This window comes from Taurulus bubalis, assembly GCF_910589615.1.
Source record: "Taurulus bubalis genome assembly, chromosome: 5".
NCBI classification, from domain to species: Eukaryota; Metazoa; Chordata; class Actinopteri; order Perciformes; family Cottidae; genus Taurulus; species Taurulus bubalis.
The window spans coordinates 21,537,365-21,681,543 of record NC_136593.1 but is presented as its reverse complement, the minus strand read 5'-3'; the positions used below and the strand labels follow the sequence as shown (position 1 = coordinate 21,681,543).

The following is a 144,179-nucleotide window of genomic DNA, read 5'->3' as shown; positions in this document are numbered from 1 at the left end:
ACACACACACACAGACGGACAAGTAGAGTAATGTGAAAGAACAAGGTGAAGGGAACAGCTGAGCCGAGCTGCGTCAAAGAGCTGCAGTGGGATCCAACACCCACAGATTGAGGAGAAAATCAAAATAAAGTCTAAATTAAGACTCGGAGCAATGCGTGTGTGACAGTGGAGCTTTGGGCTGTTTAGCTTGGCTTCGCCAGCATGGCAACCGAGCAGGAACGGTCGAGGCCGACCTCACAAGCCACACAGGCTGAATGTGCAGCGGCGGACTCTGCATGGCTGCTGCTGAGCGGCCCTGAACCCCCGGAGCTGAAGCAGTGACCCCGACTCACCCTTCACTCAGGGAGGGGGGCCTTTTTTATTCTCTTGCATAATCGCCACCCTCTCGTCAGAAACATTTACACTGTGGTACTGGCTTTGACAATCTGCTGCTTCGCTCTTTTTTTTTATTATTATTTCACAACAATTTTTCCGTGCAGTGGGGATGAAAAGCTGCGTCGCTACCTGAGAAGCCTCAATGCTGTTGTCAGTGGCTTGCTTGGCACAAAGCCCGATTGTTGGTCAGATTGGCTTTTGAAATGCACGACTGCGCCATCTAGCCTCGTGCCCGTGAGCTGCAACTCGGAGTCAATGCATCGCCCCTGGTTACCGGGCACAGTACGTATATGTGTGTGTGTTTGAGCAAGGCCGCGGTGGCAACTGAAATCCTCAAAGCACCGTATTGCTCGTTTTTTTTCCTAATTTTTTTCTTCATCCCCTCATCAGTTTGATTTATAGAGCACGTAGAGATGGATCTGTTTGAAGAGAAATCTAAGGTATGCAGCTCGAGTCCTCTGTCATAAATTCTCCATGTGGCTTGGTGAGCCTCAGGACCTCACACTAAGGAGGGTGTAAAAGCAGTGAAAGAGAGAGAGAGAAAGAGAGAGACCTGGATATCCCTGAAATAGATGCCATGTATCTTGCCAAGCCATAATCTCGAGACAGATTATTTGAACAAAATGGAAACAGTTTGGGGTTTGCGTCGGGGAGTGAGAGAATGTCTATTGGTGCAGAGTAATTGTTGATATTAACCCAACACAGTCATGCTTTCCACGATTGGAACCCCATTGAGTGTTAGCGCCACAAATCAAAGTGAGTCTCAACCCATTTTTCAAGATATACATGTTTATACCAGATACTAGAAGTAATTTGTCTCTCTTTCGTTCCAAAGAAGAGCGAACAGGCGGAAAAAAATAATGCAGCTTCTTGTTACATTGATGCAGCCATGTGATCACGAGCTTATTCCACTGATTGGTTCTTATTTGTGGAAAAATATCTACCTCTGTCAGTGCCATTGGAGATAAGAAACTCACAACTCTTGCCAAGCTGGGAATCTCCATCCTACTGTACATGTTGAGGGCTCTTAAGAATTAACGAGACAACTAACTGAATTGAATGTTAAAGCACAGCTGCAGACTCAGCGGCTACTCTCATTTTCTAACCCGTGTGCCTCATCTGTTCTGTTTAAAAAAGGTGTTCCCTCAGCCCGATAAGTACCTGCACTGTCAATGAGGTTTTGTTTTCACCCCCGTCTGTTTGTTTGTGCTGTGTTCTGTCTGTTATCGGATATTATACCATGGTATTGGTTGTGCGATTCTATATTGGTTTCACAGTGTCCATTAATACCTGATAATGGAGACCTACGAAGCAAATTTGAGTATCTTATTTCCGATTGTAGCCCTTCAGAGCGTCATCCTCTTACTGTCCCTCGAAACATGCTGACACATATAAGCGTTCGTCTCTAACAACCCTTTCGCTATTAAATACGCTACTTCAAGCTGCGGCCGCAGTAAACATGGCCTCTCATTTGTTTGTGAAATCCTTACAATTGGTTTACGGACAATGACATGGCTTAGCAAACAGCTAATGTACGGCGGTTGCGTTGAGTGACATTATGGTGAGTTTGTGCTCACCCAGTAAAAGCGAGTATTGGGGACAGGTTAATTATAATGTTAGCATGACGTGTGCAAATGCAATCTTGTACAAATTTTGTTTTAGGCGAAAATGTGAATAAATACAGTCGTTTTCACCACAACAGATACTACTTTGACACAAGCACTAAGTAGATAATACTACTAATAATACGAACTACTAATGCCAAGGTTGTTTAAATTAATATTTTACTTTTTAATAATACAAATTCTGTTTTATTTTTATGCAAATAACCATATAGATGACTATAACAAAATAAAGGGATAACGTCTCAATTTTTTTACATTTTGTACTGACTTAAGTGCGGTTGAAACACATTTTCAGGACAGTGGTTTAAAAAAAATAATAGCCTGGCATACCAGCTGCTATAATAAAACCAAACAACAAAAAATATATTGATATGGCTCATCTACGTCTGGCAATCTGGCCAGTAAATATTACATGTTCGGGGCATCTCTAAAAGTTATACTTGCCCCTCACACCCCCTATTTTTTTTATAATGCTGATCCGATCCATTACTCCCTGATACGATCCGAACCGTGAGTTTTGAATACCCTTCTGCTAACCCTCTTCCTTTCCAGGCGTGTTGAAGAACCTACGGTGGCCTTCAGGTCTTTCAAAAACGCAAAGGGCTCTCTCCCGTGCCAGTGTTTGGTTTGTCCGTTCTGGGCTACTGTAGAAACATGAAACATGGCGGCGCAACAAGATGACAGTGCACAGTGACGCGCACCTTATGTAGATTTAAAGGGCTCATTCGAAGCTAACGAAAACACAGCAATTCTTAGTTTTGTTACTCATGAAAACATAATTGATGTTTTATTAATTTCTGCCTAAATTCCACACATTAGACAATTGAACAGATAAAAGTATCAGCTAAAGATGCCTAAAATACCGGGGTAGTTTGTTTGTGTGTGACACAAGCAGTGTGTATTATATATTGGTTGTTGGAGTGTTTTCCCAGCATTACATCCCAGATTCCCAGCATCAGCTCTGACCCTGACCCAGGGGAGCCTTTGACCACCTAAACAAACTGTTACAACCCACTTTGACTTAAACCCCATCTGACTTCTCCCTATCTCTCCTCTTCTCACCGGAACACCACGTTCTTCTCAGCTTTCACCTCCCGCTTCCATCGCCCCAAACTGTTTTTTTCTCCTCTTCACATCAGCTTCCACCTTCATTGCCTCGTTCTAAAATAAACCAACTAACCCCCCTTGTGAAACTGAATCCTCCACAGCACAACACCGAGAGAAGTACACCTCATAAAAGGAGTTGGTGGGGTGGGGGGGTTATCCACTTCAAACAGAGGCGGAGATTAAAAGGCCACGTCTGTTTACTTACAACCCTCTCTGCAGCTCTTTAGATTCCCACCACTTCCTAATTCAATTACCGAGGCAAGCTGTGGACAAGGCAGTATCTTTGAGAAACACTGATGTGGAATTTCCCCCGTCCTACTGACTCAAGTTACAGGGCCGTTGTACGGGAGTCATGACGGTCTGCGATGGGAAGGTTTGGCCTGGGTGTCTTTGAGAGCTCAACTTTGGATGTTTTAAGTTCATAAATTAACCGAATAAGTGATTCAATCTTTATCTGATTCGTGAAGGGTTGTTTGTTCGCTCCTCCGTGCACCTGGTGTATGGTTGGCCTCTCTAAGCAATAACCATCCGGTAGATAGGACTTGATTTGTTCTGCTTCACTTGTTTATGTTGGAAAGACCGGGAAAGAACTTGACAGTTCAAGAGAACTGACCGCCAGTTACTGAACAGGCAGGAAAAAGACTCCGCTTGCAGGAAAATTTGGAAACAGACAAATCTGTGGCAAAGACGTTGCTCTGAAAAGGCCGTAAAACGGACATGAACAATAAATGCACACGCAACCGTCCTCGTGAGAAGTCTTCATCCTTTATTAGAAGGCCAAGATCAATCATTCAGTCAGTTTTATTGCATATTGTCCTGCAGCATACTTGAGAATGCATGTGTACGTTTTACTAGTTGCAACAATGGCCTAAATACCCTTTGGGTGTAAGTGACGTTGCCCAACAGGCCGGCATCACCCGGCATTCGAATCCAAAACTCCTAAAAAAACAATGCGCCCTGATTTCTAGATATCCCACGTATGCTACCCACGAAATCATGAGTGAGGAAGTATAAAGACCAGTCAAGCACACACAGGGGCTATTCCTGGCTGCGTTTCCTGTGAAGACTGATGCTTATTTTGAAAAGACTGTATGCATCTAACGAGCGGAAATTGATACGTTAATGGTTTTCGTAAGAAAATGCACGACAAGATGAGTAACTTTTCGAAGGATATCCTACGACCCGTTGCATGATACATGGTCATACAATGATTATGCTGTAATGATTTCTGTTTCTGAGAGTGAAGCAATACACAACATTCAACAGCCCATATCATTGCAAAGCCGCTGCGAGTGTTTTTATGTTTCTATGTCTCAGTAGACCTTGTATTTGTTGAATTTAAGCCCCATGAATCTTTGCAGCCATCACAGCCTCTACCCCATGGATGCCCAATACATCGATCGCGATCGACCGGTCGATCGCAGAGGTAGTACGGGTGGATTGGATTGCCATTTTAAAAAATATATAAAACTTTATTGACAAAACCCAGCTCCCAATGTGCAAATTAATGTCAATCACCACGGACGGTGCGCTCGCAATGGTCGGCTGCTTGAATGGATTTATTGCCAAGTACAGGACGATGTTTTCCCCAACTTCCTTAATTACCACTGCATAATATACCAACAAGCATTATGCGCTACAATGCTAAACATGAAAGAGATCATGGATGTGGCAACGAAGATCACCTATTCGAGCGAGAGCTCTTCAAAGACGGCTGTTCTACACACTGATGTGAGATGGCTTAGTAGAGCTCTGTCCGGAGATTTCTCCATGTTTTTAAAGATGCAGAATATAATCAACTAAATGACGATCAGTGACTGCTAGGCTTGGTATTTTTAACCGATCTGTTGAATGAGCTTAATTTAGAGCTGCAAGGGAAATACACACCCGTGGTTGATATGATCATCTCAGTTAAGGCTTTTGAACAAAAATGTACAGAATTGTATTGTGTCATAAGGGTTCATGCAGTTATGCAAGGTATGCCAATATTGTAAATATGAAGTATACTCTGTATATTTATACATTAATAATGCAATATATATATATATGTATATATGATATGTATTTATTTATACAATATTAATGCTACATATATATGTATATAAATAGATATTTAGCATTATTAAGGTAGGTAGATCCTTTTGACTTGGTCATTTTAAAAGTAGCTTGCGAGCCAAAAAAGTGTGGGCACCCCTGCTCTACCCATTAGCGATGTCAATGTCTGCCCGTCCACCACTTTGGCAAGACACAAATATCTCAACCACTGTCAGACGACTCGTCATGAAATGTGGTCGGATACCAATGGTGTCCCTGATTTTTCCAAAAGAGCTACCATGAGGTTTACATGCGTGGTTTCGAGTGAAATTTGATGGACTGCCATGATGACACCCATTTGTGCACACCGGCCCACACAGTCACATCCCAGTCAGTGTGAATTCACATTGGCTTCCCTGACTTTTCATCACCAGTTCAGAATTACAATACTTTGTTTTAAAGAACAAATCTGAGCTGTACTTAGTAATGTAGTGTAGTGCTATCGCTCTTCATCAATTCTTGTTCTTTGTGTTTTCAAATACTCTATACAATTTTAATTGTGGCTGTGTTTGAAAGATGCCGTTAGACTAAATAAACCTGCAAGATGCCAACTGGAAGAAATGTTGTTGGTGTTTTTAATTGCCAACATAGCGAGCTTATATTTTCAGTCTATAGGGTGCAAATGAGAACCAATTTATTCTGCAACACAGAGTTGCACAATGCAGTTGTAGCCTAGTCCATTAATGCTGTACAAGAAACGCATAGCAAAGCAAAAGTCGTGTATTTTCAAAATTTGCATCAGGGGGAACATAAACAGCAGCAGCAAAACAATTCTCTGGCCAGATAACATGGCCGACAACATTGCCAATCAACTTTGAGAGAGCAGCAAGCATCATTGATGTAAACCAGAGGTGCCCACACTTTTTTGGCTCGCAAGCTAATTTTAAAATGACCAAGTCAAAAAGATCTACCTATTGACCCAGATCAGCAAACTCTCTGAGAAGACTGGGGGGCATTATTTAAATAAATGTATAATTAAAGACAGTGATTATTTTCATATAGAAACAGATGTGTGGTATGTCCTAATGTGCCTCGATGGTGGATTGTTTCAACCAGTTTGGATGTTCACTAAGGATGATTGAAAAAAAAAAGGATCCTCATTAGAAATAGCACAAATGTACAGTATGACATGAAGATATATCTCAAGAAAATCTAAATGAGGCTGAACTACTTTACTATAGTTGTTGTCTTAACTTAAACTAATACATTTTAATCAAAAGACTAAATCTAAATTGGGTCACAAAAAAAACAGCAAACCAGTGAGAGAGCAGCATTGTACGGCCTCTGAAAAGAATAGCATTTAAAAAGAAAAGACTCAGCTCACAGTGGTGGTTACAGTTGTATTGACACAGCCAATGAGATCAAGATTTTAGGACTTAAAGACTTTCTGCATTTGCAGCGGAAAAAAAGAAAGAAAACTGACTGTTAGAAAAAATTAAAGACAAAAGGGTATCTCAATGTTTTGATTCGTTTATCACTAGCTCCAGCTTTTAAACAAAATTGTAATGTGTTCCATTACTATAGTTTTATTTATTTGAGTGTAGAGAATAGCCTGCTTTGAGGCAGTATTTAGACCTGAGTTAGTGGAATAGTATCTGAACATTGATCTGAACAAATTTCAAATGATTAGACTCATGCCTGGGCAAAGCTTCAAGGGTGTGGGGGCAGCTGCAATGCGGGCACTTGGACTCATTACGTTTGTATATCCAGACACTTGCCAAGGGCTTGTTTTTTTGGGCTGCATGAGTAACTGTTTAGTGTCAAATTCAGACATTAGGTTCATAAAGTTATCAGAGACAGTCAAACTTTGTCACAAATGAGTGACAATAGGTATTAGGAGTGAATGTAAATACAATCTCACCAAATTGATGTCAACGCGCACAGAATAAATCACTTTAAGATGGAAAATAAACAAGATGTTAACATGCAATGTAGTGACCTACTGACATATGGAACTACTTGTTGGGCTAGCTGGTGAACTGTAAAACCAGTTTGTCTTAAAAAGCATTCAGGACTAACGATAGTGGATTGATAATGCAGAGTTGATCAAACACAAAATATTGTGAATATTTGTAGTCAAAGATTAATCAGAGTCGAGAACTAGGCCCTGACATTCGTTCAAGCTGCCCTGTGTTGTGCAGCAACAGGCCCACGCTCAGTGGCGGCGTTGCGGGAAGCGTCCAGAACCACGACAGCCCACAGCAGCTGAGAAAACACCGCTCATACGTTGCTCGGTAGGATGCTCGTATGGACGATATTAGCATAGCTGCTGTTTACTCTACACTGCTATGGAGCCAACCACACACACACACACACGCACGCACGCACGCACGCACGCACGCACGCACGCACGCACACACACATTACACGGCAACTCTGCTCTGCATATCCTCAGTTTAACAATATTAGAGCCAAACCCAGAAAGATTTGGCCCTGCATGCAAGTAAGACCACAGGCTGTTAACCTCTGGACACACACACACACACACACACACACACACACACACACACACACACACACACACACAGCTGTGTCGTTCAGCTCCTTGTTGGTTAGCTGAGGGTGATTTAGCCTCCAGTTAAAGGAAATATCCACACTAAAACAATTTAACGCTGGCATCTGTTGTAGGGAAGGACGATACCTAATTTAAAAAAAATTGACACGATACCGATACTGTAAGTTAGTTTCTGATAATATCTTAAATGTGTATGTGATGAAAAACATATAGTACCGGTCGCAGGACCTGCTCACAGCCACCAAAACGGTCTGTGCCCGGCTGAGCCCCATGGGCCGGGCACTGGCCACCAGACCTCCCCTCCTAGAGGTCTGGCTCTAGAAGGGCGGGGACCCAGTTTCCATGCATGGTGCCACAACTCTTTCCCCAGAACGATTGAGAAAGGGTCAGCCAATCGCTCTTGGTCTGGCCCCCTCCCCTGAGACCAATCTGCCTTGGGAGACCAGGACTACAACCCATTCCAGCAATACCGTTTACTTAAGCAAGGTGCAACTAGTCCCAGCAAGGTGTGGTCTTCATTCTGGGAAGTGTAGAAAATGAAGTCCTGGAATACATTCAATGTCAACTAAACAGTCCAGCACAAGCGTGTTCTTCTGGTGAGTGTCGGTTCTCTCCTGTGCAGCATGTTGAGCCTGAGAGTGACTTATGACAGCTTTAATTGATCAATCAATCAAACACATATTTTTCTCTCTCCATACAATGTGAGAGATGTGCGATTAAGTGGGGAAACCTGGGTCAGAAGGTTATGCTTCTCATAGAGTCCCATCCAAACCGCATATTTGTCGATCATCTGCAAAACAAATCAAATTGAGTATTTTTGTTGGCCTCGTGCAGTGTCCACCAAGCCAACGCTAACCTCTTTAGTTTTTACTGTCGACAGACAGTAAAAACGGGGGAGAATTGATAACTATGTAATGTAACAGGCATACGGGTTGGCTCCTGGAGGATCTTTACCAGATCTCCTGCGACGAGTTGAGACGGACCTCTGCTGACGTGACCTGTGACTAGAGGCAAGTAGAAGGTCCACCATGAGTCTGTCTTCTTCCCGGGCCCAAACCAAAAATGTGTGAATCATACGCAAGCTGTGCAGTGTCTGTGTGTGTAAGAGAGAGAAAGCTTAAAAAAACTGTGTAAAAAACATGGATTGCTTTTCAGCAGCTCAGCGTTAATTTAACTGATCTCTCTGACAACGTGGTACCTGTGGTCCATGTGTGTGTGTGTGTGAGTGAGTGTGTGTAAAGTGTGTTGATTGTGGTGGATATCCTTACTCCCAGATACAAAAAAACAACTCTTTGGAAATCTACTTACATGCACTTAAATCATCATTTTGGTTTGTGAGTGATGCTGAAAAAACAGACACCGTCACGTACATACGCACCGAGTTTCACACACACACACAAACACACACCAAACGTCGGTTTCGCCCAGTATCCTGTTAATGTGCTGTTGCTGTCAGAATCTGGCCCTCTAGTTTCAAAGTACCTACGAGCGTGTGTGTGTGTGTGTGTGTGTGTGTGTGAGTGTGCGCGCGTGTGCGTGTGTGTGTGTAACCATATGTGCTCTACCGCTGGTTAACTGTAATTTCATGTCGGTTTTAATCCTGGGGTGTCAATCTTCATTCCTGAATAATTTTGACTGGAAACACATAAAGTCAGCACATAGCTCAGTCAGTAATCACCATCTTGGTGTGTGTCCGTGTGTGCGTGTGTGTGTATGTGTGTGTGTTTGAGGTAATAAACAGCACCATTTCTCAAAGCAGTAAAAGATTTCAGTGAGATGGATTTCTGGTTGACCACCAACGTCCATCACGTGCAGTAAAACCTGGACCCAGTGCATTATAACTGCCCAGGGCATTTGGTAATTATTTAATAGCTCGTAATGTAATGACACATTTGAAATGGCAATAGTTTGTTTTGGTTCCAATTTTGGAAAGATAAAAAACTAAACAATGAAGCCAATGCAGAAGTGTCTTCTATTTGCATTATTTCTATTGACCATCAGATAGCGACTCCTCTGGTTGTATCGAAGTCTATGAGAAAATAACTATACTTCTCTCTTTGATTTATTACTACCTCAGTAAACATTGTAAACATGCGTTTATGGTCTCAGTCACTAGTTTCAAGTCTTCTTCAATACAGCATGATGTTCATTTAGTAAATGATGGTCCATTTAGAGCCAAATAGAGCATAAAGCAGAGTACGCTTTAGGGCGGACTAACTGTGATTGTGCTTCCACATCGTAAGCTCACTGATGCCTTTAGTCTACTGTATGCTTCTGCTCTTAAAATGCATTCAGAAACGTCTGATACCCTTTAAGCAATGCCTCACAATTATGGAAACTACCCGAACAGACCTTTAAAGGCTTCTGCAAACTGTCAAGAAGAAGATGGTAATTCATGCCATGTGTTTTTTGGCCTAATCAGCTAATTGAGTGTGGAACTTTGAAGGGAAACTAGAACCTCAAATTCTGTCCCAGCTTATTTATGTGACCTTTGAAAAAACATCCCCCTCACGATACATGCAACGCTACCTTCAAGATATTTGTTAATTGAAAGTGAATTTATGGATCCCTATCAGTAGGAGCAAGCTCAAATCGTGGCACCGGCACCTCATATAGGCACTTCCTGTGGCACCTCTCGTTGCCACTAGTTGTTGTGGCAAGCTGCCACAAAAACGTGGCAGCTTGCCACAATAAGTGGCAACGAGAGGTGCCACTAGTTTTTATTTGTCATTGTCTTTTATGACTGTATGTAGAGATAGTGACATTTGTTTACAACAACTTTTTTTTTTTATATTTACTGTAACGACAGTAAATATTTCTCTGATATTATTAAGTTATTTTTTTAATTGGCCTTGCTTTTTAATCTTCTAAAGCATTATTACCAATGGGCTTCTAATGGGGCTCAGTGCCTCCCTCCAACACTCTCAACAGTACAGCGGACAGTAGGTGTGGATGGAATCACAACCTTGAGTTGCCCTGGTGAAAGAAATTGCCCGTACATAATATAACATCGCCTTGTTATGAATCATTGATACAGTCTATGAAAGTGTATAGAGAGCTTGAATTATATGATATGTCCATGAGCTACGTTTTATGACAAACACTATTTACATAATTAATATTTAAATTACCAGATTTGTCGTTGAACATTGATGTGTATATCTTCCGTAGGTTTCCCTTCAAACCGGTAAAGGTAGGCGTTGGGCGCCCAGTCTCCACCCAGTCTTAAATATAAATGGTCAAATTATATTTGACCATTCATAGATTGCCTCTTTGGCACCAGCCTCTTTTCTCTGTCAGGGAGGGAAAGGGCTGTTGTGTGCTCTTAATTTTCCCTTTGTTACAAACTGTATTTATTTTCTTTTTATTTGTTCAAGAGGAACAATGTACAATGTACGTGTATTGGATGCCTTGTTAAAAATAATGATAAAGAACCTTGCAAATGAATGCAAAACGACTGACATCCTTAAACTGTGCATCTGTGCATCTGTGCATCTCAACAGAAGCCACAAATAGTGGCAGGCAGTTGCCAAAACATCTTCTGAATCTATTCTGCAGCGATGACAGCTGTGGCCACAAATACCTGCCACAGCGGCCTTCTAGACTTGAGCTAAACATTCAACCAGAAAACTATTGTTGTGCCTCAATGACTGTCTATGTACCACAATATAGCCTAATTAATAGACCTGTGTTTAAGATTTGACCAAGGTAGGTTGATTGACATTTTGATTACAATGGTATTCAACTAATTCTTAACTGAAACCTAACCTATATTGTTAATACTTGTATTTTTAAGAGCACTTAGTGATTTATGTTCAGCAAAAAATGACACAAGATTAGTTAGGGAAAAATATTTTTCATTATCAAACAAAAAAGTGCAACAAATAAAGTGCTTAAACAGTAGCCTTTTAAAGCAAAACAATAGATCAACACATAAATAAAATAACAAAAAATTAGGTATTAGAAGGAGATCAAAAGCTGGGTAGAACGCGCGCCTGGAACACGCGTCTGGAACGAACGCGTCTGGAACGAGCTTGTGCTGGAAGGAACGCGCCTCGGTCCAAAATCAGAATTTTTTTTGCCGTGAGAAATTGTTTGTGTGGCGTGAGTGCGTGTGAAAACATGCAAAAGCATGTGTCACACGGCGAAACCGTGAGAGTTGGTAGCTCTGATAATATATACCTTCCAGGACCTTAAGCAAGTTGCGGCACCGCTCTTTCTAACACAGGCAGATGCCTCAAAAACTAGTGGCAACTCGTAAGTGCCCCGCCACCTGAGACGTGCCATCGGAAATGCTGCCTCTAAAGTAGTGGCAGCTTCGGGAACAGCGACATCTCCTTCTGGCACCGCAGCACCTCCCTCCGGCACCGCGGCATGTGCCTCCAGCACTGTGGAAACTGAGCGGTGCCACCGGAAGTGCCTGTACAAGATGCCGGTGCCGCAATTTCATCCCTATAGGGTAAAAAAATTAATTTAGTTTCAAATTATAGCCAGTTTAAGGCCTTCAGTTGGGCAAGGTTGGGTGTAACAATGTAAATAGCCCTGGTTAGAGTTGAACAGAAGTTTCAGCGAAAACACACATTACATTAATTGCTACTTTAATTATGCCCCGCTAAGTTCAGTTAGTGGGGTGTAAGTGACTTTGACAAAGTCAAGACACTCTTGATCAGAGCTCTTGCTCTGAAGACGTCTGACGTCAGCCCTTCATGTTCGTTAAGAAAGCTAATTATTTAAGGCTTTGCGGCGAGTAGCGCATCCTGTCTGGTAGTTTCCCAAGGGCTCAGCAATGAATACAATCATCGCGACAACCCTCTTGTTGATGTCCATTGAAGCCCGTGAGACTGACGACTTCAAGATTTGCATTTCCGGTTTCTCCAAAATACTGTAGAACAGAATGAACAAACCAAACAGCTGCAAAACCATGGCACCGCCATGTGACTCATATAGTGTTATCATGGTAAAGACGGAGTCTGAGGTGAACGGCGTTACCAAGGTTTCACACTCCGTGTTACCGCAGCCTTAACACGGGAAGAGTGAGCGGAGAGGTATTCACTTGATGCCACCTATACACTGGCCCTCTAACACATTTAATTGTTGGCCATTAGATCAAAATGATTAATGATGATTGATTAATCTTCTATAATATGGTTGTAAATTAAATTAATACTATCATTCACAGTGCTTATTTCGTTTGCTTTAAGAAAAGAATAGACAGTTTGAATTGACCCATGAAAATTGGAATGAATTTATTCCAAAGATTCCAGACAGCCAACTGCTGCATCTATATTACACTTTGTTTTATTCTGTTAGCCGTTATTACCTTATGGATGTATTGTATTATGTTGGCTGCTCAGCGCACTTCCTGTCCCTGGCTCATGATGAATGGACGGTCCCTTGCTAGTACAAATGACAGTTAGGGGTGATTTATTTATCTCATTTCGGTATTGCTGTTGGCTCTGTGTCCATGTGTGCGTACGATTGTGCATCTTGAACCGGGCTTTCTTATTTCCCAACTCACTTGAGGTAAATGGCACTGACGTGAGCCCAGAGCTCTGAGGATTGTCTTCTAGTCTGGTTCTTGTTCATCTCCCACAAGGTGAAAATCGAGACTCCACTATCTGAGAAAATCTTCTTTCTCACAGTGTTATGTGTTACGTGTTATGTGTAATGTGGTTGAATATGGAAAATACGATATTCTTTCTCAAATAAAGTGATTTGACGGGATTGGGAAGGAGCCTGCTGCACCTTCGGTATTAAAAAAAAAAAAATTCTCACAATGCTCAATGTGTCTGGGCTGGTCTCGGATCTTATTGTGATGTCACTGATGGCCATCACAGCACATTTTGATCAATATGAGGTTTAGGACGCAAACCTCACCTGACCGCTACATGAATTTCTTCTTCCTGACTGGAGAGCAATTGAGTTTCTTGCACTCCGAAGCCACCAAAGGCCACACATTTTCTAGCAAGTGCTTCATTGTGTCTGTGGCAGCATTGTGCATTTAGTCTCGGCCCCTCTATGGTCATTCATCATTGCCGGCGTCGGGTGTTGTTGGTGATCCCTCTACTTTTAATTAGTGTCAACACGACGAAATGGTTGTCCAAAAATGTGATTTCAGGCCAAATGCTAAATGATGACGATTAGCCTTTGCTTGTGTTTCGTGTCAATTAGCAAATGTTAGCTTGTTTAGCCGAGCTTAGATCCAAAAATACAAAGCTAGCCTTGCTCCATCAAATTCAAAGCCTTGTATTTCAACATTGTATCTAGTGTGCTAGACCCATGTGCGGACAAAAAAGACATTGTGGTTTAGTAAGGCGTAAACTAAGCCTATAGATAGCGCCTACACATATAGAGTGCTGCATGGATGACGTATTTTTTAGGCCAAACCAGAAGCATGATTTGGTTCCATCGTTTTTGTGGATTATTACAGGAAGTAAACTCTGCGGCAAACAAACATTTATAATATTTACAAATTCTGTTCAGCAAGATACCAAACTGCTTTAAGGATTTTTTAAATGTGAATGCATTCACCAAATTAAAAAGCTAACATCAGGCTATTAACAAGTCTCTCACCACGGTCTCATTTAGCAAGGGGGTAATTTTTAACGGACGTATTTTATACTGTAGAAGAAAAAACATATTAATCTTTGGATGCTGTTAACAACAGACCTTATTTTAGGCATCTTGCCTAAACCAATAAAAAAAAAACATTGACTCTAAGACGAGGGAGCGGAAGTGCAAAAATGCTGACTCATTTGCTGCTTTTAGGACTCGTACCTGCAGCACTCCATAGCTACTGCCCGGTTACACGCACGCAACACAATCATTTTGCACAATGTTTTAACAACCCCCCTACCCCCCCTACTCCTCTACCTCCTTCTGCTTCATGGATCCTGGTTATCTGGATCGTGGACCATGCCTACCACTCATTATATGATTCATTTCTGTCATATTCATTGAATGTGCTGTAACTCCGTTACGTTATTCATTCTGGTCACATGACATCTATTGTTTCTGTCCATCCGGGGAGAGGGATCCTCCTCTGTTGCTCTGTTGCTTTTTTCCCCTGTGAAAGGGTTTTTACTATCTTTATTTGGGGCAGTTTTTCCTGATCCGATGTGAGGTCCCGGGACAGAGATGGTATGTGTACAGATTGTAAAGCCCTCCGAGGCAAATTTGTATTTGTGATGTTGGGCTATATGAAATAAACTGAATTGAATTGAACTATGACCGAACTGACTCTTAGAAGTACTGGTATCTATTTTTCTAGCTGACAAGAAACAGTGTCAGTTGTAGTGTTTTTAAAAAGGATTTTACTTAATGTGGAGGCTAATAAACAAATATATGTATATATGCTTGGCTATGTCAAGTGTAGTGCTTCTCTGAAAAATGTATGAAGAAAAAAAAAAGCTGGAAGTGTTTTGTTGTATAAGGACTGCTGGTCAACACATAGGCTACCATAAAACTGTTTTCTGTTCCTTTAAATTCAAATGAAATGCGCTATAGAAATAAAATTGCCTACGAGCAGTTCATACGCGGGAACCAGATCCATTTTACCAACGGAGAGCTGAAGGGACTCAGTCTGAGGGTCTCAGTGGAATGTGTTGCTGAACATGAGGACATACGATGGAATCTCATTCGCACCGTTTAGCGTAAATACCTCGGCATTCCACGGTTGACCAAGATTGTTTGTTTGGCAGGGCGACGAGTGTTTGTATATGTGTGCATAGGAGATCTACACTAAAAGCAAAGAAACAGGGAGACTCTTATTACAATGTGTCATATCAAGGATGTCAAATTAGTTATTTGCTGGAACATAATGAACATGAAATCTTCTGATTATATCCAGGAGCTGAGTGTGATATCACTCAACACACACATACAAAATCACACACACACACACACCGATCCAGGCTGAGGGGAAAGCTGAGTGGTTCATTCATGAGGCGGTCCTGGGGGAGATAGATTGTGCCCTGCTTCCTTATAAAGGAGGGTTTATAGAGTGACCTGCAGCCTGTCTCACTCTCACTCGACCGCACATGTCTTATATGTTGCTCTGTAAAATATTTTGTATATCTTATATAATTACTATATATTATCTTGATTTTAGCTATTTAATACTAGTTTAAAGGCTATATACGCAGGAGTCGGAAAATGTATATTGCACTAAACAACGGCTAAATGTGCATGTGTCTCTGTCCATTGTGCAAACTGGCAAATTAATGGCCGCCACTCTGAAAAGATCTTGTACGAAACGATAATGCCGTAGGTTGGGACAGCATTATTAGTCTCCAACCTTCGCTTCTCCCACAGGAAAACACTGCTCTATCAGCGCTGTTGCTGTTGCTTGCACCGTTAGCTTCTAGTCGCCGGCTCAGCCGTTGTCATGTTGAGAGCCGTGTGGAGACAATAGATTTTTTTTGATTTCCGTGAGAGAACATTTTAGGGATTAAGATATGTAATATTTTAAAAGTTTACCTTTCCTTTCCATTTTTCACTCTATATTTACCTACCATAAAATGCGGGTTATAAGTCGCATCTACTAAATTTGAAGTTTGTGTTTCCCACCTGAATCCCCCTTGGATCCTAAGTCCCTACATGTACTATTTGTTATGAACATCCATTGAACATACGTCGACATCAATGTACCAACATGTATTTATAAAAATACCACACTTAGCTGCTGCAGCTTGCTCTGACAACACTTTGTATTTTTGTGCTGAATTGTCAGTGTTGTTTACTTGAGCTCAAATACTGCAGTCATTACATAATGTGTGGCAGCATCTGGCACTAGCTCGCTGCTCGTGTGGCTTAAATATCAGTGCGGCTAATTTGTGGATTTTCAGTAGCAGCGCACTTGCAGTGCCCCAACAACGCACTAGCGGCGCCTAGCAGCGCTAGTAGCTGCAACTGCTGCTAAAAATCCACAAATTAGCCGCACTGATATTCAAGCCACACGGGTCAAAGTTGAGGAAAAAGGTAATGGCTTATAACTCACATTTTACGGTACTTTTCAGCCAAACACCATCAAAAAACACATTTTGCATCCTTCCCTCCAAACAGACTAAGCCTGATTTTCAGATAGAATGAGTGACGGAAAGTTTTTTCCAACAAGCAAAACTCTGACAAATCTCTGCAGCAAATAAGCAATATATGAAGTAGTAGTTAAAGTAGCTCAACAATTTTAGGCAAGTGCATCAAGCTGAGTACATTACACATAGATACAATGAGGTCTTGTCTAGCCGGTGAGCAATGCTGATCATGATTGAATGCTCTGCGTAGAGGCGGCCGACTTCTTGTTTGTGTTGCTACTGCCAGCTTCGTGTCTGCCAAATGTTCTGCAACAACTTTTATAATTGATCCAGAGAGAACTGCAACTCTTCAGCCATGACTTTCTACTATGAGTAATAACCCTTTTCACTGTAGCTGCCTGATATTGTGACTCATGACCCCAGTCAATTAGTCTACGTAATGCATGCACTGTTAATTTGTCGTACATTTCAATGTAATGAGTCCTATATTCTGAAAAGCAACAACACAAACAATATAGATCGTATGTTCTCAATGCTCTAAACTTTTTGATAATACATATTTAGAATTATGTGATTGGGGACCGACAGAAATGTATGTCTATTATGTCTATCATTTAATTATTTGAAATGTTTTTTTAACACAATACTCATACTCAAAAACAAGCAATTGAGACCATACACTCATGTTTACTGTGGTAATCAAGTGAGAATATGGACTTCTATACAATCAGCCTTTTTTTTTGCAACCAGAGGAGTCGCCCCCTGATGGCCAGTAGAGAGAATGCAAGTTTAATGCACTTCTGAATTGCCTTCACTTTTCAAAACCGGATGATTGCCACCTGGTTGGCCCTATAATATCTATCTATTTCTCGTACTGATCTTCATCAGTGTGTCAAAACTGACCATTTAGTTATATGCCGAAAAAATTTGAAAGACAAACAAAGAAAGCCTATAAAAATGGTGTCATATAATCCTTGGTGCTTGGTTCTCTACTGAGAAATGAGTTTAACACTAGTCCACCTCAGCCTGCACTCATTACAGCTTACTTATCAAAGTCAGTCGGACTCATTACAGCAAGCAGAGACACGATGACTGATCAGCGCGCGTTTGTGTCTACATCGGTGTGTGAGCGCTCAGGTGAAAGGGACTGCTGTGACCGGGACGCGCTCATTATGGAACCACCTGAAATTGTGTGTGTGAGATGCAGGGGGTCACGGGGTCACGGTCTGAGTCCTGTCCCAACAACACAGCGTCTGTGTCCTCCGCCTTCAATAAATAGAGATGGTCATTCATACATACCACCCATCCATCAGAGCTCTCAACATAACGCCACGGGGGGGAAAAGAGAGAGAGAGAGTTGGCTTGTTATTGAACCAGACTGAGACACTTAAATTAAGCAATGCAGGGGGACTACCTGTGATTAAGATTTAGTTTTATTCAAGTCAGATTTTTTTGGGTATCAGAATCTCACTTTATTTATTTTTTGGGTGGGTGGGTATCAGAATCTCACAACGCTGTGAAAAATTGCTGTAAAAAGTTAGCAGTTGGTCAGCTTGAATTCATGTCACGTCTACATCCACACTAATGTTCCACTATTATAGTGAAAATGACAGTATTCCGAATGTGGCAATGTCCAATTAAGACATGTCGGCTGTTGTTATTCGGGTTTCAGGATCATTTTTGGGACGTGAAGACAGTGCATTCCAAATATGTGTCTCAACTGGGCTTTTGACGTCAATCAGAGTTTACACGGCTGCATGCATACGATAATATCAGTGGAATCATTTTTAGCCATAGGCACGAGCATATTGTAGGAATATTGACTTTTTAGGAAAATGGACCAAAAACTGGAATATTTGATATATGTAAATAGTGTCAATATACTTGAACGAGTGTCCAAAATTGGTTTTAAGAGTGGCAGCTTACAATTAAATTCAACGCTATTGAGGTTTCGTTTCCTGAATAAAGATCTATGTCATGATGTACAATGTTGCATTATCTTTAGTGAGAAGAACATTGTCTGTTTAACAGCCATGTCTTTTATTGATGTTCAACTCTAGCATCTTCTTTCAAGAATATTAACTGTAAATACAAACATGGAAATTATTTTATTTTGTTCTCGCCAAAATAAATGATATCTGCCGTCTTTCTCTCAGGCTTCAAAGGTAGCCCTCATAAATGTCCTATTTTTCCACCGCGCATTAGCAGCAGCAAGAACTCCTCCAGCATCCTCCAGTCTCATCAAATCCTACATGCAGTTTTATTTTCCGCCTCCAGAAGCCACAACGCCACACCATCATATGACTGTTTATTACTGTGTATTAATCTGTATTTAGTTTGCCGTTTAGTTTTTTTTCCTTCCCCTTTCATGTTATTATTCCAGGCCCATTGTTCCAAAGCTTCTCGACTCCTCCTGTCACATTTCTTATTTCTTTCCATTATGTGGTCTTACATGTGTGCAAATAAAATTAAATAATAATAATAATACAAAAATCTGTTGCAGATCTTTCAATTAGAACATGACTAACACAGTGTCACAAGTCACGGAAATATTAGAGATGATGTAAATTTAAGAGAACAACTTCTAATTCGGTCACTGGATGAGCATATTCATATTTGTATCTGCTCAGGGATTCTCTCATCTTCATTAATTCTGTTGTTTGGTCCTCAGCATGCGATCGACTCGGCTCACAACACGTTCACATTTTTATTGGGCCGCGGAGGGTAATCTGCGCTCGGTTTACAGCTCCCCTTGAACTTTTTCAGCTCTTCTCCTTGGCTGTCAAACTCCAAGATCCTTTCAAATCTTTTCAAACTTACACCCTAGGAGGAAATCTTATTTTTATTTTGTACACGCAATGTCATTCTTAGGGTCATTATAACGTTGTAACCAAATGGTGAGGGCTGGAATGTCGGTCAATTGGTAACCCAAGACGTTCATCTTCTGTGGGGGTCACTTTTCTCCATACTCTGCCCGCATTACCAGCACCAATCCAACTGACGATTTGATGCAGCATCAGTGAGGATCAGCTTTACTTAAGGCAAGCCAATCCCTCCCAACCCAATGGGGCTGTTTCAATGTCTTGAGGCAGAGTACTGTCCAATGGCCTCAGACCTGGACTAGAAAAAGCTGTGTATATTATTTTACATTGCAACACTATTGCTTTGATTAAAATATGGGGAAACTTGGAATGAGGGCCTGTTTCCTGATGACATGTTCATTACCAGGCCCGGTCCATCCCTAGCTGAGTAGCCTTGATTTAAGGAGGTAATAAAATGAGTGCCAATCATTAAGACCTTTCCTTTATCTATTCCAGTACATTCTCTCTATGTGCCCCCCTCCACACACACTTACATTTTATACTCTGTGTCTCTGCCAGGCACAGCTTTGGATCACTCCAATCACATCACACAAACACAATGACTTACCGTCTGACTCACACAGACTTTAATTACTTCTACAGGAGTCACGAAGGTCGATGAGCTCGCTAACCAGACTCTGTGTATAGCTTCAACCATTAGAGATGATAACGGTGACTCTTTTATAACTCTGGATGAGGTCAGCGCTGTAATATGTCAGTTTATCAACATTTACAAGGTCGTAAGACACCAATCCTATCACACCGCTTCTAAATTACGGCGTGGGAGTCGAGGGAGGAGCTTGAGAGAAACGCACTGACTCATTCCCGAAAGACAATTCAAAATTGGAGGAATGAGAACGAAATTAAATAAATTAATCTAAATCTCTTCAAAATGTGTGTTTGTAGAGATTCTTCACCTCCCTTTAACATCTGGCCCAAGATAAGTGTCTCTGTGCATTAACTTTGGTTTTGTCAAAGCAGTGGTTTTCCATGTAACAATTCTAAAGCTCAGGAAAAGTCAGAAGGATACATCCTGTAGGAACCATGAATACCTGTACAACATGTTCGGGGTAATCCATTCAGTAGTTGAGACATTTCAGTCGTAGCGATGGACAGACAGACCAAATAGCCGATGATGATGACATGAAGCCTTTCTACCTGCATGGCTAAACATTATTTAAGATATTCAGCAAAGGTCTACTGCAAACATTGTCCAATGAGAAGTCTGATGCCTTAAACATGTCAAAAGACAGATGCATTCTTATGTTTAATCAAATAAAATAAAATACCTGATTTAATTTAGAATAAAGTAGTTTTTTTTCCATCAACCATTTTTTATCCTATGAGGTCATGCCATCATGTGGTTGAATTTATCCTACTGCGGCTCTCTGTAGTCGTGCATCAGTCAGAACCTCTCCCATGTCTTCAGCATGTCCAGATCAACATTTAACCATTGCCACATGCAGCAACCACATCAACCCAATTTTAGGAGTTTAATGCTGGTTTTATACAGATGCCAGTGCAGATTAAAAGTCAAGTCAGATGATGCTGTCTCACATCACATGGCAATGACGTTCTTTCCTGTTGGTTCGAACGGGAAACGAAAGGTATTCAACATGTTTGTTGGACCTCAAGGATACACAACGTCCACTTCTTATATACAGTCTGTCTGTACAAGAACGGCTAGCAGTCGATGTAGCATGATGTTTCTCTTAATCTGTTTAGACTGTATAAAAATATGGATGCCGTCTCTGTGGTGAAAAAGAGTTTGGTTGTAATGTTAGTATGTCCAGCAGGTGATCTGCAGTCGATGAAGAAGACCACTGTGGACAACATGCGTGAGCACGCCGAGTCCCGAAGCTCCGCCCAATCCACCTGCCCACCTCTGACCCATCCACTCATCCAGCTCCTGCACTATATATGCCCTGTACGCTCCATTCTTTGCCAGATTGTTCAGTCTGCCAACATATTACTTTGGTTTCTAGTTTCAGTCAGCTGTGTTTGTCCGAATTCTGTAAACTCTTCCTGGGCCTCAGCTCCCAGCTGACAGCTCAGAAAGAACGGTGGCAGCATAAGATCAACAGTTAGATACAGGTAGGCGAGCAGTTGAAAGTGTGATTTTGTTTTCTCTTCACTTTTTCCACCTAGATAGTTTCTAAAAGTTTCAAATTGTTACTTTGAAAGAATAGAGCCTTATTCCGATTTTGTGCAGTTCCCTGAATACCCAAACAAGTGTACCCCTGGTTGTGTGCTTTCATAACAGAGATGGACTCGTTGGTTCCCGCTAATTCCATTAATTTGAAAAAAACTAAACAAAAAACATGCACACAATGAAGGCCTGTCTCGTTTTTGTAAACGTGTGGAAGTGTTTTAGAAAAGTAAAGCTCTCTGCCGCCATTGCCATGAACAGCATTACTTTAAGATTCTTGATATGAAACTCAAGCCTTATATCTGGTGTCATTACACTGCACGAGGCACCATCTAATAAACCCCTGGATAGACTTTACCTGCAATAACATTTGAGCACAACCACACACAGACCCGCTCACATGCATACACACTGCAGATACACACCCGAGCAGGCAGCTCATAATTCAATAGCCTAATGTTTGTCATGGCTGCCTGCTTAGTTCAGACTTACGGAGACCTGAACCCCTCTGGGACGCAGCAGTTAAGCAACACACAGGCACACACACATGCTCGCACACAGTCGTATCTCAGCAGAGGTGGCACGGTTTGCCTCCGTGCTCGTCCCTGCACACACACACATACACACACACGCACACACACTCACACAAACACACACCCAGAGCGCGACAAGGTGAAACTTATTGAAAGTGAGGGAGAAATGCAGAGAGAGTTGGAGAGAAAGACAGCCGTGTGTGTGTGTGTGTGTGTGTGTAACTCCACCAGGAGTCCCACTTTAAATCAGGCCTTGCTAAAACCGCCTCATTTCAGCCTCATTCGACCACTGCTGGACTCCCAGGTTATCACAATAACAATAAATCCCATTCACTCTCAGGCTCTACAGACTGCCGTGTGTGTGGGTGTGTTTCTGTGTGCGTGTGCGTGTGTGTGTGTGTGTGTGTGTGTGTGTGTGTGTGTGTGTGTGTGTGTGTGTTATGTACGTGATATAGTGTCCCTGGCTTTGGAAACTCATTAGGAGTTTCCCAATGTTGTCCACTGGAGGGAGGAGACTGGAGTCATTTGAAGGCTGGAAACGGTTAACCCTCCCATCAAGAGACTGGGAGCCCCTCCCACTGTGCATGTATGTCTTAAGAATTGATCCCCTACGATCAGATGTCCATTGGGCCTCATCAATTTGACAAGCCGCTGTGATCAGAGCCCAGAAACCATCAGGGCTGAATGATTTGCAAAAGGTTCAACTGCTGGTCAGTTGAGACGCGTTTGTTACAAGCTGATCACAAATGCATCTTTTTACAAATACGATTTTTAAAAATTTGTATTTGTTTAAAGTAGGATTGGTAATCTTGAAATTCTCATCACGTCCTGACAACAATCAATGAATGTAATGCTCTGACAAATAAATGCAAGAAAGTATCTGTAGCTGTTGTAGGACTGTAATAATCTGGTCCAATCATTTAATTCCGCCCAAATGGAATGATTGGACGGGCTTCTTACCTGTCTACCGACCTGTCTGACTGCCTGTCTGTCTGACTGCCTGTCTACCTGCTATCATTGTTAACAATAACCATGTTCATAATGATCATTTTGGGGGAGTGGCTTTGGAGAGAGGCCTGGATGGACGGACTGTCAGTGTTGCAGATTTGCCGACTAGATTTAGCCATTTTTGGTGCTGCTTTCATTAGAAAATAAATGGCAACACTGTGCTTACCAACCCCACCTTGGAAGGTCCTCCCATTGCGGTGTTTTAGTTTTTAAGTGAAAAGCGTAATTTCTACGAAAGTAGCTTGTAAAGCTTGTTTTCTGTAAATAAATAAATAAATGCGTAGCTCTCATTTAGTTATACATTATCAACGTCAGCATGGTGACATGCTGGAGGAAAAGTCCCGATAGTTATTACAATTCATCCAATTGAGGACATGAAAGTGTGTACAAAATTGGCAATCCATCCAATAGTTGTCTGACTAGATACCATGAATATCTGTGGCACATTTTGTGCAAATCCAAGAGGAAATACACATTTAAAAATGCAAGGGAATCTTAAAACAATAAATTAATAAAAAATTTAAATTAAATTAAAAGGTAATGTACAAGTTGACCGCAGACTGTTTGGTCACTCTGCCCAAAGTGATACATCCAGTAGGCAAAGTCAACCTACATTTCCATAACTAGAGCCACGGTTAAAAATAATCCCGATATTCAAAAGTGGCATATTTATGGATAGCGTAACACTAGTATTATATAATAGATACATAGTTGATAACCTTTGGTAATACTAATATTAAATTGGGGGTTAAGTCACGTCTGAAAGTGTTGCTATCTGAGTGGATAACCTTCACGATACACTTGACAGCTCTACACTAGCTGACAGGGCAGTCGTTGAGCCACAGGTACATCGATATTTCCATAGGACTGGAAAAGCACTTTTTCCCTCCTTAAAACCCATTATTCAGTTACTATTAAAGTCTAAAGCCAACAGGAAGACGCACATAGTTCCAGTGAGCAGCATGAAGCTCCAGAAACACTTGAATCATGAATATTCAGGGCAGAAGCCGGTCTCGACTCTCCTCTCCTGTCAGTGCAGCATGGCTGTGAGTTAACGGCGTTTAAAAGAAATGAGAGGAGCTGATTTGATTGGACACGATTGATGACCCCGACAAATCCACCCGTAATGTAATCTGCCTGATTTACTCCCTTTCAAAACTGCACCTCTGCTGTGCCAACACATCTTGTCACTGCTGACCAAAGGTCTGTTGGACATTGTCCACTTTATTTTGTTCTGGCACCTGTTGCGTAACATCAATTCAGGTTGTCCCGAATGTTGTTATTTGTCTCCCGTACAGCTCTGAGGCTGCTGGACTCATGAAGGGTCATAGGTCACGGCTGGAGCGGAGGAGGACCTGGCAGCCTGAGCACCGGTAGGGGAACGAGGGCCGGAAGTAAACAAACTAGCTCTGTAGCTCCATGTCATGGGCAGACAGCGTGTTGTTAGTGGTATTGAAGAATAAGGAGCACACCAGCCGCAAACCACGACAACGTATACAGTTGCAGGTATGTTTACATGGCGTTTAATGGGCCGAAGCTGAGCAGCTAAATAGCTATCTAGCCTGTTAACTGAAGTGCACTGAACTAGCAGGGCACTTTTCCCTGGCGAATAGCTGTTTTGTGGCTCGTTCAGAAACAAAAATGTAATTTAATTTCAGTTTGACTTGAAAAAAAGATATGTTTTTGTCCACCTTGCACCCTTCCTTCTTCCTTAGCTTGTTAATTCATCACTTCCCCTCGCGGGACAAGCCACTGGTATATGTTGTGTGTGTTTATAACACCAGTAACTGATTTAAATGACTTTCTCTGAATGATAATGATGTTTACATCCATGTGTGCAAGTGATTGATGTGTGGATCCATGTGATCTTGCATATGTGATCGCATGTGTCCGTCTGTCCGCTGGGTGAAAGCCCCCCGGATCTATTTCCAGCATCAGTGTTCGCTGTTCCGCCTGGAGCCAATTAGATAACCTGAAAGCATCACAGACACGATGTTTCGATACAGAGAAGCTCTGTGCTTTTGGTATCAATGATGAGACTCCTGAAGAATGTGCGCGCACACACACACACACAAACACACAAAGGCACATGATTAGGAATTCCTCATAACTCTGTCGCTAAATCACACTATCATTCTGTCACGCATCAACCCTCTTTTGTCCTGTTCCACCCACCCACACCCACACCCACCCACACAGACACACACATATAAATGTGCTGTTGGCGTAGGTACTGAATGATGTTATTTGACAGAGTTCTGATCTGTGTCTGCCACACGCAAGCGACTGTGGTCCAAATTAAGTAATGTATCAAACATGTGTCCACAGCAGAGAAGACGGCACCTCTCTCTCTCTCTCACACTCTCACACGGACATACCGCAGTCCGAAGCAGAGATGATATCAATCACTTCATTGGCATTCTTACACTGTAGCATACTCTCCCACAATAAAACTGTATGTGCGGCTGACCGCAGATTCTGTTGGCCGGAGACTCGGAGGAATGTGACAATATCCCAGGGAAATACGTTCAGGCCTGAAACACGTAGCCAGCGACCAACACTGGTTAACCCTCCTGTTAGGTTGCGGGTCAGTTTGAAGCATTGTCTTTGAGTTAAGTAATAAATACTGGCTAATCTCTTTCTTTTATTATTTGAAATGCTTTGACTTTTCCCTCTTTTTCATCTTTCTACGGGGACACAAAGCATTGTAAAGATGTATTACATCTGTCTCTTCAACAACTAACATTCAAAACACTATAGAATATGCTATTGCACCCAGACTGTTGGCTTGTTGAAATTGTACTCAGTAAGGAAGGCAATGTAGAATGTAACTAACCAGAAACTACTATTGTCTTCATGTATATATATATATATATATATATATATATATATATATATATATATATATATATATATATATATATATATATATATATATATATACATATACTGCTTGTAGTATGTCTGTACACGCTTATGTTCTGATCCATGTCAACGGATTTGTGTTTTATTGGGTGGAGAAACAGCAGTAAGGGCCTGCGGCTCTGCGGGCACCAATCATGCCAGCATAAACACCTCTGACGTGAACAAGCAATTTTCTCGGGCTGAATGCTTGTATCTGTGTGTGCACGATTACGCATGCATGTGCAAAGATGTGTGTGTGTGTGTGTTCTGGAGGATAAATGTGTGCCGGTGTCTGATTGCGCAACAAGGTAATGTGTTTCTCTCTGCTGATGCGACGCGATTGGATTAGATTAGATAGCCCATAATCAACTTTTAAAAAACAAGTTATGAAATACTAAAGAAACAAAAAATCCCCAAACTGTAAACAAAACAAAAAAGAATATAAAAACAATGATATTGCTAAGTAGCACATCCATGTAAACAAAGTAAAATGTCCTTTTTACAATTCTGAGAAGATGACGTTATTGCACTCCATAATTATGTTGTTTAAGCGTTTAATGTGAACAATTCCTCTAATGGGACACTTGTTAAGTGTTTTTTAAAAGCCAGTTACACTACAAAGTGAATAATGGTTGAATGATTTGTGGTATATACTGAGCTGCAACAAGTCCTCCAAGTTGAACAACAAAACATGCTGTTGATTTGAAGCCACTATTGAAAGAACATATATATATACATACATATATATATATATATATATATATATGTATGTATATATATATACATATATATATATATATATATATATATATATATATATATATATATATATATATATATATGTATATATATATATATTGATATTGATCTGCCAACACTGGGTCAGCTGAGGCAAAAAATTATTTGGTTATGTTTAGGGAAAGAAATCTTGAAATATTTTCAAGTTACAATAATAACTTGGTTAAGGTTAAGAACAATTATGTTGGTGGTTTAAGCAATAATAGGTAGCATATAAATGCCTACTAAAGTTGATTTTTCTTTCTCTTCATCATTATTATAGTCTACTAATGGATCCTCGACACATTTCGAGTCTTTAGTGTTTGGTCAGTGTTTCCATGGAAAAAGCTTTGTGTCACAAAATAAAGGTTTTATGTCGTCCATGTTGGTTCGTTCAAACACAGGAGGCAGTTAGCTTGAGCAGTTAGCTTGAGCAGTTAGCTTGAGCAGTTAGCTTGAGCAGCGTTAGCCTACTTCCGACTGGATCTACAAATCCTCAAAATCCAAAGAAAGAGATGCCACAATGTTTGATTGACAGGCGAGCTGTGGGAGCAGTGTGGAAACACCACAGCACTGAGCAGCAGTTTATTTGTGTCTGATTGCAATTATCCATGTGGAAATTATCCAATTATCTATCTGGAAAGAGATACAGAAGTATCAGCTGCCGGACCACCAGACTTCAAAACAGTTCTCTGGCTGTGAGACTCCTTAATTCATCCACCACCCTCCATAAATAATTTCAATCAGGAGAGACCAGTCGAATGAAGAAAGGATAATTGTTTATTGTTAACAGATGATATGTGATGATAAAGTCTCAGTCTTTGGCGCTTGGACTCTACAGGATTTGTAATTGAGGGCTGTCTGCCCCGATCAGCATCAAGATAAATCCCCCCGTAGAATCCAGACCTGGTGGTGATGATGATGATGATGAGGCTGATGAGGCTGATAGAATGATGAAGCTGATGGATCTGCGAAGACTGGGTGGAGATGGGGAGGAGAAGGGGTGCGAAACAGCAACATGAATGAACTGAAGGTAGAGAGACAGTCATCTTTAAAAAGACACAGCAGCAAGATTATTGGATCGAGAGGCCAGCTGATCTACACAGCTGGCGTCATGATTGACGGCCCCGGACAATGACAGCAAGTGAATAATGAGTGAGCATGCGTGAGACGTGATGGCAGATGTATGAGAAATAAATGACGGGCTTGCAAGAGTATGGTCTTCCGACTGAACTTACGCTACAGCTTCATTTAGTTTTCTTTGTTTGCTCGATCTGGGCCGAGCTCGGGACTCCGGCTCATTTACCTTCTCTCCTTTCATACTGCCCGTATACACTTCTGCACCACAGCACATACATACGCGGGGGGGTGAAACAATGTGTGGCAACACACTGTGATTACTTTCATTACAAGTAGTGACGTGCCACACCAAGGATTGCACAGCAATCAATTATCATGCTGTGCATTGTTATTGGGTGAGTTATTATTTGGTTATGGTCCAGTAGCAGTCATTAGACCGGCCCCTGTTACCGTCTTTAATTGCAGTATGATGCACTGATAGTAAACACATGCATTTCAAGTTATTGTGATATGTATTGTGTTTCTTTGAATCTTTGAATTTCTTGATATGATGAATTAATTAACCTGTTATGATATAAATCATGGCATGAATAAATAAATAGTGTAAAATATATAAACGGAACAATGATTTGTGAAGTAATAAAATTAAAACGATAACAACTAACTTTTTTATGATGAATATAATGTTTATAGGAGCTCATTTTAATATCATCATCGGAATTTGTTTAAAAATGTGTTTTTTATTTCATCATAACATTTTCCCCCAATAACACTTTTTATTTGAAAATGTTCTCACGTCACTCTTCATACTTTAGTTACTGAATTTAACATCTCAAGTAAAATATACTGTCAGTTTGTCAATTGGAAAATATATACAATCCTTTGTTAAATTAACCATCACCTATGAACTTTGTATATTATCAATGCCATATTTGCCACACAATGGCAATCCATTTCAGAGGAAGTAGTCCCTCCATGGTTAGTGGTCCCCACGGAGAATACCCGCCTCCCTATCATCTTGTCTGAAGACTACGACGCACACACACACACACACACACACACACACACACACACACACACACACACACACACACACACACACACACACACCAACCCGCTCTTGCAGCTTTTGCCAGCCGGCCATCTGAGGAGGTTGTGATGGCCGCTGGCCTGTCCTGGTTTCCCAGGGTTTAGTGTTTTTACGAGCAACTGGAAGCCATTATGGAGATGAGGTTGCTGAGCAGAGCGGAGCGGTCCTCTCCCAGTGATGACAGGCCTCTCAGTCTGGGTCCCCTTCCCTCCCAAAGTAAATTAAACACAAATGGCCTCTGCGCTGTCACACACGCACATTCTCTGTACAAACAGTAATAATGCACATGTATTCACACGCGAAACATGCACAGGGCCACCTAACAATGCACGCACTCTTTCCGCAGATCTACAGCGTCCAAGAATGTTTCACACATGACTAATAAATGGATTTCCGTTATTATTTGTTTTGAATAAGGTTGTAAGTACCGCTTAAATGTATGCAATTAAATTGCATACTTGAAAATGTGTGGTCCTTGCAAGGCATTCTTTTTTATGCAAATATTAAAGTTGGTACAAGGAACTTTTTAGTAATTGTGAAAAAGGCAACGTTGTATTTTCAGCGAGAATATTGGTTATTTCAATATAGTTAATTTGAATTCCGAACGAAATGACTTTGGGCACGCAGGTTCAGCTCCAGCGCGGCCTCTGACTTTGGCGGGATGTTCCGCCGTGTGTTCGGTCAGCCGAGCGACTTAGAGAAGGCTGACCCAAAGGCGGAGGTCTCAGTCTGCGGCTGCAGGACCTGGAGCTCACCGCTGGCTTCCTGGGAGGCAAAGCCAACGCCAACATCAGGGAAGGGAGGCACAGGAGATCCAGGAACTGAGCGGGGCAGACTGTGAGAGCGCGCTGCAATAAAACGAGAGGTTTTCTAATGGGAGTCAGGCAGCTGCAGATCTTTGACCACAGAGGCCGCCAAAGTCAACACAAAAGGAAAGTTCCCTGCAGTAACTTCAATAATGTCAGTAATACATTTATCTTCACATTTATTGTTCATACAGATTTCCTGAACAATTCATGACTTGTATTTACAATAACCTACATACGTATGGAACACTCCACCATAACACACAGAAAACAGTTAGCAGTGACGCGTCCACAACAACCAGGGTTTGTTCAGCGGCAATCCTGAATGCACAAAACGGCTGCAAAGCAGCATGCAACCAAATAGGCGTACGATTGTAAAACTGTCTATTATGTATGCAGTGTCCAATAACTCATATTCAAACCCAAAAGTGTAGCTCAGTAAACTAGGAAAAGAATATGGGCATCATACGTTTCTGTAAATCACTGATACGTTGATTGTCGGCTGTTCATGTCCCGCGTGAAACCAAAAGCAAACGGGGACTATGTGCTTGTTACGTTATCCACGCTCGTTGTTACGTTACTGTTTCAACACAAACCATCATCTGAACAACTTTTGTGGCCTAACCAATCAATTCACAACATTAACCATGTGGCCTAACCATTAACTATGTGGCATTATGTGTTTCTGCAAGTCCAATATGAAACGTATTTATGAAACATATTTTAGATTCAGAAATGTTGACTGAGACGTGCAAGCGCCAACGTTGTTTCTGACGACTGTGTTGGAAAGTGCCACCGATAACAAGAGTCTAGTAGTATCTAGTTTAGTAGTTTTTTCAGGTTTGCAGGTATTTGGCCATGAACCCAAACATTTAGCCAAATCAATATGGTGACCTGAGGATGTTGCTTGATTTAACTAATCACAGAGTTGTTGTCTCAGTGTATAGTAGTGCTATCCACTTCATGTCCTCAGTATGTAAGAAATATCACGTGGTTGACCAGACAGCTGCTCTTGTGAGCTATAATGTTTGCATTTATTTGATTGGATTGTCTCAGAGCCTCTTCCTGTGGAACAGGAGGATTAACACCAGTTATATATCCGTTGCCATCCCACGATTATTTTCTTTGCATCTTTTTTCTACCCTCACGGCCAAGCAATCACGTAGGTCGTAGCCGCTGGGTGGGATTGTCTCAACATAAATCTACCAGTACTTCATGTCCTACTAAAAACATTCTGTCCAAAACGCACTCTTCTCGACTCTGATGGGTTACTGGACTCTGATGCCCAACAAAGAAGACAACTTACAGCCAAACTCTCCTGCCACCAATGAACATCACTATACATCTGAGAACTGAAGCTGAAGTAATGTTGGCCGCTGAAGACGGTCTCAGCATTTCATACGGCACTGGAAAGGAGTTTCAATGTTACATACATGCCAAACGTTGAACTGATATATGGACCACGGACAAAAGGCTGAGTATCTGCAGTGCTTGAATTATCCTTTACATTAATAGAGTATGTCTGCAAAGAAATATGAGCCCACTCAGCACTGTGGATATCCTGAAAAATGAAATGTCTCTTGGGGGTTTTGAAGCAAATGAGAGCGGCTCGGATGAAGCTGTGATGAAGCAACCGGAGAAGAGGGGAGACTGAGGGAGTTGGCTGATGACCGTCCATCACATTTATGAACAGGTCGAAACAACAACAACATGGCATTACAGAGAAGAGGAAGAGAGGGTAGTAAAGAAGGAGATGAGAATGGATAAGGAAGGAGGAAATGAGGAGAGGAGAGGGGAGGAAGCAACAGGACTAGGGGAGTGGAAAGGAGCGGGGAAGAGAGGAGAAGAGCGAAAAGAAAAGGAAACAGAACAGGAGAGGGACGTAGAGAAGATGACAGGAAAGGAGGGGGACGTTAAGGGGAGGGATGGGGAGGAAGAGGAGATAAAAGGTCAGAGACCAAATAATGGGGGATGAGAGAAGAGAGAAGAAGACAGGAAATTAGAGGAAAGAGAAAAGGAAATGAGAGGAACAGATGGGAAAAGGAGAGAAGGGAAAAACTAAGAGGAAAGACATGAACAGAAGTAAGACAGGGGTGGAGAAGAGGGAGAAAATAAGAGAAGAAATGAGAACAGGAAAAGAAGAAAAGTAGAGGAGATAAATGAAGATAGATGAAATAACAGAAAACAATGAGACAAGGAGAAAAGAGAGAAGAGGAATGTGGAGGAAAGCAAATTAAAAAGAAGAGAGATGGTAAGGAAGGAAATGGACTTTTCTAGTCTTCCGATCACTCAAAGCGCTTTAACACTAGATGACATCATTCACACACTGATGAGAGGAGCTACCATGCAAGGAGCCACATCAGATGATCAACCATTCACACACCGTAGGCGCAGCTACGGGAGACATTTAGGGTTAAGTGTCTTGCTCAAGGACACATCGACATGGGCTAGCGGAGCCGGGGATCGAAGCGCCGATCCTCTGATTGAAGGACGACCCTGCTCAACACTGAGCCACAGTCGCCCGTAGGTAGAGAGGGGGAAAGCTGGGAAAGGGGGAGGAAAAGAAAGTGAAACCAAGAGGAAGAGGAGAGGACAGTGAAGGAAATAATGTGAGGAAAAAAAGAGAAGATAAAAGAAGGAGCGTGAGAAGAAGGGAGGACAGAATGATAGGAGATGAAGGAATAGGACAAGAGATGAGGACAGGAAAAAGACAAGAGGAAACTAGAGAGGATGAAGCAGGAAAAAAGAAGAAAAAAGGAAAAGGGTGAGAGGAAAGAAAAGGAAAGAAAACAAAGATGGGAGGAGATAAAAGAAGATTGGTTAGAAGGGAGGAGAGGAAAGAAGAAAAGAGAGGAGACGAGATAAAAGAAGATTGGTGAGGAGAGAGGAAAGAAGAGTAGAGAAGATAGGAGGAAGGGAGATGAAAGAAGATGAGTGAGCAGGAGAAAAGAGGAGAGGAGAAAGGGGAGGAGATGAAAGAAGATGGTGAGGATGAGAGAGCAGGAGACACCGTAAAATAAGATTGGTGACGAGAGAGGAGCTCAATAAAATGGGTGAGGATGAGAAAAGACAGGAAGGGAGGGTAAAGGAGAGAGGAGAAGAGAGGATACAAGAAGATGAAGAGGAGGAAAGGACAGAGGAGAAGAGAGGATACAAGAAGATGAAGAGGAGGAAAGAAGAGAGGAGAAGAGAAGATCAAATAAGATGGGTGAGCAGGAGAGGAAAGGAGAGGAGAAGAAATAAAAGAAGATGATTGAGGAGAAGAAAAGACGGGAGAATAGGAGATCATAAGAGTAGCAAGAGGAGACAAAGAGAGAAAATAAGGGGAGGACGAGGAGAGACTCTCAGACCGTTTAAACAAACACCATCACTGCAGCCTCCAGTCGTCCTGCTCTGCTGATAAACGCTGAGGTGTTCCAGACCTCCTAATATCCTGCCCTAAAGAGGCAATGGGCACTACGCCACACACACACACACACACACACACACGCACACATACACAGACACACACACACATAGAGTACATTTTATTAGCCCTGTGTGAAGCAGATAAGACGTTCCAGGCCGGAGAGCAGGAGCGAGTAGGGGTTCAGGAGATCGGGCTGCACGCTAATAAAGATGTAGCTCGCGTCTGCTGATGGGATTATGCAAGAATGTTCTTCTATTCTGGTAGAAAAAGAAGAAAAAATAGCAAACAGAATCCGCTCAGCGATGAATAATCAGCGTGCCGACATCAGATTTTCCCTCCAAACCACCTCTGCAATGTTGCAGCTGTGGTGAGACTCTGCACGTGCCCCCGACTTCACAGCACATAACACATAATGAATAATACAATTATTATTACAATACAAATTGAAATGCACACACAGTTTCTGTCATGCATATACATACGTCTTTTCCCAAAAATGAGATAATATTTATTCAGGGTGTGCTTGACGGAGTAGCAGCAGGAGGCGGGTCTTAGCAGAGGGTCAACTGCACTGTGCGGAGATCTGTATACAGATATTCGGGTCATTTTGACTCAGGAACACTAGACAGTACTGTTCCAGCTGAACAAACAAAACCAAAGCAAACGTGTATTGCCATCATTCTGATTTTTTCTCAATATGACAAACAAAATAGTCCAGGACTTTCAGCGAACAGCTTCTGGATGAGAGTGAAAAAAGGGTGCAAGAGAAACCATATCGCTGCGTCAGTATGTGCTCCAGGCACCGAGAAGCAGATGCAAAGAAGGGAGAATCACAACCAAATGAGATGGAATAAAAGACGAAAATAAATGAAAAAGGGATGGACGTTGGACAGTATCATGAAAGGCGCTGCGTGTCGCGGTCCCAAAGCGTGGCGAATTCGCCCCAGCAGGGAGACCGAACGCTGGCTTTGGTTTGGACTGTGAAGCAACAGAGCCAGATGTTGAAAAACAAACTACTGTGCAGATCCAAAGCTAAAAATGAGGAGTTGTATAACCATTTTGTTTCCTGGAGGAGTGTGTGTGTGTGTGTGTGTGTGTGTGTGTGTGTGTGTGTGTGTGTGTGTGTGTGTGTGCGTGCGTGTGCGTGTGTGTTGGTGTGTACATGCATGAAAACCAATGTGCCACCTCATAAGGGCCACACACACTCAGACAGCGCTGCATGTGTGTGTTTCCCAGCGTTCCATTCATCCGTCTACGTCCGTGTGCCGCTGTCGCCAGGGATGGGGCCGCGTGATTGGACGAAGACCAGGAAGTCCTCGGGAAGGTCGTCAGCCTTGTTTCTTTTTTTTCTCGAAATGAGCACGTCAGTGTTCGCAAAATCTCACCGGAAGTAGTTTCCCCAAACACACAAGGATCCCAGTCCTCTGTGATTTGTTATTGAGCTTGGGTCTCTGCTGCGCTCAGTGTTGACAAGAAGGCCCAAGAACGGATGGACAATCCAATTCGACTGGAATCGCCCACACACACACAAATAACAACATACGACACACACCTTCAAATTCACTTACACACATCTTAGCAAAGGAGCCTCAGTTCATTCGTGTGGAAATCCATGTTGTGGAATTGTACGTTTCCAAACAAACACCAGTTTTTATGAAGTCGGGAAAAAAAAACAGCCACGGAGACACACAGAAAAAATATGTACATATTCATGGTAGAGTTGTACATTGTTGTCGGCCACAGCAGTCAGGTTTCCATCCAAATGTATCGCAAATTCAGACCCGATTTCGAGAAATTCTGCAAAAGAAACGAATGTTTGATTCCATCCACTATGCGATCACTGGGTTTGTGAGATAAGAGGTCGATGGCGGCAATTCTCCAGTCGTAGAAAATCATCAAACCGTTGCAGAAGAAGAAGAACTCGTAACAAGTTAACGTGATAAAAAAAGAGCGCCAACGGTGAAAAGCAACGTAGAAAAACCAGATGGAATTATTACGTTTCTGTTTTGTTTTGTGCATTAATGTGTAACATCTAGTAATCTTCAGGTGTTGAAGTCGCATGATCCATTCGCTCCGTCGCATTCCGCTGTCATTGATGCTCCAGCGTTTCCGCCTCTTAGAGAGTGTAAAAAAAATAAATATTTTGCTTGATTTGACGAGATAAACTTGTATTTAAGTTTCTGTAATCAAGGGGCGAATGGCTGCATTTGTATTTCCCAGTTAAAATGTTAACTACTATTTACCTTTAGTGCCCGACCGTCAGTGAGGTAAACCTGTGACGGTCGGGCACAGTGAGGTAGTGAGTGTATAACAACACACCGCAGGAGCAGATGAGCTGCTGAGGACTCTTCTTGATCCCGTCCCAGCTGTGTAGGAGAGGTGTGTTTGGAAAAATATATATAAACTGATAATCCTTTTATCTGGGTCATCTACTGTGCACACACACATACACAGCTCACCTGTGTATAACCGGGCACGCTCCAGCACCTCTGCTATCTGATGGCGATGCGCTTTCTCTCTGCCAGCAGCAGGACCGGCACTGACACACAGGTGGTGAGGAACCTGGTATGTGAGAGAAGGAGTGAGGGAGTGAGGGAGTGAGGGAGTTTGTCCATTAATCATCCCGTAGCCCCATACAGTTTTGAGGTACTTGTTCTTACCTTGTGTTTCTCCAATTTATGGTACTTTATACTTTTTACATTTATTGTACAGCTACTGTAGAAGTGTGAGTTACTTTGATTACACATACGATGATGAATGATCAGCGTAATAAAATATGTTTAATTATTGAATGTTTAATGCTCTGCACACCCACACAGGGTTTTCAGTTATGTGGCAGATTGTTTTCCACCACTGTCCGTCTGGCCTCTATGGAAGCCCATTAACGGCAATAAAAGAAAAAAAAAATTATCCCCAGATAACTGGATTGCTCTTTGTTGGATTCCTACTTACCTGTCAATGATTACGTGGATAACATATTTTCGGGAAATATCTACGAATTAAGCCGCATTATTTTCTACGGGTATTGCTGCGAACGCTCGACGAGATCAGCTCGGCGGTCAAATTGACCCTTTTTATAGATTCGATGAAGAAGAGTCGGCTTAGGATCCCATCTCCTGCCAACAGTCGGCCGTGTTGGTGTTTTGATTCATATTGTATAGCGTTGTATAAAGGCCGCTCTTCACCTGCTCAGTGAGGAAATGACTGCTGAAAGGAGAGGTGAAAAGCCCCCGCAGCTCTGCGCATTATCGCACTCATCAGACGCTCTGTGATTTGTAGTGGGGCAGCACACGGGGGTACGTGGCCCTCATGTTGAATATCAGCTTACTGTAAACTACATGATAAATGCACAGGAGAGCAGACGGGAAGGGGGAGGGGCACTTTATTCAGACCAGGTGGCCATGCGTGCTACGGCCAGAATGATGAGCAGCTGTGGTAGAGTGCTCCCGCCAACACACACACACACACACTTTCTCCCGAAAACCTGACATGACTGTCTATCAGCCTTTTTTCTGTCTCTTGAGATGCTTTCTGTCCATCCAGCAGATCACCACACCCTGCTGGACAGACAGCCATATCACTGCACTGTCACTCTCAATAATGGAAGAATGAGTTAGATTGGCCTAAAGATTGGCCGTCAGTCTCGATAAAAACTTTAGCGACCAGGTCCCGGCTCGTCAGCACGCGTCAGAGAGGAAGCCGCGAAAATGGCGGACAGAGCATCGAATGAATGAGGATATAATGTCTGACTGCATGTACAAATCGTGGGGACGTTGTTTATTTTATGTTTAGTGAGCTTAAAATGCGGTGTTTCAAAGTAAAACATTTGACTAAATCGGTTTTGCTTCATCAGTATGAAGATTGTGTCTCTACAGGAGTTCAAGAGGGCCAGAACGATCCAGAACGGAGTCCTGACAACTTTCGATTAATAAGTTAATTAATCTGATTGCCAGTTTTATACATAATAATGTCGTACGCTGCAGCCTGGCGTTCCTTCCATCTGATTCCACTGAGATAATTACTTAACAAATAATACACACATACAGCGGGATATTTCTGTGATTCAAACAACTGTCTATCTATGCAGATCGCGCTTCACAAAAATGAACGTCAAGAAATATTATGGCCTCCACCTTCAACCCCTGGCTGCAATCGATACATTATAACATTATCATCATAACAATGTATTGTGAAAACAATGCAAAGGGGGTCGCCTGTAGTGATGAACCTACAACAAATTGCAAAAAAAGAGAAGATTTAGTTTTTTCTCAGAGGTTGGTGGATATCACACTTGAGGTTAGAGAAAACGTTTCCAGGGAATGGAATGATGCGTCCTCCAAAACCTATTTTGTTGTGCTTTTGGACAGCCACTATCCTCCGATGAAACAAACCCAATATCTGACCATTGCTGTTTGAAGACCAGCTGTGGTGTCCACGTTTGGGAGGTTTGTGCAAATCTTTTTCTGCTGTACATTTGTGTGTTTTCTTTTTAGTAGTACTGTATGCTTGCCGAGCATGTGACTGGTATCCCCTACTGCGAGCCGAGCAGCCGCGCTCCCATGTTGCAGTCACCTGTGGGTTTTTTATTTTGGAGGGCTCTTATCTCTCGCAGCTATACGACACTACGGGCTAAGGGCAACAGATCCACGCCAAGTCGCTCTCTCTTTTCCCACCTCCATGTGTATGTGTGTGTTTATGAATTTCGGATTGACTGAGTGGCATGCCTGTCTCGCACGAAGGACCCCGGAGTGCCCGTTTTCACGCCAAAGCCTGTTCCAATGTCAATTCGCTTTGTCAGTCAATTTGCTTAATGGACCGCCTCGCCTTTCATGTTGAGTTGTTTATCTGGCCCTCGGCCAGCCAACTCTGTTCTTACATGGCCCCAGAGAAACAGACGGTGAGCAGAAAATCCTGCGTATCAATTGCGTAGAAAAGCTCTGTGTACACTGCAAGAGATGAGCTTCCATATCACATCTGTATTCGCAATCGTGTTCTCCACCAGGTACTGAAAATCAGCAGTCGCTCATGTCAATAAAACCTTTTGCGCCACATGAATTTATACCCATACCGTGCTATTCCTCTCTAGTTGGAACAATTGAATACGCAGATAGACAGACAAATAACCTGTCAGCTTTGTGAATGCATGTCTAAAGACTTGATATCCGGCAGGGTGTCCCAGATGTCCAATCAGGTCTGTGGACCGGTCTGAATCCGGGGCCAAGAGCAACTCTCACCGCGGCTGCTCCGTGGGAGCCGGGCCGTGACTAACTTGAACCACCGTCACTATCACTGAGCTGCCAGCCAGGAAATAAATACAGCTGGACGAGACCATGGACCAGCACGCCTTCCAGTTATGCTTGGTCCCAGGTGAACCTCCGCGCAGCGGGGAACTAGTAGACCAGCAGCACGGACTTCTGACAGGCTTTTAGATGCTGTTATGAAACTTTAGAACTGCAGACACGTGTAATCAGTCAAACAGTTTCTGACACAACAGAACAGAGTTCTGTAAAACGCACCAGTAATTTGACTCATCAAGTCCAATTTACACCATCATCAACCATTACAACAGAATGCCTCTGTTATAAACAAAGGGGGTGTGGAGGTCAAAGACATTGGCATTTAGAGAGTCCAAGGAAGCACTATTGAAAAGGAAATTGTAGAATCCACCAATTCAGGCACAAAAAACACATATGGCAATAAAAAAACATTTCTCTTGTGTACAAGAATACAAAATTGATGTCTGTCTGTATTTGTGTCCTTCACAGATCTCACGTCCATCTGATCTACTTCCAATTTGCGGGAGTATTGATGAAAACCTGAGGAGGAGGAGGAGGCAATGGGGCGATGCTTCAGGGTTCTGCAGCGGGGCTTCACAGGCTGCGGCTCATTGACTGCAGTTCACTTCTGCTGGATGCTGCATATACTTCACCTGACCCGCCAGATGGTTTGTTACACAGACAATCCTTATGTCTGACAAATGTCATTGGAGACTGTTGGAAAAAAGGAAGGCACCTTCAAAGAATACTTGACAGATGATTGGATGAACCATCTTTCAATTAAACTCTTGCTGAAGCCAAATGGGAGAAGAGCGAGAAACCTCGTTCTTTAGAGTCTAGTCAACAAGCGGTTCTCGAGAACGCTGCAAGCAGCATTACCGGGGGTCAAGTAATTTTTCCGATCTGAGCTGGTTCTGAACTGCCACGCCCCCAACGGGCACTGCACAAGTCATTGTTATTAAATAATTAAATATGTACTAACATTTCTGCATATTTGTCCATTCAAATGTTGTGCAAATTTTGAACAGAATGTAATGTTTTGGCGGCAGTATCAATTTGGGGCGACTGCTTACTAAATTTGGGTCCAATTTTTGGCCTTTGAGCTTTTTGATTGGCTTCGATGTGCCGGTCAGTCAGTCTTCCCATATGAATCCGCTATTCTTTGCTCTTAAATACAATACTGAAATGGTTTAACACTATAGTAATATTGCAGATATTAATAATACAGTTTATAAAAGGGCAGCTAAAACCCAGTTCATGACACCATTGCATGACTTCTTCTTCATCATGAAAAAAGTTGTGAAAATAATTATAGAAATACTGTATATTTATAAAACCAACAGAAATGCGTAAAAGTCAAAGACAGATGTATAACATTCTGCTGGACATTTACAATATGCAATCCGTGGCAGCATCTGTAGCCAAGTTGGGAAGCAGCCCCCACGGCCCATTTGAGCTGCCTGGTGGAACCGCGCTGCCCGGGCCTGTGTAACTGTATTGTTGGTGTGACCCATGTCCCGTTCTCCGTGGGCAGAGTAGAGGCATTCCAGCAGCTGTCACGCTCCCAGCCTTAAGTAAACCCTGCTGGCGTAATCGTCCGAGGTAAGCAGCCAGAGGAGTTGCTGAAACGGCAAAATCACGCACTCACTTAACAGTGCCCGCATTGAACGAGGCTTAGCGCGCGAGAAGGATCTGCGGCACCTGCAACACCTGCCCCGTCCAACGCGGCATTCACATCATGTGGGATTTGATATGACATTCCTGCTTGGAGAAGCCGTTCACGTCAGAGGAACTCTGATGGAGGTAACTATAACAAGTTGGGTTTGGCGGTGGGCCCAGGCCTCGATGATTCCACAAATTCTGACCTGAAGTGACGTTTGTTTCAACAAGATGGACAGCTAGTTGTTCAAAGTCACAATACGAATGTAAAATGTATTTATTCCGTTATACAACAACACAGGTACCTAATTTTTCGTTTGTGAGGAAACATCTGAAAAAGCTGTCTGGGAATAACTATCATGATGGCGTCTTGATTCAGAGTAAGCTCTCGTTCATACAGAGAAGTGCAAGGTCCACTAAAAACTCGCAGGCTTGAAGGTTTACTGGACCCACCAGACCCTGTCAACCACTAATTGGTTAACTTTTGCAGTTTGTTCGGTGATAAGATTTCTTTGACCTTTCATCCCACCAGAACACTCTGCTTTGCAGTCATCCATTAAAATACATGTAACTAGCTTTTCAAGACTTTCAATATGAAAAACACTTCAACAGACGTTACTTAGCTGTCAACAGTTTTAGGGACTATTTCTACAGCAGTAAGTATTCACCAGATTAGCAAAATATTGTGTTTTGAAATGTCATTTTCAATGCCTCGAGCCTGGACGTTTATTTCTTGACCTTGGGGAAAAAAATATTTTTAATCAAAAGTTCTACTTATTAGCTTTTTTGAGTTGAAGCCCAAGAGATGTAATTAAAAGCTCTGGAAAGGGTATTGTAAGTGGACCTTACTCTTTCGCTAGACCATGTTTATATTCCTCTGCGCCAGCAACGGCTGTGGCAGGAGACGTTGTGTTTTTGTGTCGTCTCTCTGTCCGTCCCTTTGTCCAGCGGTCCCATTCGCTCACACAATATCTCGTGAACAAAATATCTCGTGAACAAAATATCTCGGGAACGCCTGCAGGGAATTTCTTCAAATTTGTACAAATGGTCCCTTGGACTCAAGGATGAACTGATTAAAATTTGGCAGTCAAAGGTGAACTCCCCTGTGACATCACAGAGCGGATTCTTGGCCAGAACGCAGGGCATCTTATGCTAATTAGACAATTTCACACAAATATCTGACGGGATTAAATGATGGGCAGACATGGATGAAAACTGCAACTTGACTGGTGTGCAACAGTGGGCACACTCGCATACAGTAAATATACAATGGGTTAATCCCTGGCTTGCATTATGAGTTACAGAGCAACATGCATCGCATTGGATTAATGAAATACTTGAGGCATAGCGAACAGTGAATACACACACTTCATTTGGATCTAGACATCAGCAAATTGCCAGCAAAAAGTGCAGAAAAGGGCCACTGATGCATTTGCCCCTGTGTTATTTACCACAGCAAGACTGCTGTGTTTGTCTCGTTATATACCTCCTTGTCTAACTCACACTTTCTCCCTCTCTCCTCGACACACACACACACAGCCAGACACACACAGAGGAGGGCCTGTAAGCGTCCTCCTCAATTAGGAGTGTTTAGCTTTAACAGTGCGCCGGCGTCGGCTAAGCCACGGCTCCCTCGAGACCAAGCCGCCAATCTCCCTGAGTCAACACATGCGTACATACAGTACCAGGACCGCCCCACGAAATGACTCAGACACACACATACGCACACATATCTCACACACAATTTGCTACTAACTGTAATCGGTCCGCTAGTTTGCTATTTCAACACAGACAGCGCCCCCTCTGGAGGCCTTTCTCCACACACACACACACACACACACACACACACACACACAAACACACACCCAGAGCGCGACAAGGTGAAACTTATTGAAAGTGAGGGAGAAATGCAGAGAGAGTTGGAGAGAGAGACAGCTGTGTGTGTGTGTGTGTGTGTGTGTGTGTGTGTGTGTGTGTGTGTGTGTGTGTGTGTGTGTGTGTGTGTACAGGTGGTATACACTACACTCATTCATACAAAGACACCTGGTTGTCTTGGAGTGCATGTTCCTCTGTGTGTGTGTGTGTGTGTGTGTGTGTGTGTGTGTGTGTGTGTGTGTGTGTGTGTGTGTGTGTGTGTGTGTGTGTGTGTGTGTGTGTGTTTGTTTTGACAGCTGGGTCTAACCAGGCTGCACGGTGTCCTCAGACGTCCCGCAGAAGCCTTAACCCTTTGACCTGCCACCTCAATCGCCACCAACTACACACCTGAAGCTCAATTCAACTGCATCAGCGTTCACTCGTGTGCCAGAGTCCCGCTCAGGCAACTCAAGTCATTCAAAGATAACAAGAAAACAATAGCTGGATTCAAGGGGAGTGTGCCGAACTGTCCCATTATAACGTTGCACTGACACAATATAGTATGAGAAGCTACACATAAATACAATACTTACTGAGTAACATATATTATAAAGATATCATAAAATAGCAAAGTGGGAGAAGCTGCAGGTTCCAACTGTAACTTGGCTAGAAAGAAGCTATTAAATGAGTTCCTCTAAGTAGAAAAAGTATCTCAGGGATGTTTTAAAGTACACCAAATAGGTTTATTCAAAGGGTAAACGTAAAAAACACTGACTGCAAAATCGGTCACTAGAGAAACAAAGTTACCATTTTGGACATTGTCACACCTTTCTTTTATCTTGAAGGGTTTTAGTTATAATACCAAGTGCGGGTAGTGCACATTAATTCATCTTAATTATTTTAGAAAGCTATGTGAAGGAAACCTTGAAGGAGAGTTTGAATTGAGCAACACAAGCTAATGGAGCGGTAGCTAGCAAAGTGAGTACCAAGGACTTTGGACTTTACCTTATATCAGAAAGAATATGTTCATTACACTCCGACTCCATCTTCAGTCCGGCATTGCCTCCACTCTAAGGAGGGAAATTCCATTTCCCCTAACCAATCACTAAAGACCAACGTATCTGCCTGAGCGTAGCCATGCTAACATACTGGTGTTACGGAGCGAGGTAAAAGCAAACTACGATGTCGGGCGATATTGAGAAGTGTCAACGCCCTACAACAGCTTGACAATGGCGCTAGTGGCGCCGATTGCTGATTGGCTTATTAGTCAGCCCCCTTCACGGTGCTCACTGGTTTGATTCTCTTTCAGAGACTGTTTCATGTCTCGATGCCCAAGCAAGCACGTTGCAGTTAAGAATAAAACACGGCATAAAAATGTGTGCTTACTTGGAACAAAATGTTAAGCCCAGTGAATGTTTCTTTTTCAAATTCCCAAAGGGCCTCATGTTGACTTCTCTCTACCTTTTCATATGCGCAGGCTTGAAAGTTTGACTTTCTTTCAATGTCAACCTAGACTTTTTTAGACCTTTGACCACCACAAGGCCCGTGTTATTGAGTGTGTCCCAGTCACGTAATCTCAGGAACGCCTTGAGGGAATTTCTTACAATTTGGCAAAAATTGCCACTCAAGGATGAATGTAGGCGATAATTCTAGTTTCATATTTGTATGCATTGGTGCAATCTTAGGAAAGAAAATAGCATATATATATATATATATATATATATATATATATATATATATATATATATATATATATATATATATACACAATACAGAAAGGATAAACCCGTGAGGCCGTTTTGTCTCATGAAACCGATCACTTTTGCTCAAAGGGTCTCTGAGTAAACTGTGCAGAGAGGGAAGGTTCAATTATTCTTTTTCACACACCTGATATTGTTACATGATTCATATCAATGTCAAGTTGTAAATGTTCCCCTGTGCTCAACTTACAATAATGTCATTTTTTTGCCAACGGAGTATTTTTATTTTTTTCCCGGCTTTAACGTTGCATAAGGGATCCCCATTTTCCAAAGAAAAGAGTGACTGTTGGTTATAATCCAACATCATCCTCTAACATTTTCACAACAGGGCTGCAGTGTGCCTGAGCCCTGTTGGGAAAACACTCTGCTCTGGAGAATGTTCACTGAATCGAGTGTGTGTTCACAGTCCTGCTGTGTGTGTGTGTGTGTGTGTGTGTGTGTGTGTGTGTGTGTGTGTGTGTGTGTGTGTGTGTGTGTGTGTGAAAGCTACCGTGTGGGTTTTTTAACCTATGCACAATAGTTTGATTAACCGCTGGAGGGCACAGCCAGATCTGTCTCTGTGCGTGTGTGTGTGTGTGTGTGTGTGTGTGTGTGTGTGTGTCCACATGCACATGTACCTGTCTGTATGTGTGTGTGTGTGCCGCCAGATCCTAAGAATGCATGTATTGTTTATGACATTCCTGATGTGTGTAGGGAAACAGGCAGGGAAACCTAAACCGAACGGGGGCTGTTCACTCGCTGCTCTCCGCAGACCGTCCACGAGCTGTACCAGACAGAAAATTGGGAGGGTTGGGGTCCAAATTACACTTGGTGAGAGAAGAGAACGCTGCGTTTGTTTCCTGCTCTGCGTGTTCAGCGAGTGTGTGTGTGTGTGTGTGCAGTGACGAGAGTGTGTGTTGACCATGTGGCATGTGTTTTTCTCTGGCTCTGGCGATAGTGGCCTCACTGCGACAGGCTCTTTAAGGAACATTATCGATTCTATCTTTCCGGATGTCGGAACATAAACACAGGAGACACTGCCACTGTGTGTGTGTGTGTGTGTGTGTGTGTGTGTGTGTGTGTGTGTGTGTGTGTGTGTGTGTGTGTGTGTGTGTGTGTGTGTGTGTGTGTGTAATATCCATAGATGGTAAAAGCTGAGCGCCTCTCTGACTCAAAATTGAAATTTGTGATCTCAATGTCTGAGTAACTATAAAAACCTAATTTACTCTCTTGTGAGACAACCATGTAGGGATGAGCATCACAACAATTAAATCCACCCTCTTTTAGGCCGGAGTGAAAGATGTCTAATCACACTGGTTGCGGATTGAGCATCTGCACGAGACTGTTGGAACAGGAGGGCCTCGGTCCGCTAACAAGCAGACTTCACTTGGTTTGTGGAGCGACAGCAAACGGACCACTTACAATCACTTTGTGGCAGTCGCTGTGTGATTTAAAAAAAGCTAAATTACTACTAAATCCACCTGCCGATTGTGAGCTGTGGTCTGTTCAGCTAGCGATCTAAAGTGACCCGTGGCGATGAATGTGCATGCCAACCATTTGGTCCGTTAAGTCAGTATAAAAAAAGCGTGCAACTTATTAAACAACTTATTCATGAGTCGATAAAATAATAAAGTAATGAAAATGATCTTAGCTAGAGGCCTGATGATGGACAAATGGTGTGCAGAGAGTAAATAACGTGGTCTGAATAGTGAACGCATCAGTGTTCGCTAGCAGACATGCTGACAGTGTAATTGTGCTGCAATAAAAAACAGAAGGTGACAAACAATGTCTTGTTCACAGAAAGTCTGCTCGCTGCTTGAAAACCCCCACTACATATTTATGTAACAAAGGAGTTATTGGGAGAGTAAGGTTATACCTATGGAGGGGGGTGAAAATGTGTAGAATATTCATTCCTGGTATACACTTTCATAATCATCATCGCACATTCTGTCTGGCAAGACGTGAGTGTGATCGGGGGGGGCGGTCCACGCTCGGCAAAAGTAAACACGGTGGTGTGTTCGGCTGATCGCTGGCGTTTAGAGGCTTTACTAAGTGGCACCTGGTCACTGCCAAAACAAACACAAGTGTGTGTGTGTGTGTGTGTGTGTGTGTGTGTGTGTGTGTGTGTGAGACGCATGTGCGTCTGCGTGCACACGCGTGGGTGAGCGTGTTGCTGCTAAGTGCCGTCGTGTGTCGGCCAACACAAACAGGCTTAATGAGAAGCAGCTCTTGGGACAGAGAGAGAGAAAGTGAGGGTGAGAGAGAGAGAGAGAGAGAGAAAGAGAGAGAGGGGGAGAGTGAGAGAGAGAGAAAGAGAGAGAGAGACGGAGGAGACCCGGCCAGGCCAAGCACACTGACCCCGCTGTCTCTCTCCCGCGGACTTAAAGGACACACTGTTCCCCTCTGTCCCCCTCCTATAGCATGACCATCACCTTCATCAGCCTCGACCCGCCCTCTCACTCCTCCACACTCCTTCCTGTCCGCCTGACTCTCACCCCTCTCTCTACTCGCTGCCTGCTTGGGTGTGAGGGTGAGGGGAGGTGATGGGGGAGGGGCGGGGGGTGGGGGGTACCAGGTGAGTGATGGCAATTAGAAGTACATTCGTAACCGTGTGTGGGAAAACACAGGGGTTGTTCTGCTGAACCGGTTCAGCGATGTGGAGGGAATGCCGTAAAGAGATTTACATAAGTCTGATGCAGAACTTGAAATAGATAGTGACTTTGTCTCACACCCTTTTTTGGGACCCATATTCCATATGTAAGGGCTGGTGATACGAAGTTGATGTTCCATGCATACAATTTTGTTTGCCTTCTTTCGCCTGATGGCCCCTCAGATTTATCTTGAGATTCTCAACAGGGATCCGACCTCCAGGTTGGATAACTCTGAAGTAGTAGTACTACAGCTCCATCAAGGACGATTGCTTGTAATTGAGTATTTTTTATTTCCCATAAGTGAAGGCTCTTCATTATCACCCAGTGCCGTGCAGTTAGCCATAGAGGCTACTTTCTGAAATACTTCATGTTCAGCAACAGTGCAAAGTACTTTTTAAATGTAGCTTTATTATGTCAAAAACGCCTTTTCTAAACTGATCAAGTAGCTCACAGTCTCATTACATGTTCCCATGGCCCATTCACTGCCATGACCCACACAGCTTTCTTCCTCGTAGATAAATGTTTAGTTAGTTATAACCTTGTCTAGTTAATAAAGCGTTCAACAATGAGTTTGTTTTATGTTCAGTTTTGTCTATTTATGGTTATTCTATGAGTTGGCCAACTTCAAAATTAAACTATTGGCTGTTATTGATATGTGTGGCCTCAAAAAGAAACGGTTTCACTTTTGATTTTTGGAAATGTGAAGAACTAGTGGATGTTTAACTGATTATGCTGCTATTTACTTCTTGCTCCTGCTGAGCAGCAAGACGCTGGGACGGAGCAACGTCCTGAACTGATGACAAACAAGGGAGATATAGATTTGACTTTTGGGCTGGTTAGCAAAGAAGTTGTTGTCTTTTTGTAACCAGTTTCACCTCCATGGGTGGATTGTGAGACAATGTAGTTGTTTAGCCTCTTTTTGTTGTCGTTCTGGGTGTCTTTGTGGTTGTTTTATGTCTCTTTGTAGTCACTTTAAGTCTCTTTGCAGTTGTTTTGTGTATTTTTGTATTTGCTCTGTGTCTCTTTGTAGTTGTTTTGTGTCTCTTTTTATTTGCTTTGAGTCTCTTTGTAGTCACTTTTAGTCTCTTTGTAGTTTTGTGTCTCTTTGTAGTCACTTTAAGTCTCTTTGCAGTTGTTTTGTGCCTTTTTATATTTGCTTTGTGTCTCTTTGTAGTTGTTTGTGTCTCTTTGTAGTTGTTTTGTGTCTCTTTTTATTTGTGTTGTGTCTCTTCATAGTCACTTTAAGTCTCTTTGTAGTTGTTGTGTGTGTCTTTGTGTTTGCTTTGTGTCTCTTCATAGTCACTTTAATTCTCTTTGTAGTTGTTTAGCATCTTTTTGTTGTCACTCTGAGTGTCTTTGTGGTTGTTTTGCGTCTCTTTGTAGTCACTTTAAGTCTCTGTGCAGTTGTTTTGTGCCTTTTTGTATATGTTTTATGTTTCTTTGTAGTCATGTTGAGCCTCCACCTGGTTGCTACATGTCTCTTGGACATTTTGTAGGTAACCCCTGATAATGTGGGCCCCCAGGGCTGTGTTCGATAGGCCTGTGCACTAATCCATCACTGGTCACCTCACGGCAAGATGCCATGATGACACCTTTTTAATAGCATGCTGCGATTTCCCTGCTTCTCTTTGTCCGTCTTTCTTCTTCTGTCTTATATTTTGTATCTGGCTATATCTCTCCCTGGTATCAGAGCCTCACCATAAGGCTGTCATTTAAGACCGTCATGCCAAATCTGCCCACTCAAGTTTTTTCTCTGCAATATATAGCTTACAATTTTTTTTTTCTCTCCCTGAATGTTTTTCTTTACTTGTTCCACTACTTTGAAACTGACTGAACTTTTATAAATAGGTCTCGTCACATCAATTTTAAGAACAGAATGAGTAAGACAAGAGGTTTTTTTTATACAAAAACACTGTGTGTACATGTGCATGAGAGCAGTAACAACACGAAGGGGGTGAGTCAGTTTTGTTATGTGAGAGACTGGAAGAGGAGACAGGGGATTAAGGTCCAAAGTCCCTCAGACTCCAGGAGGATCCTGATGCTGAGAGGGGGGGGGGGGGCACATTCAGTTGTTGAATACAGATGTTTTGGAATTTAGGATAAGACATTAGTGAGTTGTTTGCAAAGAGTTGCTTATTGCACCCATTTTCTACAGACAAAACTAAAACCTCAAAAACCTCCTAGACTAGAGTAAGTATAATAAAAAGAATAGCCAAAATAAAGACACTCAGACCCTTAAGGGCGCTTTGAAACCACCATTTTCTTTAGCCCACTGCCATTACAGTATAAGATCATGCATTATATTATATATATATATATATATATATATATATATATATATATATATATATATATATATATATTTGTGGCGTTTTTTCTTCATAAAAACAACGTAAAAAAAATTACAGTATGAGAGTTTTTTGACGCATTTGACATTTCTGTTCTCTAAGGACATTTGGGGCATCTTTTTTAAAGGGATGCCCAAAGGCAAAAGTCAGGCAAAGCCACACAACTTGATTGTTATGCATTTAAAGGGCTTTTTTATTTGGGTCTGAAAGATTTGCAACTCAATTTGTATCTTTCTTAAAAAACTTGACTTGGACTTGACCTCAAGGACGTACGACTTGACATAAGGCTGAATCTCACAATCTTGAGGCTTGACTTGGACTTGATGATTTGAGATCTGCTCCAACAGACTTATAACTTAAAACTTATGCATATGACCAGCCATTAAATACCTTAGATGTTTGCTCTCAGGAATAACCACATCATTAACATCCTCTTTTCACACCTTAGCAGATCCTGCAGGTCCTCCGTTGTACCAGCAGCTGCCTGTAACTGTAAATGTGTGGCAGAGGGGTGTTAAGACGGCATAAAATCTGAAAACATTTCCCGGCATCAAAAAAGAAAACCTCAAATACAAGCTGACAGGAGTGTGTGTTTCGTCGTGTGTGTGTGTGTGTGTGTGTGTGTGTGTGTGTGTGTGTGTGTGTGTGTGTGTGTGTGTGTGTGTGTATCACACACACTGACCCCTGCTTGTCAGGTCATATCCTGTCCATATCTTTTTTTTGCTAGTTGCTGCTTGCTGTTTGTTTTGGCTGCAGCAGGTCTATCGGGGTTCAGGTGCGAAGAGAGCGGCAGAGTGTGTGTGCGAGCGCATTCGCGAAGGCTTTTGTGTGTGCATGTACAGTAAGAGCACGTGTGTGTGTGTGAGCATGTCCAGTTATTTTAGGCACAGCCACCGTGCTTGTTTATTTTTAGTTCTTAAAGACTGTGTGTGTATGTGTGTGTGTGTGTGTGTGTGTGTGTGTGTGTGTGTGTGTGTGTGTGTGTGTGTGTGTGTGTGTGTGTGTGTATGCATATATACACGCCTATGGGGATTTGTGCACACCAGGCTTGTGTGTGTGCGCGCGCTGGCGTATGCGTGTGTGTTTTTTGGCAGTGGACTGGCGAGCGAGGGTTCGGAGGTTGTGGTGAGTTTGTGTGTTCAGGGCCGCTGGTGTGAAAGAGCAGTCAGAGCTGCGCTTCCCCCCGGAGAGAGAGTTTAATTTAGAAGAACAAGGCCCCTAACACACACTTGTGCCGCTGCCGTCTCCTTGGCCCGTCTCTCCACACCTCATCCCTCCCCTCCCTCTCTGCCACTCTATAAAACTTTAACCATCTCTCCATTTACTCTTCCCTCACTTCTTAACCTTTGCATCTCTTTTCCTCCTCTGTCTGCCACTAATTCCCTCTGAAACGAATAACAGTTAAAGGGGACACGTCATGCTCGTTCTCAGGTTCATACTTGGATTCTGGGTTTCCACTAGAACATATTTACATGCTTTAATGTGAAAAAAACACATTATTTTGTGTAAATGTCTGTCTGAATATACCTGTATTCACCCTCTGTCTGAATCGCCTGTCTCTTTAAGAACCCCTCCAAAAAAAATCCAGTCTACTAATATTTGATAAGATAAGATAGAACTTTATTTATCCCGAAACATATTATTGTGCCCGAGTTTGATAAATGATTACAACAGAAGAATAAATCGTATAATAATAATAATATAATAAACAACATAAAAATATAAACATAGATGAACAAAAGAATAACAATGAATAATTAATAATGACTTAATAGAATAGCAATAAGATTAAAAGTAAATAATGAAAGTAAAAATGCATCTTTTATAGAACAAGTAAATGACAACAACAAAGATTAAATACAAGAGTATACTATAAGAGTCATACTAACACCAGTGCCTAAAATAAACTAAAATAATAAAGTAATATATATATCATGATTTGGTGCAATATGGTCTCAAGTGTCTGAAAACAATTATTAAAAAAATTATATAACTTGTTTATTTAGTCAGAAATGATTCATACGCATGTTTCACGCTTGTGTAACATCATCTGCCAATATTAACGGCATCTCAGCGGGTTCATTAAGGCCACGCGGTCGCTCGTTTCACCTGCACCACCTGTTTTCCTGTGAGTTAGAGCTAAGTTTGGTTCAGTCATTACTGGGCGGGTGTTTGTGCTTTGACTTTTCCAGAAACAGCTTGTCAATCAAACAGCGTGGTCAGCACTGTGACGTCTTTCCTCTTGGAGGACTTTCTCTGGGTGGTGTGCTGTGCATGGTGACATCCTAACTCTGTACATGGGAGGAATTACATCCTGAAGATTCTTTATGTGTGGGGTTGTGTCAGCAGATTTCATGAACTTTGTTAAGGTGACATAACTAGTGTGTTGTATTAAAGGGGACATATCGTGAAAAAAAGACTGTTTCACTCCGTGCTCGCATACATTTGGACATCTGGAGTGTTGACCAACCCACAAACAAAATAAGTCCACTCAGTCAGCTTAGTTGTGGGCTGCCTGGATCAGAAAACATGTGATTCAACAAGCCAATCAGATTCAAGTATTTCCACCCTTGGCTTGGGAACCACCTTTGCATAGGTGGACCATATTCTTCTTGCATGCCAATCAGAGCATATGTTTTTTTTTTCATAAGGGGGACGGGACTTATAGAGACAGGCGCTAAAACAAAGAGTTTCAGACAGAGTACACAAGTATATTCAGAAAGACAAAATGAGAAAAAGAATGTGTTTTTTTTAACATTTAAGCATGTAAACATGTTTTAGTCTAGTAGAAAACCAAAAGACAAGCATGAACCTGAAAACGAGCATGCCATGCCCCCTTTAAATGCTGACAGAGAGCAACGAAGCAGACACATTTACATACATTCCTCAAGTATATTTTAGCAAAAAGCAGTTGATGGACGACATTAAACTTCTGCTGCTTTATAAAAGTGTGTTTTACCTCTATGCTGCTGTGCATATGGTGCAGCAGGCCTGGCTTGTCTGCAGCGTTCAGCAGAAGTTGTTCTTGGCAGGATATTATTTTGAGGGAGAGCGCTCTGCTGTAGTTAGGAGGATAAATCCAGGTAAACCGTTGGTATGCCGCGCGATAAATCTCTATGGCGTAGCACTGCCAGAGGGCACACGTGCAGAAATTCAGACTCAAGTTCACAACTATCAGACTATCAGAGTTGTCAGGTGGTTTGGTCTGAGAGGTACGATTTACCTCATTTCAGATGTGAGAGTGTTTAGTGATTCTGTCCCTTTGTAATGACTGTTTTTGGTTCTGAGGTGATAAATGTGTTCTGGACCACCCCTTAGCCGGTGTACGGCTCACTCCTCACACAGCTGATTTATGCACTGAGGTGGTGCCCCGAGGGAGTCTGTACAGTGTGTGTGTGTGTGTGTGTGTGTGTGTGTGTGTGTGTGTGTGTGTGTGTGTGTGTGTGTGTATGTGTGTGTGTGTATGTGTGCGTGCGTGCGTGTGTTTATGATCTGAGTCTAAATCAAAAGTGGAAATAGGGGGAAAACACTGAGAAAACAGTTTAATTATCTAAGTATTCTCATATCAAACTCTTCTTTCCAAATGGGCTATCTCAGTCAGGTAAATGTTGAATGATGTCACGATACCCGAAATATCTGTGCTAAGGCAAATCCACGCGCACTCCAATGAGTATAGCTGGACTATTAGACAAGAGCGACACCTTGTGGTCAGACCCAGTTAGAACGTAGACGTAGATGAACAATACAATGTCACTCTTTCCTGATGCTGCTGCTGTTGGGAAAACATCTGGGAGCGTCCCTCCACCTTGGTGGGTTTACAGTCAGACAGTCAGACAGGAGATTATTTATCCTGAAAGATGAATCGGTTATTTTTATGGAATGTCAAACTGGCTACATTTGTTCCAAAGGTTCAGTTCACCCAACAGTCAAACACACTTGCAGTATTTAGCTGCAAATGGCACTGTAGTTTGAATTGATGAGGATTTGAGAAATCCACCTCAGAGATGTTTGCCACCTCCTTAATGAAGGAGAGTGTTTGGTCATTTCAGATAAGTGGAACATGAAAATTGTCTTGCAATTGCATGCAATATTTCAACTAATTTATCCAGTAGTGTTTGCTATTATACCTTTTTTTGGGAAGTTAAGAACATGCAGGCTCTTCTGGGATTTCTCTCCTGGCTACTTTAACAAAAAATGGATGACCGATTAAAAAGCGTTACTTTATTGTCTGCTCTGAGTGGTCCGTAAAGCACATTTGTATTGATAAATTGTAAATAAAAATAAACAAAGCAATCTAGAAATTGCATGTTGATTTGCATATTGTTGACATGATAGCAGAAAGTGACATATTATTTCTTTCTTTCTTTATTATCTTCTTTAAAAAATGATTACGTTTATTAATATATTATGTTGAAGACAACGGCGCTGTATGGGCAGAGCAGAAGAAGCTGGTGACTTTCATAGCAGAGGTGATAAACGCAACTGCTGAGGTTAAGTCTAAAACTGAGAGGATTCAAACATTTGTCAAAGCAGTAGTACATCATCTCGATGTGACAGGATTGAAATGGGAGGAATATTTATAATTGCCCTGTAGCTGTGCCTACGGTGTAAATGTGTGTGTGAATGTTAGCTACTCCTGATGGGCAGGTGTCACCTTAGCCCCTCCCACCAGTGTACGAATGGTGTGAATGATAAAGTGTGACAGTGCTTTGAGTGGTTGGAAGACTAGAAAAGTGCTATACAGGTCCATGCTAGATATATGTATGTGGATACCGCCGCATTCCAGCTCATATACTTAGGTTTCATATAATGAAAAAGTGGAAAAACTAGCCAAACAAGCGGTAAAGAAATCTGTATCAAGTTATCCAAATCATCATTAGGTTAAAATAGTATGGCAACAACAGTAGAAGAAGAAGAAGAACCGGAACCTTTGAAGTAAACTGCTGCGAAAGTCGGATTTGTTTATTGGTGACACCGTGGGAACAGCTGTCGGCTAGGGACTATCTACACTACAGCCTCCCTTCTGGCTAACTAAACGCGGATGAAATTATATTACTTATTCCTGCCGTTTTATATTTCAACGGTAGGTGCACCATTAACTTGAATAAACTCGGTTCTGTAGGTTCAGATTTGGGAAGTAACATCAGCGTTAGCTAGCTAGCTAAATGGCTAACGTTATGCGAGTTTCCTAATTTAGCTAAAGCGTACCATTGTTGTACGTCAGCCAAAATGTTCTGCAAGTAAGACAAATAAGTAAGACCTTTAATAATCTACACATTCTGACATGGTTTACCGTTTCTTTATACCAGCGATATGCAAGTTATGTCATTCAAGTAAAAAAATTTTTTTTTTAAAAAGGCTTGGAAGACGACTAGTGTGTCGAGTTCACTTCAATTAATGTCGCTTTGGGTTGTTTGTATATTTACAGATAACCAAGACTCTTCAAGTGTGACTTTTAATACGTTTAATCAGTGTATTGATTTGTGTAATCTTCCCAGGTTGATTGGAGGACTGTTGCCATGGAGCCAGCCTGCCGCAAAGACAAGCCAAAGCTGAACTCCACCCCGACCAGAGGAGACAGAGCCAGGCAGAAGTCTGCACAGCAAGAGCACAAACAGCGACAGAGAGCAGAGGTGAGCCGACGCCACCGCTTTATACAGCTGGCACAGGTTCACTCCTAGTAATACATTTAACGTATGCCACATTACTTCTCACTCCGATGTGATCAACTGTGTCCGCTGTCTTCCCTTCTTGATTTACAGATTTATGCCCTGAACAAGGTGATGACGGAGTTGGAGCAGCAGCAGTTTGAGTCATTTTGTAAACAGATGCAGTCACAAGGAGAATGATGAGACCTGGTTCCTTTTCCATCTGAACCTTGACCCTGCAGAAGGCCCATGTACGCACACTATCACCTCCATGCAGTCAGACACCTCTACTTGTGCTGACGTTCAGCAAGACAATCGTTGCTCTTGGTGGTTTAACGTCTCAAGTTCCTGACTCCAACCAGGGGGCCTGTTTCAGATAGCAGCTTCAACCAACTCTGAGCCTGATCCCCGAACTCTTATGTTGGTTAATCCTGACATGAAAAAGTCAAGATGAAAAGTATTGATTTAAAAAAAAGTGTATAGATTGAAGATGGAGAGACATGATTGTAAGCTCACAATCTGATCCAGTAGTAATGTGTATATTTTAAATTGGCAAAATCTATTAGGATCTTGGCTCATCAGCGTTCAGGGGATTTATTTCAGACACTTCAACTGATGTACCAAATTTAAACACAGTCACTGCAATGTTGCTAAAACATGTTCAGACTTTACAAAATACTATGAAACTACAACTCTACAACTTTCTACTACTATGAAACAAACTACAGAAATATTAACACATGATCTCCAGTACAGTCATATGTTCCATCAGTCCGACCAATCACATCAGGAGTGACTGAGGTTATTATTCACTGATCCTATGAACGGACAGCTGTCTAGTATTTATATTAGGATAATATTTGAATGTGTTGTAAAAAATAAAGCTTTTCAAAGAAATGAGAAGACAGGGCATATGAGGAGTTATTTAAGAAAGTCCTGAGTAACAAACTAATATCCAAACAGAATTTATAATCTGACGTACAATAAATCGTTCATACAGCGGAAATAAAACGACGTATCTGGCTCTGTCGGAGGCCTCGACGGAGAGAAACTCAGGGTTTCTTTCAGAAAACCTGCCAGTAACCTCTATTTCTGGAACTTAAACCAGAGTTTTCCTCATCTCCGGGTTAACTAACTTGGAGTTTTCACTAATCCCACTCTCTGAAACACGGCCCCAAATATACCAGAGAGTATTGTTTTAATAAACCGACACGATTTTTAAACGAGAACAACTGGGAGCAGAGTCTTGTGTTTCCTACAGACACATCAGGTCAGCGACACATCCTTTGCCTATATATCAGCCTTTGTACAATTATGTCAAGGTTTAACTGAGTGTGTATGCTATCCCCCCCAAAATTCCAATTGACATGTTGAAGTTGATCAGGTTAACATTCATAAGTGTCAGCGATGTTAGAAGGGGAGCAAACGTTATGAAATACCTACCAGTTTTTAAAAAGCACACTTGAAAACAAGCTCCGCTGTCATCCGTCCATCACTCGTAGGTTTTCTTAAGTCAGATGTACTGTAAGCGTCCTGGAGGAACACGCTGTTGTAGGTTGTTGTCATGAATATTGCTTAATGTAGCTTTAACGTAGACATTTCCCTTTAATATTCCAGTGCTCACCTTGAACCCTATCTTTACTGTAAGATATTTATATAAACTTAAGTATGTCATCCACTTACAATTAAGTTATCCAATTTTGATTTAATTAAATAAAAAAATGATTTTTTTTTAAAAAGAAATATGTGTTTTTGTTTGACAGTTTCTGCATCCTATCCACATACTGAAGTAAAACGACGTGTCCAATCTTAACTTCTTTCGTAACATCTGGGCCCTGTTCTTCAAATGTGGTTCACCTAATTCAGGCTAGCATCAAAAACGGGCATGTGATGAAGACGCATTGCTTGAGTGTAGTCTGCTGGTAAAAGTATGCTTAGTTGTTATTCATCAGTTATTTTAGTCAGTATATTTAAGCTACGTATATTTACTCAAGCACTGTACTAAACTTTATATAAGTGGAAGTATAAAGTGGCAAAAATGGGTAATACTCAAGTGAACTACAAGTACCTCGAACCTTGAGTACGTGTACTTGGACACTTTCCGCCACTGCTCGCAAGGAAGTAACCAAACAATAACGGTCACATCTTCAAACGAAAGCTCCAACTTGACAAAACTGGCAACAATGTCATTGAACATTTATTTCATCATTTTAATTCTAATTCGAGTGTTACAACACCTCCACCCGACCACCAACCATTAATGACTGCGTTGCAAGCAGTACTTTTAGTATTTTAAAGTTAGTAAAGCCGCTGTGCCGCCATTTTTTATGTATTCTTTTATCAGTACAGTCTTCATAGCAGCAGTAAGTTTCCACAGCATGAACAGCATTATGCACGATATACGCAGGTGTGCGCTATGCGCGCAAGGCGAAACTGGTCCTCTTGAAACCCGGAGACCTACGAACCACCCTCAGATCTGCCTTTCCGTATTCAGAACTACGTGGTGTCCCGTCTCCTTATGGCCCCCTTTTTCCTCCCGTTCAGACCTCCACAGTAACGGAGCTCCCAGTGACTCGGACACCGAACCATCCGTCCCAGTACTTGGTGTCTTGTCCTCCATGTTCAAAGGTGATGAAACGCATTCCGGGGCCGTAGTCGGTAAATGTATGACTGACCTGGAGTTCACACAGAGAGAGAGAGAGAGAGAGAGAGAGAAAAAACCACTGTGATCTGTACAGTCGGATGTTATTGTGTGTTTAGAAGAACCAGCGTCAACCATGACCTTCCTGAACCTTAACGTAGTCGTCCTTCTAACCCAGAACATGATGTTTCTCTGATTCTAAGGCTGCAATGTGGGACTTTTACGAATAAATAAACGCCCATTACGTTCAAGACCGGGACAAATGAGAGACCGTAACCAAGCAGCGTCCCGGCTCGTGTCTTTGCACAGTTCACACATAGCGATCGAGTACCCAGCCTACACCGATTGGCAAAACCATGATCTTTCCCTGAACCTAATCAAGTAGTCTTTGTGCCTAAACCTAGTGTTGTCACGTCATAAAGCGGATTCGTATTTTGTCACGGTTTTGGAACAGAGAAATTATGTCGAGCTGTTCAGCGGCATCAGATCAGCCTCTATGTGTTCTTGTTCTAGTGGGCCTGGACCAACAACATATTTTGTTGCTTAATTTTAAGGATTTGTTTACACGGGCCCGAGCATGTCCTTACGTCCAAAAGCCTGAAAGGATCTTTTATTCAGAGCATTAATATAGCAGCAAACCACTTTTTTACCCAAGTGGAGTCACTGAATTCAAATGCATAGAAAGGACATGATCGTTCACCGTGAGTTTGCTCATCAAGCAAAAAGGAAGCAATGGACCTCCGTGACGTTTTGATGTGACCCCCCCGCCCCCCTTCATACCTGCTTCCACGAGCAATCGTCGGAGTCAGGGTCAAGGGTCACCGGCTCAGGTTTGAACTCCTGCACGATCTCTTGGTTCTCATCCAGCAGACTCACGGTCATTTGGTAGGTGCAGCCAGCATCCGTTCTGCCGCAGTACCTGCGCAACAAGACGTGCGTTAACAGTGACGGGTGCCGCTTACAGAAGGTGCGCTCGTGCACGTGAGTCCCTCCGTCTCACCAGTCTTCCACTGTGACGGCCGGCTGAGCGTCCAGCTGCTCACTGGAGTAATCCTCCGCTAGCAGGTCGATCACCTGTCTCTTCAGACACAGCCTAGGAAAACACATTGTTTTTTTTTAAGAAAGCAGGAGGATTATGATTTCCATTGATAAAATATGCCAACTCACTTTGAAAAGAAAATATTCCTAAGTAGATGATAAATGATTATACATACTGAGATACTATATGTATATATATTTATATTATTGTCATATTGAAAAAAACAATAAGACAATATTTGTGATAATACTGTTTAAGCAAACTCATGGTTTGACTTATTTTCGGCATGATTTCTGTTACCATAATTTAGTTTTAACATTCAAAGTTGATTTAAAAATAAATAAATATATATATACATATGTATATATATATATACATATGTATATACATATACATATGTATATGTATATATATATGTATATATATATACATATATATATATACATATACATATATATATATATATATATATATATATATATATATATATATATATATATATATATATATATACACATATGTATATATAAAATAGTCTTAAACACAGTGTCTGTTGGCTAACTTTGGAGTATAAAGTGAGTCTTTACTTAATTCTCCCAAAATGTCTCTACTATTTTAATCTTTGATTATCTATTTTTCAATAGTTTATTCATATGAGTGAAATATATCACTGTCTTTATCAAGCTGTTTTCTTGTTATCATGTGGGGCACTGCTTATTGATCCATACCACCATCATTTGAATTTAAGATGCATAATAATATCTACGATCTTGTTCAATTATTTTTCATAAATATGAGAGATTAAAATTCTTTGGGATTATTGTTCCAATTTAATACATTTTTAAAAATGTCATTGCATACCTATCTTTTAAAGCAGTTTGTAGCCGGGAGAATTAGGAATGTGGCTTATAACCACGTACAGAAGGCCCGTAGGTACCGAGTACTGCTGTGATGAGCAGCGCATTGTATTTCTTGTATTCAAAAATAGTCCCTTGACGAGACACATGCGGTGAGAAACACTCACTCGAAGGAGGTTGCAAAGTAGGTGGTCACTCCGTCCATGCAGGAGTCATAGCCGCAGTCTCCCGGCATGTCCTCCACCTTCCACTGGCTCCCACCGTTCTCCGTCAGGTCCCAGAAGTCCAGCTGCTCTGGGAGGGAAATGCACCGTCTGAGACTGCCAATGACAGTATTGTGTGCTTTTTACCATGTACAGTATCATGGTTTTACTGAGTCAAGTTCAAATCCACTAAAGTTATGCTACAGCAAGCTTTACAGGTGCTGGTAGGCACATCATGCTACATTTGGACGCTGTTTCCCATTGTCTTCAAGTCTTTGTGCTAAGCTAAGCTAACTGTCTCCTGATGGTAGCTTTGTGTTTACCGTACAGACATGAAGGTGGTAGCCATCTTGTGATCTAAAAACGTGAATGAGTGTAGTTCCTAAAATATTTGAACTATAAAGTGGAAACAAATTAACAGTGAGTGGTTTCTATTTAGATCAAAGCTAAGCTATTTACAGTCTTGGATGCAGCCTGTTTGTGTGGACACTCAAGCGCTCCAAATAGCAGATGGATGTTTGGCCACCTGCTAAGCTCCCCATTGATAAGCTCTATATCGAGGGGTGTGGGGGTGGGGAGGGGGGTGGGGAGGGTATAGTCTGTTGCACCTTTTTTTAAACCAACCAGTGAGTCTTCATCATTTAAGTCTTTATCTGTGAAAAATAATGTTCAATTCAGATAAATAAATCATAAATCTCGCTTTGCGGGTTTGGAATGGGCTCATTGTTGCCACTTGTAAAAGAAACGCCCAGTACCGCCAAGTACCAGTGGGTGTTTCCCGGCCTCAGTACTAAGCACATAGCGGCTTGGGACAATGAGGCGAAGAAGACGCCACACCAAGAAACTTAGATTTAGTTGAACCATCTGATTTGTTTTTCCCCCGTTCCTTGCCTATTTCATACTTTGGAAGCTTAGGGACACACACATATATATAAACACACATATTTTCCTCCCATGTGGCAGGCCCTAGAAAGATCCACCTCTGATCCAGTTATATAGTCGCAGATCCTAGAAAACGGCCTCTTACCTTCCCCACTGGGATTCTTCAGCAGGTTTTTGCCCATGATCACTTGTTTAGGCCTAGCCTGCAGAAAGAAGAAACAGCAAGTCAGATCAATAAATTGCCTCTGCTGCAGTTTTTATTGTGCGTCTGGATCCCATCCACCCAGCTCTAGTCCGGCATCGGTTCGTCGCCAGCATTGTTTTCACCTTGCGAGTTGGTGTGTGTGTCAGAGGACTTTGCGAGGATCTTGTATTTCTGTCAATGAGTAGAGTTGCATCACAACCGTGCAAGATGCAGTGCCGAAATTTTTGCAGGTGTGTGTCATCGAGATCAAAATGAAGGCCGAGTTTGAAATATCTGAGGACTTCAATAGAATTAAAAATAAATCCCTGGAGCCACAAACCGTGGAGGGACTGACGGACGTGGTTCTGGGTCCAGCAGGATTGAAAAAAGGTCTAAAATAAAAGCAGCCAGTAGGAAGGCGGACCCTGAGTCCCACACCACAACACTAATACCCCGTCTGCTGACTCACAGCACAACAGAGGAACATACTGAATAGGAGGCATCACAGGGGGATCAACCTGTCATCAATCAGCAGGAAAACAACTCGGGATAGCACGTTGCCGTGGAAACCAGTGGGTCAAGGGCCCGTTTTGGGGTTGTCCTCAGTGGCACTGCAATGCAACTACCTTGAAAGTATTCAACATCGGAAATGAAAAAGATATGAATATAATACATTTTTCTTTATTTTCTTTACTTTTTCTTGTACATAGCAAAAACGAAAACCCCCAAATGTTCCTAATGCTTTCTTAATTTTCATAACATTTTTGTGGCTTTGTGCCCAACTTTTGTGTACTGAATTAGTTTATATTTAAATAAGTCAAACACAAACGACATGTCCATAAAGATGTTTATCTGAGTCCCAGGGAACAGATAGGATTCTGGACCGCTTCAAAAACGACTTAGTTGCATATTTGTCCTGCGTTTCAAGGCTCACCGAGGCTCCGCACATAAACAGCTGAGTCATCAGGCCCTGCAGACTCAAAGTCCAAGGCATAAAAGGTGCAGTGCATGCATGTTAATGCCCTGCCCTGCTTTAAATGACACACTCCGCTACGTCTAAATACAAAAGGGGGCAAACATATTACTCACAGCCGAGGAGAAGCCGAGTGAAGTCTTCTGTTTCGTCCGTCTCCTTCTCTGTTACACTTGAGCTCCTCTGCAGGATAGCGGCCTCGTGACAGTGTGGCTTTTATAGCCGGGGAGCGCACACACACACATGCAGTGAGGGAGAGAGAGAGAGAGGGAGAGGGAAGCAGAGGACGAGGAGAGACACAAAACACCCGATCTGTCGGTCGGGGAAAGCATCCATCCAGCGGAACTCAGCAGAACCACACATGCACACACTCAGCACAAATGTCAGTGAGAGCAAACGCATCAGCACCAACAGTGGAAGGAAACATGCTCTTCTTTAAAGTTTGATGTTTATCTTGCACATGTTAACAGAGCTGCTACTATACAATGAAATGTAGTAGTAAGTTAAAAATGACAAAGTATGTCGAAGGAAATCGAGAAAAAGTCATCAAATAATATGTTGGAAAATAAGAGTATAGTATTTTTTCTTTTTATTGGAAAAGATATTATAAAACGTGATGATATCCAATCAAAAAGTATAGTATGTCATGAAAATGAATAGTTAAAAAAAAAGAAAAGAAAAACATAAGTATACTTTGTCATAAAAAGTCATAGTATAGTCAAGTAAAAGTCAACATTTTTTACTTTACAGTATTTCAAAACAAATATTGAAAAGAACAGTATGTCACAGTGTCTATGTGGGGTCACTTAGTAGTTGTTTTGTGTCTCTGTAGTCAAGTTGTGTCTCTTGATTTGAACTTTGATGTTTCCTGTGGTCCTTTTGATTCTCTTCCTGGATGTCAGGTGTTTCTTTGAGTGACTGAATGTAGCCCGGGGGGGGGGGGGGTGGGGGGGGGGGGGGCGACACGTTGGGCCTCCAGGCCTGTGCCACGTTCATTTAGCTATGCATGCTTTCATAAAAAATCCCTGTTGATTTCACTTAATGACTTCTACACACTTGATCATTTCTAACTCTGAAAACCGTGCTTGGCCAGACGTGATGGATGAACCTCCGGCCGCCATCGCCTTACTGCCCGGACCCCAGATATCATTGACCGTGAGAGGCCATCCAACTCCAAGAGTGAGGCCAATTGAGGAATATTCTAGGCTCCTTACCACCACCCTGCAGGAGCACGGGTTGAGGGAGAAACCCCCGTCAGATATACAACTGTGACGATACAGGGTTTCAGCTGGACTCTACAAGAAGAAAGGTCATCGTGCCCCGGGGACTAAACATGCTTATTGCAGACCCGTACAGGTCTATCAGGCCACACCACAGTTGGACAAAACTCCTCATCATATACTGCCATCACTTTTTTCATTCATGCCCATCTTTTGTATCACCTGATTAAGTGGACCTTTGTGAGTGAACTAAATGGACCGTTAGTACTCAAGTACTTCAGCACTTCAATTTAAGTAATTCTTAAATAAGTAAAAAAACAATAATCATTTAAAATTCACTCACTTCAAACAGATCTATTGTTGTGCCAAGTTGAACTAACTACATCAGTAACATACACATGCATGCACTGGTAATAATAGGCTAATTACTTACATACTTTTACTAAAGTAAGGATCTGAGGACTTTTACTGGAATATTTCCAGTGTTGTTTTGCTCTTTTTTAAGGATCTGAAGACTCCTTCCACCACCAAAGAAGGTAATCTAATCTGATCCATTACCGAGGCCCAGGCCAAAAAGTGTCCAATGTCATTAGGTGCCTTGATACACCTTAGTATTTAGTCATGCATACCGAGATTTGACGGGTTTTGTGTCTGTGGTTTTGTGTTGAGCCAAAGATTCAGAAAATGTGTGGAAACAATTGTGGAAAGAATGAAAGATACAATTGTTTTTGATAGCACTTAAAGGCATCAGAGGACAAGCTCTGTATACTTGTAGTATCATATATCAACTGCAGAGGGAAGTAATGTAGTAGAGTACTCAGTAGAGTACTGAAGTTTTTTGGGATTACCAATGGAAAACTGATGAACACAGTTATATATAAATGCAAAAAAAAACAACAGTATCTGTCATCTGAAAACCTGAGATAAAACAAGAATAATATCTGGGCTGCAATGACTATGATACTGCCATTTATGTGATAACATATCAAGTCTGAACGAAAGAAAAGAAACATCAGTGGTTACTGTAGCACATAGATAACTTTGTCGGTGAGTATACAAAATGATGCTTTTATTCTGGGCCACAACACCAATGGGTCACAACGCAATGAACACATTACATACAACACGACATACACAAAAAACCTCCCAATATGGGAGAGGGTTAGTTCAAGTTAAGCGTTGCAGTTTCATCAGGATTGTCCTGCAGACGGTACAGTACAACATTCAACAACCAATAGGAAAAACACTGTGCCATAAATAAAGAGTGGTGGATAAATCATACAAAGACATATTGAACGCCGGGATTGCAAACATGGCTTGAATTCACCTTTTAGGAATGAAGCAATACTGTAGCGTTAGTGCCTTTTGTTGGAGGTGCATTTCTTTTCCTGTACTGATATGGGCCATGAAGTTCTAATCCTTTCCGGGTCAACACAATTCGAGGCGTAAATTCCAAACGAAGCATTTTTCCCCCGCAGAGATGAGTTTCTTACGGGGCGAACTCTCGTTGCCGTTGTGTCCGAAACAGCAGTGCATATTCGATCGCACCCTTGTGGACTTTTCCTGCTTTGGCGTTTTAGCACCGGTCCAGTGATGCAGCACCCTTAGCTGTCCCTTCATAAATGGGTTGCCTGCCTGCTTTTTTCCCATTAGCTTTATTCCTTATTTGTTTGGGAAAAGAGAGACGATGATTCCAGTTCTCTGGAGCAGCTGCAGGGGAGGCTCTGGCTCGGATCTAGGCTTCAGAGGACGCCTGGGGTTTGAGCTGGGCCTTCTCCATGGTGGTGCCGTAAGGATCGGACCTTTTAAAGAAGCCCATCTGGAGGGAAACATGGAGAGAGGAAGATCAGATACGACTCAATCGGACCCATTGCGAGGAGCTATGTGTAGAAATGACTATCCCCAATCTCTTTCACAGGTTTTACACTCTTGTTTACGTAACACATTGTACAGATTACCATTTAGCAAAAAACTGTACTTTATAGAAAAAAGCATTTCTGATGTTGGTCCACCGTGGCCTGGTAATGAGTTTGTTTCTGTCAAATTCAACTCTTTTTGAGCTAACACCTATTTTAACGAGAAATTGTTAAATATGTACATCATCCCAAATCGCATGGACAGAGTATGAGACAATGTAAAAGGTCTCCACCCATGCTGGAGCGAGACTCTTGGAACAAGGCCACTTGAATGTTATTGTAGTCATTCTGTAGTTGTTTTGTTCTTCTCTTCTCTGCTCTTTCTCAGTGGATTTTTTGCGTCTCTTTGTGGCCAGTATTTGTCTCTTTGTAGTGGTTATACATCTCTTTGTGGTCAGTATTTGTTTCTTTGTAGTGGTTATACGTCTCTTTGTGGTCAGTATTTGTTTCTTTGTAGTGGTTATATGTCTCTTTGTGGTCAGTATTTGTCTCTTTGTAGTGGTTATACGTCTCTTTGTGGTCAGTATTTGTCTCTTTGTAGTGGTTATATGTCTCTTTGTGGCCAGTATTTGTCTCTTTGGGGAGGTTATACGTCTCTTTGTGGACAGTATGTGTCTCTTTGTAGTGGTTTTGCATCTATCTGTCTTCTTTGTCTCTTTGCAATCATTTTGCATCTCTTTTTGTAGTTGTTTTGTGTCTCTTTGTGGTTGTTTTGCATGTCTTTGTTATCGTGTTGTGTCTATTTGTGGTCGTTTTGGTAACTCTCAATTGTGGTTTTGTGTCTCTGTGGTCATTCTATTTGTCATCTGCAGTCGTCCTCTTCTTTTTAGTTGGGGTTTGCATGTCTCTGTAGTGGTTTTGTGTCTTTTTATGGTAATTTTTCATGTCTCCATTGTAGTTTTGCTTTTTTTTGGTGGTTTTGCATGTCTCTTTAGTGGTTTTGCGCCACTATGTGGGGGTTTTGTGTCTTTTGTCTATAGCGTTTTTTTCCACAAAAGAAATGACGCTCTGTAGACCTCTGGCATTTGGTCCCTTTAGTAACACCAACTAACCTCCTTTTTAACTACCTAAAGTGTTGTGATATTATAATTTCACAAATGCCAGCCAGTCATAAACATATCGTTATCGCCGTGTTACCTTGTATAGCAGATATATGAGCAGGGCGAGTAATAACAACCCAGCTAGAATAGCCAGGATGATAATCCACACTGGAACGGGGAACGGACCGTCTGGCTTATTCCACAGCACAGTCGTCACCACCTGAACGACAGGAAACCACAGCGATCAGATGAGCCTCTGCAGATTTGTAACATCTTTCACCGATATTTAAATGTAAAAACAAAATGTTTTAAATCAGAGGAAGTTACCTTTTTGGATCCCGATGGCTTGAATTTTGGAGGAATAGAATAAGGCATTCTGTCCACCTTGTACTGGACAGAGCACTCTAGAACATACTGCTTATAGGCCCTCTGTGGACAAGCAAACACATTTTAATGAGGGCTTATTAAAAAAAGGCTTGAACGCTGGCAGTATCTTAAAGCGACAGTTCACTCCAAAATTAAAAAAGACATATTTTTCCTCTCGTGCTATTCATCAGGCCGTAGAGATGTCGGTCTTCTCTTCAATATAATGGGACTAGGTGGCATTGTGTGTGGTGCCCAAAGTCAAAACAATTACTCAACACAACCAACAGACCTTGTTTGCGAACGATTGTGTTTCAACTATGGTTAAAAAAAAGAAGGTTCCGACATGAAACTACTCTCAGTACTGCAGTAAGAGGAAAAATATGCATTTTTGATTTCGGAGGAAAAGTTCTACGAAAGTTCCACAAAAGACATCAAACGGCATTATCGTCCATCATCCTGTCTAAGGCAACATACCGTTTACTACATAATGTGTTGTTTGCTGCTATTATAACTATTTATATCCTGTAAATGTCCCCACTGCAGGACTAATGAAGGATTATCTAATCTTATTTTATGAATAGCGTGGTAAATACTGTATAGAATTAGCATGGAGTGTGGAGTTAGGACGCACATCTGTGATTGTAGTTCGATGACCTGGCCGACAGAGGGCAGTACAAGACCACGGCTTGGCCTGTGTTTCCCTCTCGACCAGAGTTTCCTGCACTAACAGATTACATGTGACCAAATGTGTCCCGTCGCCTCACCTCGATGAAGGTCTCGGCCCACAGTCTGGAGCGCAAAGTCAGGATGACGTTGGCGCCTCTCTCCAGCAGCCCAACCTGACACTGCAGCAGCCAGCACTCCACCGCCGAGCACGTCTACGTAGAGGAACGAAGCCACCGTCAAACACAAATATATATATATATATATATATATATATATATATATATAACATCACATATATAAGGACATTTTAGTACGGGTAAAATATACATCTATTCTACTTCGCATGCTGATCCTTCAAAAAAAATATGAGAGCCTGGTGGGTGTACTGCTCATTTGTTAAAGAGTACAAGGGTAGAAAGTAGTTAGGTGGTAGGGGTCAACTGTGGCTCCAACCTAATTAGGAGAGGTCTACTTGTACATTCAATTTGGACATTTTGCTGACATTTTCAATGCATAACTTTTATCTGTAGTTTTCATATTGTTGTTACTTTGGGGATCTGAATACTTCCAAGAAAGTGATCAACACTTCCCCCACGATGCCACGGCCCTGTAACGTAGTTATCTAATCTCATGTCCCTCTCATCGTCTCCTTCCGGAGATGCTTTTCTCTCGATTAGTGTCATCGCAGTTTTTAAATCGCTTGCAATGTCTAGCGGGGCTTTTGTTCATTTGTTCTCTTCATAGTTGTTGTTGCGCAAGCAATGACAAGTGACATGTGTCTCTGGCTATTTTTAGGGCGGTAAACAGTTTCAAAAGTAATTTCAAGTGGAGTAAGTGGAGTATGGCTGCTTGGAAGCATCTTAAAGATGGATTTGAATGCCATAAACCATGAGCTGTCCAACATTACAGTCAGTGACGCAAAAGGAACACAATTAACTTCATCTCGCAAACGATCCCAGCAAGCAGCAGATGTTGACCAGAGCTCATTACAGCTATCCCCATTTCCTCTGTTGAAAGAAATAATCTCATTATAATTCCAGTTCAGAGGCCGGTGCTACCTCTTCCTACAATCTGACTGGACTATTTTGGTCTAAATAAATGAATACATATACATGAATTTGCAGAGCCCGCACGGGAATAATAATAAATTAAAAAAGAAAGTCGCATCAGTAAAGATCCTCACACTCCCATGTGGGACTGAACGAACACCCAACGCAAGAGCCATTGACTCGATTTAAAGAGCCTCTGTTGTGGTTTTGTTTGGAGAGAACAGCGTCACCATGATTCCCTCCACATGCTGAGTGGAGGAGGAAAACAAACACCTCCTGGGTTTCTTCATGGGACACGCGGAGTCAACTCGTCTATCCTGATGAGGAACACCTGTTCTCAGGACGTTCGTCAGTTGACCCTTCTAAATTAGCTTGGTCTGCCAGCAAGTAAAAAAAATACAAATAATTCCCAATAAAGATAATGCAGTTTTTACGTTGCTGAAAAATACATCGGCTGTGTTTTACCATCAACACTTCCTTTTTTCATGCAAATTTTGAAGTATCGCATGAGAAAAGCTGTGTGGAAATTCAATAAAAAATCTTCAATTTGGCAACAAAAAGTTTTAGCATAAATCAACCTTATCTCTGTCTGGACTGTCGATTGCATGGAATACAAGAAAAGACGATATCTATGGTTTAAACTGTCCATCACAAGTGTGCAATGCAAAATCAGTAAAGTACTCCTTTAGTGTAGTCAATAGGAATATATAATGCACACGTGTGTGTGCGCCTGTAAATGAATCGTGTCCTTGGACACACACACACACCGGTATTACAGCAGCTCGGCTGAAAACATATTCCCGTTCAGTTTTACAGCTGGAGTTCTGTTTCTTTTCCATGATGTCTCACCAGGTTTCCTTGTTCAGCCAGAAGATCTCGGTACACCTCCCTCCTCCGGATGTGGTGCTCAGTGCTGGATTTCAGCTCTGCTGCTGGAGGCTGGAGCTGCACGCATAAACACATCGACGCAGTCATTAGCAAACAATCAAACGTTCAAGGCCAAGAATAGGTCAAGTGTAATGGTTTCACCGTGCCACCCGAGATGTGTGTTTTTTCTTCTTCTTTCGTGTGTGTGTCCTCACCTTGAGTTTCAGTGCATTGAATGTGTGTTTGGAGGAGCAGCTGAGCGGGCCCTCGGTGACCACCTCCACGGGGTAGAGCAGCTCGTGGCCGTGAGCCCTCAGAGGACACCGCACCTCTAAAGTGGACTGGCTGACCACGCTGGGGCCGTTATTCACCAACTGAAAGACAGAGGTTGGGTTGGGACTTTTGCTTTGTTTGCGGTTTTTGCAAACACCCGGCGAAGAGACACAAAGAGCTTTTTGGGGTCGAAATTAATCCTCACGAAGGACGGCCGCGTTGCACGTCCTATAAAGGTTGTATAAAGAGCAATATAATTGATTTGCGTTTGCCTTAATGAAAAATGATTGAGGTGAGGATTGGTTTCGCGAGACTATTTTATTATTACCTTTATTATGATTATTAAGACCCGACCCTTGACTTGGCAACATCCCACCAATATCTCAAAACATGTATTTATTATGGAGCCCCAAAGTCATTGGCAAAAAAATCTTAAAATATAGAAATAAACCAATAATTAGTAAAATATTGTTTTTAAACAAACTCATACCATTATGAAATATATTTTTATTTTATTTTCTTAAATAATAAAGTAAATACATGTTCTATACATAATAATAGTAGACATTATTATTTAATTTAAATATTATGAATTCATGTTACTTTTTATTTCAAAATGTCACATTTCATGACTGTGGTGTTGTCACCACTTTTTCTTTGTCCGAGATAATGTTCAATCAGTAGTCACTAATTAGCTCCACATGGATTGTGTTTCTCAGTGTGGACATTCTAGTCCTGGAAAATACTTCTTTAATTGGTGAGGAAATATAAATCCCTTTTACAGGGACAGGTGTGTTGACCTATGCACATTGCAAAATACATCTAATCCATTTTGTTTATGTAACTATTTGATCTCTTTTTTTTTCAAGATAAATCTCACAAGGGAAAGACAAAAATCAAATCTAAACATGGGGTTAGAAAAAATAAACAAAAGACCCGTTACTGTTCCCTCCCTTCAGCAAAAATGAAAATAACATTAATAATGATTATAATTTCCATGCAGTCTCCGAATAAACATTCAACGTAGATGTTTACAGTTTAAACTTAAAACAGATATGCGAGAGCCGTAAGAAATGTGTCACCGTACCTCATAGACCTGCTGGAGCTCAGGGCCGATGTCCCGCTCCGCCCTCAGACTCTGAGTAATGCTCCAGTTTGGAGGAGGAAAAATGACTTTGTCTGGGCGGGAAACACTGCAACGGAAAAGCACAGAGGTTTTTGTTTTATTTGGGCCCACAATGATAAGAACGATTAAAAAATGGTAATGCAGTGATGTAGTGGAAGAGTTGGCATTGAAGCCTCACCCTTGCAAAATCACGTCAGCCATGGCAGCCACCTCCAGCTCAAACAGCACCACCTCACTCTCTGAGTTGTTTGCATTTTTACTACGAAAGAAAGATAACAAAGTTATTTCTGAAGCAACGTTTTGCAATCACCTGGCGAAACTGTTTCCTAAATACAATTCTAGAATCATTTTAAAAAAGAAATTTACAAATTTACGTCCGTTAGATTAGAGTGGATCGTAGATTAGACACCACCAATCTCAATCTTGTAATCTATGTAGCATTGCATTTGCGAAAGTGACCATACATTTCCATTGAGAATGGTACTTTCAATTTGGGTAACCGCAGGAAAAACGTTATTACAATATTAGTCAGCACAATTTCTCACAGTATTGTATTGCATTTTCGTTCAGGTTAAGAGAACATTTTATAAGCTCTTTTAGGAAATTATGACATCAATCGGTGCTACTACACAGCTTCAAAAGGAAACTAAATCACATCACACATAACATTGTGTTTAGACATCAGAGGACTTGCAGAGACCATGAACCCATCTCACTGTCTGAAAGAAAGTGGCCTACCTTCGTATTTGAAGCTCAAACTGTACAGTATTGTGAGTGTCCTTCAGTCTGGGCACCGTGAATCGGAGGCCGGCCCATAACTAATGACCCACAGGAAACATACACAATTAATTTCAAGGAACATGATACATTAATAATATCAAAAACATAAGAGAAATGTCTTGCATTTGATTTAGTTCATTTGTTTTTGTTTCTTTTTTTTCCACATTCAACAATATTTGGCTTCCAAATTCAATACTTTTCTACACGCAAAATGTGATCCTCCCCCGTATTAACAGACTGAAGTCCAGCTGATTCTATTGGTGGTGATGAAAAGTTGACATGCCGTTTAAATAATCAAACTGACGCTGGACTCTTTTTCTGGTCTGAGATATTCCCCTGCTTTTGGAAAATATTTTGAGTTTGTGTTTGAATTACTTCATGCCGAAGCAATTTGACTTGACTTAATTGTACTGAGACAGAAAAAGTGAAAAATGCCAAAGACAACATGCATGACTGTTGGCTCTTACACTGGTACCAGACTTCATGGGGTTTCCCAGATCACACAGGAGATAGCGGGTCTGGTTTTCTGCCTCATAGCTGCACGTCAGCTGAGTCAAGCTCTGGAGAGGACACAAAAACATCAAATACTGATATCAACTCTGATATCAAGATTACTGGATAACTAAACACATGGCCTAAAAATAGTGTGCCTTCAAGAGAGTGTTTTTTTCGTACACTGTGTTTTTAAAAGTGCTGTTTTCAACATTGCGCTGTTTTCAACATTGCGCTGTTTTCAACATTGCTCTGTTTTTAACATTGCGCTGTTTTCAAAATTGTTCTGTTTTAACCCTTTGGGGACGGGGCCCGCTTCGAAGCGGCGGCAGACGTTTAAGTTTTTAATAAAATTATATCTTAGCAATAATACGTCACAGAGATATGGTTTCAAATCTGGCGGATATGGTTTCCACTTCCGCGTCTGAGCATCTAAACATGGACGTGTCTTACGACGCGTGCAAAGCTTCAGTGTGAGTCAGAAGATGCCAAGCAAAGAGTCCTGAGCAAAGCTATATTGGAGGGGACTGACGGCGCATCTTCAGTGCCTGAAGGATTCTCTAACAAGGAGCTAGCCGGAGCTAACGGGCCAGATAGCTGGCTACAGCGTTTGTGTGAGACTGAACGGTGAATAATCAATTGTTGCCCCTATCACCGTTAACTTTCTTACAGTGAACTTAGTACGACTAGTCATGTTGGACCTCCATTATGTGTTTGTAAGACCGTAACTAACGTGTTTGTTGACGATAGCTTCGTAGCGTTAGTACGTCACTAGATAGCCCCGTTTTGGATGTCTCTTCCGTGTCTACGACTGAACGGTGCATACTCAACTGTTGTCTCTATCACCGTTAACTTTCTTACAGTGAACTTAGTACGCCTAGTAGCATTGGATCTCCGTTAATCGTTACTACAGTAGTGTTTATGTCACGTTAGCTGCTGCTAACACGGCGCGAGCTAACGAGAGCTAATGGAGATAGCTGACTACAGCTATGGTGGGTAATCAACTGTTGTCCCTATCACCGCTAACTTTATTTCAGTGAACTCATACTGACTTGTATTAATGTATTTTACAGAGTGGATTCAGAAATGCAAAGGTCCAGAGGACAACATGCAACATGCAGCTGCAGCAGTCTCCCTGTCCGTCCGTCTGCCTGCCAACACATCACCATAGCAGGCCTCAAAGCCAGCCACAGCTCATCATCCCCACCATATAATAATACATTTGGTTTTTGACATTTATTTACATGTGTCTACCATTTTATTCATATATTCCACTGCTTTTGTGAACCTAAGACCTTTGGTAAACCAATTTCCATCACCAAAACCGATATACCACATGAGTAAAGTTATGTTTTCACAACAAATGTGAAAAATTTCCAAAATCAAGATTCCATTTTTCAGCTTTAGTCATATTTTCTCTTTACACTTGTGCCTTGGGACAATGGTGCCTCATTATATAAATAGCTGAGATTGTTCTGTAATTTTTGATATACAACACATGAGTATGTATCATATGCAAGTGACTTTAAAAAGGGAAAGTTAAAAATTATGTAAAATCGAGAAAATGACCCCAGACCCCAGAGTGTTAAATGTTTCGCTGTTTTAAACGTTGCACTGTTATCAAGTGCTACTTTGTTTGACAACAAAATGATGAACAAAACATGCTGTGATGTGTTATTTGTGCTTACGTTGGATAATATAATACTTCAGTAAGTAATAAAGAACTAAAACGTATTACCGGTAAAGTCCCTGGATAAAGTTACAGTGTCAGATGTCTGGCTCACCACATTGTTGCGTGCTATCCCGCTGTAGTCGGCCTCTGGGGGAAGCGCCACGTAGAGCTCGGCCTCGTACGCCCCTCCCTCTCCCTCGTTCCTGGCATTGAACGTCAGGCTCAAGGAGTTTTCATCACCCAGATAAACTTCTGCTCTGTCACTGGGAGAGGAGAACCACAACAAGGTTGATGAAACACAAAAAGTAAAAGAAGTACTCCCTGATAAGCACGTCCATTCACACAAGTATGTAAATTACAGTAACATCTCATGATAATGAATGTAATTATGAGTCATACATTACGTAAAAAAAATATGTATGACACTGTGCCAGACAGCGCGTCCTCATACCTAAAGGACAGAACAGGTAATTTGCCAATGACTCCAAAATATATATGACGTTCTATCTAATGGTTGTACAGGGGCAGTTTTCTTTTTTTAAAGAGAGACGCTACATAAAAACATACAATGACCTGAAAGAATCAGAATCAGAAACTGTTTATTTGTCAGGAATGTTTACACAAACAACATTGTGAGTGTCCCCTATTATGTCACACTAAATCATTTGATCCATTGATAATATAAAAATATTGACAAGTGAGGTTTAGACGTGTCTTGAAACCCTAATTTTAAAACCAGAAATCAAAGTTTAACAACTTTATCAACATATATCAATCAATGTATATATATATATATATATTAGGCTTTTTAGTATTGCTCCTGAACGTCCTTCATTATTTGATGAGTTACTTGAGAAAATAAAATGTTTTATAGCGAAAAAAACTTGTTTGTTGCATCATCACAAATTTTAGCTTGCTCAATTCTGATGGCGAGGTTTGGTTTATTGCAGGGCGCAGAGGAGGTCTGCACACTTTTGGGCTCCAATTAAATATTTCCTAACAAACTTCCTAAAAAAATCTGAAATCTGAAATAAAACTATATAAGGATAAATCAAGGTTTCAGCGACGGCTCTCGGAGTGGCAACGTTCGTCTGTCGGTCCACCGCTTTGGTCCACATCTCAACATATATTAGACAGCTCATTCTGAAATTCTGAGCAGACATTCGCAGTCCTCAGAGGACCATCTGCCATCAGCAAACCAAACGTTTTAATTATTCTGTGAAACATCACAACATCTACCAGAGGGTTTGGTTTGTACAGATATTCGGGAGGTTATGAACCCCCTATGATCCTTAACTTTTCCTCCAGAGCTACCACAACGCTGGTGTCGCAACTATTAGATGAAATGTCACGAAATTGGATACACACGTCCGCATCCCCCGTAGCTTGAATTGTTATAACGATCGCTGAACTTCATGTAAAAATGTGTCCAATACTGAACAATCAAATAGCTGCAAAAGTAACAACATTCCCACCAGCCTCAGTTTGACTCTTTTTTTCTTCATCGCTAAGTAGAAATTGTAAGTTTGTCAGCATGATAAACTAAGGAGGTGAATATGATCTAAATACCTGCTAAACATCAGAATGATGTCGAGCATGTTAGCATGCTGATGTTAGCGTTTAGCTCAAAGCAACACCGCTTAGTACAGCCTCACAGAGCCTCTACTGCATGGCTGTAAACTCTTGTTTGTTTTTTTAAGTAGTATTTCCCAAGAGTATCTATTACACAAAGGCCATTTTTATCTACTGCAATCAAAATGACTGAAAATAGCGGCCCCCTTTTACAGCCTCCGTTTGCAGGCAGAGTTTCGTTAGTGCTACCTCTGCTGCTGTGCTCATTTGAAGTGACTCTGTGCAGGGCATGACCAAAATGCCAGAGAAGCAATTGTAAAACTTAATGAAAAGCAGCGATGTGAAGTCCTTCCAGACAATGCACCTCTGTTTCAGACGGTCCCCGAAGGCCATTTTCTCCTCGCGGATCTGTCCGTGACTGACCCGGGGAAATGACCCAAATCTGATCACTGTGATTTGTCTCAGGAAACCGACCCCCCCCCCCACCGCCCCACCGCATTCACAGTGACGCCCCTGTGTGCAAACACACTTTCAGTGAGAGTGATAAATCCTCTCGACACTCTCCCGACTCCAGCCCTCCCCCCAGCCGCCAAACGCTTTGTGGTGGCGAAATGTTTCTGTTGAGCAGAAGGGAGTCTGGTTGAGGGTCAGAATCAGGGTTCCTCTTTCATTCCCTGTTTCCCCACCCCCACTCCCACCCGTCTGGACGCAGTGACCCCTCGCTAGGTAAGACAACCACCAGATGATTTTAGTTATGCCCTGGCAAGTTTGGCGATTGCAGAGGAAGCGACCCAAACAACAACACTCAGCAGATGCTGAGGACAGACAGCGCACGGTTGAGGATGTTAACAACGCAGACTTTTAAAAAAAATACAACAGTGGATCATGAAGGTCATATCTCAAAGCACCAGTGACAGGGTTGTGAATGTTAAACTCCCCACCGTTTGAGAATTCCCGACTAGCAAGACAAAAAAAGCGCCGTTCTGTTTCGTGAAAAATGCTGAAACATTGGAGGTTTGGTCCCGCGGCGACCAAATGCCGATCTTTTCATGAGAAACATTTCGCACCGATTGTATTTCTGCAGCTGAGAGAAATCACATGGTCACGCAATGCAAAACACTCCTCGCAGCAAAGCTGGTTGGGAGGAGAGAGAGAGTGTGTGTGTGTGTGTGTGTGTGTGTGTGTGTGTGTGTGTGTGTGTGTGTGTGTGTGTGTGTGTGTGTGTTTGTTCGCTTTGTGAATGGACACAGACAAATATTTGGCTGGCGTCCACCAACAAACGAGGAAAATTGATTTGTCATGACATGTTAAATCTTTCCTACATCTTTGCTCCAGTGTTGGCATGTTATGAGCTGTAACACTGTCCTATCATCTGTGTCTTAAACTGCTGCAAGTCACAGAGTCCTGTTTGTTCATCTGCATGTCATTGCCACGCTCTTTGTCTTTGATTGTCTTTCATCAAACTCTCCCTGCATAAGGAACACAACCACAGCTCCATTGCTTGCCTTTTTCCCCATCAAATCATATTATATGTATTCTTGGGGTTTGAAAAAAACTGGTTTGAAAGCATTCACTTCCTCATAAAACCTTTTAAAAGTTGACTTTTCAATATTCTTAAGCTTGCATATTATTTGTCAGTGGGATAATATGGAACCATCAGCAGAGACATTTATCTACAAAAACTCCAGTGTGCCTTTAACTGACTACCAACAAACACTTTTTTTTTTAACAATTTAATGATCCAGCCTTCTGTTTTCCTTTTGTAAGGGCTATGGTATAAGTGTGATAATACACTCAGCGGTGTCCTAATATAAAAAGATAATAAACTCTAGAGGAGGAAACACCACAATGTGAAGTGTCACTTACTTCTGATACCTTTTAAAAACATGGACAACTGGGAGGACCTGGTCGCCTTTTGGGCGCGGCGCGCGGCATATAACTGCAAGATCCATGGTTGGACTTTGGCCGTGGATCTTCGCAACTGCTTCTAATTTAGTAGAGACCATAGAGACGTGTCCCGAGCAACATCCAGCAACTCCTGAATTGTCCCTCACAATAATTCTGATCAAAACAGCTGATCTGATGCGGTCACAAATTAGCAAAACAACGATGACGGAGTGTTAAAGCCACTAAAAATAATCGGAGATTTAGAGAATAAATTCATAATGTTAATATATGATGAGAACGGCAGATCTGTGTCGCTGTCTCTTCCAAGTTTCCAGACTACAGATGTTTTCTTACTGAAAAGCTTGCGGAAACAGCTGTGAGCTGAACTTTATCGGAAGTGGTGATGTTAACATTTGGACAATGAGCCACACGATACTGAGATTTACACCTGATCAGGAGTGTTTTCAGTTAGTTTCGGTTTCCCACCTCGGATGAACGGCGCCGCACAGCAGCTTCCCAAAATTTTCTCAAAACTTTCCCAAGCAATTCAAAGACCAGAGTCTGAAGGGGATACTTCCATATCAGCAGAGCAATAATGTAATGCAAAGCAGACTTCAGGGTAAGTCGATTTCTTTCTTGAAATATTATGAGAACACGAATATGTGGGATATGTTTGGAATGTGCAGTTTTGAACATGAGCAGAAGTCTTGCTGAAACACGTAGGAGTTCATTTTATATTCCAAATTGTCAACTGCCGCCTGATTTTCATATATTTCTGAAAATAAATAAAGATATTTTCACCATAAAATGGAGCATAAAAAGTCAGTGTTAGATGCCCCCCCCTCCCCCTCCTCACACACACACACATGTTGAAATGAAACCTACACCCTTGGATCTTGTTGCACCCCTGTTTCTCCCTCTACACAGTGGCTGTCAAATAAAGGCTATTAAAAAAATGTAATAACAGAAAAAAAGTAAAACGCATCAATCATGTCATTAATTACAGGGGCCCCATTCAGGCGTCCCTTGTTCCAGAAGTTAAAGCCCCATTATTTTTCCCCCTTAGACAATGTTATTGTGACACACAGTTAAAGGACTTCTACGGATCGGCTTGAAACTCTCCCAGTTGCATTGTCAGTCTATTCCCGACACAGAGGTTTTAACTATTCAGCCAAGTCTGGAACTTCTGCTCATTGCTAACTCTGCACTTCTTGTGTTCATTCCCCACTAACCAGAAACATCAAATGCATCACTTAAAGTGCAGCAGAGGAGAGACCCGCCGGTGTGTGTTTCTCAAGACAAATGAGAGAGCTTGCCTCGGAATAGCTTGAATTCAGTCACGTACGGGGGGAAAATAAACTATTTAGCAAAGCCAAACTGGAGGGTTTAAGTTGTGTTTGTTGAATCAGGTAAAGTAATAGAGGGGTGACTTCCTCTCACCCGTAAACAGCTAGCTTGAGGTCAGGGACGCAGATGTTGTCCTCTCCGCAATCGAGTTGAATCTGGGCCTGAGGAAGGAAGAAGGATAGAGATAAATGGAGGGAAGAGAGGGGAACGAGGGATGGTTATGATGGGTGAAAAAGAGAGAGGGGACCAAAGGTATGGAGAGAGAAAAGCTCTCGAGGAAGTGGATGTTTACAGAAGCCAGCACACTGCTCATGATTTAATGAAAGGATGAGAGAGGATATACAGTATACATCTCCTCCATACATCCACAAAACTGTAACAATATTCGCGACAACCAAATGCAGAGGACGCGTGTGAGCACAGCATCTTTTCATGTTTGCGGGATGAAAGTAATGTGTGCTTTTGCATGTGGGGAAACAAAGAAAAGGGAGAATAGAGAAAACGTGGTAAAGGTTTTTAGGAGAATGAAAGGATGATGTATTCCACCCAAGCAAGAGTTGCATTTTTGTGGAACAGCCCTGATCACAAGGAATTGAAAACCTCACATTCAAAAGAGAGTTTGGCTTAATCTGCGCTTGAGCCTTTCGTGACAAATGACTTGGTAAAAACCACAGTCAAAGATTAATGCCATTTGATTTGGAGGCATTGTTTTTTTTCCGCAGTGCGTCCCTTCAGATCTTTGCTTTTCTCCTTTTCTGTCTCTCCACTATTCCTCCTAAGTAGCTTCACATTGTCATTGTTGCCATACCCTCATCTCTTTACCATATGGGAAACATTAAGATTCCCAAAGAATGCTATAGAGAGCAAAGAATCAGCCTGGCAATGGTTAACAATGTCTCAGTGGAGATTCCTCATTCAAGTCCCCGGTTTTACATCCACTCAGGGCTCAAGCGGCTATCTATCGCTCATTTAACACCAAACAGACAGGATCACACGCGCTCTGTAATAGACTTAGGATCAAGCGATGACTCCCGACTTATCTTCCCACCCCTCCGACCACTTTTTATCTCTTTTTCACTTTCATCTCTTCATCTTCCCATATGTTTGATCCATGTGATCCATGTTTCCCCTCCAGCTTTGAAGCAATACAACCTATGGTTGGCCTGTTGGTCAACTTCAAGATGTGAATTGATGAAAACACGGGCTTCAAAATCTGACCTGGAAGACCACTGGCTATGGCGTTGCATCCTAAACCGTATTAAATGTTCAGGCACAGCCAAATTAAGAACGTGAATTAAGAATCGTAACAGTTTGATTTTTTTTTTACAACAACAGGTTGGAATTGTTTTTATCAAACAGCATCTGCTTAAACATTTGTAAGAAAAAAAAAGTATCATTAACTCAATGATGATGATAAATGTTCTATGAGAATTGTTGTCTGATAAATCGGACAGAATAACATAAGACTACATTCGACTACATTCGTGGAGAGAAATCCAAGGACTTCTGGGAAAAGAGGGCTCTATTCCTGAGAAGGAATCCTGAGTCATAATTTCAAATCACTGGAAAGACCTTCAAACCGAGTGGGTGTGCAATTTGAATCCTGTGCAGAAAGACGGACTCTGCCAGCATCAATAAAACCTACCATACAGAGAGAGGCAATTATGGAATGTAAAGACTTGAAATGGCTATTAGTGAAAAAACTGTTATAGTCCGAATATTGGGAGTTTGATATCACAATAATCTAAACCGTAGGTGTGGTCCACAAAGTGGCCAGCAATGATTTAAAAGTGCTCAATACGGAATTCAGAGCATATCTACTGGCTCCATACGGCTAGCTGCTGACCATGCTAACCAATGTTACCAATGTGTTTTTTTTTTCTGAGCGCACATTTCAGCACTGTGAGCAATTCGCAACCACGCGACCTGCCGAAAATGACCACAAGCCTGCGTTAGCCATAGGGGATTCAAAGAGATGACAGCAAATGCATCAATATGTATACAAGGTTGATATTTATTCAATATCCTTTATAATGGCTGGACTTTGGGAACATTTTAATGATGGTGTTTTGCCAGTCAGTTTAGTTGCACGTAAAGGATCTTTGTTGAACTTCAATAAGGGGAGGTTATGACTGGTTCACTGGTTATGACTGATAATGATATATATAAAAAAATAAAAGTATCAAAGGTGTTTAGTCATTCCTCAGCAGGTACAACATTTAAGTGGAACTTCATTGAAAGAAAAATGCTAATGTAGTGCTTAACAATAATTATAGGCCTATTAAATTGACATGGTGTCATTTTTCCTAAAGGTAGCCTATATAAACAATTTAATAACTTCATATTCTTCATATTTAAATATGTCTGAAAGTTTCATCTTACCTGTGTCAGTTTGGACTATTTCATCTAGCCACTCATGTTTGAACGTTAGGCAGACCTTTTTCTGGGGCGCCTGCTCTGCCTTTCTTTTCGCCATGGTAGCCTATAGCTGCTGGAGCAGGGCCCGCCAAGAGGAGCCTAAACAGCGCCGGCCCGAGCTCATGTGGCGCTCTGGGCGAGCTTCACTCCCGGAGGAGGACAGCGGGGGTGGGGGGTGCTAACGGAGGCAGAGCGCTAGCAGAGGTACAGAGAGCGCATGACGAGAAACGGGACACTGATTGGCCAAGAAGACTCGACACATCAAAGATCTTATTATTGTGGAGATGGCTCACTCCTATCTCAGAAACACTGGCGCAAAAAAGATTTTCAACCCCTGAAAAAAAATCGTTTGTGCGGTCTGAAAAATGTGCCCTGTCTGAAAAATCTATTGCAATCTATCTTCGACTGGCCGCAGCTTAGAGGGAACACTGATGCTAACGAAGGCAACAGTGCTGACAGCATCTAACGGTGCTAATGAAGGCAACAGTGCTGACATCAGATAACTGTGCTGACAGCAGCTAACGGTGCTAACGAAGGAAATAGTGCTGACCGAAGCTACTGGTGCTAGCGATGGCAACAGTGCTGACAGCATCTAACGGTGCTAGTGGTGGCAACAGTGCTGACGGCAACTACAGCTACTAGCAGCCAATAAGCTAGTCTGTGGGGCACAACAGAGAGAATCGCTCACACAAATAGGAATGCGTGGCCGGCCCGGGTATGTAAACAAAGCACAGAGGAGCTCGGATTACAAAAACACAGAGGTAGAACGACTTCAGTCGATGCATAGGTAGACATTACTCCACTATTGCTTTACATTTGAAAAGGTGGTCTGCTACTATATTACTGCTCCGAATCCCATAGAACCGATTAATATTGCACTATAGTGCATTGTTACATCACTACCACATACGTATACAAAATAATAGCTTGAAAACCGTAATTTTCAGCTATGATTCATTTCCTACAATCCTTTATTTTACTGAACTGATTACCTTTGGATGGGCTAGAAGTAGTCAGATCCACTCCATTTAAATGCGCTGGCAGAGACCGAGCTAATAATGTTGTCACTCTGGAGCCCTGTCACTCCAAACAATGCAAACTAAAGTGTTAGTATGAAGCACTGGGGCAAACAGTCAACTAGGAACCCCGGCTAAAGCTAACTGATTCCTTTCACATCGAGGAAGAACAACAACAGATTAAATTCACAGTGGTGCGTTAAAGGTTTCTAGACAGGGGGAAAAAAAGCTGATGTATGCTGTCAAAAAACAAGTACATGATGTACATACTCACACATCACACATCGCACTCACATCCCCTTTTATCACTCGCATAAACATGTGCGCGTTTTCAGGCTCTGGCTCTTGCCTGGTGGACGGGACAACATACATAAACAAACCGTATCCAGATGTCTGCGAAGCGGAGCACTGCCCCAGCCCTCGGCCCACCCTTCCCCTCTGTTTTTTCTTTTTGCAGAGCCATGACTCGCCAGTCCTCCGTACTCGTCACATAGGAAACATTACCAGTGGAGACCAAAGTGCCATTAATATGCTCACGCTCTGCCAGGGCTGACCCTGGACCTCGAACCATTAGGGGGTTTTGGCAGAGGGGCCTTACTTTTGATGTCAATGTCGAAATGGAGGGCAAGTAACCTCCGTCTGCGTCATTCAAATAAATTCCCTGTGAGCCCAATGTAAACGTTGGGAGATGTGTGCTGTGGTATGGAGGGTGGAGTTAAACCTGCATGGCAGGCCTGCAGACACCCACTGTGCATGTAAACGCCATTGGCCCGTGATTTTAGTTTGTTTGGTCGCGTTTAGTGAAAGTATTCATCATGCCATCTGTCGCTCTTTCATATGCTCGCTCTCTACACTGGGAAGCAACGGGGTGACTGTCAGCTTCGAGGCGTGTGGCCATATAAGTGGTGTGGTGTAGATGTTCAGTGCGGTGAATGTTGTACATAGATGCAGTTGACAACCCGACGCAGAGATACACAGGTTTTAAACTCCCATGAAGTATCGAAAAACACAACAGTGCTTCATAGATTTCCAGATTTTCTTCATTTATTTCTGACTTATATTTATTGGGCATCACTTTTAAGCACCATACACTGGAAATAATATTACTTTTGAATATAAAAAAAAAAGAAATAGGAACCGAACCCCAAACTTTTAACGCAGATTATTAATACATTTTGTTATAAAGTTACGCCAAGTTAAAGTTAAAGAAGTAGAGTCTTTTTCTCATAGACTTCTTCATAATAAGACTTATTTTTGCTAGCGGAGGAGACGCCCCCTGCTGGTCAGGAGAGAGAATGCAAGTTTTAAGATATTTTCACATTGGAGTAGATTAGCTCGCTAACGGCTGGTTTGGAACAGTCGCGCATGATTACGTATTTTCCGCCCACGTAGTTGTTGTGTGTGGATTAAAAACACAATTGTGTTTGATGTGATCCCAATTAGTCCCTGACCACTCTGGAGGTGGTTTGGCTTATCGGGATTGACACCTGTACTTTCATGTGGTCAAGCACTATCCAAATCACCCAAAACACATTTTAATGCAAGATGCATGATGGGGTAAATACACGTACCTTCTGCTCTATACGCTGCTCTGTCTCATAATTTAGGATTGGTCTGAGGCCATGCCGGTCCACTGGGGCATGAGGATCCAGACTGAAGTTAAGGCTGATGAAAATGGGGGACAGTTTGTCCCGAAACTCCTCTTCGCTCTGCAACAGAGAGAGATGCAACCACGTGAGAGACTGATGTGAATTACATTTGTCGTCTGCTGTCTCCAAGAGTTGAATAAACTCTGTCTGGTGCATTAAAGCTCTCTCGGTGATCTGAAAGAAGCAGACACTAATGACGATGAGCAAAAGATATTCCATTCCTTTTACTGCTGATTATTGGGAAACCCTCTTCCAAGTAAATGTGCAGGAAACAAAGTTGTCACTCTACAAAATCAAAAGCAAATGTTCAAACAGAAACTATTGAACTAAATGTAGGATTAGGTTTGTTTTGGGTTTCTCTAAGATGTGACACAAGCTCCGTTTCACCAGCCACAGCGATGTGGCCCCTTCAAAGAGACAGTAAAAGGAAGAAACAGTCAGTGTTGACTGTCAGTTTCTGCTCAAACCGTCTCTTAATGCGGTCAAAGAGCAAAGTGCTCTGATCGTTATGCCCTGACAATGAGCATCTACGCATATGACTCAAGTGCTTTTGGCAGCCGTTCACTTTGATCAGGTCACCGCTGAGTGATGAGAAGATTGGGTACTGTACTGGTTTCGCCTCAAATAGCACTTCAAACGGCAACTTCAAGCCCCGTCTATTAGGGAATGACTTTTACCCTCTGCCCTACCAGCGAGTTAATAACATTCACCTGGTGCTGCAGGTGCAACACCGTCTCTGATTAGATGGCTCGGATGAAAACAAAGCTGGTGCTCTGGCTCCCGAGGGCCACGGCTAACAACTTTGGCCAACGACGTTCGTTCCGAGAGTTCAACTTTTAAGCTCTTTTGCGCGGTGACGTAAAAAACATTAGAGGGAAATGTAAAGGAAACAAATTTTGGTTCGATAGACGGTCGGTGTGACTGACCCGCAGGTAGATCCTGGCGTCGTGGCACAGGCGCTCTCCGTTGGTGAGGAGGAGGGTCTTGCGCAGGCTGGGCCGCTGGCTGTCCAGGAACAGGATCCTCCTGATGGAGTCCTTCTGGTGCTGCTTCACACTGTCCAGCTGAACCTCCACCACAAAGCCTTGGAAAGATACACATGCAAAGTCAGAAAACGTACGTCTACATCTATGCCTGGATTAAACAGAACCGTTTATGCAAATGTCGGCCACAATAAACGCCCACACAGACGTGTACACGAGTGGCTCACCACGTGCAAACGCACATATAATTGATTATGGTAAAGCTGCTCAGTGCTCCATTTTCTGCTCTCTGTTCAGAATACAGAGGAATTCGCTGTGACCCACATGACGACAACTATGCAGAGAACACAGACAACACACACCGTCGAAGTAAGCGCACACACACTTCTTCTTCTAAACTACCGGGGGCCACCGAGTTACCCTGTGTTTACACGATTGTTCTTTTATCTTGATCTTAACTGCCAAATTGACCACAGTGAGGTCCGGCATACTTGTGGCAACACAAAGAAAAGAAGGTAATAGGGACCATGTGTGTGTGTGTGTGTGTGTGTGTGTGTGTGTGTGTGTGTGTGTGTGTGTGTGTGTGTGTGTGTGTGTGTGCGTGCGTGCATGCGTGCCTCACCTAGAGGAGAGGGGAGGTGCTTCCCATTAGCCAGCAGGCAGAATCCGATGCTGACACTGGAGGTTGAACACAAACAAAAAATATGGGGGGAAAACTTGAGCACTGAGCTTTTACAGATGTGTTTACACTGATTTGAGGTACTTCTGTACAGCCTTTTTTTATCAAAAAGTTATACTCTTTTACATTTTCACAAGATTAAATCCAATGTTTGATGGTCAACTTTTTCTTCTGCAATAACCATTCTATTTTTTTTCCACACTCGGTTAATGACCTCTCTGTATCGTGGTTTTTATTGGTAGTGGCGGAGTCTGCCATCCCCATGCTGGATTCAAATTGCCCGTGTAAACACGAGGGATTTACAGGAAAGCGATGGGGCATGTAATCCAGCGTTAATGTCGAGTCATCTTTATCTATCTGACGTCAGCCTCGGTGTTCACTGTCTCTAAACTCTCTAAAGATCATATTTATGTGCACACGTGGACGTCGACAGCTGCGAACGCGTTCCACACGTGCGCACTAGAAAACAAGATGGCGACCCGTGACAGCAAGAAGAAGAGATCCAATAGGTTTTTATGAAAACTAGAATTACCGCCTCGCGGTCGTTTGCCTCTGCCGGCCAGTCTTCCTGCAGTTGACATAGATTTCTGTCCAAAATGTCATCGCTTCATCATTTTATCTTATTAGACATCTGTGTGAAACAATATACTAGCATATGAATTATTGAGTCTGGAATCCCCAAACTCCAAACCCAGATGTTCACATAAGAGCCTGTTTTCGACACGTCTTTACTATTTCCTCTATGTAGATCAGTCACTGTGTTGTGCATTATGTGTATTCATACTAACTAGGGCTGGGCGGTATGGCTAAAAATTCATATCACGGTATTTTGTAAGATTCTGACGGTTTCACGGTATATCAAGTATATTTTTTTTTTTTTTAAACGAGTAAACACATTGATTCCATTAACAGCACCAGTCAACTAGACAGCAGTATGAATTGCATGCTGGGTAGAGTTTGCGCACAAAAAAAACAGGAAGAGACAGACCGGAAGACACGCCACACAAACAGCTGTTCGCCGCCCAACTTCCCAGCATGCAATTTTGCCGTGTAATTTTGAACCATGAGTGAACCAAGTTACCCTGACAGCTAAGTAGCTCCACTGCGCTCCCGGTATTAAACTGTAAAAAATAAATGTTGCCGCCTGCTGTTCTTGCGGATATGCACGGCTTGTTGACGGCGCTGGTTGCTGACGGCACCGCTGTCTAGTTGACAGCCCTAGAGCAAAAACAGTTGTTACGTGTAATCACTGTTATGACAGTATATGAAAAATTCATACCGTATGGAAATCTGAAACCGGTATACGGTTTGAACTGGTATACCGCACAGCCCTAACACTAACATTCAACTTTGCTCCGTGTTAATAGACAAATACTGTATTTACTGTAGTCTGTTTAATAGGTAGCGTTGCTGCTAATAGGTCTGCCTTCCACGCTTATTTTTTCATGATGTGTTCTAAAACTAATATTTACAATACACAGGTTTGTTCAGTGCCACAGTGACAGGTGACCCCAAACTAAAACCTGCTTAGGGCCCTCAAAAGTCTCGGCTCGGCCCTGTATTCACAAAATAAGCGTCCTTTCCCTCTCAGACACGGGCAGACGTCACCTCCCCATGTTTCAAAAGTGTCAAACTGGCGAAACACGGGTTGGCTTTTTTTGCAGAGCAGCCATGGGAAAACTCAATGGGTTTGAAAAACCGTCCTTTTTGGCACAGTGAGCTGTTGGATCACCAAGGTAACCAAGGTGACTGCTCCACCTTTCTCCCACTTCCTCTCCTCATCTTCTTTTTGTCACCACGGCAGCGAAAAAAAGCACCCATAAACATGAAAACAAGGCTTACTTGTACCAGATTATTAAAAAACTAAAAGGCCAGCCAGGTTTGGCAACCGCCTCTTACGGCGGTCTAAAAATGTTCCAGGTTTAAAACGACGGTTAGAGTGATCTTGCGGAAAGAGCTTTATTGCGATTGAAAGCGGGGGTGAATTTTCCCTTCTTCTTTTTTTTCTTCTTCTCTCTTCTGGATCTAAGAATACTGCAGTTCAGAGCAGCTTGGACAGGAAACTGGCAAACATGAGTTCACTTGACATTCTCGTGAGGTAAAGTTTAGAAAGCTGGAAGCAGACTAACATTTGCAAGACTTTCCATGTTCTGTTATTCTCCGAGAGCTCTTTAACCACTCCCAAAACTCTTCAGCTTGTTGTGAAACAACTCAAATATATCTCCGCTACGGTGACAGCGACTGAATGGTGGGTCAAACAGTGTATAATCTTCCTAATAAGATATAAGTGAAGCAAGGAGAATAGTCTACGTCCATACCAAGACACAGTGACGGTTTCATTCTCCGTGTCCAGCTCACAAGTCTTCTCCTCCTGGTTGAACATGGTCGGCTGCACCGTCAGAGAAGCACTGGCGCTCACTATCGGCCGTGCCCTGATTGGCGAGACAGACCACAAAAAGGGCAAGATTAAAAGCAAAGGTGTATATATCTGTGACCATGCTCCTGCATGCCTTAACATACCTGTACAGCACCGCTTTATCAACCCCAAAAGCACCAACAACCAGATCTGCAGGGATTGGAAAGAGAGTTCAGCGGGGAGATCGGAGAAGAGGGTAGAATGTTGGAAGACGGTTTGTTTACGGTACCTGGATAGCCGTTTTGGTCCAGATCTCTGTCGCCTCGCAGGGCGAAGCCAAAGCTGGCTGGGAAAGAGCTGGAAGCCCATTGGCCAGAGAGAGTCTGAGTGGGCGTGTCCTTGAGTCCCCCGACGTAACCGTTATAAATGAGGACCAGTCCATTCTGCTCGTCTCCTCCGTAGGGACAGCCGACAGCCATGTCTGATTATAAACAGCCACAACATATGGTGTGAATAATCTCATGTTTTTCTCAAATATGGTGTATATAAACCATATATAGTAATGCAGGCATGACATATCTTTGTAGGAAGTTAGCATTTCACTATATGTACATATGTACTATAGTTAGCATTTCACTATATGTACATCTACATTTTATATCTGAAGCTTGCATGCAGACCAGCTAACAGTAAATCCAGCTCAATGTATTTAAATTCCTAGACAAAAAAACTGCCACTGGCCATGGTAGGACTGGTGGTTTTGTGGTCCAGTAAAACAAAGTCACTGATTATTTTGTTGTGTTTCGCTTTGTTTTATGGTAATTTACTTCCCAAGACTTTCGCTGAATCTCTATTGAATGAAACGAAGGGCATTCAAATTTTAGAAAAAGCTGAACATTTGCTGGTTCCAGCTTCTTCATTGTCAGAAATAGTTTTTTCCTGCTTAATATTTTATATAATAAATATAAATTGAATATCTTTCTGTTCTTCACTCTTATTTCCCCATTAGGTAACCATAACTTTGTTATAGAATGAACAATCATGATCAATTCATCTGCTGACTATCTTCTTGTTAAACCAGTTATCCATTTTGTCAATACAATGTCAAACAATTGGGAAAATTCTTCCTTTGAATGACCAATACAACAAGCCAAATACATTCTAGACGTTCACATGCATTTTAGCTTAATAAATATAATGTGAAATATATGATGAACTACAATTAAAACCTACGCTTTGTGCCGCACACCTACCGTTGAATCCATCCTGGTTGAGGTCACCCAGCGGAGCCAGCGACGTGCCGAACCGGCTGAAGGCCTGTTGGCCCAGGAGGTGGGACTGGCTTGGCTCCAGCAGCAGAGGGCCCCTCTGGAGGTACACATACACCTTACCCAGCTCCTCCAGACGCCCATTGAGCCCTCGACGCATAAACATCGGAGCTCCCACTACCAGGTCATCCAAACTGGAGAGGGAAGCAAAGGAAGGAGACATATAAAGGGGACGAAGTTGGAAGGAGAAGAGGAACTATTGGAGTATCGACAAAAGACAAAGAGGGATATTTATATCTTATTTTAGGGCCAAAGTGTTTAGCAGGGGTCTTAAAGAGACAGGGGCATAAATGGAGTGTTTCATTCCGGAATATTGAGACAGACAGTAATTTTTTTTTTCTTTCTTATATTTTAAAGCATGTAAACCTGTTTTAGTAGAAACTCAAAATTCAAGTATGAACCCTGAAAAATGTGCATGATATGTAACCTTTAAGGATCTCCACTAGTATTTACTGTGAAATTATGTTCAGCTGGCTAAAGAAAAGTTAAGGTTTCTCTTTGAAAGTTAGAATGATGAACATCACAACACAAATCATGTGTGTATGTCTAAATGAATAGCAATACAAAAAGACTGAATAAAAGCAGATACAGTACAACTACCAATGCATGTTAAAATCAAATACACTTTAAATGGCTGCACTGTATATTTAGAATCGGTAAGTAGTCATTTGTAAAGCTACACTGAAACCTTGAAAACATCAGCATTGTAATTGTGGGCTTTGGCCAGGTTTAGGGAAGTGAAAATGAACTTTAGACGGAGAGGAACCACGAACAGAATGAGAGCATTTTCAGATATTTTCATGACACATTAGAGACAGGGTGACAGAACTGAAGCGCTGGGAACTTCCAAAAGGTCAAACTAGCTGTTTCACCAGTGGCGGGCCGTCAGGGCCTGCTAAGCCTTCTCTGCTGGCCGAAACAGAATCACAAAGTTATAGCTATTTTATAATTGAAGCGCAGGTAGAAACTGCGTTTCAGTGACCTCATCCTTCACTTTTAGTCTCATGTTTTATTTTACAATTCTCTACCTCCTCTGTCATTTCACCTATTTTGTCTCCACATACTCGTTTTCTTGCCATCACATGTCCCACCGTCACTCCGTCCACTCACCCATCGTTGTTGACGTCGGTGGCTGCCACCGCGTAGCCGAAGTAGGACCCCATCTGGAACGCATTACAAACAAGACCCAGTTAGCCTGTAATCACACCACGGTGTACAGATCTCATTTTCTCTCTCCGTGTCCTTTTTTCCCCTCCTTTGTACCCTCCACCCCCCCCCCCCCCCCCCCCCCCCCCCCCCCACAGGCTTTCCTCCTCAATCTCTCAATCCCACGGTCCCCTGGGGTCTCCTCTTCACCCTTTTCACGGAGCTCAGTGTTTGAGCTTAGGGGGTAGGGGATTGGGGACTCAAACTCCTTTAAAACTCACTCGCGGGCCTTGAGTTTTTCCGGTTTAATTTCATACCACGTATGATAAATTAGGGTCATGTTACATTTCTTGGGGTGACCCTCACTTCAAAGGGATTTGTAGCGATATGCATTTATGAGTTTGGAGACCCTTGTGAAAAGCAAGACTGTTGTCTTCATGTATCACACATGAAAAACAGCTCATATCGATATAAGTCAAACCGAGGCAAACCGAGGCTTAGGACAAAGTTCAAATTTACTGTGATACCCTGTAGGAGCACTGCCAGATTCATTCACACTTAGAAATATGATCACGACTTCCTGTGGAGCTGAACCACTAATGTTCATCTGAGGTAAGCTGAAAACAGCAAGCTTCAGAAAGTTGCCTGCAGGTCAGTTTTCACAGTTATGATCTGTATTTTCTGAACAGTTTTTTGGCCACAACACAAAATATATAGCCGCTTAAAGTGGAGGACTCCAGGATTAGATACGACACGTCCTCAAGCCTACATTTGCCAATAACTTTCAAAACGACCGCTCAATTTATTGTTGTGAAATATAACTATTTGGTTAAGTTTAGGAAAAGATTGTGGTTAGAAGTTACTGCGTTACGTACATGAAGTACTAATTTTGTTATGTATGTACGTTAAAATAATGCTCTTGTCACAATTACTACGGCCGCCTGACAAAAAAACTTGCGTATGGATGGTAGAAAAGCTGCTTGCACAGACAACTTATACAGACCTTTTTTTTAGAAAGTTCCTTTTTTAGAAATATTTGTCATACTAACAATGGCTCACGACATACCCATAAATAATTATTCGCCAACTCTATTTTGGAATAGAGTTTAGCAGTAGGTAGCTGTTTTCTGAGAAAAAGCACACACAAAAAACATTATACCTTTCCTCAGCACCAGACAGCAGACCAAACTAAGTTAATTTAGCAGATTATCATAGTCGAGTGTGAAGCAGAAAAAGCTGCCAAAGTTAGCACCTAAAAGCTAACCAGTCACATATCTAACATTAACATGATCATCTAAAGAGCCAGAGATTTCCATCCTGGTTGACAAAAAAAACACTTCTTCACTTTAAAATGCCATTGTGTAAATAGTTTACAACTTCTGTAAAGTATACACTTTATACTGATAAAAAAAACACTTATTTTGAAGACAAGAAATGAATAACCAGTGTCCAACATGTTTTACTGAGAAAAGATTTATACATCAAATAAACCAATGAAAATGGAAATTAAATAGCTTTGAATACAAGATACTTCACATTAATGATCCTCAAATCCAACAGAACCAGAGGAGTCCGGCTCATTGACTTGCTACTTTTCCCCTAATGTTCTGATGGCAAAACCCCTGATGCCTGACACATTTTTATTCTTCATATAAATTGTCATCATATCGAGTAACCTAAGTATAAAGTCTGCACATAGGACACAACACGGGTTGTTGAACAAATGAAACATGGCCGAGCAGAGAAAATAATAGTTACTGGTCTTAACAAATGACAAAATTTGAGGTTTCGCTCAACAAACAAACAGGCCTCTTGCACAAATCCCCTCGGGTGTGTTTTCGCAGCTGACTCAGACTACACAGTCCAAGAGGGACCAGCATTCTCCCACAGAGAGCAGAGAGTCCATCAGTCAGAAGTTTACCTCAGATCACTCTCACTGTGACTTATCAGTTTACTCAGCGCCCTCCGCCCTGAGAATGACACCTCTGAGCAGTCGCTGATGACCTCCCACACAGAACACACACACACACACACACACACACACACACACACACACACACACACACACACACACACACACACACATACGCTTTCCCATGTGTGCATGGTCACATGCTCTTACATCTTGCAATACCTACACAATGAAGCTTTGTTAAATTACACAATAAACTAACTAAAAAATCAGTTTCCCCATATTGTAGCTGGCATGTCCCAATTTAAAGGTTAGGTTCACATTTTTTCAAGTTTGTCTCGGAACAATTTATTCAAATGCGCATATGTACATTGAAGGAGTTTTTGGTCTCCATAATCATTCATACTGCCAGTGCTGGCTGTGAAGAGAGCCCTTCCTAAATAGATTTCAATGTAAGTAATGGGGGACAAAATCCACCGCCCTCGTTTCGTGTGAAAATATATTCTTAAGTTGAACCAAAGCTAATATGAAGCCTTCAGCGGTCTAAGTTCGACAAACCAATTGGAGCACTTCCAAAGCAAGCCCCATTGGTGCCAAATTCCTGCTTTGAGCTACTATCTGTTTTTGCCGCAGCTCAGTATTGAAGTACGGTTTCCATCCCCCAGATTTTAGGCTCATTTTGAAATATTGCGAAACACCTTTTCGTTTCTCTTTATCGTAAAAAGGTGGTTTTCTATAAAAAGCAAAGTCAAATGGAAACAGACTCAGCCAAAAAAACCTGATTTGCATGTGACTTGAAAAAGAGGAGACAATTCATTTCCTCAAATGAATACATGAAACCAAGAACTACATATTTCCATCTTGTCTTCTATGTGGTTTCCCACAGCTTCCCACAGGTTTGAATGCTACTGTTTGAATTACTTCATCTCATTGCTCTTCTTCAGCAATGTTTTAATGGCACCCAACAAGAGAATTATAGCCACAAACTGATTATCTTAACATGTCCAACTGCTAATATTCACATGACCGTAGTAAATGATACAGCACATTAACATGAGACCATCCACCCGCGACGACACATCATAGCAAAATGGGAGACAACCACTGTAGCAGAAGTTTTGAGTGCTTTGCCAAGTGTTAATATTTTTGTCTGACTGTGGACCGAAAGTATAGGGGTAGGAAGTGGGTAACGGGCCATTGGCCGCCCCACTTCAATTTGGTGTGATCCCATCGCAAGATGGTCTCTAGTTTGCCATTGGTTTCGCCAACTTTCGAGAAATTCTGTTAAAATCTGCACTTCATTCGGATGGAAACCTGACTACTGTCTACGGAGGAACAAAGACGGAACTTCATACTAGAAACCATCTTACGATGGGATGACACCAGCTGCGACGACGTCCAGGGTCGTAAAAGGGGGCAGTCAATGTTTCCTTTCCCACTTCCTACACCCTTACTTACGGGGCACTTGCTCCAACCACACCCATCTTCAAAAGTGTCCTTCACTCAACTCAGTATCTGTAGAGTTTCGTGAATGCATCTTGCACGATTGGATCGCAGGGACCAAAATCTGTCCAGGAACGCACACACACGCACACACACACACACACACACACACACACACACACAGACTCACAGAGGTGGAACAATAACAGCGTTGCTATAAACATTGTAACTTTGAACGATACCTACTTAATTTAAGAAACTCAAACTGTTTGAGACTCGTCTAAATATGACTAAATACTCAGCTAGTTTCCTGACAAATGCTGCCACTCCTCAGTACTTCCCATTTCAAAAGCACATGCTGAATCAATACAGTGACAACATGGACACCGTGCCGGTCTGCTGTTTTCTGGGTTTGATTTGCAGCTTTTAGAAACCACGAGCTGTGCATACTGTAAGCTAGACCTCTGACCCTGATATAGGCCTCCTCTCCAAGGGGCAAATTCCTTCACCTCCAGCCCTCCTTTACACATGCCACTATAAATGTGTATTTTTTTACAAAAAATAATCCCCCGTCCAGATGTGCACATACCTGCTCCCCTGTCAAGTTGAGCAGAGACTTCAGATCCCTTCCATTTAGTATTGACACCTATATGGAGATGGGAAAAAGTCATTATCTGAGCATACTGCACGTCAATGCTTTTATGTTTAATCGACTATTTGCACTGTGAAATTGTTTCATGTAAAATGTGGGGGCTCCTTACTACTCCATACAGCATGAGTCCTTTTGGAACTCCTGTGACGAAATCTGCAGATGGGAAAGCAAGAGGCAAAAGGTTGGGAGGACTCATTTCAACACAGAGAACTAGGAACCGTTGTGACCAACCAACAAAAACAATATCATATTTTCATCTTTGGGCCCCAAAATGTTCCCACTTCCTGAAAGACTGAGCGGTTAAACATTAGACAGAGCTTGTGTTGGGGGTCAGCAAACCCTGTACTCAGCCATGCATTTTGGCTCTCTGTACTGTAAATATGACCCTCACCTTCATCGTCATCCCCACTGAACTCGCCACCAGCCACGGAGTAACCTGCAGGAGCGAAGAAGAGAGTGTGAGTGAGAGAAAACAGCTGAGAAACATATGTCCTGAAGGGTCATCAAGAAAGGGTCATCAAGTTGCCATAATCATACATTTATATGTCCCGCTTGTGCATGATTGTGCTGTCTATATAATGGGAATCTGCCAATTAGATTGTGACATACAGAGTCTTGAGTCATGTTTTAAGTCTCGTGTTTGTGTTGACTATTTTGGCCTTATAGTGGAAGAAGAGGAAAGCTCGCCAGAAATTTCATTGCATAGTTTTTTTTTTCTTCAGTTTTCTGCGTACACAGTTGACAAGGAGGGTGGTGTTAGTGGAAGTCATGACATTTCCAAACTGGAAAGAATTCTTCCTCTGGGGTGTATGAATATGATGAGAGAATTTTAAGAGAAACCTTTTATTTTTATTTTGGCCTGATGGTGGCACTTAAAGCCAGTACGTTCAAAAGGTTCTAAATTGTGCCAACTTGAATTACATCCCAATGACTACTTTTATTGTTCCCTTGACAGGAAATTACCAAAGTCCTGGTCAAAGTGCTCATGGTGAGACCAAAGGTCAGAGAGTCACTTGCACCTCAGATATTAGGCTCGTTCGTAAGAGCTGCGCCTCGCCTGGAATCCAGACGAGAGCGGGCGGGAGCAGCAGGAGGCGTTGTCAATAAACTGCGATCAAGTCAGACAGTTTTCAGCTGACTTCAAAGTATACACGGGAAGTCACAGAACAAATTATTTCCTGTTAGTTCCGATCTTTAGTCTACTTGTGGTTTACAGATCACGTTTGGATTCATTCATATGTGTTTATAAATATATATTTATGTAGAAATGTGGGTCTAGCTGCATCCTTTGTTCTTTTTATGTCTGCTTGTGAAATACACTACATTACATTAAAAAAATCCAACTTGGATCATGAGGTCTGGCTGCTGCCACCCATTGTTTGTTCTTTTGAAGCCTTGAGTTTGGCATCTTAAAATATATATATATATATATATATATATATATATATATATATGGTTTTGAGCTGCTAATGGTAAGAATATATGTTACAATAAAGCTATGAAAATATGTAAAAAATGACATTTTATTTTTTTAACATACCTTTAAACCTTTAAAAAAATACATAGGAGTATGTTAAAAAACGACAATTGATTAACTTTATACAAAAGCAATAATTGCTTTTGATGTTTTCCCCCAAAAAATCCAGTCTGTCTTGGGCTTGAACAAATGCATTGACGTCTGGTTGAATGTCTGAGGTGGATATGCCAAGGACAGCTGACAGATGATCATCAGTGAGAGAGGATCTGTATCTTGATTTGTTGTTGTTCGTAGCGTAGTTTAGCGCAGCGTAGCTTAGATTAGCGTAGTTTAGTTTAGCTTAGCGTAACATAACCGGTGAAGAGGCAACATTTACCTGACGTGACGTAATGTGACCTGACGTAACCTGTGTCTTAGTGTAGCTTAGTTTAGCATAGCTTAGTTTTGCTTAGAGTATCTTAGTGTATCTTGTCATATTTTAGCGTAGCTTAGTGTATCTTAACATAGCATAGCATAGCATAGCATAGCTTAACTCAAGTGTACTTCCTCACCTAGGTAGCTGTCATCATAGCTCCCCTGCACCTGTCGTGTCTGAATCTGCCCGGCGACAGACAGCAGAAAGTAGGAGGGGTAGTAGGCCTTCACAATCTCCTCTGTGGTGGCTGAGATCAGCTGGCCTACGGGATGGATGGGCAACAAAAAAGTCAAAGGTCAGAGGTGTGACTTTTTTAACTCTGGTTCCTAAATTGTTCTGAAGTTTGTCCATGAACAAAGATGACGGATTAATTTGATCAGGCTTTCAGAGGTAGAATCTATTGGAAGCTGTCTATCTAAAGATCCGAGCTGGTTCACATTCTTGCCAACTCACCTTGCCAGAAAAAGCTGCCCGGTCCTCCAAGCACAACCCTGCCGTCCTGTAACACACAACAGTTGCCAGAGCTGAGGAGTCTGCGTGTCACCGTGAGTTTCAACAAACAAACTCTGCAAATCTGATGTACTGTACTGAGCAAAATCTCCACTGCTTACATCACCCAAAACAGAGAAACGGCAAATATGTGATTATGTAGAAACCAGCAAATATGTTTCTTACCTTGGTGAAATCTGCACTAAATCCCCCCTGGCAATAGCCCTGTCCAACAGGTCCATGTCTTTCTGCAATGAACAGCACCAAACATGGGAAACACTAATAATCTTTCTGTTTCATGAAAACAAAAACAACATTCTGTTCTATTGAGGGCATAATTACCCCGTGCAATTGTTTGTAACATTTCAATTGAACATTGACCCAAAACTGAATTCCAGACACTTTTAAAAAAAAGAACAGAAGAAAAGACAAAACTAGACAAAGTTTCAGGGTAAATTTGTAGCTTAAGCTTCATCTGGTAACATTTAATGAGTTCACAGCACCCTTCATAAAATAAGCAGGAAGCTGTATTCTAAATATTCAAACAATATTGTTTTAAACAAGGCAAGACTAATCCTGTAATAAAACTTGTATGTTGAATTAGCTATTGGCAGTTACTGTTTGCAATGTATGTTGTACCCATGTACTTTTACATTTATATTGATGAAAAACATAACAATTTGCTGATTCTCAGACTCTTTCTGGGGCAACAAGGGAATTTATGGACGTTTATTCAAGAAGGACATTGGAGAATGATATCCTCCGGAAGTGTAATTTACAGACCTAACACATACTGTATATAAAAATGTGTGTATCGTGTCAGTGTTCTAAATCCGAGAGAAAGTCTGGAGTTTTAAGCAAGTTATAGCAATTGTGCGTTAAAGATTTTAACTACTTTATATGCCTCAGTGGGCTGTTGATAAGTTAACAAGTGGGGTAAATCAGCTGATGAAACTACAGTAACTAACTTCTCATTGTTTTCTGAACACAGGCATGCATGTTTCTATATCATGCTGCACTCTAGTCTACCCTCGTAGGGAGCTATTTTCAGGAAACAAAGGTCTGAGATGCCCACAAAGTAATCGGCTAGGTGATGAATGTAGTCGAGCATCCGTCACCTAAACACCAGAGGCAGCTGCTCACCTGTCCGGCAAGGGGCGTACTCCACAAACGTTTTGAGACCATCTACAGAGAGGTAGCAGGTTCCTGTGACGTCGGAGAAGGGCATGTCATGTTCGGTCCTCCAGTAATACCTGGGAGCACAAGCCTGGCGAGCACAATGAGACGGCTCAATGACAAAACCCTCTTTGTAAGTGAAGCATATTTTTTTTAAATACTTGCAATAATCAGAAACCCTCAAACTGTGTCAGCATATTAGGTAAGATTATGGTACTAGCACCAAATAGTCTACCCTACAAGAACAATACAGTTCCTTTATCTCAATGTCTTCTACATTTTGCCTGGGCCTCTTTAAGTTTCTGCCGTGCTAGCATCCAGCTAAGTTAGCATTACGTTAGTATTCAATGTCCTCCAATATCGGAACCCATTGGCTATCGGTCTGACGCCGAGATAGGCCTTGGTGGCAATGGGCAATATTTCTGGGGTTTTGGCGTAGTCAGCAGATATCCGGGCCAAGACTTCCTCTTGTGCCGGTAATTGTTTACAGTTGGATTAGCGAATTGACCCGCGAGAATCAAGCATTGGCGCTAGGATTTAAATTTTGGATGGGCCATTTAATTACAAAAGTTAATACTAGTTGGCCTTCCTTTAACGGTTTTGAACTGGGAGGCTCGCTAAAACAAAAACTGATACCATGCTGAAAGAGGACTAGCAATCTGTTTGATTGACACTTTAATGAGTTTTTTAAACATTTTCAATACAGAGAGTTTATTATTACAAACGTTGTATGCCTTTATTGTTTATCTACTAATCAATAATGCCTTTACTGACGAAAATTAAGTTTGAGTTGAGAGATGAAGTCAACCACCAGATTGTTTCACAATTGGCCAATTAGCTATGGTAAGATTGTCAGACGATAGGTGGTGGGTTCCGAGGTTGCATTTTTGCCAATGTGTACCACCTCTTTTGCTCTTCACACAAACTTGTACTCAGCATGCAACCAAAGCTCACTCAAATGTGATTGCTCAATACTACTTGGACTACAAATGGAAACCAGAACGCTTCAGATACCTACATCTTGGCCCGTTGCCTACTGATTCTGCATTCATATGCAGATAGATTTTTTAATGCCGAAGCTTAATGTGAAAGAGTTGTCAAGATTGTTGTGAGTTTACTTTTGTTCTGCATTTTCAAAGCGCAGAGGGAGTCTGTGTTAGAAATGTTAAGGAACCTGGACATCAAGCAACCGCACACAAAAAGTCCCAAAGCCCATGTTAACAGAATCCCTGCTACTGCACCAACAATAAAAGTTGATTCTTTAAACAAACAATAGTTTGCATAGCACGTCATCACACAGTATCCAAAGAGAACAACCAACCCTGACCCACTCTTACCAGGATGCTGTTGCCATGGGAACGCACAGTAGCTCCAAGCCACTGATGGGACTTAAACTCAACCTGAGTGTTCACACCATTTATGTAAAAATATCGATCACCTAGAAGAACATAGAGAGGGAAAAACATATTTTAGAGCGTATTTACACAGAGTTGCACGCAGAGTGAATAACTTATTGCTGCTACACTTTCCTCAAAAACGGGAAACTTGAGAGATGTCAGGAGTTAGTGTTTTAACTAAGTCAAATCCCCCTGTCATCGCTGTTTGATTTCTGTGAGCCGTCGGTGCTTTGTTTGCGAGAGCTCCCTCACATGTTCTTGGCTTTTTACATGGATATTTTATGGCCTTGCTCCCGGGGTCTGCAGTCTTAATCCATCCTCCGCTATGGCAGACATCAAACAGCTCAAAGGGACTTGAACCTTGTTGTTACTGTAACCCAAACGGCTGTACTTCATTGTCAGGATGTGTTTTAAGAAGAGGCCCGGGCAGCCAGAAGGCAAGGAGGAGTGATGAGGGACGGGGTGGTGGACTGTTAGGGGTGTGTGTGTGTGTGTGTGTGTGTGTGTGTGTGTGTGTGTGTGTGTGTGTGGTTATCTGCCAAATGTTTTACTTTGAAGCCTCAGCAGCATCTCCATGATTTATTTTTGCTTTCAACATTAATTAATTATTTCATTTGGAAACATTACACTAATATTTCTTCTTGGACTGGTTCACAAAACGTTAGGGGAGCCAGGTTGCCTCTATGTCCTATGGAATAACGTAAAAAACAGTTCCAGGGTTTGAAATCCTGTACACATCCTTATCCAAGTAAAAAGTTAAGTCTGTAATATTTGGGTTTGCTGTCAGATGGTAATTGCTTCTACATGCAGGATTTTGTCGCACCTACAGAGGAAAAACTTGCCATTCAGCATCCTTGAAAAGTAATTTAAAAAAACCTGACACCTTAACTTCTTCTTAAATATGCCTGTAACTGTGTAAGCTTCACTGTGGTATATATTTTGATATATATGCCTGCTGTCTGTAGCAGAGTGCTGACATTAAACTCTCCTGGCTGAACTCAGTGCCTATTTATTAACGGAGTCTGTGCTGTGTCCTCAAACACACCATGAATCCTGAGGCCTGTAATGGGAAATGCAAGACTACTAACATGGATGGATTACTGTAACGGACCTACCAAGCACAGGCCCAGGGGCCCAAAGTGCCAGGGCCCCCCTTGGCTTTCAGCTGCAGACACACAAAATGACTACAAGGAAATATAAAACAACTTCAAACAAAAAGATAGAACGCAACTGAAAAAAAGGGCAAAACAACAAAATAAAGACACAAAATGACCACCAAGACCCAACACAACTACAAAGAGACTAAACAACAATGAAGATACACCAAATGACGACAAAGCTATAACATAAAAAGAAACACAAAACAACTACAAAGAGACACACAACAACTACATAGACAAGAAACAACTACAAAGAGCGAAAACAACTGTCAGCATGCTCAGAATGACCACAAAGAGACAGAAAAAGACCACAAAGAGAGACAAAAGAACTACAAATAGACACAAAACAACTGTAAAGAGACGCAAAATGAGCACAAAAAGCCCACAAAGAGATTTAAAACATCTAGAAAGAGACATCAAATGAACACAAAGAGACACAAAATTACTACAGAGACACAAAATGAACGCAAAGAAAAATAAAACAACTTCAAAGAAACACAAAATGAACACAAATAAACATAAAACCACAGAGACACAAAATTAACATAAAGAAACATAGAAAAACGTCAAAGAGACACAAAATGAACACAAATAAACATAAAACAACTTCAAAGAGACACAAAACAACAACAGAGACACACAACAACAACAAAAAGAGGCTTAACAGCTATAAAGTCTGTTTCTCAAGTGTTTTGCTCCAAAGTAGGAGAGGTAGTGGGTCCTAGCACATCTGTGCCCAAGAGCCCATTGTCTTGTCTCTTAATCCACCCATGACTACTGAATATACATGCAAAAGCATGTGTGTGTAGAAATATTTGCGTGTGTGAACACAAGTGTGGTTTTGTATGTTTTTGTATGTTTTTTTTCTACGCTTTAACATGTTTCAGAGGCTGCATGCGGAGACCGTTGTTTAACAGTTTGTAGGTGTGTATTTATGTACGCAGAGTCTGTGTAAACCGCCCCTCGATATCAGTATTCGAGAGCGTACGATAAGTTAGACCCTGTGATCCTCAAACGGTGGTCCTTATCGCTTCCTGCATTTCTGATGGAGGTGATTATTTTTCTGGCAGAGCTGGGGGCAGCCCCGGTCCTCTTGGGTCCTTGTGCCCGTAACGACTCTGCCATAATTAAAAAGCGCTCACAACACCGGGCCCCAGTCCAGCAGGAAATCAAATCTCTGTGAAAACACTGCAAAACACAGTTCAAGTCCCAGGATGGAGACCTTGGTGAGGGTCGGCGTGGAGGAAAGCCTCAGTCACCATTAAAACACCGGAGAGACATTAAAGCCTGGTTTCAACGAAAACAGAAAAGCCGGAAGATGGCAGGGAGCCAAACCTTTGACCTCAAGGTGACGCACAACGGGATGCAACCTATACCTTCTCTCAGGCACTTTTACGGCTGGTTAGAGACAGCTGAGAGTTCACTACTTAGTCCTGTCTCAACTGTTCAACAGTGCCATTGGGGAAAGTGACATTTTTATATCCTGGAAACAATGTGAGTTACCAACCAAAGCCGCGGTTCACGATGTGGAGAAAATTTCTCTCCCTTGGAATTGGAATATTGAGCGTGATTTTTCACAGGTCACATTTTTATCTGCAAAGAGGCCGGCCGTCAATTTAGATTTAACAAGACCCCCTACCTTGCTTGTCAAAGTCGATCATGCTGCAGTTAGCTTGGCTCCAGGGGCACAAGAACACAGCTCCTCCTTCAGTGACGTCCGGTTGGCTGGTATTGGCTTTCGGGGCGCCGATCAAAACACTGATACTAGACAGCAGAGAGGAAAACAGAATCTTACATTGTGGTGATGGACTGTGTCCAGGAAAAGTCCACGGGTTACAACCAAGAAACATCTGTTATGATGTACAGTCATAAACATTTAACTGGTCTTGTGAAATCAAGTTTTGTCATACACACAGCTGATGATTAAAAAGTGCAGACTGATATCAATATTTCACAAAATGTCTAACTATTTATCTCATCATGGGCCATATAGTGATATTATATATCACATCGTATCGTACCTGAGAATATCATTTGTTATATCGTAAGATTGCATAAGTGCTGTCTCTTCCTGGTTTTAAAGGCTGCGTTACAGTAAAGCGATACAACTTTAGCTATTCTATTATTTGCCCACTTAGTTATCTTATTCAAACTAATAATATTTCTTGATCAAAAATCTCATTGCGTCAACATTTTGTAAACGCACCAATGGTCAACCGCACAATATCGCCGCAAAATCGTTATTGAGGTATTTGATCAAAAATAACTTGATGTTTGATTTTCTCTATATCGCCCAGCCCTATTTGATCGGGACACAAATCATGACAGAGAGGACACCAAACTATGAAAGCAAGCTAGGAAGACAATTGAGAAGTACTATTACCATAAAGCGGGTGTACCAAGGCTGACTTCTCCTTATGGGGCCTTATATGGCAGAGCGCTACTGTTTCATATACGTCCAAACATCAGTTCATAGATGTTACCTCAGTGGCTGTATTTCTGCAGATCCCTGTCATTATCACTGCCTTGGAGGTTTTTTTTTGTTAGATATGAGATAAACACTTTGTCCAGCATTGCTGCCGGGAAGTTTGAACATCTGTCGATGATCTACAATGCTTAGAGTTCCCATATTGTCACATCAAGTTAAGCCAAACCTCTGCAACCTCAACATGAGGTCAAAGTCTGCATGCAATCCTTTTTTGCATAAAGCCAAGGAAAGTGTGTTGGTCACAAAGCCATTTTTCAATATAGATACAAATCTATGCAGAAAAGAAGGTCTGGAATCCACTTGCACCAATGAAGTTTTCTTTGAAGATGACGTTTGAAGGCGCTGCAGATTTGAATCCTGCGTTCATTAGAGCAACAAGTTGTAAATGCAACACTGACAGAGTTTCTCCTCATTAAGTTTATGGAACAGATGTTCACCAGCTAGTCTCTGACTGTGTCTGTCTGCTGTTTGGTGCTGAGCAGGTAGTGTACAATGGGTTTATCGGGGCTTGTTTACAACCAGCTGTCCGCTGCTGCTTAGAAACAAGACTGACGAGAGCTGTGAGAGTGAACCAAAAGTAGAGATGGGCATCGTTTGGGTTTTTCCCGATACCGGTGCTAAAACGATACTTTTAAAACGATACCGGTGCCTAAACGGTGCCTGACCCGATACTTTTTTATTGCAAAGGCAATTCTTTTTCTTCAAATTGAACAAAATATGAACCGTTTAAAGTATACTAAAAATAAATAAATACAAAACACTTGACTTCAAACTACAGCTTCAAACTTTTTAACTTCAAACTGAACAAAATCATCAGGTGGCCTGATAGGGAACGTGTGCAACAGAACTCCACTCAGAAACTGTTGGATTCTACAAACTCTGCAGGACTACATGTCATCTGGACTACACGTCATCATTAATATCAACAACCATTTTACCGGGGATGCATCAGAGCAGACTTGAGCGTACTTGAGAGAGCCAATATCCCAGAATATATTCATATACCAATCAAAACAGCTGCTGGCCAGTTGCTAGCGAGTGGTGAATAACGATGGCGGTCCTTTTCGGCGTCAATAAATTAATGTGTTTATTTGGAAAAAAAAATACCGTGATATACCGTGAAACCGCCAGAATCTTACAAAATACCGTGATATGAATTTTTGGCCATACCGCCCAGCCCTACACTTCGGTCCGGTAGGTACCGGTCGTATTGGCACCGGTTTTCGGTACCCAACCCTAACCAAAAGAGGGGATTTGTGGGTCGTAAAACAAAAACAAGCTAAAAGAGGCAAAAGGTGCAGCAGAACCGGCTAATGAGGATTTTTCACTTTCAACTCCTTTTACATCATGAGTAGTTATCTAATTAATTGTTTAATAGTGACTAAAGCAGCAAAACCCTATTATAGACACCAATGGAAAAGCTTAAAAGAATCAATGTCAGTATAAGTGCACGCTATATTTCTTATATTTTCACCACTTTACCTCGTCAGACGGACCTTTCCAACGGGGAACTGAAGCCACTGTCTATGTTCTCTTTAAAGCCACCAGACTGAAAACTGTATTTTCACGGCGTAGAACAGGGGGAGTTCCTGGTCTGCCGCTGCCTCCATTGGTGAGTTTGTTTGTGTTATTGTGTCACTTTGGTGTATGAAAATGGTTTCTTTTGATACACTAAAGTAACAAAATAACGTCGTGAAGCAGCAACATCCATTCGCTGTGAGGTTGAAAAATACAGTTTTTTGTCCAAGGAGTCTAGTTTCTTCAAACTGAGGCCGTCATCCATTCTATAAGTTGTACTTCATACAACCCTGCTTCAAAACATCCAAACTACACCTTTAAAGTTAGCTTGCTACGACTTTGCTGTATTGTAACAGTTACAAAAGTTGGCTAAATGATTACGAGTCATAGCGGGACAACATAAAACTTGAGAAGTTATCACAGCTCTTTTTATAGCGTACTGAATTACAACCATTCATTGGAACTCCTTGTTTGGCTGTTTTTTGTTTAGTTGACACTGTTGTCCCAACAAAGATGTGATGATTTTATAATATATATAATTGTATACAATGTGCAGTGTGTGTGTGTATATGTGTATAACAATCGGCTTTCAGACAGCCCTGCTGAAAAAAAGTCCTTTCCCAGAGCGACTGGCACAACTTAAGACATTGGTGACTGATGACATGAGCAGAGATCAGACTGTACTCCCACCTCCCCCCATTTTTTTCTTTCTGGAGAGCACAAGAGGAATATTAACATGGCTGGATAAGCTTTCCTTATAAACCGCTCACTCCACAGCCACTTAGCCGACCAGTGCGCCGGCGTTCAGTGGCCTGCTCTGCCTTCTCTCTGCACGTGTTGAGTTGCAAGAGTCAATTAAAAGCAGTTGTAACGAGAACAACAATAGCCTCTTCCTGAAATGGATCGGGATGATGGACGCTTCTGTTGAGACCTGAAATAAGGATTCCTTTCTCCTAAGTCACGTTCAATGAGAACATCTGCAAACAGAGGAATGGCTTAGAGGCAATGCCAGGTCTAAGATGCAACATGTCATTTTTTTACGGAAGGATTTATGAGCTCCAGTGAATGCATTTACATAGCCACGTTATTCTGAAACAAGTTGTATCCAAATGGTAGTTCTTACTGTCCTTCAACTGACAATGAATCACATTTAATCTACACAATAATTATTTTTTGGATCTAACTTTCTCTAAAATACAATTGAAGAAAGGACAATGGCATAAGTGGAATTTCTCACAACTTATATGACGCATATTGCTTCAGTCTAAGGGGCACATACTGATATGACCTTCTATTACATTCAGTAATGAATCGGAGCCTCTGTATCCAAGCTAACCCAGTTCATGTTTCTCAAGATGTTATCTGGCCTGTTATAATAAACAGGATATGATGCTTGTATGAGCCAGAAATCCTAACCAAATATCTGTTTTGTTTGGTTTGCATGTAAATACATTCATTACACTCATACGTATGTGGGTGGCCCAGAATAATCTGACCCAACACTAAATGAGTGTAATTTCTTCGTAGTATTTTAGTCAAATGAGCAATGTTGGCTTCACCTCCATGAAAGCTGCGCTACAATATAGGCCACAGACAAATATCCACTGTTTTAGAAGCATAGGTTTGCTCAATTGACCAAAGGAAATCTGGTTCCATTACTAACATAATAATTGGATCAAGACACTCTTGAAATTCAAGAGTAAAACCTGACACATACATTGACTGTCACGCAGGTAACATTAGCCCTTTGGTGGCCTTTAATAGAGCTCACAGACAGGTTGGTAAACATAAAGATGTTCACTGACATCAGGTCGTGGGATTTCAACATCTGCGTCCCATTTTCATGCTCCAGACTAATTCTATGGATGTTTGTTGTGGGTCTGTGGTGTGTTTGCAAGGGAAAAGTGACAAAATGAAGTACACTCAAACAAGACTACGAGTTTATGCTACCAGCTCTGAGAGGCTGTGCATAAGCACAGCTAAATGGTCATATCGGCATTCAAACATGACCACAATGACAATGTGGGTCCATAGTGGCCAAACCGTGAAATACAACTTAACGTGATACCATTGGGCCCAAAAATACTTTTTCCCATAGACATATATTGGGAAAGAGACGTCTGTTACTCAGCATACATATTTTTTTGAAAGTTAGTCAACTCCCAGAACAAACACTTTGATTAGCCGTTATTGAAATCATTAGGTCATCAAAGCAGGTCAACAGACAAATAACCAAATCCAGATTTATCTTCCTCCGTTCATGTGAATGAGCCCAAGTGGCGGGGTACAAGGAAACGATTGGGCCCATAGATGCAGAAGGCCAGCAGGTAATTTTATACCCATAAGGTATTATTTGTTTGCCATATCCATGTGCTCTTTATACATCCATGTGTTTAGCAGGTATATGTTCCCAAACATAGTTTTACGAATTTGCACTAAGCACAGGTGAAGCTGGTGGAAATGTCATTAGTTTTTGTTTTCGTTCATAAAACAAAGTATTGGACAAACCGCAACTTATTACCTGATGGTGGTGCGAGAGGAAAAGCCACCAAAGTGAGTAGGATTCAACCTGAGGGGGACATAAATATTTCCGTCTGGACCAAAGCAGTGGATTTTGCCAAAAAGACATTACCGAAGAGCCATGAAGCGAGTTTACTGTTGCAATGTACAATATTGAACCACCTCTTCCAACTCACTTGATGCCTGCCTCGTAAACCAGACACATCGACTGGACATGTGTGCTGAGACAGTTAAAAAACAGAGATGGCATGGTGAGCAACAGGAGCAACTCTTAACAAGGCTCCCTCCAGCCAAACAGTGTAGTTATTGTCCCGAGTGCATGACAACCAGCAGAAACCATCCCATCAGCAGAAAAAAAAAACATTTAACTCATTCAGGAAGGAATCCTTTTTCCTCCCACCACAAAACAAGAACCACTAGATTCACACGACGATGTTCAACCACAGTTGTAAACTGTCAAAATGCATGACTTCGGTCAAACAAAATGTTGTATTGTTCAGTTTGAGGACAACTGTTGGAGGCAAAACGGGGCTTAGTCTGAATAAATTGGTCTAAATCAACATCTCAGTAATGACTCAAAAACATGCCCTCTAACTGCCAAAAGCTTAGTTAAGCAAACTGAGAGAATCTTAACCAATTTCCTCACAGGAAAATATCTACATGCATTAAAACCAACATTGATGTCACTCTGTGAGCCCTCGAGCGTGTTAGGGAGGGATAGCGGTGGAAGAAGTACCGAAGTACCGAACTAGATGTACTGATACCGCAATGAAGAAATAAAAGTGAAAAGTAAAGATTTACGTAAGTAAAAGTACAAAAGCATCGGCATCAAAATATATTTCAGTTACCAAATGTTAAAGTGTTAAATGTTAATTTTACTTTACTTTCTATGCTGCTGAGAAGCTTTTTATTTTATTGTTAACTAAACTAATCAAGTTATCAAGTAAGATTAGTGGAGTACAAAGTATAATATTTGATTAGAAATAAAGCTGATGAAGTGTAACCGAGTTATATGGAAAATATCTGAGCACCTTTTACAGGAGCTGCTCCCCTGCAGGTTATCATAAGCAGAGATTAATAGCAGATACGCTAGATTTATGTCATCATCTACGAAGGGCTTTCAGGTGATGTTACACATCTTACAGAGGTCCCTCAGCTCTTCAGCAACAGCAGATGTGAACAGCTGGTTGAGATTGTGTTCTGGCTGGACGAAACAAAAATGTAATGAGACTGTCTTAACAGGCGTAAATACGCTGAAAGTGATCAATTTGAGGGCTACTGTAGTAAAGCAGTAGGCTATGTGGTCAGCTAGCCATCGATGTCTTCAAGGCGGGAAAGAAAAGAGTTCATATTAACACAATGGGAGAAAAATACTTGAAGTATCAAAATTAAGAAGTAAAATTATTGTTTTAAGTCCAGGTGAATGAAACTGCGTCTAACCACTCCAGTACACTAACGCTAGTTAGCTGGCTGATGTTACTTTCTGCTACAGCAGAATAAAATATGTTATAACCTTTTCTCTTTACTGGAGCGAAGTTTCAAATGGCAGTACATTTCAAATGTAAATACTCAAGTAAAGTACCAGTATTTTCTAAATTACTTACATTACTTGGTGTATCTACAGCTGACTTATGCTAACAGATAAAAGTTAGCATTACTGGTGGCTGTTTGCTAAACAGGGTTTGACGAGTATAAAGTAAGACTATAGGGCCACTGTGGCAAGCAGTGGCAATTATGGGATGATGGTAAATAGCTAAACTTAGCATAACAGTAAGTACAAGTAGCGAAGGCTAGTAATATTAGCAAATAGTCTCAGAGTAATATCTATCTAAAGTTTGCTAACGTTGGCTAACATAAGCTTATCTGACCAACGCTGTTAGAGTAAAACCCATGACTATTGAATTGTGTTGCTTAATTAAGAATACTTTCTTTTTTTATGTTACAAAGTATTGTAAGTTTTATCTACAGACGAATGAAACAATATCAACTGCTGTCTGTGGCACATCACGCTACAACAAAATGTAGGCCAATTTATTTCTTAAATATCCTATCCTGGTTGCGACATTTGAAAGTCCTTTCTTGAAACATAAGCAAAATATGAACGCATTATTTTGTGTTAAAATGTAAAATACTAGATTGTCCATACATTTGTTGTAAATTAAAATACATCGCTCCGACTCTATTCTATTTAAATATATATATATATATATATATATATATATATATATATATATATATATATATATATATATATATATATATATTACTTTATTTTAATTTTTATATATCTCTCATCTCTGTTGCTTCTTTATATCTTTTATCTTGTGTGTTTGTATTTCAAGTGGTAAGGTGCTACTGACGACGACAAAAAAAATTTCCCTTGGGGATTAATAAAGTATATATTCATTCATTCATTAATTTCCATTCATTCAAGTCACAGTTTCTCAATGAGCCAAAACATCTGATGGTCTAGCCTGCATGCTGTGCGTACAAGAAGAAGAACGTGTCTGATATTTGACTTCATCTCACTCGGCTGCTCCTCATCTGTCAACAGAAGTAAAAATAATTTTAAAAAACAGCAGGAAACCCGCTCGTGTCCCTATAGTACTTATTCAGAGGACGATTAGCATATATGACTTTGCTGTGGGTTAACCCCCTCAACTCTGAATCAAACACAGACTTGTATGTCTGTTTCCAATCACACAAGTTGCCTGGAATCCAGTGTGTGTGTGTGTGTGTGTGTGTGTGTGTGTGTGTGTGTGTGTGTGTGTGTGTGTGTGTGTGTGTGTGTGTGTGTGTGTGAGAGAGAGAGAGAGATGTTTGCCTATATAAGAGGCATTTCACTTTCCATTTCACCATCAAATGTATTCAACAGACTAATGTTTAACTTTAAAATGTTGTAATTGTTTTACGTGTTGTAGTGTATAGTAGGTTACATTTATAAAACTATTTAGGCTGCTAAATACATGTTAGGATAAGTTTATATACAACATAAAAAAACTGCAAGTTTTATAGGCATGGGCTATTCTAAGAAGAGTATGTCTGCAGAGCTGACTCTTTATAGCACAGACTCACAACTAATATACGTCATATAGAGATTTAAGAGACCACAAAGAGTCCAGGTAATAAACTCCCTCAGTCATAATATACAGGCTATAATAAACCAGTGATTTCCAACTGTAAGGCAGCGCTGTAAACTTTCTCCCGCGGTCTGGCTGAAGTGGCACTGAGCTCTGCGACGCTGCGTCGACGACTTTCACCTGGATGAGTTGCCGAAGAACTCCACCGAGTAGCCGAAGTAACTCCCGCGCGGTCCGCTGAAAACGACGCGTCCCTCCGTGTCCAGGTTAAAAGCGGCGCACAGCTGCGCCAGAAGCAGCACCGCCGCCGCCACTACGGGTCCGACCGACGCGGCGCGACCACAGCGGGAAGGTGAAAGTGCAGCAGCGGTGCCCATCTCTTCTTTTGCGCGTCTCCTCTTTCATCGAACGGCCGAAGCGCAAAACGCGTCATCCGTGCTGCTCCTTCAATGAAGTGATCATAAACTGGTGTCCTGGATATTAGATCTCCCTCCAGCACACACACACAAACACACACACACACGCACACACTCCTTCAGCTCCAACGGACAGGTCCAGTGTGTTGATCCAGAGCGCATAAGTGAAACGTAAAGGAAGGCAAGGGAGAGAGGGAGGAGGAGGGAGGAGGAGAGGAGGGGGGGTGGGGGGGATGATTGCAACCTCATTTGGGGTGGAGCTTTAAATATTACCAGGCAGTCTGGTCCCCAAAGAAACAAGACTGCGTTAACGCTGTAAAAAATATACAAATCAAAAACAAGACACAACTTCAGTCTTTTACTAGACAAAGATTGGAATGGAAAAATAAAACAATCATCATCAAGTATAACAAACACATTGTACATTCTTATGGGATTACCATTTATGCATTTATTGATTTTGTTCTCTGCATTTACAGCCCAATGTGAATGATGGTGGCCAGTTCAAGTGCTTTGTTATTTAGTGGGACACTGACCCCATGAGAGTGGTGAGAGTTAATCAAAATAGTGTCTCAAAGCCAAAAAGTCCCACAGAAAAACAATTAACTGAAAAACTAAACAGTACTGCCCATTCCCTGGGATTATCCTCCCCCATTAGGCATAGTTTTCACATTGGCGTTATAAAAATGCATTATAAAAATACATTGTTCGTGGACACATGCTCCGAACAAATAGGGCGCACCTGTACTGGGTCCATACGGTCTACATTTATACGACCGTCGGCTATTATAAAAAATGCCCACTAACTAACAGCACCGTGCCATACCGGGGAAACTCTGAGAGTCGTTCGAAATAACACTTATAATCTTCACATGTGGCGTCGGCGTATATTATGTTTAATACGTTACCCGGAGGGCTATACGGTCCGTGTACATTTTGATTGCTTGTTCATTGGATCAAATCCAGGTGGTGAGCCTCCAGTTCTGAAAAGTGAAGCCAATGCGGAAGTGCCTTTAAACTTATATTCCCTCCAATGGCTATGTGGGGACGAACATTATTGGTGACTTTTGTCGGACTCAAAACACAGCTTTTAGGACTTGACCTGGTCTTGACACTGGATTTATAAAGGCAAACTGACTTTAACTCTGACAAAAAGTGTGCATAGCTTGCTTCTTTCAAGGGCAGATTCAGATTATACAACAGTGATTAAGCCAGGAATTGACATCAAAAGAGCCATTGTGTAGGATTTAGTGGGGGACCTACAGACAAAAATGTAATATGATATTCATAACTATGTTTTCATTTATGTCTATTCGCCTGAAACAAAAAATCGTTGTGTTTGTGTTCGCTTAGAAGGAGACTTCATATCTACACTGGGAGCGGGTCTTCTTCACGTATAGTCCCCCATGTTGCACTGCCACGTTTCTACAGTGGCCCAGAAGGGACAACCCAATCACTGGTTTGAGCGAGTCTTTCACGTTTTTAACGCAAAATCATTTTGTTTGTTATCCACGTAATTATGAACCAGACCGCAAAAGCCCAACGGGAAGGGTAGGTGGATGCGTCCAACAAACGGCAAACTTTCATCCTGAAGATAGCAGTTCATTCCCCACGTGGAACGAGAAGTCACCGTTGATTTATTTGACCTGTAACATCAGTAACATCACTTCCTTAGTTATTTGAACCCAAACGACAACCTTTTCTTTTGTTGCCTAAACCTAACTGTGTTGTTTCCTGTGAAGACGGACGTTTATTCTGAAAAAGACTGTATCCACGTAATATTGTATGAGGATACATGCTCTATGTTACCAGAAGGCCACCGTAGTTCTTCATAGGTCACGGAAGAGCGTTCAGTTGGTTGCAATCGTCCACCGCTCTGCTAGATGCCATCCAACCCTACACACTGGCCCTTTAATGGCATCGTTTACATTCAGCCATATTTTCAAAACATTAGGAATCATCTCAGTGGGCTGCTCGCTGTCAGAAAGTTGCGGTGATGTGCTAACATACTCTACATGTCAGGACAGAATTCAGTGTGACTAAACCTGGAGAGCCCACATACATCAATCCTCAGCTCTGTCTCTCGTCACTTTGCTGGAACTGAACTTGCAGCCATGGCAGACTGACAGGCAGGCTGAGCATACAGTATGTGGTTATGTGTAGGTCTCCTCGTGGGTATGTGTGTGTGTGTGTGTGTGTGTGTGTGTGTGTGTGTGTGTGTGTGTGTGTGTGTGTGTGGTTTGTTAAAAAAAGGGGGGGTCCCACATTTGGTGAGCGGCGAGTCAAGATGTGTTACCTGCCAAAGGTAACAGGAACTTGGACAAAGAGATTTTTCTTTCTGTAAAAAAAAAAGCTGATTTCCACACGGCAATAAACTTTGACTTGTAGCGACTGGTAATGCACCGGTTGGTGCCCCTCGTAAATTAACAAATTCCAGCTGATGTAGTAATGTGCTGCACGCTAAGTGGCCAACTCGTTCAAGTTGAAATCAATGAACTTGCATTAACTTGTTGAATAAAGGACAGCTCAGTTGAGTTGGCTGTGTCCTGCCTCCATCAGCGTCAACCGATTGGAAAGTTTTGTGTTCCTGGTTGAGACACAACGATTATTAGTTAACGATATGCAATATAGTTTGCCCAGGATGACAAAGAGATCAAGCAATATGTGACCTTCATTGACCTCTGTTGGCATGAAGTATGAACTGCAACATGCAACACTAAACCGTTCTCAGTGCTGCCACAGCTTTTTAAAGTTGTTCCGCATCGCTCAGAACTAACACTGCTTTATCAGTTGGTAATAAACTTGCCTCCTGATGAAGTAAGATGTCCGTCTACAGCAATGCCTCCTACTACCGACCATGTACACATAGAATGACTTTGACTTATTTCACATTTGCACATTCAGAAAATATAGCTGCAAAGACAAAAGTATATGCAATTTAAAGCTGCACTGATCATTTCTTATATTAATAGTTCAAATGATTATATGTGATGTGAAAAGTGTCACTCATAGTTACAAACCCACAGAAGGATTATCACCCAGTTTCCCAGAGTGTTTTAACATTTTTTTTTTCTCATTGTCTTTGCCATATTTGTTTGCTCCCAGGCTTCATTTGTCCTGGGTCCTGTTGGACCTGTGTTCTGGGAACTGTTTGTGCGAATCCAGTTCCTCTCTTGGTATATATATATATATATATATATATATATATATATATATATATATATATATATATATATATATATATATATATATATATATATATATTAAAAAGAAGACTAACAACTTAGCAAGTTGCCATTTGGGGTGCCCATAATACTGGAGCAGAGAAAACTGACTCCCAAAAAAAATAAATTGGATTACGTTTGTTTTTGATGTATCACAAATACCTTTCTCATCATAGTCTGCCGAACTCCAAGCAGGGAAATGGTGGGTCAAACACTGGACTTTGCCTAAGCGTGAACAAGTACTACTGTTGCATTTCTGTTTTGTTTGTTTCTTCAAATCACAATGTTAACCACATGACAGCATGACCTGAACAGCATCCCCTTTGTGTTCCGGGACCTACTGATTAACAAATGGTTCACTGGTTCACTCTCATCTTCCCAGTTTCCAATGTCAGTAGGCAGAAAAAAAGCTTTGCTAACCCTCTGTGTGCTACATGCCCAGAACCAAATGGCAGCCTGAGACAGAGTTAGCCACTAGCTAACCCTTGGAGCATTTAGCTGCTAAACGTCCAGATATTCTCTCTTGGCAGTAGGTGGAGACCAAAACAGAGATAAAAAAAAAAGAGAGTGAATATTGGACTTACTGCATGCTAACAACTTCTTTTTTGAGGCGGTAATATGTCAGTGTTTAGCTCTAGTGTCTCCAGTGGACAAAAAATTAGAAAATAAAATACAAAGTGAATGTACTACAACATACACAAATATATATAATTTAAACATTTGTACCTGTAAATGTTAATAGTCTAATTAAAAAATATCTAATTAATAATCTTTTTGGCTTTAGTTTTCAATATTGCAACATCACTGAACCTTTACAACAACCAAAGTAGCCACAAGCGACCGCATTATATATTTCTGTCACTCACCTTTTACTGAACTTTTGAGCCTTATGTTGCAACATCCTGAAATATGTCAAATTACGGTAGCAAAACCTCATCCAGTCGCCACTTCCTTATGGCTTCAAAACCCTGGTTGTGTATATTTAAACTTACTTATCAGATTAAAAAAACACGATCCCCCCGTCCAAAACAAGCATCCTTATATATTTATTTATTTATATCTTGATGCGATTCAGCTCAAAGGAAGCTTTAGCTTTGACTGGTACGAAAGACACCTGTAACCTCACAGAGGGTCAAACGCTGGAGCCAAACACGAAGCCTGTGCAGTGAACGCTGACCCACAAACCAGAGGCAGTTGTCACAATAAAGACCTGATTCTGAGGGGAATCGATTATCGTCTGACGAATGGACTCTTTACCTCAGTGTGGACTGTTGTCGTTTTACTTTACTTTCCGAGACAGGGGGAAAAAAGAGAGGAAAGAAGTGAACACGGTTGACCTTTACTGATTTGGCTCAAGACTGTGGAAAAAGAAGCACGCTGAAGCTGCACAAGTCAAAGAGCTGCTGAGGTGGTTACATCTGCAGACTAATTGGAAAAGCCTGAGAAAAGAAGCACGCCGGAACACCTATTTCAAGTTTTCTGCCATTATTTTTGCTACGCGGAGGCTTGTTAAGTATAAAAGGTTTTCGTTTTCAACTCGCCGACCATGTGCAGGGATTTTATTTATGTCTTTTTGCAGCCAAGATTACTTCCCAACCCCAACCCCCCCACAGACACACACACAGGACTGTCTGCGCTATGTCAGAGTATAGGTGATAAAAGACATAACACACACCTCCTCCTCCGAGTGTCTGCGTGTTGTCTCAAGCACTGAATGATGGAGGAAAGGGCGCTCTTCCCTCCACGCATGTACGTGCACACCACCACACATACGCACACACACACAATAAAAACAACACGGCCGCTAATGTGGGCCTCTAAAGGTTCAGATATAGAATGATGACTTTATCATGTTCGCTAAGGCCAGTAAGAGAGTGTCAATGGATTATACAACTTGTGTTCCTCACCCAAATGCAAGGGTGTTCCTTTTTTTTTTTTAAGTATGTTAAGTCCAAGTAGTTTACATGCATGTTTCCTAGCTTGCAGTAGGTTGGAATACTGTTACTAGACTAAAGGACCTTTGATTAAATTCCAGTGTCAGCACCCATCCACCCGGCTGGAGTTTTTTGTGTTGCTGAGCACGACCTCTGACCTTTCCCTGACCTCTTTTCTTCCTTTCGGATAGAGGAAAAAAAAAAAAAAGAGTATCGTTACAGGAAGACATTAAGATTAAACATTTCCCCAGGGACTAACTCTCTCATTCATTCATGGTTTCTGTAATCCTTTAGCTTTCTGAAGGCGCACAATCTATGCAGGCGGTCAAAGTTTGGGTGAACTTTTAATTTGGCTGAAAGTATCCGTACGTACACAGCAGTGTGAGCGTGCACCGTAGAATTGGTAACACATGCATTTGTGTACAGCGAACGTTCTGCTGGGGAGGAATGTGAAACTCCCCTCAGGGCTCTTCCGAGTTTATCTATCGTCCGCCACGTCAATTCAAACACTACGTCTTAACGCCCCCCCGAGCTAATACAGCAGTTAGCCCCGCGTAACCTGCGCGCCCGCTCCCCAGAGGAAGCCGCGGGGAAAAACTCACACCGCAAACAAGCGGAGCAGCACGAGACGGGCCTCAAAAAACGTTCTTGCCCAGATCAAGGCCCCTCATTGAGAAGGTAACAATGCGTTATATTCACATTGGAGCACAGCCCGTAGCCTTCCACTGCAACTATCACCTTTCAATATGAACCTCTCGGTGACGGAGCAACTCTAAAAATAACACAAACTTAGTTACTGTTGGATTTCGAACAAAAAAGGGGAGCCTTGTGTGTGGTTGCCCCTGTCCTGATCTTTCAGCGAGTATCCCCACTGGTTCCAAAAAAAATATCTATAAATATTCCACTGAGATGCCGTCTCCACCGATGTCTGGTTTCTTGGTCAATCCCTCACAGCTACTGGCACATTTTCACTGCGACAGAAAGAATAAAACCAGAAGGAAGTTTGTTTTGGAGTATATACTCAGAAAGGAAATGCAATGTAAATACATCATTTGCATAGTTTTTTTTGCTTTAATAATTTAAAAGCCTTAGCTGCTGCTATCAAACAGTTACTATGCTGACGTCCACCTGAAAAGGTTTCCTGTGAGTTAAAAGAGCCATCGGTTGATGTAAATATCTTCGGATCGTGTTCAGAAAAAACGTTCCAGGGAAGGAAAAATGTTTTCTCTGCTTCATTGGCAACAACAACAGCTGTGAATCAGAGGTCCTGTAAGCTGTAAACCACTTCCTATCCAGATGTTATTTCATAAGAGAATCTTCCCCCCCAAAAAATGAGAAAAGCCAGGCTAGTATTACACCAAGACTGTGTGTCACTGTGGTGACTTCATGAAGCAGGATTGGTGCAGAACGAAGGTTTACTCCAATAAGAGAGACTTTGACGGAGTCATGCTGCAGTACGTTCTCATCTGGAACCGAAGAGACCCCAGGCATGATTTAGCGCCAACCATTATTCCTGTCTCTAAGCCATGAACCCCAGCTAATGCCTTAAAGTTACCGATTACCTCACCTTTTCAGGACCTGTTCCCAAGTTTGTCTCATTGATCACCGGAGGTCACAAAGAAGATCATTGGTGCAGTTACCGGCACCTTGCTTCCTCGACATTTCCTATGCAGAAATATCCATCTGGGAATGAGAATGCGATGAAAACTTGAGGTTTAAAGTTAATTCTTGACCTTAAAAAAACAAACAAGCAGCTGGTTCTAACAATCTCGCCTGTAGGTTTGTTCGCAGTGGGGTTTTTTGTGGAGGCTTTCAATCATATCACGTAATCTTAGTTCACCAATTTTCAGGGAATTTGAGATGTTTTTTTTAGCTGGATGAACTTTGATGCTCGACGTAGAAGTCGACAAGGATGCAAAGTCCTTGAAGTACGTTGACAGAGTTGGAACACAGTTCCATGATAATATAATCTGCTGGCTGAGATCGTGTTGCATGATAGGAAGCTGTTGGCTGCGCTGAAATAGGTTTGTTTAAATCAGCAAATAGCTGTTCGTGGGTCTTACAATACCCATATACATCAACATCTCCCAATCAGCCACACAATGTGAATAGCTCATCTAAATGCTCCTTTCACAGTAGATAGATACTGAATGTATGTAAAGGTTCAATCTAATCCCTCTATTGAATGGTTCAAAGAAGAACGCTTAAATGCAAGCCACATGAGTCAATGGACGGCTATGACTTTGGTCACCACTGGTTGGACTTGTTCTTGGGGAAGTTGACTTGTACTCCTTTCTAGTCTTCTGACTACTCAAAGCACTTTATACTATATGTAATTCACCCAGACACACCAATAGGCGTCTCTTCCAAGGACACATCGACATGGACTAGAGGAGACTTTGGTGATCCCCTGAATTTTCCTTGAGTGCCACCATGACTTTCACATTTGTGGTTTTGAGTGAAATTATCTAAAAAAAATATATATATATATTTTTCCAGTATGACAAAATACTTGCTAAACCAATGTCACTCATAGCAAACGTTAGCATTCTAAAATGCTAAAACATGGTGAATCTTTTACCAGCTTGATGTCAGCATATTAGAATAGGACGAGAACGGTCATTCCCATTCAAATCAATGTAGCAGGAGCGTCAGAGTGGGGGCCATTTTTATGCGTAGCCTACCATGTAAGAGAATGCTTCCATATATACACCGACTTGCGGCACGCCATTTGGTTTTGGCCTAGTGGGATCTAATGAGCAAACCCACATTAGGTGAGCATATTAGCATGCTGGCGCATACCGCCCCACAGAGCTGCACAGAGCTGTACGATGTAGAGAATACATTTGTTACCAGCACAGTAACAAACTACAACTTTCAGTGGCCAGAAGTTTGGTTATTGGTCGATAAAGCATGAAAGAGATTCCTTTGAATCACAATAACCTGCATCACAATTATTTACGCAGAATTTATATAATTTTTCTTTGGAGGGTAAAGGAACACTGTCACTTTAACTCTCCACAGCAACCATCCAGCAACCAGCATCCTGCGTGCTGTTCACTCAAACGGCCGGCGTTGTAAACACCACAGGAAATAGAAGTGCAATCTTTTTTTAACTCTTGTTTTCGGACTAAGCTGTGATGTTGCCATGTTGACCGTCCCAGCTGTTTGCCAGTAACTGTAACCGCACCTAAACCAGAGCCTACACCCAACCAGTCAATCACAGCAATCAGTCTAAAAACCCATGATACTCTGTAGCTGCACTCAAACAGCTGGATGTGTCTGTATAGTCTGGTGCTGTGTAGAAACTTGAACACACTTCTCATTTCCACTTAGTAGAGCTGCCAAACTAGGAGTGTTTTTTTTTTAATTTTCTTTTATAAAAGACAGACCTTTCTTCCATAAACTCCTCACAGTCAATCAGTCAGGGTATCTCAGTTTCCAGGTCTTGACAATATATTACACATTCCCTTGTGGTGAATCACTGTTTTTTTTTCCTCAAGCCGTTTACCTGCAGTATTGAAGCAACTTCCTGCATTTACAAAAATACAAATCCCATTTGCTGTACGTTGGTACCCGTTTCTTGGAGATCGTCATTCCCACGTTAACAGAATAAACGGCATTGGCCGCGATTGAATCTGCAGAATTTCAAACCAGAACGACATCCTCCTCTCCTTTATATATATATATAGAACTTTATTAGGAAATGTTACACAAGATCACAGTATCAGAATAAAAAAAAAAAAAACACATGTATTTTGTTTCACAGTATTTCACAGAAAGACCTTTTAAAAAATTCAATAAGAGCAAAAATACAGAAACATTTACCAATACTAAACATGTCTTGCAAAATGTTCGAAATCTTTTCCTTCCAAAAGTTGCAACATCAGAGTGTGTGAGGCCTTACGTGGGACTTGTGCTCATCTGTTTGCACAGCTTCTGCACCCACAACATATGGGTTCACTCCCTCCGTCTGTGTCTGTGTGTGCGTCTGTGTGTGTGTGTGTCTCTGTGTGTGTGCGCGCGTGTGCGTATGTGTATGTGTGAGTCACCAACTGCTCAAAGGAAGAAGAAAGTATTACAGACTGAGGAGGGACTATTGCCTCACTCTGCCTGAACGGGCTGAATGAGTTTTTCCGAGAAGATCCCAGAGTGATTTTCTAGTTCCCTGTGCTGGTTCCAGCTCTCCTCCCTGATCCCCTTCACCAGGCCTTCCTGCTGAGAGACAGACATTAAAACGCATGTAAGATCTTAAGGAAACAAAACCACCCTTCTGATCCGATGCTTAGAGAGTGAGGGCTTACTTTTGCTATGATTTCCTGCTTTTAGGGGGGCTGACAATGACATATTGGGTTTTATTCACTTCATTTTCTTACCATGTGAATACAAATTTAATATAATTATTTAATTAAAAAAAAAAAATTAAAGGTTAAGTGTTACTTCACAATTTTTCCTTTGATGGGGACATCTTTTTGCACATCTACAATTAATTGGTCGATGGCCATAAAATCAGCTTCATTCATCTATTTAATTTGGTAATTATTTAATGTCAAACTAACATGTACCACAATTGAATAACTCTCGCAGACAGCTGAGATATTCCGAGCTCACCATCACTGCCAACGGCACTTTCCCAGCATCAACAAAGTTGATAAAGATTTATGAAAACCGCCATCTTCCGTGTCATTGGATAGTTTCCATTTTGGATTGTTTTGTGAATATGACTCCTGATGTTTAGTACAGGTATTTTAATTTAAGACATTTTAAACATTTCCTGCTGTAAGACTCCATTTTTATATCTCAGTGTGACACCATCATTGACCGCTACCCGCAGGAAACAAGTCATCACACGAAAAGAAAAAGAACGGACAAAGCAGACTTTGATGGTCAAAAGAGTAATCTGGAAATGTCTGGAGTTGCAACAGAAAACAACAAAAACACACACAAACCTCTTGCGTGTCAGCGAGCACCAGGATGACGTCTCCCCGTTCAAACTGGAGCAGGCCGTCTTCGGACGCTGCATTGCTCTCCACCGCCACCCCCTGGTGTGAAACAGGTAGTCAACTTTTAAAAAAGGTCAGTTCAACTAAATTAGTAAATAACAGATGCCGCTTTGGAGATTTCTGCGATGTGTTGGAAGTAAACGTGTTGTGTTGCTCACGGATTTGTATCTTTACAGATTTGTGATCTGATAATCTGAATATACAAGGCCTATAAATACGTAGAGAATACACTGGCAACAGTTTTCCTAGGAGACTATTTCTAGTTTTTTGTTTTTTTTAACATTGTGAGCAACCACAAAGGGAATGTTATTCACCTACTTTGTATCAGAGTGAAGGCAGAATTCTTTATATTAAATATGAATACTCCAAGGGACAGTGTGTTCATGTTTTCTTAGCCTGCAAACTACTTTGAACTTCACCTGAATTAACTCAATTACATAAAGTTGTAAAAAACCTATGCTAGTCCAAGTATGTAAACATCTAATTGTCAGTTTGTTGAGACTAGTGAGACTATGCAACTTTTCTTTTTTAAAAAGGAGAAAACAACACTCGTCTTCTGATGAATGAAAAGTTGAACTCATTAGCAATAAAACACACTGTTGCTCAATACAATACATTCAGGGGGTTTTCCCATCTCCTTTGTTTGAAAAGCAAACTTTAGTAGGCTATTTTTACGTCACTCTACGAGTCGGTCTTCTAACTTCGTTCCTCTCTTACTTGCGCTATTGCTACACAACATTATACAGCAAGCATTACTTATGGTCATTGTTTATCAGAAGTTACTTAGACATCTCCTGGTCCCTAGACAACATTCTAGGAGTGAAATGCTAAATTGATGGAGTACTCTTTACAGACATGACCAGGAGCTTTTTGGTGGCTAGTAAGCTAGCGAACTTCAGCTAGCCAAGTCATTGTGTGAATCACTCCGCTAACTTTGACTGTTCTCTACTTTTGCCACTATTACACAACCTTAAAATGCAATTGTCACTTGTGCTCACTGGGAAATATACTTGTTTGTTTCCTTTAAAAAGAGGGAGAGCTGAGAAAGTCAATCTCATGTTAGCTTAGAAAACACTGGCGGTATGGGGGGAAACATGTCCAAAAGACGTAGCAATCTTATTTTTTTCTTTTCGTTTTTTACATTTAAGTTTGTGTATGGATAAAAGAAATGAGATTGTATAATAAGTTCATTAGTGAGCTTCACAAAGGCGCTGGTAGGTTTCATTTGAAACATTAGCCAGGCTAGCCGTTTACCCCGTGGACAGTCTTTATACGAAGCTAACATAGCGACTCCAGTTCTGTACTTAAAGGGGAACTCCACCAGTTTCATACATCAGAGTGTGTCAGGTCTTGGGGAGTAGCCAACTACTGTATTTGTGAAAAAAGGTTGGACAAACTACAACTTTGAAAATGGGAAAAAAAAAAAAGCTGGGGTATATGGATGTTGGAGAAAGTAGTGAGCAGGTTGTGTTGTGGGTAATGTAGGCAGCTTTTGACAAGGAATATGAATGTATTGAATACAACAAACACAAAGTGTCATAAGTTGATCCTCAGTCAGACGTTATACAAGTGCAATGCTAAATTGGTGGAGTACTCTTTTAAATGATAGTTGTGTACCTTGTAAAGGAAGCCTGGTGGATTGTGGGAACTGGAGTCATCTGTCTCCTGGTGGACCGATTCTTCAACCTCAGTGGCTAAGAGTGTGGGTCTTTTTGTGCATCGGAAGGAGAGACGAGGGGCGGGCACCGGTGCAGGTTTTGGCTCAGCCTTCTCAGATGCTTGGTCACTCACATTCTCCTCTTCCAGACTCTTGGATGCTGGGTCACTCACATTCTCCTCTTCCAGACTCTTGGATGCTGGGTCACTCACATTCTCCTCTTCCAGACTCTTGGATGCTGGGTCACTCACATTCTCCTCTTCCAGACTCTCGGATGCTGGCTCACTCGCATTCTCCTGCTCCAGACTCTCGGATGCTGGCTCACTCACATTCTCCTGCTCCAGACTCTTGGATGCTGGCTCACTCGCATTCTCCTGCTCCAGACTCGGCAGGGCACTATCTGCAGAATCGGAGGCATTGGACACTCCCTGACTCGCAGCCTCTGACTTTGGCACAGCCACCCCGGAGTCATCGGACTGGTTCGTAGCCAGGTCGGCTTCGACCTCCGGACTTCGACTCCCTGTGCTCCGGTCGCTGGTCTCATTGTCGGACACCGACTGCCTGTGAGGTGTGTGGGTGCCGCTGGAGCTGAGATCGGAGTCCGACGAGTTGACGTCTTTGGATGAGGCGCCGCTTTCGTCTGGCAGGCCAGTTTCTTCCGAGGTGCTTTGAGTTCGTTGGACGGGCGAAGAGGGCTCAACGTCTTTTCCGTTTTCGGTGGAAGAGTGGAGGGAGATGTGGTCGGTTGGGAAAGCTGTATTGCAAGGGATGGGATTGGAGATCACCAGGGACTTCCTCTTCTTTGTCTTGCTATTTGAGGAAGACAAGGAGAGGCATAAAGCATTTTAATAATCTACCTGAACAGCCATAAAAACAGCTAGTTTCTATTAGTACACCAGGATATTGAACAGAAACATGGCAGACAGACAGCCTTGTGTAATTTACTCACTGGATGAGACCACAGATGAGGAAACGTGTGCAACACAGTGCCGTACCTGTTCAGACCCTTGATTATGAAGGCTTTTCCAGAGTGCTGATTCTCCAGTTTCTTCATCACATTGTACAGCTCGCGGTTCAGCTGCAACATAAGCACACAAACCAGTTTGCAACACAAATTCTCCACCTTAAATATAATTTTATGAGGCAGCTGGAATGAAGTTTTCAGTGTATTTTTTTTATAAACTTCAAATGACTAGTATGAGAGTGAGGAAATAAGAGGAAGTGTCAAATCTTACCATGCTCATTTCCTTATAGAAGACATCTCTCAGGTTTGATATGTTTTGGAACACCGTCACATAGCAACCTATCCGGCTAAAAGCACAAAGACAGCTCTCAGTTTATCTTTCGATTCATATATCATTCTTGAGTAGATTACAAATGGAGCTTGGCTACGTTGTCGCACGCACGCTCCCGGAAAACGTCTGATTAGACCAATTCCACCTGTACATTTTTAAAGGCCGAAAAGGCAGATTTATACACTGCTTATTTTATTTTTTTAAAGCTTCTAGTCAAGAATACTATTACAGGTCCTGTTAATATTGTTTTTGCACATTTTTCTCAGATTAAAGTGGTTAGATTAAGAAGTCTTTTTACTATAACTTTCCATTATGAAGTAAATGTGGATTGCACAACCGTTGAATAACATAATTTTGAATGGTTCCCCATCAGCCTCGCTTTTACTATACATAACTGTTGATCTCCTGGGGAAAAGAAAGCTTCTCTTACCGCACAACGAAAGTGTGGCGACCGTTGCGCAACCAAAACAGGAAGATGACAGCGCTGGTAGCAAACGGTAGCTATACCAAAAGTTACTATCCACTAAAATGCAGTATGTCCTGTGCAGTGTGGAGTTAGTTTTTCCAGACTTATGCATTTAATTCTCGTCTCACTCTCCACTCATTTCCTGTAATCTCTTCACTGTCTGCCATCTAACATAGGCATAGAACCTCCCAGAAAATAAAATAAAGACATATGGCGTAAAGTCTCATTTTCTGCATAAATGAAAACTGGACATTTTAAAGTAAAGAATGAGCATTCAGAGATACTCTCATTCAATACCGGAACGCCTTAAATAGTTAAAAAAATATTTGGGGAAAATCTCAATTCCTTAAAATAAACATGAATGGCTTATTCATACATATGCACACACTTCTCACATATTGCATGTTCCAAATAAACAAGGTCCGTCCGGAATACCCAACAGGACTCTGGGACACCCGCTTCTAACTTGTTTATTCATATACTGATAGTCTACCTTCACTTTTCTTATCGTGACCCAAAGCTTCCTGTGTGAGGTTTTCACTGACACTACATTACAGGACCGTGTCCATTTTCACCATACCTCTGATAGAGAACAGGCAGCTCCTCCCTCAGCTCGTTATTCAATTCCTCGAAAACACCCTGGGTTTTGTTGAACTCCTCCTCCGCCTGTTGACGAGGAGCCAAATGAGAGGTCTTACAGTGAGAACACTCATCCGCCAACACTCTTATCTGCACTTTGTGTAATACTGATGCTACCTTTGCCGTTTTGGCCTCGTCCTTTTTCTTGGCACTCTGAAGCCCTTCCAGGTGGTGACGCGCTGAATCGTAGTCCACCAGCTTGCGACCGCGTTTGGCTACGCGTTCCTGAAATAAAAAAAAACACAAAGAAGAGCTTCCGAAGTGAACTTGTAAGTCAACTCGTGAGAGGAGGCACATGTTCTAGCACATCCATGCAGTTTAGTAGGAACGGAGTCGGGATAAACAAAAGCATCAGGTTACCTTGACTTCGGGGAACTGGCTTGTGTAGTTCTCCATGGTGCGCACAATCTGGTCACTGAGTTTCTCTTCGTAGTCGTTCCACAGCAAGTCTTCACTCTGAGAGACACAGTTATCACATCAGTGCAACTGTAACAATTGTCTCCAAATACTGGATGATATCTCAGCAAAGGAGGATATGAATATGTTGTGCAATGCGTCAGTAATAATGCGTAAAAAAAGGAACAAATAACTATTTGCTTCTTAAATATATAGTGGAGTAATATCTATTTGAACAGAGGATGAAGTCCCTCTCCCTCTTTGAGGGTTGTAATCCCGAGTTTCTCTATGCTTTGGTTACGTGGCCGGGTCGGCTGCACGTGCCGTTTAGTGCACGAGAGTCTATGTTGTGCCCCGCTAGCTAGTTATGGCTGCTGCTAACGGCATCTCTAAGTCACTCCGCATTCCAATTACGGTCACTTCCATTCATTGGTTTGTGAAAAAGAAAACTAAAACACTGCAATTCAGCACTGTAGCTGCCGTTTGTACAGTTAGCGCATTAAATTAATGCAAAACGAGGAGCAGCCATCATGAAACCAAAGCCACTCCCCCCTCCTCAAAAAAGGTTGACACAGGACTTTAATATTTCATGGTTTTTCCATTACTCCAATTACGGGAGTTATTTTCACATCAGAGATGTGCAGCGGACAAATCCGCAGCAACTATGTGATGCTGTCACGTCAATATGGACCTTAATTATGCCACAAAAAAGAATCCTGGAAATGAACCCGACCTGCTGAAATAAAAAAATGGACATACTTCTGTAATGACGGCGAGGTCCTCCACGCCGTTCCACTCTGGTTCGTAGATGTCTCGCAATGTCTGCGACAAACGCTTGGACGTCTCATGCACGGCTATGGAAGGGAACAGGAAATTATAGGACAAAATAGAAAAAGGCGAATAATCATGACTCCACAAGAAACTTATCTTCCAGCATCAGCAGCAAAGTGCATTGTGGGTGGTATTGTTTTTGTTATATTTAAAAGGGTTCGTTGCTTCACCCACATAGAGAAGGTCAGAACAACACTGGTTTCCTGGACTGGAGCTCACAATGCAGGGGCAATAGCTGACAACACCAGAAACACAGCACTTTCTTTCTTTTTCTTGCGCATGAATCACATATGCGGTGCTGCGTTTGCCCTTTCCACCGCGGGATTTCCATTTGTCTCGTATAAGACAAATTGCAAAAGTCGACACGGGGTCCGTGAATAGAAGAAATCCACTTCCCTATTATTCACAGACTCTCCAGAGGAAAAAGGGTGGCGTTCTGGTCAACTCTGTGTGTGTGTGTGTGTGTGTGTGTGTGTGTGTGTGTGTGTGTGTGTGTGTGTGTGTGTGTGTGTGTGTGTGTGTGTGTCTCTCCTACCTTTAACTGCTGTGTGGTAGGCTTTGACATCTTTAAACAGTCTGCTTCCATCGATCTGTGTGGGACACAAAGCAGAAAGAGGTCAAGTTCTCTGTGGACAAGCCGACCCATTTGTGCATCGTCCCTTCCTCGGCGCGCTTCGGGCCTGGCTTCTGTTTGCGGCTTCTGTTCGCGGCTTCTGTTCGGGGCTTCTGTTCGCGGCGCAAACTCTTTCTGCACCAAATTCAGAGCTGCGCATATGCCGCAACACTGCCGTCGTCCACATTGTCGAGTTTAAAATTGCATTACAACCCCTTCATTTGATGTGGTGGTGAAGTGAAAGCGGCACGTCACGTCAGGGTGTAGACTTCCTTCCTGTTAGTTTCCCTCCAATATGTACTGCAGCTGTTGCACTGAACGAGCTTTGAGCAACTTAGAAAGGTGAACCTATGTGACTTTGTATACAGTGAGTGGGCAACAGCTGAAGCACGGTGTGAACAGCGGCAGTAGAAATGAGACTTAAAGTCTGTCCACTGGTTCAGGCATTTCCACTTTAAAGTAATATCCGTCTTTCGTTTGATAACATTAGCACACAAGCTCAGAGTGAGGGTGCACTTTATTGCTATCAAATGTAACTTTTCACTTGTAAGAAAAGGAAGATTGTGTGAATTTCTCCTTCCAATGTTACAATCTCACTTTTCAAAAGACCATAAGCTCATGAGGTTGCGGGGTAACCCTTAAAATGCATAGTTTCTTGGATGTGAGCATACACACATAATATTTAAATTGTTTTAGTATCATGGCCAAGGGTAATGCTCGAGTATACCCAAATGCCTACGTGAGACAAGAGATACAAAACAAATATAAATGAAGCTGTTTAACCAGAAAAATTGACCTTTATTTGAGTTTTGCGGTGAACGTCCGTGGGGCCTCCGCGTGCAGAGAACACCTGCCGTTAAATAAGTTACCTGTTGTTTGTTGAGGCTCTGGAAACACAGCTCGAACCGCTCGTCCTTGGTCTCCATGGTTTTGCCCAGTTTTTGAAGGACCTGAGGGAGGACGGCAGAGTTAGTTTCAACATTCGACTAGACACGAGTTCAGAGACTAAATGACGACTACCGGAGATGCAATGATTAAAGGAAGAGCTCCACCAATGTCACTCAACAAAGTCTGTTTGCAGCTGTCTGAGGGGGGAGTACTGCATATGTGGAAAAAGTTAGGCCAGATGAGTCCCTATTACCAACTAGCATAACGTGCCCGAATCCCTGGCCAAAATACCTGCACTCCAACTGCATTGTGGGCAATGCAGGCACCAGGGTTTTTGACAAGGAAGAAAGAACACTTTGAGTATCTCAGGTTTTGCTGCATCGATTTTGATACTTTTTCCTTTATTTTTTCATGACAGCTTTAAAAAGAAGTGCTCTTTAATCGAATCGGCCCATTGCAGAAACCTTACCATTGGTGTAAATGTCAGCCAAATAGGACGATGCAGGACAGAAATGCCAAAGTAGATTGTCGAGATGCATCTGGTGTACAGACCCCCGACCCCTAGTATTAAACGGCCTGGCACTGTTAACCATGACAGATCAGTCATGCTGCACAGGCCATGCTGCATGCAGCTGTTTTAAAAGCCATCATGCCAGGCATAACGCACGTGACCTTAAACTCTAACTCTGCAACAAAAAGGCTCTCATTATCATGTCTGTGCTCCTTCTTTTTTATTGAATCACCGAATCCGAAAGCTGCTCTTTCAGACTCCGGAGTGCACGCAAACCCTCACTGCTATTTTTTTGGGGGGTGGGGGTGGAGACATTGAAATCAAAACGAGTCGACCACAACTTATGAGAAAAAGGCTCAGCCAGAGATAGAGAGAGAGGAAGTGCACAGTCAGGAAGTGGCAGCCGTTTGTGCTACAAAACACGACGCGCAGGCGTCCAAGCTGCTGCTTTATATGAACGCATCAGCCAAACAAGCTAAATAAATCATCCAAAAGTCTCCCCTCCCCTCCGAGTAGACGGGTTCTTCTGCTCTTCTACTTTTTTTGTCACATTCATTTTAACCGCTCGCTTGGGTGCGTTGCATTTTGAGTTACAGCCCGCTGCGGAGCTAGATAACGGGACTGTAGATTTCGGAAAAGAGACTTAAGCGACAGGGGATCGTTTTCCAAGTTATTATTATATGTACAAGTACATAACGGCCGCGCGCATTGCACTAATCCTCTCTGAAAGAGCAGAGGGTCCGTTTGTTGCGGATCTATAATGCTGGGAACTAAATCCTCACACATGCCTCACATTCTTTTACTTTTGGGACCCTTTGGGACCCTTTGAGGGGCCTGGTCGCGAGGATTCTGTTAACCATTACATCTGGTGCGTTGACACCGCGGCAGGATGAGGCTGGCTGACTAAACAGTAGTGTTTCTTCTTCTTCTTCTTCTTCTTCTTCTTCTGGTGGACAGCTCTAACGCCACACTGTAACTTCACTAAACTCATAGCTCGGGCTCACCTTCTCCTGGGCTCGGTTCAAAGACTTCTGGACCCGTTTGGCGAGGAATCCAGCCCCGGCCTGGAGGTTCGGGCCCATCTTGTTCTCTGCCATCGTGGACTTCTTTTTCTCTCTGTGTCTCTGTCTCTGTGTTCCTCCTCACTAAAAACAAAAAAAAACAGTCGTCCTCCTCCTCCCACTCTTCTGCTTCCTCTCGAGAAACTGCCTCGCAGCAGCTTTTTTTTTGCGAGCGACTTAAATTCAAGGCTGCGGAGGTGGAGCAACAATACAATAGTCAAGACGCAAGGACGCACGCGCATACACGCACGCAAACAATCAGCGAAGTTCTTCACATCGGAGTCCGCTCGTGTTCACGCTTGCAGAGGGAGTGGGAAGTGTCTGCGCGCGCCCCGACCTGTCCAAACACACATCGCGTCACACGGTTGCCAAACTGCCGCCGCGGTAAAGGTGACGTCATCCAACTACACACCTGGAAAGCATGAGAGGAGATTGCGTTACCTGTGATGACGCGTAGCTGACTCAGCGTGACGGTTTTTTTGTTGGGAGGGGGTTAATAAATATAAAATAAATAAAGTATTGTAAAAGGCTTTGTACAGCAAACCGCTTGTCAATTTGTTTTAAAATGACAAGCATGACGCACGTGCTGTCCCAGCAGCCTGGCTTATATTGATTTATGTATCGCTTGATATCTCGGTTTCACACATCTCTCTGATGCTGATGTCAAACGCCCATCAGCTGGTTGTTTGCTGAGTTGACCATTGTTGACACTTCCGCTTCTCACAGTAGTGATATGACTAACATGCCTGTCCCAACACAATGACACATACTTAATTAACACTGACTAAGTAGCATTATTATTATTTCATTGATTGTTTTACCCCCATTGTGTAACAGAAGTCACCTGTAGCTCCCCATCCTCCTGATATTGTATTTTGTTGACAAAATAAACTAGCATGGAAAAGCCACACGTGGTTTTGGTATAAAAGTATGTAGATATGTAGAAAGAAATAATAAGTCCTCGGACTACAGTTCTCATACAAAAGCAATTAACAAGATGTAGGCAGGGGTGGATTACTGAACGGGTCGACCAGCCAGGTCAGGATCTCCCTGGGCTGCACCTGCGAAATGTCACTGAAAGAGACACACAACCACAAGCAGACACAATAACACTACAAGAAGAAACAAAACAACCACACAGAGATACAACATGACTACAAAAATTAACAAAAAAACAACAAAGATACACAACAAGACTACATTAAGATCTAAAACTACCACCAAGACACACATAATGACCACACAAAGACACAAAACAACCACAAAGGGACACACCACGACAACAGTGAAACCTTGAACTACACACAACCTGATTACAAAAAGACACAAAACAAGCACCAAGAGACACAGTTACTCCAAAAAGTCACATTTTGTTTGTAGTTGTCATCTGGGTGTCTTACCAAGAAAGGAGGAGAACCTCTTACTTGTCTATGTCCAGAGGCCCATTGTCTCGTAATCTGTCCATGCCTATAAAGGCCTTTCTCTTTTGGTTTCAATGGCATTTACCATCGTCCTCCATACTGTTTCTGGGAAGGCCTGGGGAGGAAATGCATGTAGGGAGATACAATTTACAGAAAATACAACTGAAAAGTTAAATGAACAAATCCATTATTGTGAAATACGATAAAATGTATATATACCGATTTATATATAAAGACACAACACAACCACAACAAGACTACACAGAGACACAACATGACTAAAGAATAACACAAAACAACCTCAAAGAGACACAACATGAACACAAAAAGACACAAAACAACAACAAAGACGCATTACACGACAACACTGAGACAAAGCAACCATAAAAGACACAAAACAAACCACAAAGAGAGATAATATGAATACAAAACAGTACATCCCGCTTGTACTTGTAATCTGGGTGTTTCTTTCCACCAAGGATGCCCAGAGGCCCATTGACTCGTGTTTACAAAGGCCTATCTCTCTTGGTTTCAATGGCCTTTATGGAGATATAATTTACGGAAAATACAACTGAAAAGTTAAATGAGAAAATCCACTAATATGAAATACAATGTGAAGTCATTTAAAAAAAAGAAAAATTGTCAGTCATCATTTGTATGGACTCATGGCCCTAGTAATAATCTCCTGGCTAGGGCCCTAAATTATCCACACATCAGTACAATAACTTACAGGTGTGCACATGTGTTTATTTTGCACACTTACATTATTTAGAGAACAAGTAGTAGTAGTCTGATACTGATTGTTCCTTTTTGTAAACCTTGTGAGTGCCTCATTATAAAACTGCAACACTAATGCCAGAGAGCCCCTTTTCTGGAATAATTATTGACTCAAATCAGAATCTGGTTGATTGCCAAGTAGCTTTGACGTACAAGGAGCCGCTCTATTGGTGCATGAGATAAACATGAAGATGAAAAAATAAAAGTAAGCAACAGGAATATGCAATAGAAGAAAATACCAATAAAAAAATACCACATTTACATAATACATATATTAATAAAATAAAAAATAGTACAATGTATCTGAATTCAAATTAAACTTAAAAAAGTCTTTATGATTTATCATTTTCCAATGCACCTGTTACTTGTCATAGATCAATTCCACCGGCAGATGGCGCTAGATAACAGAGAACTTGCTCTTGGGACAATAGTTCCAGCGCTTTTACCGCAAGTAAATAGGCAACCCTGTGACGTTTGAGTGGGTACGCCCGTTTTGATGCACGGCGCTGACCGTGTGGGGCGGAGTTCCTCCCAGATCAACGACCAGCAACGGAGTATGCGGCGACCAAGGGTGAGCAGATCGAGCGCGCCCAAAGTAGCAAGACAAGAAACAGTAAACGACGTTTGGCGCGGTTGGTAGACGAGCTGCTGACAGTGGAGGGAGAACAACCGAGGTCAACCTCGCGCTGCAGCGGTTTTCTAGTATTCGTTTCTCCTAGAGAAAGAGCCGAGGGACATTCAAACATTTACTAAGAGAGACTTGGTGTGGGTTAATTCCAGGTTTCCCCGTATCCTCTCGTCAGCCGTCTATCGAAGCTTGCCCCGGCGCAGGCGGACGGAAACACCTCGAAAATGCCGCCCATCGAAAAAGACACCGGGAAGAATGAACTCAAATCTCGGATACAGCAGCTCATTGACTCCAACCAAGTGATGGTCTTCAGTAAAAGCTACTGTCCGTACTGTGTCAAGGTAAGGAGGCAGTTTGTTTTGTTTTGTCGAAGAGGTAGACCTCGCTTACGATGGTTGGAAACTTCCATCTTCTCCCACCAAGTCCACGGGCTCTGTCTAATTGCTGGCGTTTCCTTGTCGCGTCAAAGCCACCAGCGACTTCTTCCCGACGGAAGCCGGATGCGGCTTCTTACTACAAATTAAACCGAATCGCATACAATCAATAAACCGTGGAGACAGTTTGACAGGATCTCCTCTATATTTGGTGAAGATAACAGCACCGGGTCCCTGTCACGTTAGCCGCTCCGCTGTTATCTGAACGTGGTCGCGCTTCTTGGAAAAGTTACGTTACATAAGTTGGAGTTCGTAGCTGACGTTAACTTAACTTGGAGGGTCAGGCCGGGTCCGCACTTTACAAAGCAACGTGAGCACTCGTGTCTTTGACGTTGCATCTGTTAAAACGTAGCTTCATTTGACGTTAGCTAGCAGGTAAACTGTCTGTCTTTCGTCAACATACTTCACGCGCAGAGGAGGAGGAGGAGGAGGAGGAGGAAGGGTGGGGTGGGGAGCTAACAATTAACCGCACGACAGGTTTTTTATTTTATTTTATTGAAAGAAGAAAACAAAAGTAAATATTTATCTATAAAATACAGTTTTTCTGGATGTGGAGTATTTCACTGACCTGTGACCCGTTCAGCTGTTTATAAGGAAACTGATGTATCATGTTTCACATTTGTGTCTCTTGTAGGTGAAAGCCTTGTTCAAAGAGCTGAACGTCGAGTGTAACGTGGTGGAGTTGGATCTCATAGGTAAGAAAGATGTTACTGTACATTAACACAACTTTTTAGAAGTGCCTGCTCACTTCTAAAAAGTGTTTACATGATGCTTATGAGTGCCTCATATGTTGCCAGTGTTATCTTGCTTGATTGATCATTTGATGCATTGCTTGAGATTGATTCCCCAGTTTTTCTGCCAACATTGTGTAAAATCCTCCTTTGTGTTGTGGTGGGGATGTTTCCTCCTGTGCAGCAACACAAAAACATGCTGAGTCACTCTCTGAAGGTACCGTGTCCTCGAGCCCTATCTCAGTGAACTCTGTGGAGTCACTTGTGTCACACTGTTGGTTGACGGAAGTACAAAGGAATGCTGATGATCAATCAGTGAATGATTGACGAGCGCCTTTTTGAGAATAGGACTGATCAGAGTATATTAGGAGCCAACGCAACTTCAGCCGAGTGAGTCGCTCGCCGATATGTTGCAATGTGATCGGCTTTCACCTCCAGACTAGGTAGATTAGTGGATATATTATACTGCAGGCAACCAGTGCTGCCTTGTGTTGTTGTTGGTCAACCGTGTCTGGCCGACCCGACGGTTCAACTGACTACGTAAGATCTGATGAGAAGTAGAGGTGCCCATTTGACTGCAGCCTTCGTTTGTGGCTGTGATTCGAGCACAGAAAGAGACCTGTAGGTTTGCGGATGCAGAAGATGATGAAACGTTTTGTGTTGTGTCATACTTGCCCCTGTTTAATTGTTTGTGTGCATTACTCATGCTGATTTAAGCATGTGAGAAGTGGGTACTTGTATTCAGTAACCTTATTTGCTTTGCACTAACAAACAAATGACCCTTCCGTCCAGAGGATGGAACCAACTACCAGGAGATGCTGCTCGAGATGACCGGACAAAAAAGCGTTCCGAATGTCTTCATCAACAAGACGCATGTCGGCGGCTGTGACAAAACGATGCAGGTGAGGAGCGTGTGTGTGTGTGTAGCTAAGTGATACGTCTTTTTAAAGGAATTTTCTTTGTTCAGTGCTCAGAATCCTTGTGTCACGCATCGAGTGACTTATCCACAGACTAGACGCTGTGTACAGAGGAGCCTGTATTCTTTAAGTTGATGCTTGTTAATAACAACAAGGAATATTGAATTGTTTTGAGTCCTTTCAGTTGTGTTTTGGAATTAACTTTAAAGTTTATTGACGCTGTGTTTCATGTTTCTGTCAGGCTCATGAAGACGGCAGCCTGAAGCAGCTACTGAGCGGAGACGCCGAAGCTTACGAGTACGACCTGATCGTCATCGGAGGAGGGTCTGGAGGCCTGGCCTGCTCAAAGGTGACTCACAGGGTTACCTTCACCCTTTTTAACCATTTCCCACTTTCCACGGGACGGTGTTTGAGGGAATCACAGATTTGCGTAACGTGGCAGTAACACTGGATCTGTTAACAGGAAGCAGCTACGTTGGGGAAAAAGGTCATGGTACTGGACTACGTTGTGCCCACACCAAAGGGAACCACCTGGGGTGAGATGCTTCCACTTCAGGATACTTACTAAAGTACTTGCGATGCACTGTATATATTTGCATCCATTTCCACACGTTGTTAACGTCTTGCCGCTGTGGCCTGTCAGGTCTCGGTGGGACCTGTGTGAACGTGGGCTGCATTCCCAAGAAGCTGATGCACCAGACGGCCGTGCTGGGCACCTCCATGCAGGACGCGCGCAAGTTCGGATGGGAGTTCAGCGAGACAGGTGAGGGCGCAGAGCGCCGGCCCCGGAGGTCGCGGAGGGGGGACACCGCGCCGGTTTGCTGCGGTAAATCACTAGGCGGGTCTGGTCACTCGTGATTTGTTGGCATTCCACTGATTATACTAACGGCTGTCTGTCTGCACTCAGTGAAGCACAACTGGGACACGATGAAGACGGCGGTGAACAACTACATCGGCTCACTGAACTGGGGCTACAGGGTGGCACTGAGGGACAAGAGCGTCAACTATGTCAATTCCTACGCAGAGTTCATCGAACCACACAAAATCAAGGTAAGCGCTTTTGTTTTAAGGGAACCTTGAGTTTAGCAGTAACTGTTAAACAGCCCTTTCTTATAGGGACTGAAGCCGCTCTCTTTAAAGTTTTTGTCGTTGACAAAAACAGTCTTTTTATTTTTTACCTCGCAGAACTCAGCGGTTGTTGCCTTGTTTGGTGTTCATTTCAGTCACTCAATTACAACTGACCAATCAAGCAGCGTTAGACCAACTCCCCTGTGTTTAAAAGGACTTTGTTTTATTCAATGGAGTCCTGTGCTTTTGAAGATAAATATTCAAACGGGTATTGATGGTGGCTTAAATCTGTTTTGCTGCTGCACCCGTCCGCAGCAGTACATTGCTTTGCTCTCGTGCTCCTGTCTGTTTTATCCAAACCACCACTTGCTCAGGGTAACACACTGACTGTGGATAAGTACAAGTATACAACCCCACTTCCAAACATGATTTGGTCTTTGTTTTGTTTCGTCTTGAACAGGCTATGCTCAACATGTAACCTCCTGCTTTGGCTGCCTCTCTGCCTTGTTGTTGTCGTTGGCTCTCATACTTGCGTTCATATCACTAGCTGCACCCAAAGCAAATATTTACACACAAAAAACTGATATCCTGCACATCCCTGACACTGCGCTCGATGAGTCATTCAGCATTGCGTATTGTTTAATGCGTTATGGTTTTGTGTTTTCTGACAGGCGACCAACAAACGGGGAAAAGAGACGTTTCACACAGCGGCAAAGTTTATCTTGGCTACAGGCGAGAGGCCGCGCTACCTGGGCATCCCTGGAGACAAGGAGTACTGCATCACCAGGTGAGAGCGAGGCATTGTTACTAGGGATGGGTATCGTTTGGGTTTTTTCCGATACCGGTGCGAAACCGATACTTTTAAAACGATACCGGTGCCTAAACGGTGCCTGAACCGATACTTTTTTAGGCAATTTTTTTTCTTCAAATTGAACAATATTATTAACTGTTTAAAGTATACTATAGATATAAATAAGTACATACAAAAAACACTTCAAACTACAGCTTCAAACCTTTTAACTTCAAACTATAAAAATATATATTTAAAAAAAGAACAGACACAAGCATCAGGTGGCCTGATGGGACCGTGTGCAACAGAACTCAGACACTGTTGGATCCTAAAACTGCTGCTTTACTGGACTACACGTCATCATTAATATCAACTGGAGAGATTTGTTCCATCAAGCTGAGGACGGACGTTCAAAAGCTCGTGCTCGTGCTCGTGTCTCCAGCGATTTCTGTGTGCGCGCACTGTGTGTGTGTGTGTGTGTGTGTGTGTGTGTGTGTGTGTGTGAGCGCTGGAAGCCCCGCCCCCTCGAGCCCCGCTCTGCATGCAGGCAGACAGAGAGCAGAGCAGCGAGTGTGCTCTGATCCGCGCTATTTTAATAATCGTTTTTAGCGTGCGGGTACCGCTACCTTTTTAGTATCTATATACCGTGCAACTTTACAGAGTAGTGTAAAAAAAAATGTATTTAAATCGGCTCAGGCACCGGAAGGAAGCACCGAAATCTGCGTTGCTTTTTGGTCCGGTAGGTACCGGACGTGTTGGAACCGGTGCCATACTGGCACCGGTTCTCGGTACCCAACCCTACCTGTTACAGTCTCATAGTTTTTAACCAGTTGTCGTTAGCTTGTGACATCCGTCCGTTTCTGTCTGCGCTTTATCCGCCAGCGACGACCTCTTCTCGTTGCCCCACTGCCCGGGAAAGACCCTGGTGATCGGGGCGTCATACGTGGCCCTGGAGTGCGGTGGCTTCCTGGCCGGCCTGGGTCTCGACGTCACCGTCATGGTCCGCTCCATCCTGCTGAGGGGCTTCGACCAGGACATGGCCAACCGTGCCGGCGAGCACATGGAGGAGCACGGCGTCAAGTTCCTGCGCAAATACGTCCCTGTGAAGGTGAGCGCCAGCTGGACTGACGAGCGTTCGTAACAAAGGCAATTAATAGTCTGTAGACTTTGAACCGTGTAATTGCGCCGCATCAGATTTATTGTCGTACCATCTTGGGCCATGTATCTCTCAGCTGGTCATTTGACAGAAGCACAAATATTGACTTCCCTGAGTGTGTCTGTGTCTGTCAGGTAGAGGAGCTGGAAGCAGGCACTCCCGGCAGGCTGAAGGTGACGTCCAAGTCCACAGAGACTGATGAGGTCATCGAGGGGGAGTACAACACGGTACGTACCGACTCTTCATCCCACCCGTCTGTTACTGGTGTTACCCTTGGAGAAGACAGGGGGGGGGGGGGAACAAGTAGCTTACTCTTGCTGGTTTCTCCAATGTTACCTAGTATCGAAACTGACAATTTATTAAATAATTTAAGAAATGATTGGTGAAATCAACGACAAAAAAGATCAATCTATTGATGGACATTCCTGTTTTAAAAAGTCGTCAGTTTAAAAAAAAAAAAAATCTTAATGCCATTTTTCTCGACAGTGGAGGACTACCTTTCTTTTTTTTAAATTACAAGCCATTTCTTTGTCCTTCAGGTGCTGATAGCAGTGGGTCGGGACGCGTGCACCGACAAGGTCGGCCTGGACAAGATAGGAGTCAAAATCAACCCCAAGTAAGTTTATCATCTCATTGTGCATCTGTTTCTTTGTTTCTCCTCCATACGTCCATCGCATTACATTGGCCTGTACCTTTAAGACACGTTGTACAGTCATGGTGACTCGGCAGTTCTTGCCGCCCCCGTGGGGGTTGTTGGGGCGGGGGGATGATTCACAGGGGTGTGTGTGTGTGTGTGTGTGTGTGTGTGTGTGTGTGTGTGTGTGTGTGTGTGTGTGTGTCCGTGTCCCCTACAGTGTGTCAGCTTCTTTTTAATCATGAAAAGGAATGTTTAGGAGCTTTTCACGCTGGTGTCCTTATATTGCATTGTCTGCTCTTATGTTCGTTTATTATTGGGTTGTCTTTATTCAGTACATCACTTTTCTTTTTTAAGATTTGGAAATCTGGCGTTAAAAGTAAAACAAGCTTGTGAAGTTGTACATTTTGCACTCTATGATTTATTATGTAAAATATTATAAATGGGGAATGTAGCCTTTTCTTTCAGGATGTTGTCTCTATTTCTACTTTTTTGTTTTTTTGTTTTTGTGTATGACTGACTGGTTCAGCATAAGAGACCAACAGGGATTAAGACGGCATGAGGCCAGCTTAAAAGAGCGCTCAGTGGGTCACATGACCCGGTCTTATGACCTCGGTAGTACTCTGATTGAGCCGAGACAGCCAGTGGGCTTCTGTAGGGTTTAGCAGAATACTACTACAGTTATGTGAGCCCAACGTGACCTCTAGGCTCGCTTCATTCCATTTCTGCCTTGTGATGATAGACTGTCCTCTGCTGCATTTTAAAGGGTTGTCGCCTGACCTCACCGGACCGAATCGCAAATGCGAATCGGTCCGGAAGCTCCCGATACATTTTTTTTCCGATTTCCGGGGGGCGCAGAACTAAAGTCTCTGGACGCGTTTGGTGAGAACATCCAATTAGTATCAGTGAAAACATGTGGCACCTCGCTGACTGATTGGGGGAAAATGGAAACGGACTACAGCGTGCAGGGATGAAACTAGCAATGTGTCTAAGAAAGTGTTTGTCTTTTGCAATCAGACGTTAAAGATAAAAGAAATTTTAACTGATCTACTAAAATGTAAAAAATTGTTTTGAGATTTGAGTCCAGAAAATCATTTCAAAAGCGTGGCGGAAAAACATCTTGCATTGAAGTACTTGTCGATTTCAAGTAACAATATCAATACCCCTCCAGTAACTTTTTATTTCCATAAGATGTTAAATATATAACATGAGGCTGATATTGTAACACAACACAAACGGAGCATCGTTCTTTGCAGCTTGGATGTTGATGGTGAACCGTTTATCCGTGCTATCACTTAAACTGTTAAAAGACATATTAAGAATGTAAAAAGACGACCGGTTGATCATCAGAATTGGGCCCATTTTAAAAAATGTGACCGCTTTGTTTCCCACCGTCCAGGAATGGGAAGATTCCAGTGAACGATGAAGAGCAGACCAATGTGCCCCACGTCTACGCCATCGGGGACATCCTGGAGGGCAAGTGGGAGCTGACGCCTGTCGCCATCCAGGCTGGCAAGCTGCTGGCGCGGCGCCTCTACGACGGCTCGACGCTCAAGGTGCGGCGGCGTTACCGCATGCATGACTTTTCCTTTTCTTTATTTTTTTATGAACGAGAATGCTTTTTTTTTTAACGTGGTCATAAGATATGTCAAAATGAATAGAATAGAATACTTGTATAATATAACTAAAGACTTATTGACTGAATGCTTTTTATTTTAAAGTCGTACACACTCCAACAGTAATGCCTCGTTTGCCCATGTTCATATTTTCTTTCTGATGCGGAGCCTGACATCTTTCATCGACCGGTTCCTCAACACACAAATTCTTTGGCGTTGACCGAAACGCGCTTCGCTTCAATAATCGCTGGAACGTCGCTTGGCGGCGTTCCAACAAGAGCCCTTATTTCCCTAACAATTTGTTTTCCCTGTGTTGGTGCAGTGCGACTACATCAACGTTCCCACCACTGTCTTCACCCCATTGGAGTACGGCTCCTGCGGTCTGTCAGAGGAAAGGGCCACAGAGCTCTACGGGCAGGACAACCTGGAGGTAGAACACATTTGTTTTGTCTGGACACACATTTGCAGTATACAGTATACACTGTAATAAAGCTCCACTGCGTTTGTGGTCTTCAGGTGTTTCACAGTCTGTTCTGGCCCTTGGAGTTCACCGTTCCCGGCAGAGACAACAACAAGTGCTACGGCAAGATCATCTGCAATAAACTGGACAATGTAAGATTATCGCTGCTTCTGCACAGTGGAGTCATATCTGGGCCTTTTAGCAGCCGGCGACGCTGACCCCCTTCTTGTGTCACACCATTGACCGGCTTTTTGTTGTTGTCCTAACACCGTAGGATCGAGTCATCGGGTTCCACTACCTGGGGCCAAATGCTGGAGAGGTGACGCAGGGCTACGGTGTAGCCATGAAATGCGGCGTCACCAAGGAGCAGCTGGACGGAACCATCGGCATCCACCCAACCTGTGCTGAGGTAGAAGTCGACTCTTGTCATCTTAGATATCAGAAATGAAGAATACAAGCCGAGCTTTTGCACTGCAGTTAATCCCCAACCACTCGCATATTCAAAAAGTGTAGCCACGGGTTATAAATAGTGCCGTTTTTTACTTTCGAGGATTCTAAAACGACGACAACAACACACAGGCTACATAGTCCAAACCAAGGCTATTACTCCTTTACCTTCCTGGTTACTCATCACGCTCACCGACTGCTGCCGAGCATTGATCTGATTAGTCAGCCGGGAGGCGGGGCGAGCGCACTTTTATGGCTTTATTTTAGTTTGTCAAAACACCGGTCTAACTTGCACGGGACTAAAGCTAAATGAAGACTGCTATCACACTAAAAGATATCTCTAAAGTATCTTCGTGAAACTGGATTTACTTAAATACGTGTTGCAATAGTATTCTGTTGACCAAGCAGGAAATGACAAACCGCCAAAGAGCTAAAAGGCCTGTTTTCTTTTTTTTAACAAACACGTTGTGTGCAGGATTTGCACGTTGGCGAGCGGGCGACTGCTTAAAGTCTGTTTGTAGAGGCCCGACTTGAAGACCGTTTTAAATCCTGTTTATTTTTTGGGACATCGTAAACCGGATAATTCTTAAAATTTCAGTTCTGCCTGCTGTGATGCATCATTTGCATAAATTAACTGAATTGCAGATCTCACCATTACACGTTCAGTATGTTAATGTAGGACGGTGATAATTGCGCCGCATTAAGACGCTCAGTCGTTTGATGTTTTGCACGGCTTGCATTTCTTTTTTTTCTCTTTTGGGAGCGAGGTTTTAATTATTGCAGGACACTGTTAATTGCCCCATGTTGCACCAATGTCCATATTTCTTATTCGTCCATGGCACTTTAGTTTTTAAGGGACAGTTCACCTTGAAAATCAAAAATACATATTTTTCCTACTGCCTGTAGCGCTCCTTATCAATGGAGATGTTTTGGGTATAAGTTGCCGATCAGATGCCACTCGGCTTGTGGCGCTCAAAGCACCAAAAACAAAAGCATATTAAACACTTGACAGCAATTTTTCTTTCCAGTAATTATGACCCGGTTATTCAAGATAATCCACAGACCTTGTTGCAAGTAGGGCTGCAACAACGAATCGATAAAAATCGATTATCAAAAGTGTTGGCAACGAATTTCATTATCGATTCGTTGTGTCGCGCGATTATTACGCCGGGCAATAAGTCGCGGAGAAGAAAAAAAAGAGCTGAGCACAGCAACTGGCCGGCCAGCGTTTCTGAGATTGGAGTGAGACACGAGAAAAGCTGAGGTTGTGATGTTCTCAAAAATAGAAGATCTTTGACGAGTCGAGTCTTGGCCAATCAGCGTCTTCATGTTCCTCAAACTTGTTTTTAATGGAAGCTAGTCAGCTTGCTATCGCGTTAGCTAACGTGTTTGGTTGTGTATTGTCGTTAAAGTTCCGTTATGTTCCGTTACAGTTCAGTCTTGCTTGTAAAAAAACGTAACGTGATGAAACATGCCGCCACCCCCCGGCCTGGTTCAGTTCACGCTGTCACTCGTTAACGTTAAACCGGCTCACCGGTGGATCTGGCTGCAGGTTTTTTTTTTTTTTTTTTTACTCAAAGTAGAACGAAGCAAATCACGTAGTTGGGCTTAGCCGACAACGTGACGTCGTGGTCATAAGAGACCCAGAATGAAAGAGTTTAAGGAAGAGGACGCTCTATATGGAGCAGTACAGCTTCCCTCTGTCCCAGTATTTCATACATATTGATAAAGCAGGGTATGTAAATGCAGCCTCTGGAGGGATCAATTACAGTAAAAAGGGCTCACATTTGGCAGATGTAAAGCATACATGTGTATGTTTTTAGTGTTAGTCCATTTTGTTGTTTTAATTAACAGCTCAGGGATGTTCAAGGAGCAACCTGTTTGTGCACTTTCTGAAGATGTTTTGCACTGTCACTTCTGTTTTTGAATAAAGGGTTGGAAATGAACGCTTTTTTGATTAAAATTTTTTTTTTATCCGATTAATCGAAAAAATAATCAACCGATTAATCGATTATTAAAATAATCGTTAGTTGCAAGCAGTTTCATGTCGGAGCTATTTTGATTATATATATTTTTTTAAAGCAGCATTATATGAGCTGCATCGCCTGACGTGTGTTTCTCCTCGCCGTTTTTAGATCTTCACCACGATGGATGTGACCAAGAGTTCCGGCGGAGACATCAGCCAGGCCGGCTGCTGAGGTTAAACCCTGCTCGTTTAGCTCGGGCTGCTCTCGCGTTAGGACTCTCCCGCTCTCAGTCTAGTTCATATTTAACTCTGCCTCGCCTCCAGCTGCTCCGTCTGCATGGCGGCCGTTTCTCAGGACAAACCTGAACGCCGCGCCCCGGCGGAGCTTAGAGGTGACTGATGGAAGCGGAGGTAGTTTTGATGCGAGTGCAGCCTGCTAAACAGCGGGGTTACTCTGCTGATATCCCTCCACCAGCGTGTCCTTGTTGAGGAGCACCAAACACACACACCTAATGTGTGTGTGTGTGTGTTTGGGCTGTTTGTGACGTCCTGGCCCATAACCTTAAATTACTGAGGTGGGCAAGGATCGATGTCCCTCTGCAGGAGCGCGCCGATGACGACCCCCTTCGTCCAATTCCCCCGACTTCGAACACTTATCATTCTCTCTTCCTCCCCCAGTATTCAGATTGACATTTAATGTAATGAGACTCATTTAAACTGGCACACACAACCAGGGTTTGAAAGGACGCACGGCTCTGGACTTCAGCTTATGGTGGAAACGTACTATTTAAAGTTAATCTCTGTGTGTTTGTGTGTGCGTCTTCAGTATCCTCTTCTTTTGAGCCTCCATCATTCCTCTCACGAGGCCTTCGGGATGACATTGATGTACAGGCATGTCTTTGTGACGTGCCAACATCAGGGTCTTTCTGCTTTTTTAAGAGGGCTCCCTTTTATCTCTCTGAAGTATTTATCTAATTGGTTCTACTGAGATCGAGAGCCGAGCGAATCCTTTCAAACCTCTTCCAGATAAAAAGTGAATGGGGAAATTACTACCTGAATTGTACTGAATGTTGCGTTTATTCAAAAAAGACATTTTCACATGTTTTTACTAAATTAATTTAAAGCTGGTTTGTCCCTTTTGCGTGTATGTAAAAGATGTATTGGATCCTCCAGAGGGCGCCATTCTGGCTGCCGGTGAGCGACTTTGGCCTTCTGCACAAATGACTTGTTCGTTGGTGTCAAACCACTGTAGATTACTCCTCAAGATTTAATAAAGGATTAATTCACCTTCTCTGTTGTCACACTGGTTCTACTTATTTCACCCGCAGAGCAACCCGCTCCTCACCTTCCTGAACATGCACTCATCTTCTTATTTGTTTCAATTGCAGTCTTAAACTGGGGGGAAAAAAGTTGATTTTTAAAAGTACAGATTTTTATTAAATGTATAATATTAATAGCAGGAAATGGGCTAATCTTAATCAAATATATCCCATGTTGTTACTACAACCTTTTTTTAGATCCCTTATTAATGGAAATAGTTTTTAATTTTTACATGAAGACATTTCTGACATTTGCTGCTTCTCGGCCAATCACAGGCATATTATTATTTCATTCACCATAAAATGTGAATGAAATGAAATATTTTTTTTTAAATAGATTTCATTCATGAAATAAAACTGTTCAGTGGATCAGAACGGTTAAACAATATGTCGAAGTGGTCTGAGTGTAAAGCTTTTCAATAATTTAAGTGTATTTGGGTCATTAAATATTTTTTACATCTCTTTCTCCACAATGTGTTATTTATTCTATATTAGGCTTCACAGCCGCTGCTCGCATCTTAAAATAACCCAATGGCACAGCTTAAAATAACAGCGGGACGAGACGACCGGTCCATTGGAGCCATTCAGGACATCAGAGAGCCGCGGAGAATACAGCGGCATCATTTCCTCTGCGGGTTTCTTTGGACTATTCAGCCTCCTCCATCAATAGCATCTGGCCGGTGTGAACCTTTTGTCGGGCTCACATCTGAGAGCAGTCACCTGCACGGGCTGCTATGACAACTCGGGCCTTTGATGGGCTTCATTTGGATGAGACTATTTTTGATTGAGGACCATCTGCAGCCGATACGAGCCGATTGTTCCGTCTGTTGGTCAAAGCGTTGTGAGACGGTTGCTCTTTGTTTACGTTGTTTACTTCCACGCCCAGCCGAAGGAATGAAGACAAACCTGGTGGATCAGCCACTGTTCATTTCATTTCCTTAAACAGATAATTGTGAGTCCATGTGACTTAAATTCCCACACCACAGCGCTCTTGTAATCTGCTCCCCTTGATGCAACTATTGTGTCTACAAGAAGAACACAATACTGCATTTCTAATGTTGGGAGGAAATACATCTGTGTCTTTTTTTTAATGTTTTTTCTGAACATGTTCTTAGTGTATAAATAACATACAACAACATACACAGGTGGTATTTACAAATGAGAAGATGCATACCAGTGAGAAAAGGAAAGAAAATTGTGTTATGTGTCTCTTTGTGGTCGTTTTAAGTTTCGTTGTATTCATGTGTCTCTTTGTAGTAAATGTGTAAATGTGTCTTCATTGTCTTTTTTTATGTCCTCTTGGAGTCAGTCATTTTGTCTCTTTCTGGTCGCTTGGTTTCTGTTTGTCGCCCTGCATCTCTTTCTGGTCGTTTTCTGTCTCTTTGTAGTCATTTTTGCAACATTTTCTGTTACCAAATGTACACCGATTATTCACATTTAACCACATATATTTGAAGATGTCCACTGCAGGACTAATAAAGGATTAATCTTATCTTGTATTAAAGAATAGATTATCATCTTAACAACGGAGTAGAAAGCATTTTCAGTTTCTTTACCAGTACATTTTCACTGATCTTGCAACAGCCTACCAACTGTTGCAAAACCAAAATCCTTTTACTCAACCATCCTCCAATAAGGAAATGACATTTGAAACGACTACAGTTGGAACTAAAGAGCAAGCACAAAGCATGGACTTCAGTCTGGCCTCATATCAAGAAGTCTAAAGTCATCCATGTTCACCATGACTTGCACAAAATATTCCACAACACACTTCTCACCAGCAGTTGCCCAGCAAGAGCTGAAAGCCCTGCCTACTTCATCAAATCCTCCATATATTACAGGCGTGGACGTAACTGGAACAATCCTGTATCGTGTTAACTGGAAATGATTAACCTAAACATGAAATAAGAAATGAGAAATGATGTCTTCAGGGCGTTCTGTGAGATTCAGATACATGAGTTTGAATTGAAGGACTTAACATGCAGTT

The 144,179-nt window shown here is 42.1% G+C and overlaps 5 protein-coding genes across 5 annotated transcripts; 2 read left to right on the top strand and 3 right to left on the bottom strand.

Annotated features, from left to right (window-relative positions):
- Positions 1-53,870: 53,870 nt before the first annotated feature.
- svbp (small vasohibin binding protein) lies at positions 53,871-55,851 on the top strand. The gene is made up of 3 exons (XM_079218711.1): positions 53,871-53,975; positions 54,391-54,525; positions 54,655-55,851. Exons 1-3 carry the CDS (start codon positions 53,934-53,936, stop codon positions 54,739-54,741), a joined length of 264 nt encoding a protein of 87 aa, XP_079074837.1. The 5' UTR covers positions 53,871-53,933; the 3' UTR covers positions 54,742-55,851.
- Positions 55,852-56,729: 878 nt separating this feature from the next.
- On the bottom strand, positions 56,730-61,569 carry fbxo2 (F-box protein 2). Its single transcript, XM_079217827.1, has 6 exons — positions 61,436-61,569; positions 60,308-60,365; positions 59,245-59,371; positions 58,182-58,274; positions 57,962-58,100; positions 56,730-57,215 (listed from the first exon to the last, which is right to left on the bottom strand). Exons 2-6 carry the CDS (start codon positions 60,342-60,344, stop codon positions 57,081-57,083), a joined length of 531 nt encoding a protein of 176 aa, XP_079073953.1. The 5' UTR covers positions 60,345-60,365; positions 61,436-61,569; the 3' UTR covers positions 56,730-57,080.
- Positions 61,570-63,591: 2,022 nt separating this feature from the next.
- Positions 63,592-109,271, bottom strand: LOC306737085 (integrin alpha-5-like; the record flags this gene model as incomplete). The annotated part of the gene is made up of 30 exons (XM_079218787.1): positions 63,592-64,358; positions 65,593-65,715; positions 65,823-65,924; positions 66,626-66,739; positions 68,426-68,521; positions 68,659-68,817; positions 69,804-69,909; positions 70,021-70,101; positions 70,581-70,660; positions 71,090-71,182; positions 72,899-73,049; positions 77,686-77,753; positions 82,598-82,735; positions 83,602-83,759; positions 84,281-84,336; positions 86,656-86,769; positions 86,858-86,903; positions 86,983-87,174; positions 87,947-88,155; positions 89,132-89,184; positions 93,112-93,168; positions 93,284-93,327; positions 93,566-93,610; positions 95,203-95,328; positions 95,520-95,565; positions 95,742-95,803; positions 96,699-96,822; positions 98,069-98,169; positions 100,928-101,052; positions 109,075-109,271. 30 exons carry the CDS (start codon positions 109,269-109,271, stop codon positions 64,275-64,277), a joined length of 3,150 nt encoding a protein of 1,049 aa, XP_079074913.1. The 3' UTR covers positions 63,592-64,274.
- An 8,923-nt stretch (positions 109,272-118,194) lies between these two features.
- bin2b (bridging integrator 2b) lies at positions 118,195-127,864 on the bottom strand (the record flags this gene model as incomplete). The annotated part of the gene is made up of 12 exons (XM_079218867.1): positions 118,195-118,686; positions 119,418-119,510; positions 121,089-121,938; positions 122,124-122,206; positions 122,364-122,439; positions 123,470-123,555; positions 123,646-123,753; positions 123,889-123,984; positions 124,684-124,778; positions 125,291-125,345; positions 126,238-126,318; positions 127,772-127,864. 12 exons carry the CDS (start codon positions 127,862-127,864, stop codon positions 118,573-118,575), a joined length of 1,830 nt encoding a protein of 609 aa, XP_079074993.1. The 3' UTR covers positions 118,195-118,572.
- Positions 127,865-130,695: 2,831 nt separating this feature from the next.
- txnrd3 (thioredoxin reductase 3) lies at positions 130,696-142,164 on the top strand. The gene is made up of 16 exons (XM_079217638.1): positions 130,696-130,995; positions 131,723-131,783; positions 132,612-132,721; positions 132,978-133,085; positions 133,200-133,272; positions 133,380-133,499; positions 133,644-133,786; positions 134,476-134,591; positions 135,477-135,702; positions 135,885-135,977; positions 136,290-136,366; positions 137,784-137,940; positions 138,323-138,430; positions 138,517-138,612; positions 138,735-138,869; positions 141,043-142,164. The coding sequence occupies exons 1-16, from the start codon at positions 130,879-130,881 to the stop codon at positions 141,103-141,105; spliced, it is 1,803 nt and encodes a 600-aa protein (XP_079073764.1). The 5' UTR covers positions 130,696-130,878; the 3' UTR covers positions 141,106-142,164.
- The last annotated feature ends 2,015 nt before the right edge of the window (positions 142,165-144,179 follow it).

Excerpts from the sequence above, each read along its gene's own strand:
- svbp (XM_079218711.1), top strand. The coding sequence starts at position 53,934 with ATGAAATTATATTACTTATTCCTGCCGTTTTATATTTCAACG. Across the intron at positions 53,976-54,390 it reads TGCCGTTTTATATTTCAACG|GTTGATTGGAGGACTGTTGC; the intron begins GTAGGTGCACCA and ends TAATCTTCCCAG. Across the intron at positions 54,526-54,654 it reads AACAGCGACAGAGAGCAGAG|ATTTATGCCCTGAACAAGGT; the intron begins GTGAGCCGACGC and ends CTTGATTTACAG.
- txnrd3 (XM_079217638.1), top strand. The coding sequence starts at position 130,879 with ATGCCGCCCATCGAAAAAGACACCGGGAAGAATGAACTCAAATCTCGG. Across the intron at positions 133,787-134,475 it reads TCGAACCACACAAAATCAAG|GCGACCAACAAACGGGGAAA; the intron begins GTAAGCGCTTTT and ends GTTTTCTGACAG. Across the intron at positions 135,978-136,289 it reads TCGAGGGGGAGTACAACACG|GTGCTGATAGCAGTGGGTCG; the intron begins GTACGTACCGAC and ends TTTGTCCTTCAG.
- fbxo2 (XM_079217827.1), bottom strand. The coding sequence starts at position 60,344 with ATGGGCAAAAACCTGCTGAAGAATCCCAGTGGGGAAG. Across the intron at positions 59,372-60,307 it reads GAAGAATCCCAGTGGGGAAG|AGCAGCTGGACTTCTGGGAC; the intron begins GTAAGAGGCCGT and ends TTTCCCTCCCAG. Across the intron at positions 58,275-59,244 it reads TACTTTGCAACCTCCTTCGA|GCTGTGTCTGAAGAGACAGG; the intron begins GTGAGTGTTTCT and ends GTGTTTTCCTAG.